We start from the raw sequence: 144,179 nt of genomic DNA, 5'->3' as shown, positions 1-144,179 counted from the left end.
GTGCATAATTACACACTGTTCTAGATCACAGGCTATCCAGCCTATTGGCGTTCAGGTTCAAGTTTGTTGTCACCTGACTGTACGCGTATACATTCACTGGAAAGAACTTCCCTCGGCACCACGGTGGACCCGCAACAGCACCTAAGACAAAATATTATCACAAATAAGTTCATAAAATATTATTCAAAATACATGTAAATTATAAACAGTACAGTAAACGGGACCTTGGCGGTGGCAGGGTAGTCATTAGCCTCACAACCTGAGGGAAGAAGCTGTTACCCAGTCTGTCAGTCCTAGTCATGATGGTCCTGTACCCCCTTCCTGACGGAAGTGGGTCAAAGAAATTATGGGATGGGTGGGAGAGATCTTCAACAATGCTTCGGGCCCATCGTCTACAATAGGAGAGAGTAAGGCTCCAGTGATCCCGTCGGCGGATTTTACTATTCTCGATAGGGGCCTGCGGTCCGATGCCCTGCAGTTCTGTACCACACAGCGATGTAGCCAGACAGGCTCCCGATGGTGCTCCTGCAGAAAGTGGTTAGAGTGAAATGTCGACTGTTTATTCCTCTCCAAAGATGCTGTCTGGCCTGCTGAGTTCCTCCAGCATTTTATGAGCGTTGCTCTGCATTTCAGCATCTGCAGAATCTCGTGTGTTTATAGAAACGCAGAAACATGGAAAACCGACAGCACAATACAGGCCCTTCGGCCCACAAAGTTGTGCCAAACATGTCCCAACCTTAGAAATTACTAGGTTTACCACTCACCACTCTCTGCATAAAAAACTTACCCCTGACATCTCCTCTGTACCTGCTCCCCAGCACCTTAAACCTGTGTCCTCTTGTGGCAACCATTTCAGCCCTGGGACAAAGCCTCTGACTCTCCACACGATCAATCCTCTCATCATCTTATACACCTCTATCAGGTCACCTCTCATCTTCCGTCATTCCAAGGAGAAAAGGCCGAGTTCACTCAACCAATTCTCATAATGCATGCTCCCCAATCCAGGCAACATCCTTGTAAATCTCCTCTTTCTATGGTTTCCATATCCTTCCTATAGTGAGGCAGCCAGAACTGAGCACAGTACTCCAAGTCCCATATAGCTGCAACATTACCTCTCAGCTCCTAAACTCAATCCCACGATTGATGAAGGTCAGTACACCATATGCCTTCTTAACCACAGAGTCAACCTGCGCAACTGCTTTGAGCGTTCTATGGACTCGGACCCCAAGATCCCTCTGATCCTCCACACTGCCAAGAGTCTGACCAGTAATACTATATTCTGCCATCATATTTGACCTACCAAAATGAACCACTTCACACTCATCTGGGTTGAACTCCGTCTGCCACTTCTCAGCCCAGTTTTGCATCCTATCAATGTCCCACTGTAACCTCTGACAGCCCTGCACACTATCCACAACATCCCCAACCTTTGTGTCATCAGTAAACTTACTAACCCATCCCTCCACTTCCTCATACAGGTCATTTATAAAAATCACAAAGAGTAAGGGACCCAGAACAGATCCCTGAGGCACACCACTGGTCACCGACCTCCATGCAGAATATGACCCGTCTACAACCACTCTTTGCCTTCTCTGGGCAAGCCAGTTCTGGATCCACAAAGCAATGTCCCCTTGGATCCCATGCCTCCTTACTTTCTCAATAAGCCTTGTATGGGGTACCTTATTAAATGCCTTGCTGAAATCTATATTCACTACATCTACTGCTCTTCCTTCATCAATGTGTTTAGCCACATCCTCAAAACATTCAATCAGGTTCATAAGGCACGAGCTGCCCTTGACAAAGACATGATGACTATTCCTAATTATATTATGCCTCTCCAAAAGTTCATAAATCCTGCCTCTCAGGATCTTCTCCATCAACTTACCAACCACTGAAGTAAGAATCACTGGTCTATAATTTCCTGGGCTATTTCTACTCTCTTTCTTGAATAAGGGAACAACATCTGCAACCCTCCAATCCTCCGGAACCTCTCCCGTCCCCATTGATGATGCAAAGATCATTGTCAGAGGCTCAGCAATCTCTTCCCTTACTTCCCACAGTAGCCTGGTTTACATCTCATCTGGTCCTGGTGACTGATCCAACTTGATGCTTTCCAAAAGCTCTAGCACATCCCCTTTCTTAACATCTTAATATCTACAATATATACATGCTCTTCCTCATTATGCTTTATCCCATGGTTCTACATCCCTTCTGCAAAACAAAGTGATTGGAAAATATCAGCAGCTTGTAATAACGTCTGCCTCAATCTATTTGGGTTTTTGTTTTATTTATTTCGGGGGGGGGGAGTTTATCGAAAGAGGAAGTGGGACCTGTCAGTACCTCCTGTTTAACTCTGTCTTTTTGTATGTTTTCCCTACCCGTCAGTCTATGGTTTTGTATTGCCATGTGCTCTTGTTTGTTTTCATGTCCCACGTGCTCCTGTCCCCACTCCTGCTCTACTCCGACCCCTGTTTTACTGAGTACTCCGTCTCTCACCTGTTTCACATTACAGTATTATCTGCTTTGCTGCCACTTCTGTGTCATTGTGCTCCACCTATCATCTGCCTTTCTGTTTATTGTTCAGTGTATTTCAGTCCTGTGTTTTCACCTGGTTGTTGCCAGACTATGCCAGTGAGTTTTCCTGAGCCTTCCCAGCATTCGTATCTGTACTCTGTCCGTCTGAATATCGATTCTGCCTGTTTCCCGATTCTGGTTTTTGGATTTCTCTGGATGTTTTCATCTCGGCCTGAACTTTGACACTGACTTTGTCGTCCCTCTGGATTTGCTACTCAGTAAATATCACAGTGTGCACGGTACTTGCTCTGCGATTGGGTCCCTGCTCCAGTTTGTTTCTGTAAAGTTACGCAGAAAGCTGGTGAGTTTCATTTCTTAAGGAACTGGTTAATACTCAGGGTTAGTGATAATGAAAGCATTTTGTCAGTAGCTGATGGTGCGCTGCCGGTTGCAAGTTTCCATCAGCGCTTTATGTTAAACCAAACTCAGAAAGGTTTTTAAAATTCCATTAACCAAGGTAAAGCTGCCACTATCCATTTGTTCAGATTCAGTTGCTAATTTATGTTCGAATTAACTGCAGGGTATGATCGTTTCATCATTTGCAAATGGACGGTTGTGGCTGTCAGATCAATGAGTACAAGAAACTCAAGAACAGAATGTATATACGCGCGCGTGCACACACGCACACACATCCCGGACACCACCACCCCCACCCCTCCACCACCTCTCCACCACACACACAAACATACACACACACACACACACACACACACATATCCCGGACACCACCACCCCCACCCCTCCACCACACACACAAACATATACACACACATGCACACGCACGCTTTCATACACACACCACAAACGCATTCGCAACAGACACACACACACACACACACACACACACACACACACACACACACACACACACACACACACACACACACACACACACACACACACACACACACACACACACACACACACACACACACCCTGCAGGGAATGGCCTTGGTCATTTAATCTTGAAAACTGCTTCCTGCTTGCCAGTGTTGCACTTTTCTATGGAACGTACGCCCAGTAGTACCTCCTGACAGACTGGGTTGAAGAATTGGATGTTGACGTGCTCCGGGCCATCCAAGAGAGTGGAGACATCAAATCTGTACTGAAGTAGTGTTTCCCAAGGTACAGACTTCAGATCAGTGGATAACTACAAGGATACACAAGTTCAACGTTCAACATAAACTTATCATCAAAATACATAGTGATCATAATACCATTAGTTTCAAAGTAAACATGGAAAGAGGATAGAGCTGGTCCGTGGGTTGAGAATCTATATTGGAGAAAGGCCAATTTTGTTGGTAGCAGAGAGGATCAGGCAAGTGTGGATTGGGACAGGTTGTTCTCTGGCAAAGGAGTGCTTGATAAGTGGGAGGCCTTCAAAGTTAAGTTTTGAGAGTACACACCTTGTATGTGCATGTCAGAATAAAAGGTAAAAATAAGAGGTTTAGAGAACCAAGAGATATTGAGGCCCTGATTAAGAAAAAAATAAAACAGGAGATATATAGTAGGTATAGGCAGGTAGGAACAAATTAGGTACTTATAGAATACAAGAACAGGAAGGCAGATTACTACCTAAATGGAGTCAAGTTAGGAAAAGGGGAAGTACAACGAGATCTAGGTGTTCTTGTACATCAGTCAATGAAAGCAAGAATGCAGGTACAGCAGGCAGTGAAGAAAGCTAATGGCATGCTGGCTTTTATAACAAGAGGAATTGAGTATAGGAGTAGAGAGGTCCTTCTGCAGCTGTACAGGGCCCTGGTGAGACCCCACCTGGAGTACTGTGTGCAGTTTTGGTCTCCAAATTTGAGGAAGGACATTCTTGCTATTGAGGGAGTGCAGCGTAGGTTCACAAGGTTAATTCCCGGAATGGCGGGACTGTCATACGTTGAAAGATTGGAGCGACTGGGCTTGTATACACTGGAATTTAGAAGGATGAGAGGGGATCTGATTGAAACATATAAGATTATTAAGGGATTGGACACGCTGGAGGCAGGAAGCATGTTCCAGCTGATGGGTGAGTCCAGAACTAGAGGCTACAGTTTAAGAATAAGGGTTAGGCCATTTAGAACTGAGATGCGGAAAAACTTTTTCACCCAGAGAGTGGTGGATTTGTGGAATCCTCTGCCCCAGAAGTCACGAGAGAGTTAGATAGAGCTCTTATAGATAGCAGGGTCAAGGGATATGGGGAGAGGGCAGGAACGGGGTACTGATTGTGTATGATCAGCCATGATCACAGTGAATGGTGGTGCTGGCTAGAAGGGCCGAATGGCCTACTCCTGCACCTACTGTCTATTGTCTATTGTCTAAGAATTGCAAGAGAACACTTAAAAAAGAGATCAGGAAGGCTGAAAGAAGGAATGAAGTTGCTCTTGCAGACAAGGGGAAGGAGAAGTCTGAGGACATCTGCAAATATGTTCAGAGCAAAAGAATTTCAAGGGACTAAATTGGCCCTTAGGAAGATCAGAATGGTAATCATGCATGGAGCCAAAGGAAATAGGGAAGATCGTAAGTACATCTGTATTTACTCAGGAGCCGGACACAGAGTCTATGGAAATGAGGCAAAGCTCAGCGAGGTCACGGACCCTGTGCAGAGGAGGATGTGTTTGGTGACTTGAGATAAATTAGAGTATATGAATCTCCAGGGCCTGACAAGGTGCTCCTTCAGAGTCTGTGGGAGATAAGTGCAGAAATTTCAGGGGCCCTAACTGCGATATTTAAATCATCTTTAGCGACAGATGAAGTACCAGAGGATTGAAGGATAACCAATGTTGTTCCACTGTTTAAGAAAGGCTCTAAAGAGGAACTGGGAAATTATAGGCTGGTGAGGCTGACATCAGTATTGGCAAAATAATAGGAAGGTATTGAAAAAGGATCAGGTATATGAGTATTTGGATAAATATGGACTGATTAGGGATAGTCAACATGGTTTTGTGCAAGTCCTCTCTAACCAATCTTATAATGTTTTTCAAGGAAGATGAAGGGAAGGCAGTGGATGTTGCCTGCATAGACTTTATCAAGGCATCTGACAAGGTCCCACATTGGAGGTGGGTCTGCAAAGTTCAGTCACTCGCCATTCAAGGCAAGGTAATAAATTGAATCTCCTTGACTGGAGATGTTGACTAGTGGAGTGCTACGGGGACTGGTGCTGGAACTGTTGTTGGTTGTCATCAATATCAATGATCTGGATGATAATGTGGTTAACTGGATCAGCAAATTTACAGTTGACACCAAGAGTGGGGGTATAGTGGACAGCAAGGAAGATTATCTGAACTTGAGGCAGGATCTGGACCACCTGGGAAGATGGCAGATGGCAGTTAATGCAGACAAATATGAGGTGTTTCCCTTTGGTAGGACCAACACTGTAGGTCTTACACAGTGAATGGATGGACACTGAGGAGTGTTGTAGAACAAAGGGATCTGGGAATACAGGTCCATAATTCATTGACAGTGGCTTCACAGGCAGAGAGGGTTGTAAAGAAACCTCTTGCTACATTGGCCTTCATATATCAAAGAACTGAGTACAAGACATGGTGAAATTGTATGTGATGTTATTGAGGCCTGATTTGGAGTGTTTGAGTGCAGTTTTGGTTGCCTACCTACAGGGAAAATGTAAGAGAGAGCAGAGAGAATTAACAAGAATGTTGCCGGAACTGGAGGAGCTGGGTTATGAGGAAAGATTGAATAGGTTAGAACTTTATTCCTTGGAATGTAAAACATTGAGGGGGATTTGATATAGGTATGTAAAATTATGAAGAGTACGGATAGGGTAAGCGCAGCAGGCCTTTTCCATGAACATTCAGTGGGACTACATGGGTCATGGGTTAAGGGGGCAAAGTGAAACTTCTTCACTCAGAGGGTCATGAGAGGGGAAGGAGCACCAGAAGGAGATAAGGTGAGAGAAGGATAAGGGGATGGGAAATGGAGGGTGGGTTAGGGGGCATTACCGGAAGTCTGAGAAATCAATTTTCATGCCATCAGGTTGGAGGCTACCCAAACAGAATATAAAGTGTTGTTCCTCCAACCTAAGTGTGGCCTCATCACAACAGTGGAGGAGGTCGTGGATGGACTTATCGGAACAGGAATAGGAAGTGCAAGTGGAATTATAAATATCCGGTTTACATTAGATTGATATAATAATATTCCAGTAATTGGTTTCTGCATGTTTGTCATTGATGTTGGATGCCGTTTAATGTCCGTTTTGTGTTGGTATTTCTACTGCACGTGAACCTGTTCCCATCAACACCTCACACGCCCTCCATCTTTCCAAGGGTTTCAGGTTCCCTGGCCCCCATCATCTTAATTTCACTCTGGATGTCCAGCCCCTATACACCTCCATCCCCCACCAGGAAGGCATCAAAGCGCTGTTTCCTTCTGGACATCTGACTGATCCAGTTCCCCTCCACCATCACCTAGCAGAACTTGTCCTCACTCTCAAAAATTTGCGGGCAGGGTAATCCTATATATATTCTTATATACTTCTGGAGGAAACTTGGTAAAAGAAGTGGGAAATATTTGTGAATAAAATTTTTCACAACATTATAAAGTAATTAATAAAAAATCTTGACCTTCAACTTAAACTACCTGCTTAATATTAACAGACTTAGCGACGATGTCCTGGTATTCACAGTTGCAGATGAAGTCTACAATTAACCCTTACTCTATGCTGTATGGAGAGAAATGTTTACTGCAATTAAGCAAGGTAAAACTTATACGACTACCTTTGCTCTGCTATATCAGTTAAGCCCATCACCCCTGCTGAGGTTGTGCCACCCGCAACAGCTCACCAGTCCTTGGTCCAGGCCAGTCTTTCAAGTTGTCCCCAGGTGTCACTCTTCATCTTGGTTTCAGTTTCAAGGTCACATCACCGGGTGTTCTTTGGTCGGCATCTCCTGCTTTTCCTGGCGCTCCCACATTAGCACTTGCCTGGTGATGTAGGTACTTGGCTTACTATCCTATCATATCCATCCCCATATTATTTTCCTAAATCCTTCTTCCACTGGAAGCAGATGTGTTTTTTGCTATAGATTGGTGTTGCTGGTTACTTCTGCCTAGAGGATCAGAGGATTTTGTTTTACCCGGATTGCTGTCGATAAATGTCTGGACTAACCTGATGATCGTGTTTGTTGTCCTCCAAGTCTGTTCCCCATACAGAAGAACCAACTTCACACTGGAGTTGAACAGCTTGAACTTAGTGCTACAGTGGAGATGCTTAATTACTACTTAGGTGCAAATAAGATTTTTAATAATTGGCTAGTGTTGTTGGAATTTTATTCCATCTCCAAAAACATCTGATGAAAAATAATCCCTTCTAAATATTCAGATACAAAGGGATTATTTTGAATTCCCAACAGTACATGAGACTGGAGGGGTAGCAATTCTTCTCAACCAACCCCTGCCTCTGTGTGGTGCTGCCTGAACCTCCCTTCTATCGACAGGGACTAAATCTCCGCTTCTCCACCCACTCCAGACTGTCACCCTGGAGATGGAGCTCGAGGTGCCTTGAGGGCCTCAAGAGCGTGAGACTGACTCGGACCCTGCAGTTCCTCCCAGACACAGGGAAAATATTAACCTACTGGACTTGCATGCTGGGATCAGAGGGACATGCGGCAGGAAGGCATTACTGGGAGGTGGAAGTGGTGGAGAATAAAGGCTGGAGTTTGGAAGTCGCCACAGAAACTGTTGAGAGAATGGAAAGTGTTGTGATGGTCCCAGAGACTAGACCATCAGCAGACAGGGTGGCAGGTGTTATGTAAGCATCTGCCCTCCATTCTGTCTCTCTTTTAGTCCTTTCCCTAGGAGGGTGGGAATTTAGCTCAGTTACAAAACCAGGATGGTTTCATTTTACAGTGTGGATGCCAAGCTCCATATCTACACCTTCACTGGGAATAAAATCACAGGGAAACTTGACCCTTTCTTCTGCACTTGGGATGAAATCAAGCGATTGACAATCTGCTCCTGATCCACTGTGGGACCTGTAAAAGAATTGGGTTGCAGGACCGGTTCCAAATGCGGGGTCACCAGCTCAGGGGTTCAGGTAATGGGAACCGGTTCTAATCTAGGTATGTATCATCCTGGATCTGGATTTGATCCAGCATTAAATGTTTTCCTTCTGACTGCATCTGTCGCCACCAGCAGAAGGGGCAGAGAGTGAAGCCTAGTCAAGAGCAGACACACCCACCCACATTCCATGATAATCACTTCACATTTTTAACATTATTGACTATCGAGCATGATATATCTGTACTGCTCCAAACCATCACCCTATCTCTGAACACAATCACCAACATTGGAATCATGCACTTCCAGTATTGGGTACATCTGCACACTTGGTCATTGATGCAAATTACTAATCAGCCAATCATATGATAGCAGCTCAGTGTATAAATGTCTGCAGACATGGTCGAGAAGTTCAGTTGTTATTTGGATAAAACCTCGGAATGAGGAAGAGATGTAATCTAACTTTGACTATGGAATGATTAATGGTGCCAGAAGGGCAGGGTTGAGTATCTCAGAAATGTTCTCTAGACTTCAACAGAATGGTGTGAAAAATAAAATAAAAACATCCAAAGAGGGGCGTTTCTGTGGGTAAAACAGTTGATGAGGTTATTTGTTATGAGGTTTAATGCCGAAAGTGGCACAAAAAGGGTTTGGAAGACAGCACTCTGCAATGTTTGACTATCTCCTTTGTGTTGGATAGCAACAATTATTCAAGATGCTAAGCATTTTGTTTACAACAATCATATGAATAAGCAGATAATAAAGGCACACCAAAGATCATGCCTGCCAAAGGAGCCTATTGAGTGTAAACGAACTGGATATGGGCTTGGCAGGTATCAGTCTTTGTCAGAAGTGTACAGAGAGATAAGGCTCCTGAAGGACTCTTACCTGCCTGATACCCATCTTCCTGAGGCCGACCATCTTGTACAGTGAACAGGTTGTCAATGGCATGGAATTCAGCATCCAGACTCCTAAATGCAGTCACTGTCTGCGTTCTGTCTGCCCACTACTGCACTCATTATGTGCTTGGTCTGGAAATGGTTGTTAGAAAGGATTGAAAAAGCAAATTAATGATCGGAAAGGACATTTGCTGAATTAAAGATTGAAGTTTTACTCTCAGATATTTGCTTGTTTACCATTAATCAATCTGTGTGGGCGAGGAATTCAAGCTATGCTGTCAGGTTTAAAATAACTCAGCATTGTAAAAGGAACAAGGAAGTTTTCCATCCACTAAATGTTGAGAAATTTCTGATGTTTCATACAGGCCAAATTAAAATGGGGAGTATTATTTGGTACAAATTATGACATGTTAATTCAAACAAAGCAAATCTGAGCAATAATTTTTGTAGGGAGTGATTCCTCCCAGGTGCAATGAAGATGCAGTGAAAAGTGGTTTAAGGAAGTCCCACAAGGTAAACTAGACAAATAAGGTGAAAAAAAGATTCTATTGTCTTTGAAAATCATAATTGAAAGGTTATATTTGGGAAAAAAATTCATCCCTCTTTCAACAAACCTTTCCCCTTTATATCATTTGGGTTCAGTACTGGTGGGTTTCTGCATGTCCGTGGGGCAGCACAGTAGTAGAGCGGTTAGCCAACACTAAGATCTGGGTTCAGTTCCTGCTGCTGTCAGTACGGAGTTTGTACATTCCCCACAGTTGTGGGAGAGGAGCAGGGAGGTGATCGCTGGGTTTGACAAAGGGCTGAAAATGGAACCTGGTAGAAGAGAAAGTTGCAGACAAGGGAGGGGAACGGCAGAATGGACCAGTAGAGGGAGGGTAACCAGTGGGAGAACTGCATGGCTGATGGGCAGATGGAGGAGGGGTTGAAAGCACGAGTGTCAGAGAGTGTCAGCAGAATTCGATGGATCAGAAGGAGAGAGACCAGGAACAGAGATGGAGCAGCTTACTGGAAGGTGGTGAAATCAACATTCATGGCATCGGGTTGAGGCTACGCAGGTGAATGTGAACGGCTGTCAAACGTGCCCCCTCCCCCTTTCCAGAAGCGATGTTAAAGGGTGGTGAATTTGTGGAATTTGTTGCCACATGTGGAGGCCAGTTTGTTGGGTGTATTTAAGGCAAAGATTGATAAGTTCTTGATTGGACATGGCATCAAAGGTTACTGGGAAAAGTCCCGGAACTGGGGTTCAGGAGAGATAAGAATAAGGATCAGCCATGATTGAATGGTGGAGCAGACTCGATGGGCCAAGTAGCCTAATTCTGCTCCGAGGTATTATGATCTTTTCCATCTGGGTAGCCTCCAACCTGATGGCACGTACATTGATTTCTCAAACTTCCAGTTATGCCCCCCTTCACCTTTCCCCATTCCCTTTTCCCTCTCTCACCTCCTTGCCTGCCCTTCTCCACCCTCTGGAGTTCCTCCCCCTTTTACTCTCTTACATAGCTTTCATTCCTCTTCTATCAGACTCCCGTTTGTCCAACCCAGTATCTCTTTCAGCATCAACTTTTCAACTCTTTACTTCATCCCTCCTCTCCCCCACCTTTTAAATCAACTCCTCAGCTTTTTCTCTCCAGTCCTGCCAAAGGGTTTCGGCCCAAAACATCGACTGTACTTTTTTCCATAGATGCTACCTGGCCTGCTGAGTTCCTCCAGCATTTTGTGTGTTTTGCTCAGATTATTATATTGCTTTTCTTTTTTAAATTTCCACAATCTGTTGTCTTTTGCACATTTGCTGTTTATCTGTCTTTCGTGTAATTTTTCATTGATTTTATTGTGTTTCTTTGTAGTTATTGAGAATGCTCACAAGAAAATTAATGTCAGCGTCACATATCCAGTGTAGTCATCTCTAGATTGCAGCCTGTGTCTTATGCCAGTATGAGGAAAAATGCGATGATTAATGGAAAGTTAGAGAATTGTTTGGAATTCTTTGAAGAGATTACGAGTAGGATAGATAAAGGGGATGCAGTGGGTGTTGTACATTTAGACTTTCAGAAGGCCTTTGACAGTTGCCACACATGAAGCTGCTTAGAGCCCATGGTATTACAGGAAAGTTACTAACATGGTTTAAGCATTGGCTGATGGATAGGAGGCAGAGAGTGGGAATAAAAGGATCATTTTCTGGTTGGCCATCAGTGACTAGTGGTGTCCGCCAGGTTCGCTGTTGGGACCACTACTTTTTAAGCTGTATATAAATGATTTAGATAATGGAATAGATGCCTTTGTTGCCAAGTTAGCAGATGATATGAAGATTAGTGGAGAGGCAGATAGTGTTGAGGAAACCAGTAGGATGCAGAAGGACTTAGACAAATGACGAGAATGGGCAGCTAAGTAGCAAATGAAATACAATGTTGGAAACTGCATGGTCATGCAGTTTGGCAGTAGAACTAACTGTGCGGACAAAATGGGGAGAAAATCCAAAAATCTGAGATGCAAAGGGACTTGGGATTCCTTGTGCAAACCTTTAACCCTAAAGATTAACTTGCAGGTTGAGTCGGTGAAGAGGAAGGCAAACGCAATGTTAGCATTCATTTCAAGAGGTCTAGAATACAAGAGCGGGGATGTGATGCTGAGGCTTCATAAGGTACTGGTGAGGCCTCTTCAAAACAGAGCTGTGGAGAAATTTCTTTAGCCAGAGCGTGGTGAATTTGTGGAATTCGTTGCCATATGCAGCTGTGGACGTCAGGTCGTTTGGTGTATTTAAGGCAGAGATTGATAGGTTCTTGATTCGACATGGCATCAAGAGTTACGGGGAGAAGTTGGGGAACTGTGGTTGAGGAGGAGATAGAAAAGAAAGGTTCAGCTATGATTGAATGGCAGAGCAGACTCAATGCGCCTGGTGACCTAATTCTGCTCCAATGCCTTATGGTCTTATGTCTTAATTGTTAATCTTTTAAAAATGAACAGGAGGCAACTAAAAAGCTATAAGGAAGGAAAAGAAAAAATATGAAGGTAAGCTAGCTAATAGTATAAAGAATTTTTTCAGATATATAAAGAGTAAACAAGAGGTGAGAGTGGATATCAGATCACTCAAAACTGATGCTCGATCGGTTGTAAAAGGGGACAAAGAAATGATGGATAATTTTAATAAGTATTTTGCATCAGTTTACAATGTGGAAGACACTAGTAGTGTGCCAGACGTTCGAGAGTGTCAGAGCACAGGTGAGGCATTACCAAGGAGAAGATTCATGGAAAGCTGAAAGATTTGAAGGTAGATAACCCAGACGGACCAGAACCCAGGGTTCTGAAAGGGTTAACTGAAGAGATTGTGAAGACTGTAGTAATGATCTTCAAGAGTCACTAGATTTTAGAATGGGTCCAGAGGACTGGAAAATTGCAGATGCTACTCCACTCCGTAAGTGGGGAGAGAGGTATATGGAAGGAAATTATAGGCCATTTAGCCCAACTTCACTGGTTGGGAAGATGTTGAAGTCCATTATTACGTTAACTTGGAGAAACATGATCAAATATGTAAAAATAGGAATGATTTCCTTAAGGGGAAAACTTGCCTCACAAATGTCTTGGAATTCTTTGAGGAAATAACAAGCAAGATCAAAAGTGACAGGTTGCACCTGAACCTGAGGGGGACCATAATGGGCAGGTTTGTTAGAGCTGTTGGATAGGGTATATGGAGGAATTTAAGGTGGAGGGTTATATGGGAGGAAGGGTTTAAGGGTCAGCACAACATTGTTGGCCAAATGGCCTGTACTGTGCTGTATTGTCCTTTGTTCTTAAACTAATTTGGTAGGGAGGTGGGAACCAGAGTGAAGGGACTCTGGTAAAAACAGAAAAGGTAGCATGCAGTCAGACTGTCAGGAGGGACAGGCAGATGAGAGCACAAAATTGTAGCCAGATGTGTGAGTATCAGTGCATTAGGATGCAGAATCAAAGAGTAGCAAATACAGTACTCAAAGTGTTGTATCTCAATGCATGGAGTGTGAGAAATAATGTGGATGATCTTGTTGCATTATTATGGATTCTCAGGCACGATGATGTGGCCATCACTGAATCGTGGCTGAAGGATGGTTGTAAGATCATAACACCATAAGCCATAGGAGCAGACAGGCCACTCAGCCCATTGAGTCTGCTCCGTCATTCCATCATGGCTGATCTCGGATCCCACTCAACCTCATACACCTGCTTTCTCGCCATATCTTTTCAAACCCTGACCAATCAGGAAACTATCAATTTCCATCTTAAATCTACCCTGGACTTGGTCTCCACTGCAATTTGTGGTAGAGCTTTTCACAGGTTCACTGTGAACCTGTATGGCTAAAAAAATTCCTCCTTACCTCTATCCTAAAAGGTCACCCCTCAATTTTGAGGCTGTGCCCTCCACTTCTGGTACCCCCCAGCATAGGAAACACCCTCTCCATGTCCACCCAATCTAGTCCTTTCAACATTCGTGTCAGGGTCCGGTCCGGAACCGCGTTCCGGGTTTTGATCCGGTCCGGGGGCTCCGGACTCCGGGTCCTGCAGTTGTCCCTCCCGTCACCCGTGATCTAGTTAGGACCCTCCTGGTTCAAGGAGGCACACCTGTAACTCATTGAGCTGCAGGTGTTTATAAGGGGCCTTGGGTCTGGGACTAGGCGGGTGGTCGTTTTGTTCTGTTTCCCATTTTTCCACCGGCTCCAAACCCTTCTCTGGATTCTGTTATCCTGCCCAGGTTCAGATCTACTCCTCATCATGCTTCTCTGCCCCGTACCAGTACTACCAGGTTGGTCCGTTCCCCCCACCTTTCTTCGCATGCGCTGGTCCCGCTTCTCCGCTCGTTTGTTTTGTTTGCGCGGTCGCGCTGTCTGCCGGTCTTTCCCGATTTTCCCGTTGTCATGACTGTTGTGTTGGTCACCCTGGACCTATGCCCGTTCCTACCCCTTGCCTCCGTCGGGCAGGTCCGGCCGACCTGCCGCTGCCCGGCAGTGGTTCTGCCCCGTCCTCCTCTTCCACCCAAACCCTGGGATAGTGCCCCACACCCACCTAGGGGTTCGCGCCTTGCCCAGGCCTCTGGTGTTTCCGCCTGGGGGGCGTCCCTACCCGGGGTATATGCAGCTCGCCCAGGGAGGGCTGTCCGCCAGCTTATCTAAACTGCCTGCCTGAATCCAGGGACCTGTCTACCTGCCTGCCTGCCCGAACCCCGGGGACCTGCGTGCCCGAACCCCGGGAGCCCGCTCCGCTCTGCGTGCCCGAACCCTATCTACCTGAACCCCAGCTCTACCCTTTAGTGCCATGGCATCCCCATCCTGTCCTCCCCCTAGTACTTCAGTGTCTGCGTCCTGCGTTTGGGTCCATCCGGCCCCTCCTGACAATTCGGCAGGTTTCAACAAGGACCCCACCCCCACCCCGCATTCTTCTAAATTCCAGTGAGTACAGACTCAAAGCTGCCAAATGTTCCTCGTATGTTAACCCTTTCATTCCTGGAACCATCCTCAGAAACCACCTCTGCACTCTCTCCAAAGACAACACATCATTTCTGAGATATGGTGCCCAAAACTGTTGACAACACTGCAACTGGGGCCTGACTATCGGAATTATCTCCTTGCTTTTATATAATATTCCCCTTGAAATAAACGCCAGCATTGCATTTGCCACAGACTCAACCTGTAAATTAACCTTCTGGGAGTCTTGCACGAAGACTCCTAAATCTCTCTGCACCTCTGATGTTTGAACCTTCTCATTTAGATAAGTCTGCAGTATTATTTATTTTACCAAAATGGATTATTGTACTTTTCCCAGCACTGTATACCACCTGCCACATTTTTGCCTTTTCCACTTTGCCTGAGTCCAGCTGCAATCACATTGCTTCCTCAGCACTACCTCCACCTATCTTCGTATCATCCACAAACTTTGCCACAAAGCCATCAATTCCATTATCCAAATCATTGACAAACAATGTGAAAAGTAACAGTCCCAATACTGACCCCCTGAGGAACACCACTGGTCACTAGCAGACAACCTAAAAAGGCCCCTTTTATTCCCACTTGCTGCCCCCTGCCTGCCAGCCGTTCCTCTATCCACACCAGTATCTTTCCTGTAACACCAAAGGATTTTATCTTGTTAAGCAATCTGATGTGTGGCACCTTATCAGATGCCTTCTGAAAATCCAAGTGAATGACATCCATTGCCTTTCCCGTGTCCACCCTGCTTGTTACTTCCTCAAAGAACTCTAACAGATTTGTTAGGCAAGATTTCCCTGTACCAAAGCCATTCTGACTTTGACTTAATTTATCATTAGTCTCAAAGTACGCCAAAACCTTATCCTTAGTAATAGAACGCCAACACTTTCCCAATGACTGACGTTAGGCTAAAAGGCCTATAATTTTCTTTCTTTTCCCTTCCTCCCTTCTTAAAGAGTGTGGTGACATTTGCAGTTAGGCCACAAGGAAGCTATAGTGTGATACTGGTGTAGCAAGAGACCTTTGAAGGTGCCAGCTCCAGTCGATAATCTGAATCTGGCATCTCTCATTTTTAAAGCAGATTGTGAACTTGGTAATCAGATAAATGGGTTACAATTCCATCAAAGATCACTGAGTGGGAACGTCTCAATAACCCTTCTCAGTTAATAAATAACAAGACTCTGAAGGACATTAATTCCTTTTAATCTTGGCTCAGGTTCTGACCAGGCCAAGTGATAGGAGTCATGTATTTTCCTCCTAGCATTTTCTCGGTTCCACAAGGAACTGATTATCACAGGGAACTTCATTCAAAGTTCAAGTTCAAAGTATATATATTATCAAAGAATATCTAAATTATACAACCTTGAGATTTGTTTGCTTAAATTTGCTGAGGATTTGCTTGCCTCAAAGTAAGAAATCCAAATGAGCCCAATTTAAAATAACACCAAGACCAACACAGAGAAAAGAAAAAAAGGCAAATCATGCAAACAATAGACGAGAGCAATTTCATTCTGAATTATTTGTTTCAACAGTTTGTGGCAATATTCATTTAATCATGAGTCTCAGTTTTAAGAGAAGATCGGACAAACACCCATGAGATCTAAAAAACATTAAATAGAAACTCCATAGAATCATTGACTCATGTAGCACCTTTTGACCCATCATGCCCATACCAACTGTTGATTTTCATCTGTTAATCCCATTGGTAGATTTCTTTGTTTTGGCTATTTTAGCTTTGTATTGATGATTTTTAAATGCTGTGAGAGCCTTTGCCTCCACCATACATCTATGCAGTGATTATGAGTGAAATATTCCTCGTTATTCCCCCTCCACAATGTTTACCTTTTACTGTGAACTTATGTGTTTCCCTCAGAGTTAGACCCTATAATGCTGCTTGTAATGGTTACCATGCTAAATGGGACAGGATTTGAATAGATGGTTTGTTTCTCTCCGTAGGTGCTGCCTGTCCTGCTGAGTTCCTCCAGCATTTTGTGTGTGTTGCTCTGGATTTTCACCATCTGCAGAATCTCTTGTGTTTAAAATAGATCCAGTACCTTTAGCACTGAGTGTTCATGAGTCGATGTGGTCTGTGAGGAGCAGGATGGTATTCAACCACAAACAGAAACCCCTTGGGCCAATATTTCACTCACTCTACCTGTACTATTAATCCAGGAAGCCAACCTGAATCAGGAAGGTGGAAGGATTTCCCTGAACTGGCACATGTACCTGAGAACTCCATCTTCCTATCCAACGGGGCTTGTCTCTGGAGCTGCATGAGTTAACCAATCAGAAAGAGGGAAGTGATTTCCACTCATGGGGTTAATGCAGAACAAGTGAGCTCAAGAATTACATCAGATGTGACGTCACAAAATTCTTCACTCGCCAGGCACCAGAAAGCTAGATGCGTCTTACCCTGCATATTCTGCTGTCATGTTTCAATTGTGCTCACGTATTTGCCACCTTGCAGTACAATATTTTCTCCAGATCTCCTGCTTTTTTACAGAAATAATTTCACTAACAGTGGTTCCAGATTTCCACTTAACCACCATTTCCCCACACGTGATCAAAAGCTGTCTGAAGTGTTATCAGACCCGTTTGTCACGGCGTACGCTGGCAAAGACTGAAGCCAAGTGCAGAGGAAAGATAGACTCTCATGTGGGAGACAGCAATCAGGGTTTATCACCATGAAAATCCGTGGCTTGGCAGAGTGACACTGTAAAATGTAACATTCTCAAAGCTAGGATCCTATGATAAGCACTAATTGAGAGTCCACTTAAATTGTCACAAAACACAGAAAATCCATACCTGTCAAAATCAACTTAACAAGATTAAAGAGAAAGCACCAGGGAAACCAAGTTTCGTTACGACAACAATTAACAAGTTCAGGTTGTCCAGTAAACTCGGAGCCCAACGCCCTCCGTCTCCAACACAGGCAGGAAGAGCTCATTACACCCGGCTACCATGGCTCTCATAAGTATTAGCTTGCCCACTGAAACATACAATGAAAAGTGTGGTTTGACTCAACAACTAACACTACCTGTGGATGTGCTGCGACAGCCCACAAGTGTCACCATACATTCTGGCACCAACGTAGTGTGCCCACTTCTAAAGGTAGCTCGTACGTCTTTATGGGAGAAAACTGGAGCTCCGGGAAACTCGCGTGGTCAGGGGGAGATCGTACAAACTCCTTACAGCCTACAGCGAGATTCGAACCCGGTCACTGACACTGTGAAGTGTTACACTAACCACTATGCGGCCTCAGTGATAGTCGGGTCAACTTGCTATCTTATCAATCCTTCCTTCCTGTGGAATTGGTTAGAAAATGCCAGGATGGATTTACTCCGCTCTCCTCCAGCGACATTAGTCCATTTAGTTTTCATATCCCGAGTGCTACAGCGCACTTAGTGGATGCTCGAGGTATTGCAGTAGTTCTGCAATTCTCCGAAAGCGGAAGAGTTTTGGACAAGGAAATGCCAGAGTTAATAATGGCTTCGAAGCAGCAAGTTGAGAGTTTGACCGAGGAGTTAATTTGTCCTATCTGTCTCGGTATATTCAATGATCCGGTGTCACTGGACTGTGGGCACAACTTCTGCCGCTCCTGTATCACACGGTTAGGGAAGGAGAAGAGAAATTACTGCCCGCAATGTAGAGAGGTGTTGAGCGACCGCACTCCGAGGGTAAATCGGGCATTGGCAAATCTGGTTGAGAAGGCTCAGAAATTAAACATGAATCCGAAAGCGAAGGGAAGGAAATCTCTCTGCGAAGAACATGACGAAGAATTTAAGCTGTTTTGTGAAACGGACGGGAAAGTCATCTGTCTGATTTGTGCAACAGCGCGCGAACACCAGTCTCACAATATCATGCCGCTTAAAGAAGCGGTGGAAATTGTCAAGGTAAAGGCGAAAACAATTCGATCACGCAGCTATTTCCTTGTATTTTAATATCTAACTCTCTCGTTCTGTTTTTTTTTCTTTTTTAACAAACACATTCTCAGAATCAAGTTAAGTCTTCCATAAATTCTCTCACAAAAAAGAAATCAGTGATCGAGGAAATGCATCAAAAGCAAAAACTCAAGATTTCTGGAGTTGAGGTGAGGTCTCGTTCTTGGAAAGGCGCCAACTTGTGTCAATTCGTTTACGCTTATCGTGTCTAAATATATTCCCCTTCTGTGTGACAGGTACAGAGGCGCAGCCTGGAGTCCTACATCAAGTCGGAATTCGCTAGAATGCACCAGATTCTCGAGCAGAAACAGCAGCGTATTCTCGGAGAACTCGAGGAAGAAGCGCGGAAGATTTTAAATAAAATGGAGAAAAATCTTTGGGAGATTGAAGATTATTTAAATTCTGTAGCGCATGAACTCTCAACATTACAGAAACAGGTTGATCAAGAAGATGACGTGATATGCCTGAGGGTGAGGGATTATATTTCAGTTTGTTTCAACGTTAGTTTTATTTGTCACGTGTTTACATGAAATTAGGCGATAATTCTGAAATACTATAAACGCGCGATTTTCTGATTAATTTGAACTGATTTAAAACAGAGGTGCTTCATCCCTTGCAAGGTGAATCCGATATTGTTACCGCATTAACTATCCTCGCACACTGTCTGCATTGTACACACCCCTACCCCCTATACACACACACACACACTCCTCCGCGGTTGCTCTGGTCCTTTATCTATTTTCCCAGCGTTAATATTCCTCTGACATTGGCACGGACATTTACACGCTGTGAATGTGCCCGGTGTGGTGGGGACGAGCGCGATTGTGTCTACGAGCGGGAGCTAACACAAGACTCTCAAATCAGATTTACATTCTTTCCGGTATGCGTCCGTGTTTATTCATCTGCTTGTAATTTGCCCAGTCCGTTTCTGGCACTCAAAAAATACATGCTGTTGACACCAAAGAGAGGCAAATCACCACCGCATTTCAGCGAAGGAGGGTGGGGCTGGGCTGTGGAGGCTGAACTGAGAAGCTGCGGGGTGAGCGGTGAAAGAGGTAATGGGGTTACGACAGTGAAATCTGATAGGAGAGGACCATGGATCATGGGAGGAGCTGGAGATGAAAAGAGACGGGATAATAGGGGAGACAGAATGAGGAAAGGCAAAAAGACAGACAGACAGAGAGAGGGAGAAATTGCTGGAGGTTAGGGTTCACTTTTATTTGTCTATGATTTTTTGAGTTACACATTCTGTTCACTAAAGCTCCTTTGGGATTTACTGTTTACCACTTCAGATATTTAATATTGAGGTTTGGTTTTTACACAAGTAGATATAAACATCCACATCCAGCCTATGAATTCTGGTGATATTTTAAAACTAATTATTCCTTTCATTGTGGTGGTCAGATTTTCTCATTCCTCGTAATTGCATCCTTTCAGACAAACATGAGGTACAAATGTTCTTCCTGCTTGGACTTTCTCCTGTGCTTTTACCTCCTTCACGCAACCTCCTCTTGTTTGGGAATCCTTATTAGTTTGTAGCAACTTGGAACCATTCAGTCTCATCAAATTCACATTTGTGTTTTATTTCTTTCAGGAGAAAGATAACTGGAAGAGGAGGTAGGATACACTTGACTCAAACTCCGCACAGTTATGTGAAGTAATTAGGAAAGATGTTGATGTTCACAATTGGTTGCTTACTTTTTGCAGGATCAGTGAGGACTATACATTATCAGTGGCAGATGGTGGTGTCCTACCGGTTGCAAAATTCGATCACCCCTTTTTGGGGAACACAGCCTTGGGCGAAACATTGGATGTCATTAAGCGAGGTAAATCTGACACACACAAATTCAGAACATGGTACATAGAACAGTACAGCACTGTACAGGCTTTTCAGCCCACGATATTGTGCTGACCCTTTAAATTAGTCCATAATCTACCAAACCTTTCCTCGCCACATATTCCTCCATTTTTCTTTCATCTACATGCCCATCAAAATGTTAAATATCAGTAATGTACCTGGCTCTGTCACTACCCAGTGTTACATACCCCGTAACTGGGTTAAAAGACCAGCAGCAGTAGAAGAATCCGTTGGAGTCTGGTGGTACTGTAACTAAAAGTATTTATTAGTAAAATAAGCAAAATAGTATCAATAATACAAATATACATATAAAACAGGTTAGTAATAATAAACATAGAAGTGTAGGAATAATAATCAATAATAAGAAACAAGCTCTATCAATGTCTAGGGGTAAATGAATTGTCATAGAAGTGTATAGAGTTCAGTTCAGTTTGTTCACGCTGAGGTAGTGGTTGTTATGTTGTAATTGTTGGCGAGAGAGAGAGAGCGCGAGCAAGAGATTGAGCAGCTGCAGCCAGCAAACCTTCTCTTGTCTTCTGATTCCGTTGTATCGTTGTGGTCATTCAGTTATGACCCCTCCGTTCTCGACTAGACCGTTCTTCCGTGGTGGACTCGTCACTCTGGCATGAGTGGACACGGACACACGTCCCCACCAGCCCTACCGTCACACTGTGAGCTTTGTTGACCGATCTCCTGATTCAAACCTTGAAGCCCCCACCTTCCTGTGGGTGCACAACACTCTGTCAGTGTCCACTGATGTGTCTGAGGGTGTCTTCCCAGACCTGTCTTTTATCCCCACTGACGGGGTATCAACCATCTATCAATTCAATATGTCCATGTCCATCAAACTAAACCACTCCTGCTGTCTCCTCAGGAATGTTAACGAGCAAAGAAACGTCCTTGTAGCAAAAGATAAACAATCAGTGAAGTAGCCATAATACATAAATCAATTGTCTCTCTCTTATCTGTAGCAGATGTCTCTGCCTCTGTTCTTCATCTCTCTCTCTCTCATTAGCAGCATAGCAATAGCAATAGTTCATAGTTCTCAAGGGGGGGGAAGGTTAACTCTGCACCCCATTTCCATCGGGTCTGTTCAGCACTCATCCATCAAGGAATTTTCACCAGAGTGAAAATTAACTAGTAAAGCACATTACAGAGTCTAATATAATACGGAAGTGGTCATCAACTACAAGAATAATACAGATATATTTTCAAATTAACACCTGGATAAACAATCAGCAATTACGTTGTCACTCCCCTTTACATGTTGTATTTTAATATCGAATTCTTGGAACAACAGACTCCAACTTAATAACCGTCTATTTTTATTCCTCATGTTAGCCAAAAATACCAAGGGGTTGTGATCAGTATAAACGATTAATGGTCTCTGTGCCGAACAAATGTAGGCCTCAAAATGCTGTATCACCAGGATAAGTGCCAGTAATTCTTTCTCCACAGTGGAATTAATTCTTAGCTTAGGTGTATATTACAAAGTGTGAACCAATACATGTGTGATTATAATATCGTACATTATAGAAGTTTGTGCAAATACTAATCTCTATTTTACTTTTAAACTTAACATTTAGTCAATCAACCTGCAATGACCTTGTCTTTATTATTCACACACTTTGTTACCAAAAAAAATCAAATTCCTGCAAAACCAGATTTTGTTATTCAAAGTGGCATTTGGTCAACCCTTGCCTCTTTTCCACTTAACTCTCACGTGATCAGCTGGCTCACCAGCTTGGAGTAGGCCTTCACAGACTCCCTTCACTGGAGCTAGCTTATCACCAATGTTTTCCAAACTAAGCCCATTTGCTGAACTTCCACACCACTCATTAATTTTAAGCTGGTCATTAATTTTATCTTCAGCTAACCTTGCATTCCTCATCAATCTGTTGACCAGCTCAATGCAACCAGTCGGGGGTTGTCTTTTTTCCTTTTCCTGTCTCCTTCTTCGGAGCCATGCACTTAGATGCTATGTGGCCAGCCTTTCCACAATTATAACATGTAAAGCTGGGAAACTTCCTGTCAGCCTGCTTTTCCTCCTCCTTGCCTTTTCCAGTAGTCCCTGGCTTAGACTTAGCCGGTGGGCTTTCCCTACCATCCCTACTACCTCTCTAGTAGCTCTTATTTGGGGGAAATTTTATCTTGTAGGTTAAGGCATACTGGTCTGCTAACTTGGCAGTCGCAGACAGAGTCTCTGTCTCCTTCTCGTCCAAGTACGTCCTCATACCTTCAGGGACACAACCTTTGAACTGCTCAATCAGCATTAGCTGTAGCAGTTTGTCATAATCCCCAGTGACCCCTTTCGAGGCGCACCAACGCTCACAATACATTTGCATCTCACGGGCAAACTCTAAATACGTAAGGTTCCACAGCTTTCTCAAGTTCCGGAACTTCTGCCGGTATGCCTCCAGAACGAATTTATAACTCCTCAGTATAGCCCTTTTTATTTCATCATAATCTTTAGCCTCATCCATAGACAATGCCAAGTAAGCTTGCTGAGCCTTCCCCTTAAGTACACTCTGTAACAGAACAGCCCACTTCCTCTTAGGCCAGTCCTGATTCATAGCAACTTTCTCAAAATGGAGGAAGTACCTACCGACATCCATCTCCTTGAACGGGGGAACCAACTTAATCTCCTGACCAATCTTGAACCCCTTGTTTGGGTCTGCTACCTGATCCTCTCGCCTCGATGCCTTTAACCTTTCTTCTTCCAGCTCAAACTGCTTCTCTCTCTCTCCCTTTCTTCCCTCTGCCTTTCAGCTTCTTCCCTCTCCCTTTCAGCCTCTTTTCTCTGCTTTTCGGCTTCTTCCCTCTCTGCCTCCAGCTTCCTTATCCGGAGCTCATGCTCCCTTTTCTTTTCCTCCTCAGCCAACCTTAATTTTTCCAACTGAAGCTGGAGCTCACCTCCGTCTGGTTTACTCTCAGGGAACAGCTCCAACACCTCTACCGGGAACACGTTCTGGGATACATAATGTGCAGCTATTGCTCTCTGTATCACCGACTTCTGGATCGCTGGTTTAACCACCGAGTGATTCAACCGTCTCGCTATACTCAACAATTCCTTCTTTCTGGCATCCTCTAATGCCCCCATAGCTGGGTCTTTCAAAAATTTGTCAATCTCCATCTCTACTGGTTTTCCATCTGGTTATACACACAACCAGATCAGATAAGGGACTTCTATCCCGATTCACCGGCCCCACCCCCCCCCCCAATACTGTGATCAAATACCGGACGAGCCCCCAATTTGTTACATACCCCGTAACTTGGTTAAAAGACCAGCAGCAATAGCAGAATCCGTTGGAGTCTGCTGGTACCGTAACTAAAGGTGTTTATTAGTAAAATAAGCAAAATAGTATCAATAATACAAATATACATATAAAACAGTTTAGCAATTATAAACATAGAAGTGTAGGAATAATAATCAATAATAAGAAACAAGCTCTATCAATGTCTAGAGGTAAATGAATTGTCATAGAAGAATATTCAGTTCAGTTCGTTCACGCTGAGGTAGTGGTTGTTATGTTGTAATTGTTGGCGAGAGAGAGAGAGCGCGAGCAAGAGATTAAGCAGCTGCAGCCAGCAAACCTTCTCTTGTCTTCTGATTCCGTTGTACCGTTGTGGTCATTCAGTTATGACACCTGCGTTCTCGGCTAGACCGTTCTTCTGTGGTGGACTCCTCACTCTGGCATGAGTGGACACACACAATCCCCCATTGGCCCTGCCATCACACTGTGAGCTTTGTGACCGATCTCCTGATTCGGACCTCGAACCCTCCACCGTCCTGTAGGTGCACAACACTCTGTCAGTGTCCACTGGTGTGTCTGAGGGTGTCTTCCCAGACCTGTCTTTTATCCCCACTGATGGGGTATCAGCCATCCATCAACTCAATGTGTCCATGTCCATCAAACTAAGCCACTCCTGCTGTCTCCTCAGGAATGTTAACGAGCAAAGAAATGACCTTGTAGCGAAAGGTAAACAATAAGTGAAGAAGCCATAATACTTAAATCAATTGTCTCTCTCTCTCTCTTATCTGTAGCAGATGTCTTTACCCCTGTTCTTCATTTCTCTCTCTCATTAGCGGCATAGTTTTCGGGGGTGGGGGGGAAGGTTAACTCTGCACCCCATTTCCATCAGGTATGTTCAGCACTCATAACACCAGACAGCACTTTCTATACATTTAACCACTCTCTGTATTATGAAAAACCTACCCCTGATAACCCCATGTATATTTGTCCAATCAACTTAAAATTACCCTTCATAATACCCAGGGGGAATAGCTCTATCTGTACATCTTTTTATCTAATACACACCTATCAAGATTTCTGCCATCCTCCTTCGCTCCATAGAGAGAACCTTTAACTCACTCAATTTTCCTTATAAGAGATACTCTTCTTAAGTCGTGTCAATAGGGCAATGTTTATATAGTCATGGGAGGTTTTAACATGCAGGTCGACTGGGAAAATTGGGGTGGTAATGGATGTCAAGAGAGTTGAATGCCCATGAAATGCCTTCTGGCACCTAGGGGGATCAGCAATACTAGATTGGATGTTATGTAATGAACCAGAAGTGATTAGGGAGCTTAAGGTAAAAGAGGCTTTAGGAAGCAGTAATCGCAATATGTTTGAGTTCAGTTTAATATGTCTTTCAGTGGAGTAAAGGATGAGAGAGGAGATGGCCAGAGTTAATTGGAAGGAGATACCGGCAGAGCAGCAATGGCTTGAGTTTCTGGGAAAAATGAGGAAGGTGCAGGACAGATGTGTTCCAAAACTGAAGAAATACTCAAATGGCAAAATAGTACAACCATGGCTGAGAAGAGAAGTCAAAGCTAATGTAAAAGCAAAAGAGAGGGCATACAACAAAACAAAAATTAGCGGGAAGGTAGAGGATTGAGAAGCTTTTAAAAATCTACAGAGAGCAGCTAAAAGAATCACTAGGAAGGAAAAGATAAAAATATGAAAGCAAGCTAGCAAGTAATATCAAAGTGGATAGTAAAAGCATTTCAAGTATGTAAAAAATAATTGAGAGATGAGAGTGGATATAGGACCGCTAGAAAATGAGGCCGGAGAAATAATAACAGGGGACAAGAAGATGGTAGATCAACTGAATGAGTATTTTGCATCAGTCTTCACTGTGGAAGACACTTGTAGTCTGCCAGATGTTGTAGTGTGTGTGAGAAGAGAAGTGAGTGCAGTTACAATAACAAGGAGAAGGTGCTCAAAAAGCTGTAAGTACATAAGTCACCCGGACCAGATGAACAGCACTCTAGGGTCCTGAAAGAGGTAACGGTAGAGATTGTGGAGTCATTAGTAATGATCTTTCAAAAATCATTGGACTTCTAGCATGGTGCCAAAGGACTGGAAAATTGCAAATGTCACTCCAATCTTTAAAAAAGAAGGAAGGTAGCCAAAAGGAAGTTATAGACCAGTTATCCTGACCTCAGTGGTTGGGAAGATGTTAGAGTTAATTTTTAAGGGAGAGGTTATGGAGTCCTTGGTCACGTAGGACAAGATAGGACAAAATCAACAGAGTTTCATTAAGGGAAAATATTGCCTGATGAACCTGTTGGAATTCTTTGAGGAGATTACAACTAGGACTTAGGAAACAGGTTGCTGAACGACTTAGACTAGAAGAATGTGCAAGAAAGTGGCAAATGAAATAAAATTTTGGAAAATGCATGGTTGTGCACTTTGGTAGTCAAAATAGATGTGAAGACTGTTTTTCTAAATGAGAAGAACATCCAAAATTCTGAGATGCAAAGGGTCTTGAGAGTCCTTGTGCAAACACCTGAAAGTTAACTTGCAGGTTGAGTTGGGGGTGAGGAAGGCAAATACAATGTTAGCATTCATTTCAAGAGGTCTAGAATACAAGAGCAGGGATGTGATGCTGAGGCTTTATAAGGCATTGGTGAGATCTCACCTTGAATATTGTGAACGGTTTTGGGCCCCTCATCTAAGAAAAGATGTGCTGGCATTGGAGAGGGTTCAGATGAGATTCAGAAGGATGATTCTGGGAATGAAAGGGTTATCATACAAGGAACATTTGATGGCCCTGATTCTTACTTGCTGGAGTTTAACAGGATGGTGGGGGGGATCTCATTGAAACATTTCAAATGTTGAAAGGCCTTGACAAGGAAGATGTGGAAAGGATGTTTCCCATGGTGGGGTAGTCTAGGACAAGACAGCACAGCCTTAGGATAGAGGGGCATCCTTTTAAAACAGATGTGGAGAAATTTCTTTAGCCAGTTGGTGGTGAATTTTTGGAATTTGTTACCACAGGCAGCTGTGGAGGCCAGGTTGTTGGGTGTATTTGAGACAGCAATTAATAGGTTCTTGATTGGACAACGCATCAAAGGCTATGGGGGAAGGCCAGTGAGTGGGGCTAAGAAGAGGAAAAAGGTCTGCCATGATTGAATGGCAGAGCAGACTCGATGGGCTAAATGGCCTGATTCTGTTCCTGTGTCTCAAGGCAGCAGCCTGGTAAATCTCTTCTACATCGTCAATAAAGTTTCCGTATCTTTCCCATAATAACGCAATGATAACGGAACACAATATTCCAATGAAGGGTTGGGCTGAGCTTTGAGTAGGTTAAAAGGCCAGCACAACGTCAAGGTCCGACAGGCCTGCACTCTACTATACTGCAACATGTTCTATGTACAAAAGCCATATCTTGCAGTGCTTGCTGACATATTGAGATTTTGTAAAGTGTTATAAATGTCTTCTAAGCTATATCCAGGAGATATTAAACACCTTTAAAGATAAAGAAACTTTTAGGAAAAAAAATGCAACTTTAATTATATCAGCTTTATTTAAAAAAAACCTTTCCTTTGAAGTGTAATAAGCCAGCTAAAGTCACCTGTTGCTACAAACATCTTGATGAAAAGGTGAACTGGGGGCCAAAGGTCTTCTGCCAAGAACTGCTCAATAATGACATCAGCAGCAACTCCTGTTTACTCTGCTATATGACAAATCTTCAAGAGAGTTTAAATAAGTTTTATAAGGGGCGGGAACCAGAGCCCCACATCGGTAAGAGAAGGATCGGGCCAGAAGTTAGATGCCAGGGAAAGTATTGAAAGGCAAAATAGAAATAAGAGATATGATGTTTCAGATAGTTTAAAGTGTGTATATTTTCATGCTAGGAGCATTATGGGTGAGGGTGATGAACGTGGAGCATGAATCAGTGGTACATGGAACTACGATGTTGTAGCCTTACTGAAATTTGGTTGAGAGAGGGGCAGGACTGGCTGATTAATGTACCAGGTTTTCAAAGTTTTGGAAAATATAGAGGAGGAGGGAAAAGAGGGGGTTGATGTGTGCTGCTAATCAAAGACAATATCACAGTTGCACTTAGGGGTCAGACTGAGTCCATTCGGCTGGAACTCAGGAATAAGAACGGAACGAGGTTAGAAAATACACTAGGCAACTCATAATTAATCGAAACTCACACTTTATTGTCTCTGCATAAACAATAAGGTAACTATGTTGACTCCAGGCCAACAGCTTAGAACATGAATTCTGCTGTTCCCTCTGTACCAATACTCACTCAGACAACTTGCCCAATTTATAACACCAAAATAGGGGATCTCCATTGGCCAGACGATCGATCCTCCTTCTCCCAGCCCCTGGCATGGGGGTTCTTCCTCGTGATGGTGATTTTTGGGGTTATTGCTAAGAGCACAATTGGTGTCCATTTTTATATTGATTTCCTGTTACTTTAAATGTAGCATTCCAATGTCATTGACTGTAGGTCAGGTGTCTGACCCTTAACACCTTTTTTATTGGCTGTGCTCCAGGCCATCATTCTTTTATTGACCAAGTGACAGTCGATAATTTATAGCTCCTTGTTCTTAATCAGCAATCACTCCAGGCAGGCATCAACCCCAACATCCATGCTATATCCAACCAAAGAACATTTTAGAAATAAGTTCTTGTTCGGAAAGGATCTTCAGTCCTGTAGATTACCTGAAGCATCATTGTGACTTCTTGAAAACACTGAAAGCAAAGCAACTTAATCTCACAAAATGGAGGACGTAAAACAGTTCTACAAAATGGCAGCCTCCATCTCCAAGTAGATGGCAGGAACAAAGACAATGGATCTGTCTGCTTCCACTGTCCTTGAGCCATTTGAGTTTGATGTTTTCTTCCAGATTTCAAATCTGCCATGGCCAACAAGGGTACAATCACACTGATGGGATTGTAATACCGACTCCCCTCCGCCAATTGCCACCTGGACATAAAGGAACAGATATGTAATCTGATTATCGAAATGTGTAAAAATAATGGGGTTGTTGTCATGGGGGATTTCACGCACCTAATATAAACTAGGGCTTTCTTAGTGCAAGGGGGTTAGGTGGGGTTAAATTTGAGATGATAGGTTAATTGGTCATTGTAAACTGTCCCATGGTTAGGCAAGGATTAAATTGAAGGGTCACTGGGTGGTGTAGCTCGAAGGCCCAGAAGGGCCTATCCCCTCTGTATCTCAATAAGTAAAAATTAATAGTGTGCTGAGCCGATCTGTTATTGTGCCCAGTCTGATCGACATGCATCTCCATACCCCTCCCTTCAAGTACTTATCCAAATGACTCTTACACATTGAAATCAAACCGCACCCACCTTTGCCACTGGCAGCTTGTTCTACACTTGCTCGTCCTCTGAGTGAAGAAGTTCCCCTTAAACATTTTACTTTTCACACTCAACCCAAGACCTCTAGTTGTAGTCTTGCCCAACCTCAGAGGAAAAAGGCTGCATACATGTATCTATATCCCTCATAATTTTGAATACCATGTATTCAAGGCCTCCCCTCCATGCTGAATCTGATTGACTGGGACCTTCCATTCCACTAGCCCATCAACCCGCCACACAGAAGCATGATAACAGTAAGACTAGACAGACAACAATCAGCAGTGACGTTGACTCCAAATGCAAAAAAAAAGCACCTTGAGGAGTTTCCATCACAAATGTATTCAAGAAGGCTCAGCCTTCTGTGAACAAGGACACCGTGATGACTGCCTTTACTTCCCACTGTAATCTATAAGCAAATGCATTGGTTTCTATTTGCAAAGTTCCTGAGAAGCATAGATAGGAAAGCAGAATCTTTTCCTTTGTGTAGACATACTTTTAAGGCTGGGGAGGGAGTGGCTGAGCTTAAAGACGTCAGGGACAAGTTTTTCTATACACACAGAGTGGTAAGTACCTAGAAGGGGTTATCAAGGGTACTAATGGTGGTCTGGTGATGAAGCAGTTAGCATAACACTTTTCAGCACCACTGACCTGAGTTCAATTCCCACTGCTGTCTATAAGGAGTTCGTACGTTCTCCCTGTGACCACGTGGGCTCTCTCTGGGTGCTCCGGTTTCCTCCCACTGTCCAAAGACACGCCAGATAGTTGATTAATTGGCCATTATACGTTGTCCTATAATTAAGCTACTGTTAAGTAGGTGGGTTAGTGGATGGCCTTTTCCGAGCTGTATCTCTTAATAAATAAAATAGATCAATAAACTTAGAAACATCAAAATTTACAGCACTACACAGGCCCTTTGGCCCACGATGTTGTGCCAACCATGTAACCCACTCCAGAAACTGCTTAGAATTTCCCTGCCACATAGCCCTCTATTTTTCTAAGCTCCATGTACCCTTCTAAGAGTCTCTTAAAAGATCTTATTGTATCCCTATTGTAACTTGATGACTAATAAAGTACAAACATTACAACTTAAATATTGGAACTAGACAAATAACATTTTGTACAAATATTATGAGATACTACTACAACTTGCTAGATATATAGAAGTCTCTATATTTCAAAGTCCAATAATTATCCTCAAGTACCCTCCCTCAGCAAACTACTAATCACCCTGGGATCTCCCTAACTTTTTGCTTCTTGCCCCAGTCTCCGTGACCCTGGATGTGGAAACGGCACATCCCGAGCTCGAGGTGTCTGAAGATCTCAAAGGACTGAGGCGGAACCCAATGCTGAAGATTTTCGATAACAACAGGAAGAGGTTCACAGTCTGGGGTTGTGTGCTGGGATCGGAGGGATTCACCTCGGGGAGACACTACTGGGAAGTGCAGGTGGTGAAGAATCTGGGCTGGAGACTGGGAATCGCTACGGAGTCTGTGGAGAGGAAGAAGGACATCAAACTGACACCGGACTCCGGACTCTGGACCATCGAGCTGGTTGATGACGTGATTCACGTCAACAATCTCACTCGATCACGTTGCCTTGCCGGTGTCCTCCCCAGGAGGGTGGGAGTTTATCTCAGTTATGAGTTGGGAAGAGTTTCATTTTATGATGCGGAGACCAAGTTCCATATCCACACCTTCACCGGGAATAAATTCACGGAGAAGCTCTATCCTTTCTTCTGGACTTGGGATGGAAACTGGCTGAGAATCTGCTCCAGTTCCAAACCAAGTCTGTAAATGGGTTGGGTCCCGGGACCGGTGTCAGCAGTATGTCAGTGTAAATATAAATGTGCGGAGAGTGAAATAAATGCGATACGAGTCTGGAGAAACTCCTGGGATGATTGCTTCTTTCCAGTCACCTGGATCCCGTCTGCCTGCCAGTCCCATCCCCGGGGGGAGTGTATCTCACTTGAGAGTTCAGGACCATTTCGTTTTACACCGTGGAGACCCAGCCTCATCTCCTCACCTTCGCGGAGAATCCCAGTCCTTTCGTTTGGACTTGGGATGAAGACTGGCTGAGAATCTGCTGCGGTCTTGCTCCGTGTTCCGGATTTGGAAGTGGTCCCAGAACCGGCGTCCGGAGCAGACCTGAGTGGGTGGGGGGCTGAACCCCTGCTGATAACAGGTTGACACTGAGTGGGTCTCATGTCAACTCCCAGACTCCACAAAGTAAACCCCAACGGGCCTGGAAGCGAAGCCAGTGTACAGTGGAAAGTGAGAAATGGAAGTCAATGGGACTTTGCAGAGTAACTGTTCAGCTCAGACCAGACGGGTCGAAGGACACTATGACATTCACTCTATGAAAGTACTGAGATGTGCTCTGGCATCCCTGGTTTTAATACATTGTCTGTATCCATAATGGTAATGAAATATTTCTGTGAATTTATGAATATATTTTAGTTCACAAATAAACACTATTCATAAAATATTTATGTATGATTCATATATGTAAAATATCTGAAGCAAAAACCAGTGCAAGGCTTCTGTGGATTAATCATATCATCTAGTCTATAAAGTCATAGTCATTCCACACACCAGTGCACTTAGAGTGCCTTCAAACGCTGGCAGAGTGTTAGACAGGACTCAGCGCCTGAGTGTCCAGTGGCAACAGGATCTTCGGCGTGTGTCTGTTCCCGACAAAACTTCTGCATTAGCACTTAGCAAGTCGTGCCTGCAACGTGCCAGGCGGCAGCGTGTGTGTGTGTGTGTTACACTCAGTGGCCAGTTCATTAAGTACCGCCGTGTACCTAATGAAATGGCCACAGTGGTGGAAGCTGGTGTGGCCTCCTGCTGCTGAGGTCCACCCATTTCATCGTTCGACCACTGTACGTACAGAGACCCCTTTCGCCACACCACTGTTGTAACGGGTGGTTATCTGAGTTACTGTAGTCTTCCCATCAGCTGAAACCGGTCTGGCCATTCTCTACTGACCTCTCTCATGAACAATGTTCTCACCCACAGAACTACGCTCACTGGATTTTTGTTTGTTTTATTTTTATGCACCATCTCTATAAACCCTAGAGACTATGTGCGAGTGAGGCAAGGAACAGAAGGATTATACAGATTAATACGTGGCTGAGAGGATGGTGCAGGAGGGAGGGCTTCAGGTTTTTAGATAATTGGGCTTTGTTCCAGGGAAGGTGGGATCTGTTCCGACGGGACGGTTTACACCTGAACTGGAGCGGTACTAACGTTCTTGCAGGAAAGTTCGCTATTGCTTCTCGGGGGGGGGTTAAACTAAATTTGCAGGAGGCGGGGATCCAGAATGTGAGAGAGGATAGCGAGATGAAGAATAAAGGACAGGTAGGGATTACACTGTTCCGGAATATTAAGTGTGTAGTAGAGAAAGGTGAGGCGGAACAAGTGATAAGGAGGACACATGTACAGAGGGATGGTCTGACGGAACATGGAGTTAAATGTGAAGAAAGAATAAGTAAGTTTAGGAAGGACAACAAAATTCAAGGAGCGTATAGCCCGATGGGAGTTCGGGGAGCTGGGTTAAGCACAATAGGCAGCGATTTAAACAGGGAGAGGAGAAATGGGCTAAAAATTCTATATCTGAATGCACGAGGTGTCAGAAATAAGGCGGATGAGCTTGAAGCTCAGGTGCGAATGGGTAACTATGATGTTGTTGGGATAACGGAGACATGGCTGCAGGGAGATCAGACCTGGGAAATGAATGTACAAGGGTATACGTGCTATCGTAGGGACAGAAATGTGGGCAGAGGGGGTGGGGTGGCCCTGTTGGTGAGGAATGAGATTCAGTCCTTTGTAAGAGGGTACATAGGATCAGGAGAAGTAGAGTCCGTGTGGATAGAACTGAGGAACAGTAAGGGCAAAAAGACCCTAATGGGTGTTGTCTACAGGCCACCAAACAGTAGCATGGATATTGGGTGCAAGTTAAATAGGGAGTTAACATTAGCATGTGGCAAAGGTAATGTCGCAGTAGTTATGGGGGATTTCAACATGCAGGTGAACTGGGAGAATCAGGTTGGTGCTGGACCCCAAGATAGGGAGTTTGTAGAGTGCCTACAGGATGCATTCTTGGAACAGCTTATACGGGAGCCGACCAGGGACAAGGCTATTCTGGATTTAGTCTTGTGTAATGAACAGGATTTGATAAGCGATCTTGAAGTAAAGGAGCCATTAGGAGGTAGTGATCACAATGTGATAAGTTTTTATCTGCAATTTAAGAAGGATAAGGGCAGATCGGAGATGTCAGTGTTGCAGTTGAACAGGGGAAACGATGGAACCATGAGGGAGGAGCTGGCCAAAGTTAACTGGATGGATATCCTAGCAGAAAAGACAGTGGAACAGCAATGGCAGGTATTCTTGGGAATAATGCACAAGGTGCAAAATCAGTTCATCCCCCAGAGAAAGAAGGATTCAAAGGGGGGAAAGGGGCCACAGTGGTTGACAAAGGAAGTCAGAGATTGCATAGCATTAAAAAAAAGTAAGTATGACAGAGCTAAGGTGAGTGGGAGGACAGATGATTGGGAACTTTTTAAGGAACAACAGAACTTAAGTAAAAAGGCAATACGGGGAGAAAAAATGAGGTACAAATGCAAGCTAGCCAGGAATATAAAGGAGGATAGCAAAAGCTTGGTTAGGTATGTGAAGAGAAAGAAGATAGTTAAGAACAACGTTGGGCCCTTGAAGAATGAATTGGATGAAATTGTTATGGGAAACAGAGAAATGGCAGAAGAATTTAATAAGTACTTTAGATCTGTCTTCACTAGGGAAGACACAAGCAATCTCCCAGATGTATGGATGGGCCAAGGACATAGGGTAACAGAGGAAATGAAACAGATTGACATTAGGAAGGAAACGGTGATGAGTAGACTGATGGGACTGAAGGCTGACAAATCCCCAGGTCCAGATGGTCTGCATCCTAGGGTATTAAAGGAGGTGGCCCTGGAAATTGCGGATGCATTGGTAATCATTTTCCAATGTTCCTTAGATTCAGGATCAGTTCCTGAGGATTGGTGAATGGCTAATGTTATCCCACTTTTTAAGAAAGGAGGGAGGGAGAAAACAGAGAACTATCGTCCGTCAGCCTAACATCAGTAGTGGGAAGATGCTAGAGTCCATTATTAAAGATGAAATAGTGGCATATCTAGATAGCAGTGATAGGATTGGGCCAAGCCAGCATGGATTTACCAAGGGCAAATCATGCTTGACTAATCTATTGGAGTTTTTCGAGGATGTAACCAGGAAGTTAGACAAGGGAGATCCAGTGGATGTAGCGTACCTCGATTTTCAGAAGGCATTTGATAAGGTCCCACATAGGAGATTGGTGGGTAAAATCAGAGCTCATGGCATTGGGGGGAAGATATTGACATGGATAGAAAACTGGTTGGCAGCTAGAAAGCAAAGGGTAACGGTGAATGGGTGTTTCTCAGAATGGCAGGTGGTGACTAGTGGGGTGTCACAGGGCTCGGTATTGGGACCACAGCTGTTTACGATTTACATCAATGATTTAGAAGAAGGCATTGAGAATAACATCAGCAAGTTTGCTGATGATACTAAGCTGGGTGGCAGTGTGACATGTGATGAGGATGTTAGGAGAATTCAGGGTGACTTGGATAGGCTGAGTGAGTGAGCAGATACTTGGCAGATGACGTTTAATGTTAATAAGTGTGAGGTTATCCACTTTGGGAGTAAGAACAGGAAGGCAAATTATTATCTGAATGGTGTAGTTAGGTAAGGGAGAAATACAAAGATCTCGGAGTCCTTGTTCATCAGTCACTGAAGGTGAATGAGCAAGTGCAGCAGGCAGTGAAGAAGGCTAATGGAGTGTTGGCCTTTATTACAAAGGGAATTGAGTACAAGAGCAAGGAAATCCTTTTGCATTTGTACAGGGCCCTAGTGAGACCACACCTGGAGTACTGTGTACAGTTTTGGTCTCCAGTGTTAAGGAAGGACATCCTGGCTATAGAGGAAGTGCAGCGTAGATTCACGAGGTTAATTCCTGGGATGTCCGGACTGTCCTACGCAGAGAGGTTAGAGAGACTGGGCTTGTACATACTGGAATTAAGGAGATTGAGAGGGGATCTGATTGCAACATATAAGATTATTAAGGGATTGGACAAGATAGAGGCAGGAAATATGCTCCAGATGCTGGGAGAGTCCAGTACCAGAGGGCATGGTTTGAGAATAAGGGGTAGGTCATTTAGGACAGAGTTAAGGAAAAACTTCTTCTCCCAGAGAGTTGTGGGGGTCTGGAATGCACTGCCTCGGAAGGCAGTGGAGGCCAATTGTCTGGATGCTTTTGTTACGTATTCAGGCAACAATAAATATAGATGAGTTAGGCAAGGGTTTTCATAACAAATAACACCTTTATTAAACACTGAAAACAAACCGCCTCAAAAGTAAACAAACCCAAACGTAACCAGAACACAGCTGCTGTGCGACACATTCAGTTCCTAATAGCGTTGCATGTTCAAACAGTTCTTAAAGCGGTATTGAAAAAAAACAGTTCTTTAAAGCGGTATGCTGAAAGTAAACAGTTCTTTAAAGCGGTATGCCGAAAGTTCAAAAGCTCACAGTCCTTTTAAAAGGAGAGACTTTTTAAGGCGATTCAAACTCTCTTCCACGTCGTTGTCCTTCGATTCCCCGGCGTCGAACTTTCCCACGAAGAATTTTATAAAATATAACGGCTTAAAGGTACTGACCTTTCTTCCACACTATTCTCAAATCCTTTCTGGTCATCCCAGGGATTAACAGCGAGAATAGTCAACGAAATCCTTCCGAATGAGGATCACATAAGGTCGTAACCAATCCACTGTCGAAAATCGATTCTCCTCGATTTTTATCTTCCAAACTTTTCTTCACTCTCCACCAGCAAAGAAACCGCTGGAAATGACCTTTTAAACTTTAGGCATTTTATAAAACTTCATTTTTCAACTAAACTGCGTCATCACATTAAATCACGCAGGGACATGAAGTCAGCTTGGCAAATTCCGCCACGAACTGCCCCACCTGACAGGGTGGGTCTTCCTTTTATACCCTGTAAAAAAAACCTGTCACATGACCTCTACTGGCGGGAAAATGACATCACTCCACCATCACAAGACCATTACCTCATGTCCAGTATAACTTCAACCCCAGTCACGTGACAAGGGTACCACTGTCACGTGTCACGGGTACGTAACACTTTCAAGAAGGAGCTAGATAGGTATCTTATGGATAGGAGAATCAAGGGATATGGGGACAAGGCAGGAACCGGGTATTGATAGTAGATGATCAGCCATGATCGCAGAATGGCGGTGCAGGCTCGAAGGGCCGAATGGTCTACTTCTGCACCTATTGTCTATTGTCTATTGTGTGTGAAAATCCTAGGAGATCAGCAGTTTCTGAGATACTCAAACCACCCTGTCTTGCACGAACAATCAAACACAGTCATAGTCGCATAGATCACATCTTCTCCCCATTCTGATGTTTGGTCTGAACAGTAACTGAACCTTTTGACCATGTCTGCAAGCTTTTATGTATTGACTTGCTGCCACACGATTGGCGGATTAGATATTTGCATTAACGAGCAGGTGTACGGGTGTATTTAATAAAGTCGACATTGAATGTAGATATCTCTCTGAGCTGGACGAAGAACAAGTTTCAGGAAGTGAGTTCCACATTCTCATTACTGGTCCAATGCAAACTGGAAGAACAACGGGTCAGACTCCGCCATGGCGGAGAAACAATGGTATCAATGATGTCTATTCCATTTCCAGATAGCCCTCACCTCCTCCCACCATCTCTCCCACTGCTGCACATTTGACCCTCTGACTCCAGCCATTACTGTGCCCCCCCAGACCGCTCTCCCACCAGCTCCCACAAACCTCTGCATCTTGCTTCCATCCATCCTCCAGGGGCACCACAGTAGCCTAGCGGTTAGCTACGCTGAGCGCTCCAACTGTTCTGGTTTCTGCCCACAGTCCAAAGATGCACCCGGTGTAGGGTAATAGGTCATTGTAAATTGTCCTGTGATTAGGCTCGGGTGGCGTAGATGAATCGCTGGGTGGGATGAAAGGGTCTGCTCTGTGCTGTGTGTCTAAAATATTAATTTCCTTTCTCATCTGGTTCCACCTGCCTTCCTTCTCCATTTTATCACCTCCCTAATTTATCACGTTCCTCCAGCAGCTGCCTTTCTTTCCAGTGTTACCTCCCCACTCTTCCTCCCTACCTCCCCCAAGCCCCTGTCTGCCCTTTAATCCACATCACCTACCTGCGTCTGTCAGCCTCCCTTCCCGTCTCCTCTCTGGCTATCTTTCCCCCACCCCTTCTCACTCTGTTTTATTGATTTATTCATTGAGGTACAGTGTGGATCAGTCCCTTCCAGCCCCTCGAGCCTCACCTTCCAGGAATTCCCCAGTTTAACCCTAGCCTAATCACGGGACAATTTACAATGACCAATAAATCTACCAAATCTTGGCGGTGTGGGACGAAATCGGAGCGCCAGATGAAACCCACACGGTCACGGGGAGAACGTACAAACAGCGTCAGGAATTGAACCTGTAGTGTACAGCGTTGTGCTAACCTCTCTGCCACCTTGCTGCCCACTTGCAACCTCCCACCCATTCTGACATCTTTACTCCACCATCTTCTCTCTCCACTCTGCACGGTCTCAGCAGGAAACTCTTTAATTTCTTCTCCCTCGCAGCTGCTGCTCAGCCTGCTGAGTTCCTTCAGCAGTATGTGAGTTCTCCAGATTCCGGCGTCTGTGTTCTTTCGGGTCTCCCTTCATTTTGGTTTCTCCTGTGTTCAACCCATCCTTCTCTCCGTGCAACTCTCATACTTTCCCTCTATCACTCTCCTTGCTCTTACGTTTCCCATCCTTTATCTTCTCCATTGACCATGCCCCTAAACAGATCATAAAAATAAATACTTGGCAGAAGTTTGCTGTCAATCCAGTATTTATTGTGACCCCCCCCCCCAAATTCCTGTAAAACCCCGGTCAGCCACCCAACTGTATTGAGGCCGAGTGACTAGGATCAGGCCTCTGATGGACTGTGCAGTCCAAGTCCACACCCACACCAACACCCCCTCTGCCCCCAATCCCCGGGGACTCTCTAATTCTCTGCTTCTCCCCACTGTCTCCACCACCCTGGATGTGGAAACGGCGAATATGGAGTTGGAAGTGACTAAGGATTGGAAGCCCAGAGGAATCTCCCTGACACTGGGAAGAGGTTCACAGCCTGGGCTGTGCGCTGAGGTAGGAGTGATTCACATTGGGGAGACTTTACTGGAAAGAGGGCACGTCGGGAAATCGGTGGAGGAGACTGGAAGTCACCACTGAGTTCATGAAGAGGGAAAGAGTGGTGTATCTTATCAGAGGATGGAGTCTGGTGCCTTGGGCAGAGTGGTGATGAGTTTTATGTTTTCACCTCCCCTCGGTCCTGTCTCCCTACCAGTCCCATCCTCCAGAGTGTGGGAGTTCATCACAGTTACGAGTTTGGGACAGTTTCTTTTTACAATGCGGAGAATAAATCACATTCCCTTCACTGGGAATATGGAGAAACTTTGTATGGATGAAAACAACTGGCAAAGAATCAGCTCCAGTTCCACTCCCAATCTGTGAAAGTGTTGGAGTTTGGTGGCCAGAGGCTGGAGCAGAGCCCCGTGGTTGTGGGGCAAGAGGCCCGAGGTCAGTGGGTTATTGCCGATCAAGCTCACAAACTCTGCATTACAAAATCCCCAATAACCCTCAAATAAACGGAGAGGTATAACATCCACCCTCCACCCACAGTGCAATGCTAAGTGTCCATAACAATTCGTGCTTTTCTAAATGCGAGTAAATCACACCCAACAATATTCTCTCCAATAATTCCTCTACCACGAAGGCAAGGAGTAGTGGCCTTGGACTTCCTAGATTGATTTCAGCAAGGCATTTAATAAGCTGCCCCCATGCAAGGCTCCTTCAGAAAGACAGGAGGCATGGAATCCAAGGGGACCTTGCATAGTGGATTCAGAACTGACTTGCCCACAGAAGGCAAAGGGTGGTTGTAGATGGTACATATTCTGCATGGAGGTTTGTGACAAGTGGTGTTCAACAGTGATGTGCTGTTGTGATTTTTTATAAATGACCTGGATGAAGAAGTAGAAGGGGGGGTTAGTAAGTTTGCTGATGACATAAAGGTTGGGGGTGTTGTGGATAGTGTGGATGGTTGTCAGAGGTTACAGCGGGACATTGATAATATGCAGAACTGGGCTGAGAAGTGGCAGATGGACTTCAACCCAGATAAGTGTGAAGTGGTTCATTTCAGAAGGTCAAATTTGAAGACAGAATATAATATTAATGATAAGACTATTGGCAGTGTGGAGGTCAGAGAGAGCTTTGGGTCCAAGTCCGTAGGATACTCAAACCTGCAAGACAAAGTGAAGAAGCAGAACTAATCCAAAGACAAACAATTAGACACAAAAGGTAAACACAGCATACTCATGAGGTGACACTGAGAATATACTGTACAATACACATATTTAACTGAAAACAACCCCTGGTTGTAACACAGTAGGAATGTAAGAATGAAGGGCGTTGCACGGTTTATTGTCGTAAATATTTTTATTCTGAATAAAGTTTATTTTGAATACAAAGAAATATGCACATTTGGAGTGGCACAGTACCAGCAGCCTGGTTTGAATTCCCATAAGGAGTATATATGTTCTCCCTGTGACCGCGTGGGTTTCCTCCAGGTGCCCCAGTTTCCTCCCACAGTCCAAAGACAGATTAATTGGTCAGATGGGTGTAGTGGGGCGTCAAGGGCTACTTGGGCTGAAGAGGACCGATAACACTGCAAATTATACACTCAACCACGTGACAAATGTAAAAAAAAAATACACTGTTTTTGATTTGGATTTATATTTCTTGCCTATATGTGAACTTTTTACCAATAAAACTGAATTTTGAAATACAAAATGATTACCTCAGTCTTTATATTTTCACAGCAGAATATTTCCCATTGACAGATGCTATGAATGTGTGAAAGTTAATGGATTGACAGTTCTAAATTGTTTTCTACATTTCCTTTCTTTGACAGGTTTTAGTTTCAAGCTCGCTAGGCTTGTACAATGCTGAGATCAGGAGCAGAACCAGAGCAGATTCTCAGCCACTGGTTTTCATCCCAAGTCCAGAAGAAAGGAAAAAGTTTCTCTGTGAATGTATTCCCAGTGAAAGTGTAGAGATGGGACTTGGTCTCTGCATTATAAAAGGAAATTATCCCTGACTCGATTCTGAGATAAACTCCCAGCCTCCCAAGGGATGGATCAACTGGGAGAAGGGATGGAGGAGATGTGTTTGCATGAAACTCATCACCAACCCGCTCAATAGCCCAGACGCCATTCGCAGTTGTCATTTTGACCTCTCTCTTCCTCTCCACGGACTCTGCAGCGACTCCCAGACACCAACCCCAATTCTCCCCCAGTTCCACCTCCCAGTAATGTCTCCCGGATGTAAATCCCTCCGATCCCAGAGCACAGGGCCAGATTATGAACCTCTTCCCAGTGTCAAGAGGACTGATGCAATTCTGGGTCCACCTCACGCTCGTCCGATCCTCAGACACCTCGAGCCGTGGACCCACTGTTTCCACATCCAGCATCACAGAGTCTGGGGGGGTGGGCGAGAGAAATAGAAAATTAGAGAGTCTGCAGGAATCAGAGGGAGATTGGAGCAGCATGACCATAGGACCAGGGGAGACTCACGCATTATCCATTCTTCACTTCGCTATGTCAGATGGACAACAAACCTCTGCCACTGTTCAGTCTGATCTGTAAAGCAGAGATGGTGAGATGAAAGTGGTGCTTGAGGATGAGGTGGGACAGCAGAGGAGAGCAGAAGGGGAAAGCAGTGAATGATTTGACACTGAAGATGCAGTTGGAAAGAAAGGTTAGCATCGTTTGAGTACAGTAGGAGTAATATTTCTTGTGATCGTTTATGTCATTTGGAGCAAATCGCTGAACACAACCTATGGAGTCAATTTTAAAGAATCTACAACTCATGGTCTCTTTATTTACAGACGTGCTTGTTTGTTATTTATTTCCTTGTTTATATGTTTGTTTATTTATCCATCTACTTATGTACTTACCTATTTATTAATATTTTTTCTCTCAGCTTAAGCTGGTAAAACCTGAGGTACAGGCATAGCCAAGTATACGCATTCTAGGAACATTCTGACTGCTCTAGTTGTGGTGAGTATAGTGCCTTTCTGCAGATTCATGTAAATATTACTGTGTAGGCCTAATTGTCCTTCACTATTGTCCTCCCCACTATTAAACTCATCTATATGAAGCTTTGTCGCAGGAAAGCAGCATCCATCATCAGAGATCCCCACCACCCAGGACATGCTCTCGTCTCACTGCTGCCACCATCAGGCAGGAAGGTACAGGAGTCTCAGGACCCACACCACCAGGTTCAGGAACAGTTATTACCCCTCAACCATCAGGCTCTTGAACCAATTGAGATAACATCACTCAACTTTACAACTGGCGTAACAGGCAGTGGAGGTGACTGTACATGTGGTTGCACAAGTTAACTCGGGCGTGAGTGATGCATGCGTGGCTTCCACATAAAAATCAATGCACTGGATTCCAGTACTAAGGGCGAATATTATCGTGGGTTTGACCTCAGTAAGCTGATTCTCCTTCACTGCAATTTGATGGGAACTTTGTTATGCTGACTTTATTAATTTCAGTTGATCTGCTACAGCAGCCAATGAAGATTGTGGTCTGATAATTCCCTTTAGAATGATAACAGGGGTTGATTTCACAACAGCTGGGAAGTTATTGTGGTCATCAGAGGAGAGAAGAGAGTTAACTAGCAGCTGGACTGCACATGGGACGCAGTAAGTTTGCAGACTTTCATTGCTAAGACGTACGTGATCCGCAGGCATTTTTATAACAATTGCAGTCCCCACATTGATAATAACATTTTGTTTTGTCCGCAGTGTGTAAATTAACTGGATTTAAATTGCTCGGCGGCTGCAGTGGGATTTCAAATGAAGTATCTGGAGCTTTACAGATTGTGAATGAATAGAAGACATAGGGGTGTATCGGTCGAGCTGCGTTCTTAGACCTGACATCCCAATGTGACTGTTTCAAAGTGATTCTTCTTTACAGGTGGTTTTGAGACTGGAATAACCTCTATTTTTCACTTGTCCCTTTTCTGCGTATGTTTGCAGACATCATGAATGTCACAGTAGCATATGGTGACAATTACGTACTTTGATGATACATTTACCGTGAACGCTCATCACCAATAAATCGGACAAAAACTAACAGAGTCAGTTTTACCTTGCTTAATGGCGTCAAGCATTTCTCTCAATGCTGCGTGAAGCAAAAACGGATGGTCAAATTTTGAGATCTGCAGCACATCGGCTACCACTGATGATGCACATTTCTCACTAATCCTGTGAATATTAAATAGCTGGTTATAAAATGAACAGGAAATTTCTGACTTATTTCATAAAACCATGTAGATTTTTAGAAAAGACAATATCCTACCTCAACTTCTGACAAGCTTCCTCCTGAAAAAGCACAGATAAAGCACAGATCTCAATTGACCGAGTCTGACCGCTCATTACACCAGAAATTTTCATCATCATCATAAATTGACAGAAATTCTAAATTCTACATGACGCACAGAGAGCAGGCGTAAATTTCTGAGAAACAAAACATGCGATAAAGCACAAGGGTGAAGCAAAGTTTGTGATAACAGAAAGGACGCAACGAACAGGAAGGAGTGGACACACTAGACACTTTTGCCTCCATACAATGGAATGAATTATGTTATAGTGGATCTTAAATTGTCAGTAGATTTCATAAAATTTGCATGAAGAAATGATATATGATGGTCATTAATGGACACCACATACCTAACTAGCATGACTCCACATACATTTCAGAAGTGAAATCAGGAAGGCACGACCACAGATATGTTAGAAGCAAATTTGTAAGGGGAAGCTGACTGAATCTATGAGGGAAAATTAAATTAAAAGCATTTTGGTTGGGTGAAGTGGAAGGAAGTTTTTCTGAAATGGGAAAATGGGCACAGAGCAGAATACTCTGGCTGCGATCTAGAAAGTGATGTAATTCTATGCAGAATATATTTCAAAAGCAGATGGAGCAAATTACACCAAAATTATTAAATATTATCAAGGGAAATCGGGTATACATAAATCTATTGTATGTGTCGTGTTCTGGAACGTAGCATTACTACCGAGCTGCAAAACAGTCTCTGTCACACCCGTTACATCCGGCATGTTGACAGCTTGCAGGTGCACTTGGATTTGAATGTCAGTTTGGGGGTATATAGGCCATAAGAAATAGGGGAGAATTAGGCCATTGGCCCCCATCATGCCTGCTCTGCGATTCTGCCATGCCTGATATATCAACCCCATTCTCCTGCCTTCTCCCCGTAATCTTTGACACCCTGTCTCATCAAGAACTTATCAGGCTCCGTTTTAAATATATCCAATGACTTGGCTCCAGAGCTGTCTCTGGCTGAAGAAATTCTTACTCATCTCTGTTCCAAATCCATTTATTCTGGTCCTGGACACACCCACTAGACTCTTCCACTATTGGAAACATAGCCTCCACATCCACTCTGCCTAGGACTTTTAATATTTGATATGCTTCAATGAGATGCCCCCCCCCCCAACCATTCCTCTAAAACATTGACCCAGGGAAATGCAAATAAAATCACACTCTCACTGTCAATGATGCAACATCTCATTCCACAAGAAGTCACAGGCATTTCCCAGACTGTCCGGCATTTCACCTACTGCTCTGTGACTGCACTTTGACTGAACTAATCTGAAACATCATCGCTCACCTTCAGAAATATCACACCTTCTTGCTCCAATCGTTTCTGTAACTTTGAGACTTCCAGCTGTATAGAATTTAAATCCTCCTGGATCTCTCGAAGATTTTTCTCCATTCGGTTTAGAATCCTCTCCTCTTCGTCCCTGAGATCTCTAAGTATGCGCTGCTCTTTCTCAGCGAGAATCTGGTGCGTTTTAGCGAACTCAGATGTGACGTGGGAATGCAGAATATGTGACTGTTCCTGTCGAATGAAAGGTGAGTATTGTTGTGACGCACAGATGAGAGAGGCTGTAGGTGCTGGGAATCTGAGGCAACACGCACAAAACACCGGAGGTACACAGTAGACCGGGCACCATCAGCACGTGTAGGTGGCAATGAACAGTCGACATTTTTAAGTTCAAGTTGCTGTTATTGTCATTTCGACCATGAACTGCTGGTATAGTACACAGTAAAAATGAAACAACGTTCCTTCAGGACCCTGGTGCTACATGAAACAACACAAAACTACACTATGTGAGACAGCACAAGGCTACACTAGACTGCGTAAAACAACATAAAAACTGCACTAGACTACAGATCTGCACAGGACTACATAAAATGCACAAAACAGTGCAGGGCAGTACAATAATTAATAAACAAGACAATAGGCACAATAGAGGACACATTACAATGTCAGTCTAGACTCCGCGTACTGAGGAGTCTGATGGCTTGGGGGAAGAAACTGTTGCACAATCTGGTCGTGAGAGCCCGAATTCTTCAGTACCTTTTGCCAGATGGTAGGAGGGAGAAGAGTTTGTGTGAGGGGTGTGTGGGGTCCTTCACAATGCTGTTTGCTTTGCGGATGCAGCATGTGGTGTAAGTGTCTGTAATGGTGGGAAGAGAGACCCCGATGATCTTCTCAGCTGACCTCACTATCCGCTGCAGGGTCTTGCGATCCGAGACGGTGCAATTTCTGAACCAGGCAGTGATGCAGCTGCTCAGGATGCTCTCAGTACAATCCCTGTAGAATGTGATGAGGATGAGCGGACTCTCCTCAGCCTTTGCAGAAAGTAGAGATGCTGCTGGACTTTCTTGGCTATGGAGCTGGTGTTGAGGGACCAGGTGAGATGCTCCTCCAGGTGAACAGCAAGGATCACCAAGACAAGACCCTTCATCAGGACTGGAAACAAAGGGCAGAGGCCAGAACAAAAGGCGAGGGAAGTGGGCTGTGATTACAAGCTGGCAGTCAGCAAGTAAATCCAGTTGAGAGGGTGAGGGAGTAAGAAGTTGGAGGGGAGGGAATGATGTGAGAAATAGGGAGGTGGTAGTTAAAGGAGGAAGCGGCAGAAGAAGGAATCTGATAGGAGAGGAGAGTAGACCATGGAATAAAGGCAAGGAGGTGAGGAACAGGAGAGAGGAAAGTATGTGCGATGTCTCATCAGTAAGAAGGACGAGTCAGCTTACAGAGAGGAGGTGCAGCGGCTAACGGACTGGTGCAGAGCCAACAACCTGTCTCCGAATGTGAACAAAACAAAGAGATGGTTGTTGACTTCAGGAGGGCATGGAGCGACCACTTCCCACTGAATATCGACGGCTCCTTGTTAGAGATCGTTAAGAGCACCAAATTTCTTGATGTTCACCTGGAGGAGAATCTCACCTGGTCCCTCAACACCAGCCCCATAGCCAAGAAAGCCCAGCAGCATCTCTACTTTCTGTGAAGGTTGAGGGAAGTCCATCTCCCACCCCCCATCCCCATCACATTCTACAGGGGTTGTATTGACAGCATCCTGAGCAGCTGCATCACTGCCTGGTTCTGAAATTGCACCGTCTTGGATCACAAGACCCTGCAGCAGATAGTGAGGTCAGCTGAGATCATCGGGAACTCTCTTCCCACCATTACGAACATTTACTCTATACGCTGCATCCACAAAGCAAACAGCATTATGAAGGACACCACGCACCCCTCATACAAACTCTTCTCCCTCTTGCCATCTGGGAAAAGGCTCCGAAGCATTCAGGCTCTCACGACCAGACTATGTAACAGTTTCTTCCCCCAAGCTATCAGACTCCTCAATACCCAGAGCCTGGACTGACACCTTACTGCCCTGTTGTCTTGTTTATTATTTATTGCAATGCCTGCCCTGTTTTGTGCACTGTATGCAGTCCTGGGTAGGTCTGTAGTCTAGTGTAGTTTTTTTCTGTGCTGTTTTTTACGTAGTTCAGTCTAGTTTTTGTACTGTGTCATGTAACACCATGGTCCTGAAAAACGTTGTCTCGTTTTTACTGTGTACTGCAGCAGCAGTTATGGACGAAATGACAATAAAAAGTGACTTGACTTGACTTGATAAATCATGAGGCTGGGGGAGGTGCGTGAGGAAAGAAAGGAGAAGCCCAGTGGGTTAAGAGAAATAAAGTAGGGAGTGGAAGACCGACAGGAGTGGTTACCCAAAGTCAGATAAGTCGATGTTGATGCCGTCAGTTTGGAGGAATATTGGGAACGGCTCCTACCGCCTGCATCTGGCCGCAACGTAACTTTAGAGGAGGGAATGTACAGATGTATCAGTGTGGGAATGGGAAGCGGGATTAAAATAGCTGGCAACCGAGAGATGCTTGCTTTTACAGCGGATGGAATGAAGATGGGCAACGGGACTCACCGATGTAGAGGAGGCCGCACCTAGAGCACCAGAAACAGCAAAAGACCCCAGTGGATTGACATGTGAAGTGCTGCCTCACCAAGAAGAACTGCTATCGGGCCCCGAATGGTGGTGAACGGTCCCAAACACGGCTGCAAAAGAGGAGTTTGGCCATGGGACTAGAAACCTCATCCCGTAAAAACCCAAAGTTACAGAAGCTCTAAAAGCCTCATTCCTGGGATGGAAAGGATCTTGGAACATGGACTATATCTCTGGACAACTTGAAAGTCTGGCCCAGGATGGAGACCACTGGCAAACTGCCACTGCCCCTAAGGGCGATGGGCCAAAAGGAAGAATGGTGGTGAGGGGGCAGATGAAGGGGCAGGTTTTTCTGTGATTCAAAAGAGCAATAAATGGACACAAATTCACGCTTTAGAAGGAGAAGTCCTTACCCTAACTCCAGAGATCTTCTGCTTCTGACGTTGCTCCATTTCTTGGATTACTGACGTCCTTTTTGCGAGCGATTCTATGGAAGAGTCGATCTGAGCCTGAAATGCAATGTGTAAAAAATAAAATATTGAAAATTTAATTCGATAATCACGTGATCAAACGGCCTTTCTATTTACCTTGTACACTTTCACAGCTTCTTTAATCGGCAGGAAGCGGTGCTCTCTGTGTTCCGGTGCATCTCTACAGATCAGACAGAGCAGAGTCTTGTCCGTCTCACAAAACAGCTTCAGTTCTTCCCCATGTTCCTCGCAGTGAAGTTTACTTCCCTTCTCTTTCGGATTCAGGTTTCGTTTTCGAGCTTTCTCAGACAGTCTTGCCAAGGCCCGATTTACCCTGAGGGTGCGGTCCGCAAACTCCTCTCTACATTCCGGGCAGGGGTTTCTCTCCTCCCTTTCCCAACACTGTGTGATACAGAAGCGGCAGAAGTTGTGTCCACACTCCAGTATCACCGGATCGGTGAAGAAATCCAGGCAGATGGGACAAGTTATTTCTTCGGTTAAGCTAAGCAGCTGTATCGAAGCCATGTTGATTACCAACACGTCCGGATTCAGAATGCTTTCGGGGGGAGTTACTGACTTCCTACTTTAGGCAATACGCCTCTCTCGGAGCCCAGAAATACAAACGTCAACTAGAAGTGCTAGGAATCTGAACGTGCAAGTCACAGGCATTAGGAACCATTAAGTTCAACCCGTTAACTGCCTCCTACAATGAAAAATAAAGAAAGCATATTCATCGAAACAACCCCTTTCTGTTTGGAGTCCTGAGTTCCCCGACACCCTCGGGTCCTAAAATCCCTCGACCCAGCGTGAATGGCGCGAGTGTATTTCGTTTTTCCCTGAGAGGAGGCGTTAAAAAGTATCTACCAATATGTAAAGCAGCAGGGACGAATGAAATTGGAAATTACCATAAGATGTATCCATTAGAGTGAGGAGTATGCTTATTGTCATTCGTCAGAACACGGGGGTAAAGAAGAACAAAAATGATTGTTACTCCGGATCCGATGCAGCATTTAGAAAAACACAAAAAAACCGTAAAGAACACAATAAAAAGACAAAGGACACCACAATAACCATTATACATATATATAAAACAATCCTATAAAACTGTAGCAGTAACTGCTATATATAGACTGATTGTACGTACATAGAATGAAGCTATGCAGTGTTGGTGGTGGGGGGGGGGATTGGTGTGGGTTAATGGGTGAAGTGGTTGATCAGCCTTACTGCTTGGGAAAAGTGACTGATTTTGAGACTGGCAGTTCTGGCATGGATGCTACGTAGCCTCCTCCCTGGTGGGAGCGGGACAAACAGTCCATGAACAGGCTGGGTGTGATTCTTTATGATTTTGCTGGCCTTTTTCTGGCACCTTTCTGTATATGTGTCCTTGCTGGCAGGCAGTCCGGTGTCGGTGATGCGTTGGGCATTTTTAACTCCCCATTCCAGAGCCTTCCTGTCCTCTGCAGTTCCGTGTCCCTACCAAACAGTTACAAATAATTATGTTATGATGCTCTCAACTGCCTGAGTAAGATAATGAGACCATAAGATACAGGAGCAGAAGTCGGCCATTCGGCCCATCAAGTCTATTCCACCATTCAATCATGGGCTGATACAATTCTTCTAGTCATTCCCACTCCCCTGCCTTCACCCCATACCTCTTGATGCCCCCTGTCTAATCAAGAACCTACGTATCTCTGCCTTAAATGCACTAAATGACTTGGCCTTCACAGCCACTCGTGGCAACAAATTCCACAGATTTATGACCCTCTGATTAAACTAATTTCTTTGAATCTCAGTTCTAAATGGATGTCCTGCAATCCTGAAGTCGTGCCCTCTTGTCCTAGACTCCCCTACCATGGGAAACAACTTTGCCATATCTAATCTGTTCAGGCCTTTTAACATTTGGAAAGAATGTTTCTTTGAGATTCCCCCTCATTCTCCTGAACACCAGGGAATACAGCCCAAGAGCTGCCAGATGTTCCTCATACTGTAACCCTTTCATTCCTGGAATTACTCTCATGAATCTTCCCTGAACCCTCTCCAATGTCAGTACATCCTTTCTAAACTAAGGAGCCCAAAACTGCACACAATACTCCAAGTGCGGTTTCACGAGTGCCTTATAGAGCCTCAACATCACATCCCTGCTCTTATATTGTATACCTCTAGAAATGAATGCCAACATTGCATCCACCTTCTTCACAACTGACTCAACCTGCAGGGTAACCTTTAGGGTATCCTGCACAAGAACTCCCAAGTCCTTTTGCATCTCTGCCTTTTGAATTCTCTCCCCATCTAAATAATAGTCTGCCTGTTTATTTCTTTCACCAAAGTGCATGACCATACCCTTTCCAACATTGTATTTGTCAAGGGATAAGGGGAGAGGGCAGGAACGGGGTACTGATTGTGGATGAACAGCCATGATCACAGTGAATGGTGGTGCTGGCTCAAAGAGCCGAATGGTCTACTCCTGCACCTATTGTCTATTGTCTATTTCATTTGCCACTTCTTTGCCCATTCCTCTAATCTATCTAAGTCTCTCTGTAGACTCTCTGTTTCCTCAACACTACCCACTCCTCGACCTATCTTTGTATCATCGGCAAATTTAGCCACAAATCCATTAATACCATAGTCCAAATCATTGACATACATCATAAAAAAGCAGCAGTCCCAGCACCGACCCCTGTGGAACTCCAGTGGAAACCGGCAACCAGCCAGAGTAGGATCCCTTTATTCCCGCTCTTTGTTTTCTGCTGACCAGGCAATGTTCCATCATGCTAACAACTTCCCTATAATTCCATGTGCTCTTATCTTGCTAAGCAGCCTCATATGCCACACCTTGTCAAAGGCCTTCTGAAAGTCCAAGTACACCACATCTACTGCATCTCCTTTGTCTACCCTGCTTGTCATTTCCTTAAAGAATTGCAGTAGGTTAGTCAGGCAGGATTTTCCTTTCAGGAAACCATGCTGGCTTTGGCCTATCTTGTCACGTACCTCCAGGTACTCCATAATCTCATCCCTAACAATCAATTCCAATAACTTCCCATCCACTGATGTCAGGCTAAAAGGTTTCCTTTCTGCTGCCTCCCAACCTTCTTAAATAGCAGAGTAGCATTTCCAATTTTTCAGTTATCCGGAACAATGCCAGAATCTATCAATTCTTGAAAGATCTTTGTTAACACCTCCGCAATCTCTCTAGCCACTTCCTCCAGAACCCAAGGGTACATTCAATCAGGTCCAGCAGATTTATCCACCCTCAGACCATTAAGCTTCCTGAGCACCTTCTCAGTAGTAATTTTCACTGCACAAACTTCACTTCCCTGAAATTCTTGAATATCCGGTATACTGCGGACATCTTCCACTGTGAAGACTGTTGCAAAATATGCATTCAGTTCCTCTGCCATCTCTGCATCTCTCATTACAATATCTCCAGCGTCATTTTATATTTGTCCTATATCTACCCTTGACTCTCTTTTCCCTTTTATATACTTAAAAAGGTATTAGAATTAGAATTAGAATTTTATTTCTTACGTCCATTTCACAAAATGACAGAGTAAGAAATTGTATATTGCATCTCCGTTGCTAAGTAAATAAAACAACAAGGAATTGCCCAAACACTGAGATTGTATTTTATTGTTTTGTATACATGCACGTACAGTCAGATACATGATCAGATCAGAGTGTATTGATAAATTACACTGGTGAAAGAAGCTGTCCTGGAGCCTGTTGGTCCTGGCCTTAATGCTGCGGTACCATTTAGAACATAGAATAGTACAGCACATTACAGGCCCTTCAGCCCACAATGTTGTGCCAACCCTCAAACCCTGCCTCCCATATAACCCCCCACCTTAAATTCCTCCATATACCTGTCTAGTAGTCTCTTAAACTTCACTAGTGTATCTGCTTCCACCACTGACTCAGGCAGTGCATTCCACGCACCAACCACTCTCTGAGTGAAAAACCTACCTCTAATATCCCCCTTGAACTTCCCTCCCCTTACCTTAAAGCCATGTCCTCTTGTACTCAGTGGTGCCCTGGGGAAGAGGCGCTGGCTGTTCACTCTGTCTATTCCTCCTAATATCTTGTACACCTCTATCATGTCTCCTCTCATCCTCCTTCTCTCCAAAGAGTAAAGCCCTAGCTCCCTTAATCTCTGATCATAATCCATACTCTCTAAACCAGGCAGCATCCTGGTAAATCTCCTCTGTACCCTTTCCAATGCTTCCACATCCTTCCTATAGTGAGGCAACCAGAATTGGACACAGTACTCCAAGTGAGGCCTAACCAGAGTTTTATAGAGCTGCATCATTACCCCACGATTCTTAAACTCTATCCCTCGACTTATGAAAGCTAACACCCCATAAGCTTTCTTAACTACCCTATCTACCTGTGAGGCAACTTTCAGGGATCTGTGGACATGTACCCCCAGATCCCTCTGCTCCTCCACACTACCAAGTATCCTGCAATTTACTTTGTAAATGGAAAGTTTGCCAGATGGAAGCAGCTGAAACAGTTTGCGGTTGGGGCGGCTGGAATCCCTGATGATTTTCCGGGTACTTTTTATGCACCTGCTGCTGTAAATGTCCTGAATAGAGGAAAGTTCACGTCCACAGATGTGATGGGCCGTCTGCACCACTCTCTGCAGTGCCCTACGATTGAGGGTAGTACAGTTCCTATATCAGGATATAGCCAGTCAGGATGTTATCAATGGTGCCCCTGTAGAAAGTCCTGAGTATTTGGGGGGTAATGCCAAACTTCTTCAGTCATCTCAGGTGAAAGAGACGCTGTTGTGTTTTTGTCACCACACACCCGTATGCACAGCCCAGGTGAGATCCTCGGTGATGTGTATACCGAGGAACTTGAAACTACCCACCCTCTCAATCACAGTCCCATTGATGCCTGTCTCCATTCCTCCTGTGATCCACGACTAACTCCTTCGCTGATAGAGAGGTTGTTTTCTTGGCACCACTGTGGCAGGAAAACAAACTCTGTAGACTGTCCCATCATTGTTGGAAATAAGGCGTCCATCTGCAAATTTGATCAGCAGATTGGAGCTGAACTTGGCAACACAGTTGAGGTTGTATAGGGAGTGGAAGAGAGTCTCAGGACACAGTCCCTACGGGCTCCTGTGTTGAGGGTCGGGGCAGAGGTGAGGGGGCCTATCCTTATGACCTGCCCTCGATCCGACTGGAAGTCCAGGATCCAGCTGCACAAGGCAAAGTGCAGGCCAAGGTCTCTGGTCTTCTTGTCGAGCCTGGGGGGAATTATGACGTTGAATGTTGAACTGTAGTCCAAGAACAGCATTCTCACATAAGCATCACTCTTCTCCAGATGAGTGAGGACAGTGTGTAGTGCTGTGGTACAGCATCGTCTGTTCATTAGTTGTATCAGTAACCAAATTGTAGGGGGTCCAGTGTGAGTGGTAGCATGCTGCAGATGTAGTCCTTGACCAGCCCTTCATAGTATTTGCTTATGATTGAGGTGAGTGCAGCAGAACACATTGATGAAGGGAGATCAGTAGATGTAGTGTATATGGATTTCAGCAAGGCATTTGATAAGGTACCCCATGCAAGGCTTATTGAGAAAGAAAGGAGGCATTATGTCCAGGGCACATTGCTTTGCGTATGCCCACAGAAGGCAAAGAGTGGTTGTAGACAGGTCATATTCTGCATGGAGGTTGGTCACCAGTGGTGTGCCTCGGGGATCTGTTCTGGGACCCTTACTCTTCGTGATTTTTATAAATGACCTGGATGAGGAAGTGGAGAGATGGGTTAGTAAATTTGCTGATGACACAAAGGTTGGAGGTATTGTGGATAGTGTGGAAGGCTGTCAGAGGATATAGTGGGACATTGATAGGATGCAGAACTAGGCTGAGAAATGGCAGATGGAGTTCAACCCAGATGAGTGTGAAGTGCTTCATTTTGGTAGGTCAAATATGATGGCAGAATATAGCATTAATGGTCAGACTCTTGGTGGTGTGGAGGATTTGTGTGGGTAGGATCTACAGTTCACAGTCTGGTCACTTCTTCAGGAAAGGTGAATTTCCTTTTTATCAGTTCCACAAACACAGGATTCCATACTGGTCAATGATGTCAAAATGAATGGTGTCCATGTTTTACACAGAGAACGTATCAACTTGATGACATGACACATGTATAGATATGAGGTTAATATAAATGTATAAACTGGACGAGATCCTTAATGTGATGAAAGCTATGTATATACTGTTACGTACCCCGTAACTGGGTTAACAGACCAGCAGAAATGGAAGGATACGTTGGAGTCTGGTAGTACTGTAACTAAAGGTGTTTATTAGTAAACTAAGCAATACAGTATCAATAATGCAAATATACATATAAAACAGGTTAGCAATAATAAAAACTGAAGTGTAGGGATAAAAATCAACAGTAAAAAACAAGCTCTATCAAAGTCTAGGGGTAAATGAATAGTCATAAGGGAATATAGGGTTCAGTTCAGTTCATGCTGAGGTAGTTGTTATTGTGTTACAATGTTGGAGAGAGAGAGAGAGAGAGAGAGAGAGAGAGAGAGAGAGAGAGAGAGAGAGGTGAGCAGCTGCAGCAGGCAAACCTTCCGTCATCTTCTTGTTCCGTTATACCGTTGGGGTCACCGGTTATGACCCTTCCGTTCCAGGCTAGACCGTTCTTCAGTGATGGACTCGTCACCTAGGCAAGGGCAGACACACACACAAGTCCCCACCAGTCTGCCTTCATCCACCGTGTGCCAGACCGATCCTGCAGGCCCCCACCTTCCTGTGGGTGCACAACACTCTTTCAGTGTCCACTGGTGTGTCTGTGGGTGTCTCCCCAGACCCGTCTTTTATCCTCACTGACGGGGTATCAGCCATCCATCAACTCAATATGTCTATGTCCATCAAACTAGGCCACTCCTGCTGTCTCCTCAGGAATGTTAACGAGCAAAGAAACGTACTTGCAACAAAAGGTAAATAATCAGTGAAGAAGCCATAATACATAAAACAATCATCTCTCTCTTATCTGTAGCAGATGCCTCTACCTCTGTTCTTTGTCTCTCTCTCTCTCTCATTAGCAGCATAGTTCCTGGGGGGGGGGGTCAGCTCTGGACCCCATTTCCATCTGGTTTGTCCAGCACACATAACAATACAGCTTATGAATAAAGATTTTTTGAATAAATGACATTAAAACAGAAATGATTCTCTTACATTCGGTGTCAAGCAGATCTGGTCAGTTGAGGAACATAAGAACACTTTTGTTAGAGAACTGCTTGATTCTTCAATTAGCTGAGTTAAAGCCCTCTCCACCACTGAGCACATCTACACGAAATGCTGTCACAAAAAAGCAGCATCTAACATCAAGGACATCCACCACCCAGAACATGATCTCTTCTTGCTGCTACCATCAGGAAGAATATACAGGAACATCAAGGCTCACACCACCAGGTTCAGGAACAGTTATTGTGCCTCCCCCCTCCCCCACCACCACCACCACCACCAGTGCCTTGAACCAAAGGGAACCACAAAAAGCTTCACTCAATTTCACCTGCCCCTCATTGAACTGTTCCCACAACCTATGGACTCACTTTCAGGGAAACTTGTTCTTGATCTCAGGTTCTTGATATTTATTTCTTATTTATTTATTTATTGATTGATTGATTGATTGATTGTATTTGCACGTTTGTTGCCTTTTGCACACTGGTTGAATGCCTAAGTTGGTGTGGTCCTTCATTACTTCTATTATAGTTATATTTCTATTCATTTATTGAGTATGTCCGTAAGACAATGAATCTCGGGGTTGTATATGGGGACACACATTATATACAAATATATATATATATATATATATATAAACTTGGTAATATATTTACTTTCAACTTCCCTTTAGTCACAGCTTTGTGTTGCCATGGGTCTCCACAACAGAGGGAAAGGAGTGTTGCGCTTAATTAAAACATGTTTCCTTGTTTTTATTAGTATATTAAACATTTTGATTAGTTCAGAACAATCATGTAATAATCTAATGTTTTGCAACGCTCTACACGACATGCAGGGAAATTCTCAGAGTCGGACAAGTGGCTAGGCCCATACCTCAGCATCTCCCCGTGCCCTTACTTTCGCCTTTGGATCCCTGCTCCATCGACCGTTCTCCTCCACAGACCGGGGGGAAATCTTAGCAAAAGGTCGTTTTCAATACGAAGCTGACGATGGCTGGAAACTCGAGAAAGATTTCTGTCGGCCGTCCGATTCCCCCTGAGGTCAAGCGGCCTCCAGTTGCGCTCCGGGTCCGGGGGCTAGAGAACGGAGGGGGGCTTAGGGGCTGTGGGGCAGAAACTCCGTTAACAATATGTTGGCACCGAATGAGATCCCATTGAAACCCAAGTTTCCTCATTGTAGAACTCCAATGAGCCTGGAAATAAAGTCAGGGTGAATATAAGTGTAGAGAAAGTGAAATGAAAGATGGCTAAAGTTCGTTTATTTTCATCAGATCAGCCATCACTGTCTGGCGTGGCGTAACATTCTCTCACAATCCGCAGGGCTTGTATAGGACAGAGAACTGAACAGGAGTAATATTGCGGTCACTATCACACTCCTACCCCGCCCCTACTCCCACCCAAAAAAAATACAAACGGTCTTTTCCAAAAGCTCCCTTCTGAAAAGAACTACAGGGCTATTAAAACAGTTTACGCCATTATAAGTGTTTCTCCCCCAGGCAGTTAATCTGATCAGCCATCGAGTTTGCCCCCAACCCCACATGCTCCCTCTACCTATTACCGCATCACTGCACTGCAAAACTCACTGTTTTATAATGCTGTTTATAGTCTAATTATATGGTGTTATTTGTACATATTTTATTCCATTTCATACTTTAAGCTATATTATATCATTGTTTATCAATGTTGGATGTCGCTTTTGTTGCATGTGGCGCCGACACGCCACAGCAAATCTTGTTTACGCGTGCTTCAGTGGAACTTTTGATAAGATCTCGGAGCGTCGTGGGAGGTGTGTTGGAAAGACGGCAGAGGTGGAGTGCTGGGCTGGCGCGGGTGAGACACGCTCGCCCTGAGACACCGACAAGCTCATTTTATACCAAACAATTGGTTTATTGATCATTAGGGAATGTCTGTCCGGGTCTTCCCTCTCCCTCCCCTTCCCACTCTCAGTCCACAATAGAGACCCATATCGGAATCGGGTCTACCATCACTCACATATGTCATGAAATGTGGTTTTGTTTCGGCAGCAGTACAGTGGAACGCATAAAATTACTACAGTACTGTTGAAAGGTCTTCTATGTGCCCGTGCCTGCATCTTGCACGCTGCTGGATGGTTCCAGCGGGCTCCTTGCACAGTCTGTGTCCTGGGTCTTGTCTGGTGTGACAGACCCCCTGCTTGTGTCGCTGAGGCACATAGAGAGAGCCCAGAGGAGGATCGCGAGGATGACTCCGGGAACGAAGGGGTTAACATACGAGGAGGGTGTGGCAGCTTTGGGACTGACTGTGACTTAAAAGAATGCGGGGTGTGGGATCTCATTGAAACCTACCGAATGTTGAAGGGACTAGAGAGGGTAGATTTGGAGAAGATGTTTGCGATGGTGGCGTCATCCAGAACCAGAAGGCACAGCCTCAAAATTGACGGAGCTTTTTTATCCAGAGAGTTATAAATCTGTGGCATGCTCTGCCACAGACGGCGGTGGAGGCCGTCTGTGTGTACGTTTAAGGCGGAAGTTGGTCGTTTCCGATGGTCAGGGCATCAAAGGAAATGGGGTCTATGGAGTTGAGTGGGATCCGGGATAGGCCATGATGGAATGGCAGAACAGACTCGACGGGCTGAATGGCCTAATCCTGTTCCTGTACGTTATTGTCTTATGGACTCTGCAGAGCTACTGTCGGCGGCCTCTGTCTCAGCAGGGGTGATGGTGCTTAAGTAGAAGGAGAAGACTTGGAAGGGAAGGGTTAAATTAAGTTTAGATTATGTTAAGAGATCAGCGTAACGTCTATATTCTATGAATTTTAGAAATGCAGTTTCTTCTTGCGTGTATATTTTATCACATTTTCTTTTTTAGAGTAAAGGCTTTGTGAGGGATGTCGGTAGTCTAAGGTCCTCTTGCCATCATATATTTAAAGGATACACACAGTGCAGAAAAACTTAATATCCGTATCATTCCAAACGTCCACATGAGTGGCAACGATTTTCTGTGCACAGAATGTGATCACCCTTTAGAACCGATCAGATTGTGAGTGTTATGTAGGATGAACAGCTCTGATGGGCAGAAGGGTGCAGAGTTGCCCATGCTCCCCCGGGAGAATCACAAACCGTAACTGTTGCTATGCTGCTAATGAGAGAGAGAGATGTAAGAGAAAACCTGCTGGAACTGGAACATCTGCTACAGATAAGAGAGAGACAAGGGATGGGAGAGAGACTTGTTGATTCACCATATTATGACTTCTGAAAGACTTATGGCTTCTGAGAGGGTTGTTTACCTTATACCATTCTGTTCATTAAAATTCCTCAGTGGACAGCCGGAGTGGGCTGGGTTGATGGACAAAGCCATTCAAAACTGATTGACACCTGAGACCCCGTGAGTAGGGATGAAAGTGAGGTCTGGGGAGACACCACTCAGACACACCAGGAGACACACTATTGAGCACTGGTTGAGTGTGGGAACCCACGTGAAGGTGTGGGGCATCGGAGACCGAACAAAGGATCGGTCAGTTTAACTCACAGTGTTACAGCAGGGCCGGTGGGGGCTTGTGTGTGTGTCCACTCATGCCAGAGTGACGAGTCCACCACAGAAGAACGGTCTAGCTGAAGGACAGAGGGGTCATAACTGAATGGCCACAACAAAACAACGGATCAAGAACGTGAAGGAAGATTGGCCTGCCTGTAGCTGTAACTTCTCTCTCTCTCTCTCTCTCGCTCTCTCTCTCCTCCCCCTCCCTCCCTCCAACGATTACAACACAACAACCATCATCTACCTCAGCACGTATGAACTGAACTGAACTTTATACTTACATATGACAATTCATTATCCCCTAGACAACGATAGAGCTTGTTTATTATTGATTATTATTATACCCACACTTTTAGGTTTAGTATTGCTAACGTATATTTGCATTATTGATATTGGTTTGTGTATTTTACTAATAAACATTTGAAAATAGTACCACCAGACTCCAACGGATTATTCTATCTTTGCTGGTTAGACACCCAGTTACGGGGTACGTAACATGAGTAAGCCCAGAGGTTTAGTGCGACGCCATTACGTTCGGGGCGCCCCAGAATTCGGCGTTCAATTCCGGCACTGTCTGTAGGGTCGTCCCCGTGACCGCGTGGGTTTCCGCCCGGTGCTTCCCTTTCCTCCAAAGACGTGCCGCGAGCAGGTTAATTGTTCATTGTAAGTTGTCCTGTGATTAGGCTAGTGATCAACAGGTGAGTTGCTGGGCGGGGCGACTCGTTGGGCTGGGAGAGCATGTTCCGCATTTTGTCTCTAAATAAAATTAAACTTAAATCTTACACAGATCGACACTAGCAATGTAAAGAAAATCAATCAGGTTTTTTGTCATTTATATATATTGTACATTTATTTTATGATCAGTCTGTTTTTGAAATACAAACAGATTGTTTCAATCTTTACTTTCACACTAAGTATTTCGATTTCTATCGGCGGATGCTATTAATGCATTAAAATTAATGGATCAGCAGCTCTCTATCTATTGTGTTGTGCTTTATTCTCTGCGCCGGTTTTTATTTCCTGGCTCATCGGAGTTTAGGTCTCTGAATCCGCCAGTGATTAGGAACGCTTCTGCTGCCGGACCTGGCCCCCGCTCCTGCCGCCGGTCTCCTGGCCTGACACTTGGGTAGATCAAGAGCAGAGTCGCAACAGATTCTCAACGACTGGTTTTCATCCCAAGTCCCAACGAAAGGATAAAGTTTCCCCATGAAATTATTCACGGTGAAGGTGTAAAGGTGGGACTTGGTTTCCGCGTTGTAAAATGAAACTGTTCCGAGCTGGTAATTAAGATAAACTCCCACCCTCCCGGGGGCTGGATCAGAAGCCAGAAGGGATGGGTGGCTGGTGTTTGCATAAAACTCGTCACCCGACCGCTCGATGACCCAAACCCAAGTCTCCGGTCTCTGCCCGACACCTGCCTTCCTCTCCACAAACTCGGCGGCGACTCCCAGACTCCAGCCCCAATTCCCCTCCACCTCCACCTCCCAGTAATGTCTCCCCGATGTGAATCCCTCCGATCCCAGCACACAGGGCCAGACTGTGAACCTCTTCCCGGTGTCAGGGAGATCCCTCCGGATCCCGGTCCATCTCACGCTCTTCCGATCCTCAGACACCTCGAGCGCCGGATGCGCCGTTTCCACATCCAGGGTGACAGAGGCTGTGTGTAGGGTGGGGTGGGGGGGGGGGGAAAGAAGCAGAGAATTAGAGAGTCCCTGGGGATCGGGGTGGATTGAAGACTCGGGCAAGGCGGCCCAGGGACCGGAGGAGAAACCGCTCGGCCGCAGGCACTTCCTTGCCACCGACTTAAACCTTTTCCGGCATTTGTCCAACTACATCGGATGAACGACAAACTTCTGCCAAGGTTCACGCTGGTCTGTAGAGGAGAGATGGTAAGGCAAAAATCGGTGCCAGGAGACCGAGAACATAGTGGAAAGGCAGAGGAAAGTGGATGAGGAAAGCAAGGATTGATTTGACACACTCAAAATGCTGGAGAAACTCACAAAATTCGGCAGCGTCATCGAAACAGTTTATTTCTCTCTCCATAGATGCTGCCTGACCGGTGTGTGTTGCTCTGAACTTACAGCGCCTGCAGATTCTCTTCCGTTTGTGATTGATTCTATACCTCATGCTCTCTGTATTATTTATTTACTTGTTTTTTTTTAAATTATTTTCAATGTTTGTCTTCTTCAGGACATTGGTTGCTTGCCAGTCATTGTTTTCATAAATTAGAGTCATAGAAAAGTACAGCACAGAAACGGGTCCTTCGGCCCATCTAGTCCGTGCGGAATCATTTTAACTGCCTAGTCCTGTTGACCTGTATTGGGACCATAGCCCTCCATGCCCCTACTATCCACGTAGCTAACCCAACTGATCTTAAGCTATGAAATCGAGCTCACGTTGCAATTCTTGCAATGGCAGCTCGTTCCACACTGTCATGAGTGAAGAAGTTTCCCCTCATGTTCCCCTTAGACATTTCACCTTTCACCCTTAACCCATGACCTCTAGTTGCAGTCCTACCAAGCATCAATGCAAAACGCCTGTTTGCATTTAATCTATCAGAATTCTACAGAATTTGGTACACCTCCATCAAATCTCCCTCAATCTTCAGTCCTAACTTATTCAATCTTTCCATATAACTCAGGTCCTCCAGTCCGGGCAACATCTTGGAGATTCCCTCTCTACTCTTTCAGCCTGATTTATACCTTTCCTGTAGGAAAGATGCATTTATTTCCTTCCCTGTAAATGCCTGCATGAAAGTGAACCTCAATGTGCCAAATGGTGACATATATAAACTTTGGTAATAAAATTATTTTCACTTTTAAAAAACACAAGATCAACATTTCAGGTAGATAAACATGATCTACGTTCTGATGACAGGTGGGTAACGTGAAATGTTGACTTTATTTTGTTCTGTCCACATGGCGCCTAACCTGAAGAACATCCTGAACATATTTGTTCTCATATTTATATCAGATTTTAGCATCGTAGACATTTCCTTAGGCAACACACACAAAGTGCTGGAGGAACTCATCAGGCTAGGCGGTATCTATGGGAAAGAGTAAACAGCTGACGTTTCGGGCCGAGACCCTCCATCAAGGCTGCATCGGCATTTTCCTTCTGGGTTTGAAATGTAGAGTGAAAATATAAACACAATGTAGATTTTTGAGCCCATTTTTGATTATGCCGGGTAATGATCAAATATCACTCCTGTTTTAAAGAGATCCTCAATGTATTTGGGGATCTAGGAGAGACTGAATGGATATCTGTACCTCGGTTATCCCTCTGCTTGAGTTAGAGTTTATTTCTGTTTGCATTGTATGCGTTTCTACCTGGAGTAACGCTGCACCCTGCGTGTGATTATCTATTGCACGTGCAGCATCGGTGTATCTCTGTACATACAGCTGCACAGGTTAACCATGTGTGTGTGAGAGGGAGAGAGAGATGCATGGGTTCTACATATAAATTAACACACTCTGTTCGTTCTATTGTGATGTTAAGGGGGGGACAGGATGGATGTTTTGCCCACAATAGGCCAATCCACCTTCAGTTAATTTTGTTAATGGCAACTTTGATTTTTTTTAAAAACAAAATATACTTCATTCAAAAATAAAATTATGTACAATAAACCATACAATGACTCTCAGTCTTTTACAGGTGTTTCCATTACGGTCTTTACATTTTCACACTTTTTCCACCCCACCCCCTACCCCTCAACTCATGGGAAAAAGACCCTAGACTGTGGTCCTTCCCCACCGGGCCCTTGCGGTGGCTGCACCGAGTTTGAGTGCGTCCCTCAGCACGTACTCCTGCAGCCGAGAATGTGCCAGTCGGCAGCATTTTCCCACGGACATCTCCGTGTGCTGGTAGACCATCAAGTTTCGGGCAACTTTGATAGGCTGACTGCTGCCCAGGCCAATGCAGATTGTAGTCTAACAATTCCCTTTAAAATGCTAACACGGGATGGTCTCACAGCAGTTGCAAGGCTATTATGGTCATTAGAGGAGAGAACTGAGTTAACCAGCATCTGGACTACACACCAGCACAGCCTTCCGTTACCGAAACTTGTGAACTACGCGGATTGTTATAACAATCGTAGTCACCACATTGGTATTAACTCTTTTTTCAGTCTCTATGTGTTAAATAACTGGATATCAACCACTCCGGCTGCTACAGCAACATTGAGTTCACGTGCCCAGATAATAGGGTGTGATTTACTACCGGAGCTGCCCAGGTAACCTCCGACCCTCTCGATTAACCCTAATGTAATCACGGGACAATTTACAATGGCCAGCTAATCCACCCAGTGCCACTTTGTACTGTGGGAGGAATCCGGATGATCCGGAGGAATCCCATGCATTCCACGAGGAGGATGTACAGAGACTCCTTACTCCGGAACATCCCGAGCTATTACAGCATCGCGCTAACAACTACGTTACCATGGCTCCCCAAAATAAATATAAACATTTGTCAAGAAAAAATAAGCAAGCAAACAAATAAAAGCATGTATATGAATAAACAGGAATATAAATAACTTGAATAGGATAAGATATCAACCCAGATAAGTGTGAGGTGGTTCATTGTGGTAAGTGAAATGTGATGGCAGAATGGTAAGACTCTTGGCAGTGTGAAGGATCATAGTCCATAGGACACTCAAAGCTGCTGCGCAGGTTGACTCTGTGGTTAAGAAGGCGTACGGTGTATTGGCCTTCATCAATCATGGGACTGAGTTTATGAGCCGAGAGGTAATGTTGCAGCTAAATAGGACCTTGGTCAGACCCCACTTGGAGTACTGTGCTCAGTTCTGGTCGCCTCACTACAGGAAGGATGTGGAAACCATAGAAAAGGTGCAGAGGAGATTTACAAGGATGTTGCCTGGATTGGGGAGCTTGCCTTATGAGAACAGGTTGAGTGAACTTGGCCTTTTCTCCTTGGAGCAACAGAGGATGCAAGGTGACCTGATAGAGGTGTACAAGATAATGAGAGGCACTGATTGTGTGGATAGTCAGAGGCTTTTTCCCAGGGCTGAAATGGCTAGTATGAGAGGGCACAGTTTTAAGGTGCTTGGAAGTAGGTACAGAGGAGATGTCAGGGGTATGTTTTTTACGCAGAGAGTGGTGAGTGCGTGGAATGGGCTGCCAGAGATGGTGGTGGAGGCGGAAATGATAGGATCTTTTAAGAGACTCCTGGATGGAAACATTGAGCTTAGAAATATAGAGGGCTATGTTTGGCACAGCTTTGTGGGCCGAAGGGCCTGTATTGTGCTTTAGGTTTTCTATGTTTCTATGTTTCTCAGACTAGAATATAAAAGGAAGGATGTAGAGTGAAACTTTGTAAAGCACTGGAGAGACCTCACTTGTTGTGAGCAGGTTTGGGCCCCTTATCTTAGAAAGGATGTGCTGAAACTGGAGAGGGTCCAAAAGGAGGTTCACGAAAATGACTCCAGGGTTGAATAGCTTGTCATATGATGAATGTGTGATGGCTCTGGGCCTGTATTCACTCGAACTCAGAAGAATGAGAGGAGACTTCATTGGAACCTGTAGAATGGTGATAGAGTGGATATAGACAGTATGTTCCCTATGGTGGAACAGTCTAAGATCTGAGGACACAGCCTCAGAATAAAGGGTTGTCCTTTCAGAATGGAGATGAGGAGCAATTTCTTTAGCCAGAGAGCAGTGAATCTGTGGAATTCTTTGCCACAGGCATCTGTGGAGGCCAAGTCTTTAAGGCAGAGGCTGATAGATTCTTCATTTGTCAGGGTATGAAGGGTTACAGGGAGAAGGCAGGAGATTGGGGATGAGAGGAAAATTGGATCAGCCATGATGAAATGCTGGAGCAGACTGGATGGGCCAAATGGCATAATTCTGCTCCAATCTTTTATGGTCGTATGGTCTTAGATATTTAATTTATTAATTACCTTTATTTGTGATACGTATATCGAAACATACAGTGAAAATTGTTGTGTACGACAAACCAACCGGAAAGAATTGTGCAGACTTCTCAATTATTCTAATTAGGACATAAAGATCTCTACTAATTTTGAAAAAAAGTCTGTCACTTTTACCTGGTTTAATGGCATCAAGTATTTCTCTCAAAGCTGCTTTAAACAACAAGGGGTGATCGAATTTTCCAAACTGAAACATTTCATCTTCTGCATCAAATTTATATTCTTTGTTACTGATCCTGTGAATATTAAACAGCTTGTTACAAAATGAACAACAATAAAATCCTGAATAATTTTATAAAACCTTGCCAAATTTCAGTGAAGAGCGTGTCCTACCTTTCATTCTGAATCACTTCCTCCTGAAATAAATAAAACACAAATCTGAACTGATCGCAACACTAACAGCCCCCGCAAGAATTGTTGTCGGTTGCTAAAGCTAACCAACTCTCCATGCTACAAGCATGAAACAATAAATAGCAGAGAATGAAAATGTCATGATTACTGAAAGGATGCAAATAACATGAAAGGTTTAAAAACATGGGGCCCGTTTACCTGGGTAAGATGCAAGGGTAGATTCGATAGAGGATCTTAACTTATCAATGGATTGCCTAAGGAGTATGTGGAGACATGATGTCTACTTGTAAGAGGATTAAGACGCAAACCAAAAAGTAAAGACATTACCATTAACAAATTGCAGAAAGTCAGAAAGTGAATCTTGGAATGCACTGCAATGGCAGTGTTTGAATAAAAGATTTAAGGGGGAACTGGATGAATTCCTGAGAGGCCATCGAATCACAAACATGTTTGGCTGGTAGCAAAGGCAGAGATGTAGAAATGTTGACAGGGATGACAGCACCTCTACTTTCTCAGAAGTTTGCATAGATTCGACACGTCATCTAAAACTTTGGCCAACTTCTATAGATCCGATACGTCATCTAAAAATTTGGAATATGATTAATTGCATCATGGCAAGAAATGGAAACATGAATTCCCAGGAATGGGAAAGACTGCCCCCCCTAACATTAAGCATATTTACATGGAACACTGCCACAAGAAAGCAGAATCCATCATTAAGGACAGCCATCATCCAACACTAAACTGATTGCACAAACTACAGATTCACTTTCATGGACTCTACAACTCATGTTCTCAATTTTTTATTATGTTTTGTATGGTTTCTCTTTGTTCATTAGTAATTGTTGGTTTCGGTTTATATATTGTTTTTCCAAAATTATATTGTATTTCTTTATTTTCCTGCAAATGTCTGCAAGAAAATGAATCCCAAGGTAACATACCCACTTTGATAATAACTCTGACAGTGACTCTGAAGGAAGAACATCAGCAGGAGAACAGATGGATTAAATTGCATGTCAGCAATCTAGAGCACTAAGTAATTCTATACATTTAACCAACATTATTAAAAGAAATGATTGATGAAAACCAGATATAGATAACTAATCTATTGTAAGGGTCAGGTTCTGAAATTAAACGTTAGTTTCCCATCAGTGACGAAGTCCCTCTCACACCCATTACAGCAGACTTTTCTTATTAATCAAAATATACTTTATTCAAAAATAAAATTATATACAATAAACCATTCAATGACTCTCAGTCCTTTACAAATGTTTCCATTACAGTCTTTACATTCCCACACTTTTGTCACCCAGGTGGCACTCTGTTACTTCATATTTACATACACTTGTTGAGGGGTATACACCCCACCCCCTTACCCCTCAACTCCCGCAAGAGAAGAACCCTAGACTGTGGTCCTTCCCCACCGGGCCCTTGCGGTGGCTGCACCAAGTTTGAGTGCGTCCCTCAGCACGTACTCCTGCAGCCGAGAATGTGCCGGTTGGCAGCATTCCCCCACGGACATCTCCGTGTGCTGGTAGACCATCAAGTTTCGGGCCGACCAAAGAGCGTCTTTCACCGCGTTGATGATCTGCCAGCAGCACCGGATGTTGGTCTCGGTGTGCGTCCCCGGGAACAGCCCGTAGATCAGAGAGTCCTCTGTCACGCAGCTGCCTGGGACGAACTTCAGAGGTGAGTCACCGACTCCTCCTCACTGCAGTCCTCCCGTGGGCAGAGGGGTGTGGAGACGACGTTCCGGGCATACAGGAGGGATCGGACTGGGAGGGCCCCTCTCACCGCCAGCCAGGCGAGGTCTTGGTGCCTGTTGGTGAGGTCTGGTGATGAGGCATTTTGCCAGATGAACTGGACAGTCTGCTCAGGGAACCACCCCACTGTGTCCATCACTTCCTTCTCCTGCAGTGCCTGCAGGACCTTACGTGCTGACTACTGCCTGATGGCCCTGTGGTCAAAGGCGTTGACCTGAAAGAACTTCTCTACGAAGGAGAGGTATGGCGGCAATGACCAGCTGACAGGGGTGTTGCACGGGAAAGGGGCCAGACCCATCCTATGTAGCCAGGGCGGGTGAGGCAACACGTCACCTGTGAGCTTGCTGGAGTTGTCTATTCTGTCAGGTGTTCCCGATACGACATCCTTTACATCGCTGAGACCCGTCATAAATTGGAGGATCACTTCATCGAGCACCTCTGCTCCATCCACCAAAAGAGAAATTTCCCGATGGCCAAACATTTAATTCCAATTCCCATTCCCATTCCAACAAGTTGGTCCATGGCCTTCTCTTCTGCCAAGAAGAGGCCAACCTCCGAGTGCAGGAGCAACACGTAATATTCTCTCCCAGGTTACCTCCAACCTGATGACATGAATAACAATTTCGCCTTGCAGTTTTAAAAAAATCCCACTCCCTCCCATCTTCTCCTATTCCCCACTCTGCCCCATTCTCATCTGTCTATTACCTCCCCCTGGGTCCCTTCCTCCTTCTTTTTCTCCTAAGGGCAACTCTTCTGTCCTATCAGATTCCTTCTTCTCCAGCCCTTTCCCTTCCCAATGCACCGGACCTCATCTACCACCTTCTAGCTATCCTACATCCCCCTCCCTCCACCTTTTTATTCTGGCGTTTTCCACCTTCCTTTTTAGTCCTGAAAGGTCTCGGCCTGAAACGTCGCCTGTTTGTTCATTTCCATAGATGCTGGAGAAAGGTGCTTGCATGTGACTGGTCTCTCCCTCTCGCCCGATGCTCCCGGAGGAAAGTGCCTGCGTTCGCTCGGTCTCTCTCTCCCTCTCGCCCGATGCTCCCGGAGGAAAGTGCCTGCGTTCGCTCGGTCTCTCTCTCCCTCTCGCCCGATGCTCCCGGAGTTCTGGGTCTTCGGCAAGATTTAATGGAACCGGTTTGTGGATTGGACCCTGTAGTTCACATTCAAGTTTTTTTTCTCTAGTTTCTGTTTGATCCTTGCTTGTTACTTTGTGCAGTTTTGATCGGGGCGGCCTGGCTGTGCGCCTGCGGTCACCGAACAACACGATTGCAATGAGTGGAACTAAAACTGGCCATTCCTAGACAGTTCCGTTGACTTTGTGGTTTGATGATTTCCTGTGCTGTTTGCTGTTTTTCCTTGCTGTTTGTGTTGGGGGGGGGGGGGGCGGATGCTGATTTTCTTTGAACGGGTTCCATGGTTTTCTTTATTTCGTGCCTGGCCGTGGGGAAGACGAATCTCGGTGATGTACTCTGCAAACACTCCGTGATAATAAATGTGCTTTGAATCTTTGAGCCTGCCTGACCGACTGAGCTCCTCCAGCATTCAGTGCATGTTGATTTGGACTTCCAGCATCTGCAGACTTTCTCTTGTTTGCGGTTTATAGGTGTATTTGTATTTGGACATCAAGTCCAAAGAAATAGATAACTTGCGATACAATTATGCTGCTACGTCAGGATGCTGTTCATCGACTATAGACCAGCATTTAATGCCATAATTCCCACAATCCTGATTGAAAAGTTTCAGAACCTGGGCCTCTGTTCCTCCCTCTGCAATTGGGTCCTCGACTTCCTAGCCGGAAGACCACAACCTGTGTGGATTGGTGATAACATCTCCTACTCACTAACGATCAACACTGGTGCACCTCAGAGATGTGTGTTGAGCCCACTGCTCTACTCTCTCTATACCCATGACTGTGGCTAGGCACAGCTCAAATACCATCAATAAATTTGCTGATGATACAACCATTGTTGGTAGAATCTTAAGTGGTGAAGAGAGAGGGCACAGGAGTGAGATATGCCAACTAGTGGAGTGGTGTCACAGCAACAACCTGGCACTCAATGTCAGTAAAATGAAAGAGCTGATTGTGGACTTCCAGAAGGATAAGACGAGGAAACACATACCAGTCCTCATAGAGGGATCAGAAGTGGAGTGAGCAGCTTCAAGTTCCTGGGTGTCAAGATCTCTGAGGACAAAACCTGGTCCCAACATATCGTTGCAGTTATAAAGAAGGCAAGACAGGGACTATACTTCATTGGGAGTTTGAAGGGATTTTGTATGTCAACAAGTACACTCAAAACTTCTATAGATGTACCATTCAGAGCATTCTGACAGGCTGCATCACCCTCTGGTATGGGAGGGGGCGCTACTGCATAGGACTGATAGACGCTGCAGAAGGTTGTAAATTTAGTCGGCTCCATCTTGCGTACTAGCCTACAAAGTACCTGGGACACCTTTAAGGAGCGGTGTCTCAGAAAGGCAGCGTCCATTATTAATGCCCTTCCTCACTGTTGCAATCAGGTAGGAGGTACAGAAGCCTGAAGGCACACACTCAGCGATTCAGGAACAGCTTCTTCCCCTCTGCCATCCGATTCCTAAATGGACATTGAACCCGTGAACACTCCCTCATTGTTTTAATATACAATTACTTTTTCTGTTTTTGCACGATTTTAATCTGTTCAATATACGTATACTGTAAATTGATTTACTTATTATTTCTCTTCTATATTATGCATTGCATTGAACTGCTGCTGCTGTTAACAGATCTTCAGGACACAATAAATCTGATTCTGATTCTCTCTGTTTCAGGATTGTAACAGATGATTCCCTGGCCTGAGGACGGGGACAGGGAGGCATTACAAGAATTCTCCTGATTTTGTGGGGGACGTTAGTTCGATCACAGTAACAGAACCGCTCCGAAACAGACGAAACGTTCGTCTCCTATAGATCATCTTAAGTTGATTGCAATACTGTGTCTTTCAATACTGCCATCTACTGCTTTGTGACTGCAATTTCAATTAACTCATCTGAAATATAATCCCTCACCTGGAGAAATATCACGGCACCTTCTTGATCCAACCTTTCCTGATAGTTTGAGAGTTTCCGCTGTGCGGAAATTAAGTCTTCTTGAATCGCTCGAAGATTTTCCTCCATTCGGTTTACAAGCCTCTTCTCTTCTTCCTTGAGTTCTCTGAGTAAGCGCTGCTCTTTCTCAACGAGAGTCTGGTGCATTTTAGAGAATTCAGTTCTGAAGTGTGACTGCAGAATGTATGACTTTTCCTGTCAAATGCAAGGCGGGCAATAATTATTGCAATGCAATAACGGCAATAAATCGACACAGTCGTGTCTTTTGAAGAAGACCTCACCTTAAGTCCAGAAATCTTCTGTTGTTGATGCTGTTCATGTTCCTGGATCTTTGATATGCGTTTTCTGAGCGATGTTACGGAAGATTTCATCTGAGCCTAAGAATTGTGTTTGTAAATAGAAAGAAATGTAAGAACTGGAAATGAATAATCACATTATCAAATTATTTTTCTATTTACCTTGTAGACCTCGACAGCTTCTTTAATCGGCAGGAAGCGGTGCTCCCTGTGCTCCCGTGCAGTCGCACAGATCACACAGATCAGTTTCTTGTCGGTCGTACAGAACAGCTTCAGTTCTTCCTCATGTTCCTCGCAGTTAAGTTTACTCTCCTCTCTCGGATTCAGGCTTAGTTTTCGAGCTCTCTCTGCCAGTCTTGCTAAGGCCCGGTTAACCTTGAGGGTGCGGTCCGCAAACACCTCTCTACATTTCGGGCAGGAGTTTCTCTCCGCACCGTCCCAACACCGTGTGATGCAGGAGCGACAGAAGTTGTGTTCACACTCCAGTGACACCGGATCGGTGAAGAAATCCAGGCAGATGGGACAGATCAGTTCCTGAGTTAAACTCCAAACCTGCCGTTTTGAAGCCATGTTTATTCCCGATTCTTTCCGATCCAGTAGACTTTGACTGTGTCTCCCGGCAGGCGTCACGCGGAACCAGGAAACAAACCCAGAGATTAATATTTATCAAAATTAGGACGGCTGGATTAAATTACTTTAGTGAGGCGGCGCTGTTAAAATCGCTGACGAAATAAATTAGAAATTATCACAAAGTTCAAAGTAAATTTATTATAAAAGCAATCTCCGGGGCAACAATCTCTAAATTGCAGAACAGGATGGTTTCGCAGACGAATGTGTGGTTCAGGAATTGGTGCGGGGCGGGAGGAGCAGATTTCTGGACGTTGTAATCTCTTCTGGGGATCGTATAATCGGTACAAAAGGGCCAGGATACACCTGAACCCGAGGGGGAACAAATATCCTTGCGGACAGATTTAACAGCTAGAGTTGTTGGAGAGGGTTTAAACTAACTTGACAGGGGGATAAGATCCCGAGTGATAGGGATGTTGGTAGGAAGAGTCAGGAAGGACAGGCAGATGATAGCGCAATTTAATTCCCGGAATCATCCTTGTTAACCTCCTCTGGACCCTCTCCAATGCTAGCACAACTTCTCAGATGAGGAGCCAAAACTATTCACGATACTCAAGGTGAGGCCTCACCGATGCCTTATAAAGCCTCAGCTCACATCCCTGCTCTTGTATTTTAGAACTCTTGAAATGAATGCTAACATTGCATTTGCCTTCCTCACCACCGACTCTACCTGCAAGTTAACCTTTAAGGTGTTCTGCACAAGGACTTCCAAGCCCCTTAGCATCTCAGATTTTTAGATTTTCTCCCCATTTAGAAAATAGTCCATACATTTATTTCTACTACCAAAATACATGACCATGCATTTTCCAACATTGTATATCATTTGCTAGCAAGAAACAGTCCCAACACCAATCCCTTAGAACACTACTCATTACTGACAGCCAACCAGAAAGGGATCCTCTTATTCCCACTCACTGCCTCCTGCCAATCAGTCCATGCTCTAACTATGCCAGTAACTCTCCTGGAATACCAGGGGCTCTTAAATTGGTAGGCAGCCTCATGTGTGGCACCTTTTCAAAGGCCTTCTGAAAGTCCAAATATACAACATCCACTGGATCCCCTTTATCTATCCTACTTGTAATCTTCTCAAAGAATTCCAGCAGGTTCTTAAAGAGTGGAGTAACATTTCCAATTTTCCAATTCCTTTGGCACCATGCCAGAGTCCAATGATGTTTGAAAGATCATTACTAATGCCTCCACAATCTCCACCACTATTTCTTTCAGACCCCTAAGGTGCAGTTCATCTGGTCTGGGTGACTCAGGTCTTTCAGCTTTTTGATTACCTGCTCCCTTGTAATAGTAACTGCACTCACTTCTCTTCCCTCACACCCCTCAACATCTGGAACACTGCTGGTGTCTTCCACAGTGAACACCGATGCAAATTGCTTATTTATAACCATATAACAATTACAGCACAGAAACAGGCCATCTCTGCCCTTCTAGTCCGTGCCAAACACTTACTCTCACATAGTCCCACTGGCCTGCACTCAGCCCATAACCCTCCAATCCTTTCCTGTCCATATACCTATCCAATTTTACTTTAAATGACAATACCAAACCTGCCTCTACCACTTCTACTGGAAGCTTCTTCCACACAGCTACCACTCTCTGAGTAAAGAAATTCCCCCTCGTGTTATCCTTAAACTCTTGCCCCCTAACTCTCAACTCATGTCCTCTTGTTTGAATCTCCCCTACTCTCAATGGAAAATGCCTATCCACGTCAACTCTATCTATCCCCCTCATAATTTTAAATACCTCTATCAAGTCCCCCCTCAACCTTCTATGCTCCAAAGAATAAAGACTTAACTTGTTCAATCTTACCCTGTAACTAAGCTGCTGAAACCCAGGAAACATTCTAGTAAATCTTCTCTGTACTCTCTCTATTTTGTTGACATCTTTCCTATAATTCAGTGACCAGAACGGTACACAATACTCCAAATTCGGCCCTACCAATGCCTTGTACAATATTAACATTATATCCCAACTCCTATACTCAATGCTCTGATTTATAAAGGCCAGCACAACAAAAGCTCTCTTCACCACTCTATCCACATGAGATTCCACCTTCCGGGATCGATGCACCATTATTCCTAGATCACTCTGTTCTACTGCATTCTTCAATGCCCTATCATTTACCATGTATGTCCTATTTGGATTATTCCTACTAAAATGTAGCACCTCACACTTATCAGCATTAAACTCCATCTGCCATCATTCAGCCCACTCTCCTAACTGGCCTAAATCTCTCTGCAAGCTTTGAAAACCCACTTCATTATCCACAACACCACCTATCTTAGTATCATCTGCATACCTACTAATCCAATTTACCACCCCATCATCCAGATCATTACTGTAAATGACAAACAACACTGGACCCAGTACAGATCCCTGAGGCACACCACTAGTCACTGGCCTCCAACCTGACAAACAGTTATCCACCACTACTCTCTGGCATTTCCCATCCAGCCACTGTTGAATCCATTTTACTACTTCAATATTAATACCAACGATTGAACTTTCCTAACTAACTTTCCATGTGCAACCTTGTCAAAGGCCTTACTGAAGTCCATATAGACAACATCCACTGCTTAACCCTCGTCAACTTTCCTCGTAACCTCTTCAAAAAATTCAATAAGATTTGTCAAACATGACCTTCCATGCACAAATCCATGCTGACTGTTCCTAATCAGACCCTGTCTATCCAGATAATTATATATACCATCTCTAAGAATACTTTCCATTAATTTACCCACCACTGACGTCAAAGTGACAGGCCTATAATTACTAGGTTTACTCTTAGAACGCGTTTTAAAAAATGGAACCACATGAGCAATACTCCAATCCTCCGGCACCATCCCCATTTCTAATGACATTTGAAATATTTCTGTCGGAGCCCCTGCTATTTCTACACTAACTTCCCTCAAGGTCCTAGGGATTGACTGTCTAAAATCCCTTCTATTGACTGTCAACATATTCCTTCCATTGTGAATTAACATTTCCCTTCCCTTGACTATCTACATTTCCCATGAATTGACTTTCAACATTTCCTCTTGATTGTGTCTGTCTACATTTCCTCTCCATTGACTCTGACTACATTTCTGTTTGTTTGACTGTATGGATCTCCTTCCTTTGACCGTGTATGTTTCCCTTCCATTGAATCCATCCACTTTTATATTCCATAATAGTGCCAGTATTTCCTCCTCTTTAATCGTCATATTTTCCATAAATTTCCTACTTGTTTCCCTTACCTTACACAATTCAATATCCTTCTCCTTAGTGAATACCGAAGAAAAGAAATTGTTTCCCCCCCCCCCCCCCATCTCTTTCAGCTCCACACATAGCTGTCCACTCTGATTCTCTAAGGGACCAATTTTATCCCTCACTATCCGTTTGCTATTAGTATAACTGTAGAAACCCTTCGGATTTATTTTCACCTTATTTGCCAACTATCTTCTTTTAGCTTTTCTAATTTCTTTCTTAAGATTCTTCTTACATTCTTTATATTCCTTGAGCACCTCATTTACTCCATGCTGCCTATATTTATTGTAGATATCTCTCTTCTTCCTAAACAAGTTTCCAATATCCCTTGAAAACCATGGCTCTCTCAAACTTTTAACCTTTCCTTTCAACCTAACAGGAACATGAAGATTCTGTATCCTCAAAATTTCATCTTTAAATGACCTCCATTTCTCTATTACATCCTTCCCATAAAACAAATTGTCCCAATCCACTCCTTCTAAATCCTTTTACATCTCCTCAAAGTTAGCCTTTCTCCAATCAAAAATCTCAACCCTGGGTCCAGTCCTATCCTTCTCCATAATTATATTGAAACTAATGGCATTGTGATCACTGGACACAAAGTGCTCCCCAACACATACCTCCGTCACTTGACCAATTTCATTCCTTAACAGAAGATCCAACACTGCCCCTTCTCTAGTTGGTACCTCTATGTATTGCTGCAAAAGCTAGCCTGCACACATTTTACAAACTCCAAACCATCCAGCCCTTTTACAGTATGGGCTTCCCAGTCTATGTGTGGAAAATTAAAATCTCCCACAATCACCACCCTGTGCTTACTACAAATATCTGCTATCTTCTTGCAAATTTGCTCCTCCAATTCTCGCTCCCCATTAGGTGGTATATAATACACCCCTATAAGTGTCACTACACCTTTCCCATTCCTCAATTCCACCCAAATAGGCTCCTTAGATGAGCCCTCTAATCTATCCTGCCGGAGCACCGCTGTAATATTTTCTCTGACAAGCAATGCAACACCTCCCCCTCTTGTCCCTCCAATTCTATCACACCTGAAGCAACAGAATCCAGGAATATTTAGTTGCCAATCACACCCCTCCTGCAACCGTGTTTCACTAATTGCTACAACATCATATTTCCAGGTATCAATCCATGCTCTAAGCTCATCCACCTTTCTTACAATGCTCCTAGCATTAAGATAAATGCATTTAAGAAATTCTCCAACTCTTCCTCTCTGTTTATCTCTAACAGTACAAAGAACTTTACTGTCTTCTTTTTCTTCCTTTTCCCATACATCTGTTCCTACACTCTGGTTCCCCACCTCCCCTCATATCTAGTTTAAATCCACTGGACCCTCTCTAGCAAATCTACCTGCAAGAATATTTGTCCCCCTCCAGTTCAGATGTAAACCGTCCTGCCGGAATGTTTTAAATATAGTTCATCTACTATCTCTTTATCCTCTGCTACTATTTCTCCATCCTCATTTTCTAGAGGTCCTATATCCACTCTCATCCTTTTTTTAATTTTTTAAATGCTTGTAAAAGCTTTTACTTTAGAATATCTCTTTGTATACAGTTTGAGTCTTTGGTAAAGAAGGCAAATGCAATGTTGTCATTTATTTCAATGGGAATATAATATGAAAGCAAGAAGATAGTGCTGAGCCTTTATAAAACACTAATCAGGCCACACTTGGAGTATTGTCAACAGTTTTGAGCCCCATTTCTCAGAAAGAATGTGTTGTCATTGGAGAGAGTCCAGAGGATGCAAATGAGGATGATTCCATGAATGAAGGGGTTAACATTAGATGAATGTTTGAAAGCTTTGGGCCTGTTCTCACTGGAATTTAGATGAATGCGGATGTGTGGAGTGGAAACCTCATTGAAGCCTATCAAATGTTGAAAGGACTAGATAGGGTGAATATGGAGAGGATGTTTCCTCTGGGGTATCAAGAACAAGCCTCAAAATTGAGGGGCGACCCTTTAGAACAGAGGTAAGGAGGAATGTTTTTTAGCCAGAGAGTAGTAAATCTGTGGACTTAATGGTCTTAAAATGGTCTTAGTGGTGTGGGTCAAGTCTGTGGACATATTTAAGACAGAAGTTGATAGTTTTCTGATTGGTCAGGGCATCAAAGATTATGGTGGGAAGACAGGTGTATGGGGTTGAGTGGGATCCAGAATCAGCCATGATGGAATGGTGGAGCAGACTCAATGGGCTGAATGGCCCAATTCTACTCCTGTGTCTTATGGTCTTATGGACTCTTTTATCTTGTTCTTTCGTGCTGGAAGATGTTGGAGTCGATTGCTAAGGATGTGGTTTCAGTGTATTTGGAGACACATGAGAAAATCAGCCGAAGTCTGCATGGCTGATCTTCCTTAAAGGAAAATCTTGAGTGACAATCTGGTGGAAGTTTTTGAAGAAATAACAAGCAGGGTAGTCAAAGAGGTATCGGTGGATGTTGTGTACTTAGATTTTCAGAAGGCCTTGGACAAGGTTCTGCACATGAGGCTGCTAAACAATAAGAGCCCAGGATATTAGTGGAAAGATAATAGCATGGATAGAGCATTGGCTGATTGGGATGAGGCAAAGAGCGGGAATAAAGGCATCTTTTTCGGATTGGCTGCCGGTGGCGAGTGGCGTTCCACAGGAGTCTGTTGGGACCGTTTCTTTTTATGCTGTATGTCAATGATTTGGATGATGAAATTGTTGGCTTTGTGTCAAAGTTTGTGGACAATACGAAGACTGGTGGAGAGGCAGGTGTTACTGAGGAAGAAGATACATTGCAGAAGGAATTAGACAGATTAGGAGAACGGGCAAAGAGGTGAATGATAAATTACAGTGTTGGAAAGTATACGGTCATGCACTTTGGTAGGAGGAATAATCTCTTTTCTAAATGCTGAGTAAATGCAAAAATCTGAGGTGCAATGGGATTTGGGAGTCATTGGCAGGATTCCTTAAAAGTTAATTTGCATGTTGAATTGGTGGTGAGGGAGGCAAGTGTGATGTTAGCATTCATTTCAAGAGGAGTAAAGTATAAAAGCAATGATGTAATGCCGAGTCTTGATAAGGCACTGCTGAGTCCTCGCTTGGAGTATTGTGAGCAGTTTTGAGCACCTTATTTAAGAAGAGATGGGCTGGCATTGAAGAGGGATCAAAGGAGCTTCACAAGAGTGATTCAGAATGAAAGCATTTTCATATGAGTAGCGATTGAAGGCTCTGGGCCTGTACACGCTGGAATTTAGAAGAATGAGGAGGATCTCACTGAAACCTATTGAATGCTGAAAGGCCTAGCTAGAGTGGACGTGAAGAGGATGTTGCCTTTGGTGGGGAAATCTAGGACCAGAGTGTACAGCCTCAAAATAGAGGGACATCCATTTAGAACAGAGATGAGGAGAAATGTCTTTAGCCCACGCGTGGTGAATAGGTGGAATTTGTTGCCACATGTGACTGTGGAGGCCAGGTCACTGGGTGAATTTCAGGTGGAGTTTGATATTTTCTTGATTAGTCAGGTCATGAAAGATTATGGGGAGAATGCAGGAGAATGGGGTTGAGAAGGAAATGATAAGCCATGATAAAATGGCAGGGCAGACTTGATGGGCTGAATAGTCTAATTCTGCTCCTATGTCTTATAGTCTTCTAGTCTACAGTATATATATATATATATATATCACCACATACAACTCAGAGATTTGTTTTCTTCCAGGCATACTCAGTAAGTCCAAGGAACATAACAACTCCGTGTTCAGTGGTGTGGAGGGCTTTACCCATGCTGGACTGGGCAGTCATATGGTGCATACAACAAATAAATACTCCGAGTGAGAAGGACAGGACTTGCTGATAATATGAACTTGTTGAAAGTCAAAGTAAAATTATGATCAAAGTGCATGTATATTACTATTTACAGTACTGTTTTGAGATTCATTTTCTTGCAGGTTTTTACAGGAAAATGAAGTATAAATGAATTTATGAAAGTCTATTGTTACTTACCCAAGGGTATCTTGTACTTGTCACGTGACAGTGGTGTTGAAGCTAGACTGGACCTAAGGTAATGGATTTGTGATGGTGGAGTGACGTCATTTTCCCGCCAGTAGAGGTCATATGACAGTTTTTTCAACAGGGTATAAAAGGAGGACCCCTCCCTGTGAGGAGGGGCAGTTTGTGGCTGGATTTGCCATTTTGATTCCATGCTATTGTGTGGTCCAATATTATGATGCAGTTCTGTTGAAAGGTGGAGTTTTATTTAATGCCTAAAGTTTAAAAGGTCATTGCCGGCAGTTTCTTTATAATACTGCCAGTTAAAAATTAGTGGAGAGTGAAGATCGGAGTTCGGGAGCTAAAAGATCGAGGAAAGTCGATTTCGACGATGAAACAGGTTCGACCTTGTTTGATCCTCATTCAGAAGGAATTCATTGGCTGTGCCGGTGTTAGCCCCTGCGATAAGAGCAGAGAGGGTTGGGTGCAAGGTTTCGTCAAGGAAAGGTCAGTGCCTTTAAGCCATTTCATTTTCATCTTCGTAAATTCTCCGGCAAAAGTATAGTTCGACTGGGAACCGCAACAACACGACGTGAAAGAGAATTTAAATCGTCTAAAAAATGTCTCTCCTTTAATGGACTGTAAGCGTTTTGAACTTTCGCAGTACTACTTTGAAGAACTGTTTTTGCAACATCGCTTTAAGAACTGTTTTCACTTTATCCCTTTAAGAACTGTTTAAGCTGACGCACAGCAGCTGATTTCCGGTTGCGTTAGCCGTTTGTTTACTTATGGGGTTTGTTTTTCAGTGTTTAATAAATGTTTTATTTGTTATAAAAAAAACCCTCCCTCACTGATATATTTATTGTTGCTGAATCCGTAACACTATGCACAAAAAAGACTGAACAGTAACCGAAGTGCAAAAGAAGACCAATTATACAAATAAAAGAAATACTATTGAGACCATGAGTTGTAAAGGGCTCTTGAAAGTGAGTCTGTAGAATCAGTTCAGTGTTGAGGTAAGTAAAGTTATCGATGCTGATTCAGAAGCCTGGAGTTGAGGGGTAATAACTGTTCCTGAACCTGGTGATGTGGGACCTGACAGTTGCCTGAACCTGATGGTAGAACAGCAGCAACCATTGTGCATTGTCTTTGTTGATTTCTCACAAGCATTTGATATAGTGGACAGAGAAACACTCTGGGAAGTGCTCAATACTTATGGCTGTCCAGATAGGCTGGTTACGATGATCAAGTTGTTTCATGAGAACATGTCTGGCAAAATATCTATCGGAGACATCAGCAAAGCCTGCACCATCAACCATGGATACGTTCTTGCTCCAACTTTGTTCACACTATATCTTACTGCAGTTTTGGAAATAATGGACTATAATTTGGACAAAGGTGTGTACATCAGGACTCGCTCAGATGGAAAATTGTTCAACCTGTCAAGACTCAAAGCCTCACCCAAATCAAGAAAGATATGTGTCAGAGAGCTTCTGTATGCAGATGACTCAGCCCTGGTTGCTACTGATGTTAATGTGATTCAAGAAATTGTAGACTGCTTCTTGTTTGCTGCCACTCTTTTTGGCCTAAGAATCAATGTCTCCAAAACCGAACTTCTGTACCAGCCTCCTCCTCTGTGTAGTCCCAGTGAGACCCAACCACCAGTCATATCGGTCAATGGGATAGCGCTGAAATGTTCTGGCTCTCTCACATACTTAGGAAGTGCTGTGACCAACACCAACTCATCAGATCTGGAAGTTGAGAAGAGAATTCAATCAACTACAAAACTCTTTGGTGCTTTGCAGAAGCGCCTTTGGTCTCGCCATGACATTAAAATGGCAACCAAGGTCAAAGTGTATTGCGCAGCTGTTTTACCATCTCTGCTTTATTCAACTGAAACGATGACATTGTATCGGAAGCACATCAAGAGATTGACCAAGACTCAACTCAGCCATTTACGCCAAAAATTACACATCAAGTGGCAAGAGAGGGTACCAGACGTGGAGGTGCTCAAACGTGCTGGGTCACTTAGTACAGAACCGCTCATGACAGCTTCTCAGCTGCATTGGACTGGTCATGTCACAAGAATGAGTGATGATCGTTTCCAAAGCTGTTTTCTGTGGTAAGCTACGTGAAGGAAAGAGGAAGCATGGTGGTCAGAAGCTGCGCTACAACGATGTGCTCAAGCTTCATATGAAGAATGCTGACATGAATGTTAACACCTGGGGGAAAGATGCTTTGGACAGAAGAAGTTGGCACTGCATTGTCAAGAAGTCAATCCCAGCTATCGAGGAGAAAAGGTAGAAGAAATATGAAGCGGGTCATGAACGCAGACATTCGGTGCTAGACCAGTCAAATCACAAATGCAACCAATGTGGGAGGCAGTGCCGATCCAATGCTGGTCCTGAGGCCATAAAAGTGCCTGCGGAGACAAAACTCTCAGCACAGTCAACAACAAAATCACTGACAGCCGCCGAAGAAGAAGAAGAAGAAGAAGGTGTGGGACCTGATGGTTGTAGGGTAATACTCTTCCTGAACCTGGTGATATGGGACCTGATGGTTGTGGGGTACTAACTCTTCCTGAACCCGGTGGTGTGGGACCTGATGGTTGAAGGGTACTAACTCTTCCTGAACCTGGTGGTGTGGGCCCTGATAGTTGAGGGGTAATACTCTTCCTGAACCTGATGATATGGGACCTGATGGTTGAGGGGTACTAACTCTTCCTGAACCCGGTGGTGTGGGACCTGATGGTTGAGGTGTAATAACTGTTTCTGAACCCGGTGGTGTGGGACCTGATGGTTGAGGGGTACTATCTCTTCCTGAACCTGGTGGTGTGGGACCTGATGGTTGAGGGGTACTAACTCTTCCTGAACCTGGTGGTGTGGGACCTGATGGTTGTAGGGTACTAACTCTTCCTGAACCCGGTGGTGTGGGACCTGATGGTTGTAGGGTAATACTCTTCCTGAACCTGGTGATATGGGACCTGATGGTTGTGGGGTACTAACTCTTCCTGAACCCGGTGGTGTGGGACCTGATGGTTGAAGGGTAATAACTGTTCATGAACCTGGTGGTGTGGGACCTGATGGTTGAAGGGTAATAACTGTTCATGAACCTGGTGGTGTGGGACCTGATGGTTGAGGGGTAATAACTCTTCCTGAACCTGGTGGTGTGGGCCCTGATAGTTGAGGGGTAATACTCTTCCTGAACCTGATGATATGGGACCTGATGGTTGAAGGGTACTAACTCTTCCTGAACCCGGTGGTGTGGGACCTGATGGTTGAGGTGTAATAACTGTTTCTGAACCCGGTGGTGTGGGACCTGATGGTTGAGGGGTACTATCTCTTCCTGAACCTGGTGGTGTGGGACCTGATGGTTGAGGGGTACTAACTCTTCCTGAACCTGGTGGTGTGGGACCTGATGGTTGAGGGGTACTAACTCTTCCTGAACCCGGTGGTGTGGGACCTGATGGTTGAGGTGTAATAACTGTTTCTGAACCCGGTGGTGTGGGACCTGATGGTTGAGGTGTAATAACGGTTTCTGAACCTGGTGGTGTGGGACCTGATAGTTGAGGGGTAATACTCTTCCTGAACCTGATGATATGGGACCTGATGGTTGAGGGGTACTAACTCTTCCTGAACCCGGTGGTGTGGGACCTGATGGTTGAGGTGTAATAACTGTTTCTGAACCCGGTGGTGTGGGACCTGATGGTTGAGGGGTACTATCTCTTCCTGAACCTGGTGGTGTGGGACCTGATGGTTGAGGGGTACTAACTCTTCCTGAACCTGGTGGTGTGGGACCTGATGGTTGAGGGGTACTAACTCTTCCTGAACCCGGTGGTGTGGGACCTGATGGTTGAGGTGTAATAACTGTTTCTGAACCCGGTGGTGTGGGACCTGATGGTTGAGGTGTAATAACGGTTTCTGAACCTGGTGGTGTGGGCCCTGATGGTTGAGGTATAATAACGGTTTCTGAACCTGGTGGTGTGGGACCTGATGGTTGAGGGGTACTATCTCTTCCTGAACCTGGTAGAGTGGGACCTGATGGTTGAGGGGTACTATCTCTTCCTGAACCTGGTGGTGTGGGACCTGATGGTTGAGGGGTACTAACTCTTCCTGAACCTGGTGGTGTGGGACCTGATGGTTGAGGGGTACTAACTCTTCCTGAACCCGGTGGTGTGGGACCTGATGGTTGAGGTGTAATAACTGTTTCTGAACCTGGTGGTGTGGGACCTGATGGTTGAGGTGTAATAACTGTTTCTGAACCTGGTGGTGTGGGACCTGATGGTTGAGGGGTAATAACTGTTCCTGAACCTGGTGGTGTGGGACCTGATGGTTGAGGGGTAATAACTGTTTCTGAACCTGGTGGTGTGGGACCTGATGGTTGAGGTGTAATAACTGTTTCTGAACCCGGTGGTGTGGGACCTGATGGTTGAGGTGTAATAACTGTTTCTGAACCCGGTGGTGTGGGACCTGATAGTTGAGGGGTAATAACTGTTTCTGAACCTGGTGGTGTGGGACCTGATGGTTGAGGTGTAATAACTGTTTCTGAACCCGGTGGTGTGGGACCTGATGGTTGAGGTGTAATAACTGTTTCTGAACCTGGTGGTGTGGGACCTGATAGTTGAGGGGTAATAACTGTTTCTGAACCTGGTGGTGTGGGACCTGATGGTTGAGGTGTAATAACTGTTCCTGAATCTGGTGGTGTGGGGTCTGATGGTTGAAGGGTAATAACTGTTCATGAACCTGGTTGTGTGGGGTCTGATGGTTGAGGTGTAATAACTGTTCATGAACCTGGTGGTGTGGGGTCTGATGGTTGAAGGGTAATAACTGTTCATGAACCTGGTTGTGTGTGGCCTAAAGCTCCTGTAGCACTCTCTGAAGAGGACACAGTGCAGTTGAGTATTTAATGATGGATGTGGCAGCACTCCTTGTGGCTGTTCTCAGTGATGGGGAGGGCTTTACCTAGGATGGACTGGATGTATCCATCACTTATTGTCCGCTTTCCACTCTGGAGCATTAGTGTTTCCATAACAGGTGTGGGTTATGAAACTGGGATGGCTTTTCATTAGCCTGCAGAAGCTCTAAATGTTTTCGTTAGCTCTCGGTTTTGAACTAATTCTGTCATGAATGGAAGAATTAGAGAGGCCTTCTTAACTTAATGAGAAGATTTATGAAAAGCCTCTTTAAGTATCTTCCATTACTATTACCAATCTTTCCCTGTAATATATCTTCCTCATCCATTTCAGCCAACTCTATGCTCTCACGATTGTACCCTGCTCAATTTAAGTTTGATAGGCTGGCTTCAGCCCCAGATATCTCACTCTCAAACTGAATTTGGCATTCAATCATGCTCCTTCATGTCGACTTGCCAATGAAAGGGAGAATTGCAATCACTGATTCTTGTCTAGCATCCTGTGTTAAAAGTGGGACAAACTTCAGGTGCTGCTGGCAGATCATCAGATCGGTGAAAGACGCTCTTTGATCAGATGAAACTTGTTAGTCTCACAAGCACATCAAGATATCCATGGAGGGAGGCTGCCGACTAGCACATAGCAGGCTGTGGGAGTACATGCTGAGGGACACACTGAAGCTCAGTGCAACCCCCCACAAGTGGGAAAGGACCACAATGTAGGCTTCTTCTCCTGCTGGAGAGGGAGGGAGCTCCTCAATTATTGTAGGAGTTTTTATACCACCCCAGGGAGGCACATGAGTGACAGCATTAAGTTGTATGAATGATGGTAGCATCTATTTGAGTGCCCTAGTAGCATAGCAGTTATCTCAGGACATGAGAGTTTGGACTTCAATCCTGGCATCCTCTGTAAGCAGACTGTACGTACTCCCCATGGAATGCGTGAGCTTTCCCCTTGTGCTCTGGTTTCTTCCCACGGTTCAAAGCCATACCGGATAGGTTAATTGGCTACTGTACAGTGCTCTGTGATTCAGTTAGAGCTAAACAGGTTGTTGGGGGCCGGGATGCTGGGGTGGTGCTGCTGAAAGTGCCTACGCTATCACTAAAACAAAAAGAGCTGTATGGAGAGCATTGACCGTGTACAGCTATGTAAAGGATGAAAGGGCATTGAATGCTTTAACCTTGTAAATACTCTTATCATCAATAAAGTGTATTTTGTTCCAAAGAAGGTGAAAACTATCCTTAGGTGTGCCAGCACATCGAGATGTCTGTGGAGAGCTGCTGAAGACCACAGAAGGGACACAGTGAAGCTCGGTGCAGCCACCACATGGGGTTCAGTTGGGGAGGGCCACAGTGTAGGGTTACATAGAAAACCTACCGCTCAATACAGGCCCTTCAGCCCACGATGCTGCGCCAAACAAGGTTCTTCCACTACAAAAGAGGGAGGGGCCAGCTTGTGGCTGGAAGATTCCCCCCCCCCCCAATTATTGCAGTAGTGTAACAAAAAGACCATTGAACACTCAGGCCATGCCACCCAGAGACCTGCGCTATATTCTTTTTGGTGACTGAACACCTTTGCTAACATAACCATATGTGCTGTGCTCTACAGGAACCTTGTTTTGTTTGGCTGTGTTCATGTGTGTGGTTGAATGACAATCAAACGTGAACTGGAGCTTGATTCTATTGGTTTGATGCAATTTAATATTAAACCATTGTCTACAAATGTAAGAATGAGAAGTTTATTTACACAGTTTATTCTGGATTAAGAAAACAGGTAATTCAACTACATTATCAAAATTAGATAGATTCACCATTAACATTTTTTTTCGTGAACAGGCCACTTCTCACAGCATCCCACCAGTCCCATGTCCCCACATTTCACCACCCACTCTTTCCTCTCATTCTCATAGCCTTCGACTCACAACAGACCTGCTTAGCACACAGCTATGGGCAATTTACAATGGTCAAAGTTAACAGTAAAGTGCTGGGACACTATATGAATAGAAATCCCAAAGAAAATTACTAGGCCAAAATGGTATGGAAATAGAAAATGGAAAATGCTGGAACAATTAACTAGGTCAGGTAGCATCTGTGGAAATCTGGCAGGGAAGAGCTAAAGGAGCCTGAAGACATAGTCTCAACACCTTAGGCCCCTCTGCCATCACTACCATAAAGGTGGTGATGAGGGGGCGTACAAGAGTCAGATGTGCCAACTAGTGGAATGGTGCCACAGCAACAACCTGGCAGTTAGATGAAAGAGCTGGTTGTGGACTTCAGGAAGGATAAGATAAAGGAGCACATACCAATCCTCAAAGAGGGATCAGAAGTGGAGAGAGTGAGCAGCTTCAGGTTCCTGGCGTCAAGATCTCTGAGGATCTAACCTGGTCCCAATATATTGATGTAGTCATAAAGAAGGCAAGACAGCGGCTATACTTTATTAGGATTTTGAAGAGATTTGGCACGTCAACATATACAGTACACTCAAAAACTTCTATAGTTGTACCGTGGAGAGCATCTTGACAGGCTACATCACTGTTTGGTATGGAGGGGCTACTGCACAGGACCGAAAGAAGCTACAGAAGGTTGTAAATCTAGTCAGCTCCATCTTGGGCACTAGCCTACAAAGTACCCAGGACATCTTCAGGGAGTGGTGTCTCAGAAAGGTTGTGTCCATTATTAAAAATGTCCAGCACGCAGGCATGCCCTTTTCTCACTGTTACCATCATGTAGGAGATGCAGAAGCCTGAAGGCACACATCCAGTGATTCAGGAACAGCTTCTTCCCCTCTGCCATCCAATTCCTGAATGGACATTGAAACTTTGGACACTACCTCACTGTTTTTAATATACAGTATTTCTGTTTTTGCACATTTTTTAAAATCTATTCAATATACGTAATTAATTTACTTGTTTATTTATTATTATGTTTTATTTTATTTATTATTATTTTTCTCTCTCTCTGCTAGATTATGTATTGCATTGAACTGCTGCTGCTAAGTTAACAAATTTCGCACCACATGCCAGTGATAATAAACCTGATTCTGATTCAGATTCTGTACTGCTGCTACAAAACAGCAAATTTCACAATATATGCCGGTGATAATAAACCTGATTCTGGTTCTGAACAGAAACAGTTAATATCTGAGATTGGATGGTTTAGAGGCCATTAAAAACAGATTGAGTTTGGCATGGACCAGTGAGCCAAAGGAGCTGTTTTCAGGGGACCCCAGGTGGTCACAGGGGACACGTACAATCACCCTACAGTCAGCACAGTCCGGATGCCGGATGTCGGCCCAAAACACTGACTTTTTATTCCACAGATGCTGCCTGACCTGTTTGGTTCCTCCAGCATTTTGTTGGCCTTGCTGCTGAACATCTTTTATTTCAGATTTTCAACCAGCTGTTTTCATCCAAAGTCCAAAAGAAAGGATAAAGTTTCTCTGTGAATTTATTCCCAGTGAAGGTGTGGAGATGGGACTTGGTCTCCACGTTATAAAATGAAACTGTCCCGGACTCGTAACTGAGATAAACTCCCACCCTCCCGGGGATGGGACTGACAGGGAGATGGGGCTCTGGGGAGGTGAGAACACTGAACCCATCACCCGTTCTCCGGATGATCCAGAATCCATTCTCTGGTGCCAGGTCAACACGTTGCTTCCTCTCCACTGACTCTTTGACAACTCCCAGACCCCAGCCCCGATTCCCTGCCACATCCACCTCCCAGTAATGTCTCCCTGACGTGAATCCCTCTGACCCCAGCACACACGGCCAGACTGTGAACCGCTTCCTGGTGTCAGGGACTTTCTTTTGTCTCCTAGTCCACCTCACGGCCTTCAAGTCATCAGACACCTCAAGCAGCCGATTGGCTGTTTCCACGTCCAGGGCCACAGCAACTGCGGGAAGAAGCAGAGAATTAGAGAGTCTTGGGTTGGGTGGGTTGGGTGGGTTGGGGGGGCGTTGCTAAAGGGAGTCCCCTGGTCCATAGGTCAATGCCTCCTGAGTATTGGTCAGTAAATGAGTCAAGCAAATCAGTGGTACCCACACTCATGTCAAAGTCAATGTCAATGTATCTACAGTATGTCATCATTTCCTTGCAGGCATTTACAGTAAAATAAGGAAATACAACAGAATTTCTGAAAAACTATACATAACAAAGACTAGCATGCAAGCAATGTGCAAAAGAATACATATACAGATACACGCATTTGGGGGACAGTGATAACCGCTCCCTGGCCTTTAGCATTATCATGGAAAATGATAGAATCAGAGAGGACAGGAAAGTTTTTAATTGGGGAAGGGCAAATTATGAGGCGATAAGGCTAGAACTTGCAGGTGTGAATTGGGATGATGTTTTTGCAGGGAAATGTACTATGGACATGTGGTCGATGTTTAAGGATCTCTTGCAGGATGTTAGGGATAAATTTGTCCCGGTGAAGAAGATAAAGAATGGTAGGGTGAAGGAACCATGGGTGACAAGCGAAGTGGAAAATCTAGTCAGGTGGAAGAAGGCAGCATACATGAGGTTTAGGAAGCAAGGATCAGATGGGTCTATTGAGGAATATAGGGTAGCAAGAAAGGAGCTTAAGAAGGGGCTGAGAAGAGCAAGAAGGGGGCATGAGAAAGCCTTGGCGAGTAGGGTAAAAGAAACCCCAAGGCATTCTTCAATTATGTGAAGAACAAAAGGATGACAGGAGTGAAAGTAGGACCGATTAGAGATAAAAGTGGAAAGATGTGCCTGGAGGCTGTGGAAGTGAGCGAGGTCCTCAATGAATACTTCTCTTCGGTATTCACCAATGAGAGAGAACTTGACGGCGGTGAGGATGTGGATATTAAGGGAGAGGAGATGTTGGAGTTGTTACAATACATTAGGACGGATAAGTCCCCGGGGCCTGATGGAATATTCCCCAGGCGGCTCCACAAGGTGAGGGAAAAGATTGCTAAACCTCTGGCTAGGATCTTTATGTCCTCGTTGTCCACGGGAATGGTACCGGAGGATTGGAGGGAGGTGAATGTTGTCCCCTTGTTCAAAAAAGGTAGTAGGGATAGTCCGGGTAATTATAGACCAGTGAGCCTTATGTCTGTGGTGGGAAAGCTGTTGGAAAAGATTCTTATAGATAGGATCTATGGGCATTTAGAGAATCATGGTCTGATCAGGGACAGTCAGCATGACTTTGTGAAAGGCAGATCGTGTCTAACAAGCCTGATAGAGTTCTTTGAGGAGGTGACCAGGCATATAGATGAGGGTAAGTGCAGTGGATGTGGTCTACATGGATTTTAGTAAGGCATTTGACAGGGTTCCACACGGTAGGCTTATTCAGAAAGTCAGAAGGCATGGGATCCAGGGAAGTTTGGCCAGGTGGATTCAGAATTGGCTTGCCTGCAGAAGGCAGAGGGTCATGGTGGAGGGAGTACATTCATATTGGAGGGTTGTGACTAGTGGTGTCCCACAAGTATCTGTTCTGGGACCTCTACTTTTCATGATTTTTATTAACGACCTGGATGTGGGGGTAAAAGGGTGGCTTGGCAAGTTTGCAGATGACACAAAGGTTGGTGGTGTTGTAGATAGTGTAGAGGATTGTCGAAGATTGCAGAGAGACATTGATAGGATGCAGAAGTGGGCTGAGAAGTGGCAGATGGAGTTCAACCCGGAGAAGTGTGAGGTGGTACACTTTGAAAGGACAAACTCCAAGACAGAGTACAAAGTAAATGGCAGGATACTTGGTAGTGTGGAGGAGCAGAGGGATCTGGGAATACATGTCCACAGATCCCTGAAAGTTGCCTCACAGGTAGATAGGGTAGTTAAGAAAGCTTAAGTTTTCATAAGTTGAGGGATAGAGTTTAAGAGACGCGATGTAATGATGCAGCTCTATAAAACTCTAGTCAGGCCTCACTTGGAGTATTGTGTCCAGTTCTGGTCGCCTCACTATAGGAAGGATGTGGAAGCATTGGAAAGGGTACAGATGAGATTTACCAGGATGCTTCCTGGTTTAGAGAGTATGGATTATGATCAGAGATTAAGGGAGCTAGGGCTTTACTCTTTGGAGAGACGGAGGATGAGAAGAGACATGATAGAGGTATACAAGATATTAAGAGGAATAGACAGAGTGGACAGCCAGCGCCTCTTCCCCAGGGCACCACTGCTCAGTACAAGAGGACATGGTTTTAAGGTAAGGGGAGGGAAGTTCAAGGGGGATATTAGAGGTAGGTTTTTCACACAAAGAGTGGTCGGTGCGTGGAATGCACTGCCTGAGTCAGTGGTGGAGGCAGATACACTAGTGAAGTTTAAGAGACTACTAGACAGGTATATGGAAGAATTTAAGGTGGGGGGTTATATGGGAGGCAGGGTTTGAAGGTCAGCACAACATTGTGGGCCAAAGGGCCTGTAATGTTCTGTACTATTCTATGTTCTATGTTCTATACATATGCACATATTCATATACACACACAGAGTATATAATTACATACCAGGAGCATGATGGCTGTTGGGTAATACCTGTCCCTGAACCTAGTTGTGGGCGACATAAGGCTTCTGTACCTGCTGCCCACAGTCTCTAACTATGCTGCAGTGAAGAAACAGGCTCCTAGAAAAATGTACAATAGTTACATCTGCTATGAATTAGCACTCCTGACAGTGAGTAAGATTATTTGAGTATCTAGGACAATACTATGGCCATATAGACAAAGGTATGTTTGTTAACACAAATAAACTGAGCTACTATCGGGGGAAAGAGCCATTCAAATAAGAAACACACCAAACACTAGAGGATCTCAGCAGGTCAGACAGCTTCTATGGAGGCGAGGTTTCAGGCTGAGACTCTTTATCAGGTCTGGAAAGGAAGGGGGAGGAAGATAACAAAAGAAGGTGGGGAGGGTGGGGATCTCAAGCTAGAAGGTGATGGGTAAAGCCAGTTGCGGCGGGGAGAGGGAAAGGTGGAAGCAGGATGACGTGAGACGAGTCTGGGTGAGCAAGTGATTGAAGTGGCAGAAAGCAGCAACAAATCACAGGCAGGGCGGTGAGAGAGAGTCTCACTGAGCTCTCATTAAAGAGAAAATTTAAACTTACTCTAGGTAGGCTTACCCAGACGACTCATGTCCTCCCTCCTCTCCCGCCCCCTCACCTGGCATCACCTATCACCTGCGCCAATGGAAGGTGAGGGGGAAATGAAGAAGCTGCGAGGGGAATAGGTGGAAGAGGTAGAGGGCTGACAAGGAATAGGAGAGGACAGTGAACTATGGAAGGAGGGGCACCAGAGGGAGGTGATGGGTGGGGGACGAGAAAGAAAAGGCTACTACAGTAACCAGAATGGGGAATGGAAAAACAGAGGTGGTGGGGGGGGGGGGGGGGGGGGAGAACTATTGGAAGTTAGAAAGATCGCTGTTCATGCCGTCAGGTTGAAGGTCACCCAGGCAGAGTATGGGATGTTGTTCCTCCAGCCTGAGTTTGGCCTCACCACAGCAGTAGAGGAGGTCATGGGCAGACATGTCCGAATGGGAATGGGAAGTAGAATTGAAATGGGTAGCTACTGGGAAATTTTGTGCTGGATGCAGTGAAGGCTCTCGACGAAACAGTGCCCAATTTACGTCTGGCCTCACTGGGAGCACTGGATACAGTAGATCACTGGCAAGGCAGTGATTTCCCAGTGGCATTCCCAGACTCTACAACGGGTGGTCAAAACACATCACTAGCACCAGCCGACCCACCACCAAGAATGTTTATACAGAACGGTGCCGGAAAAGAGCCAGTGACATCATGAAGGCCCGCACTCACTCTGTTCATGGTCTGCTTGGCCCTCTTTCGTCAGGGAGGAGGCTCTGTAGCACCCACGCCAGGACCACCAGACTCAAAAACAGTTACTTTCCCCAAGCAGTAAATATGATCAACACCTCCACCCACTAACTCCACCACTACTTTATTATTCCCATCAGTCACCTGATGTACAGCCTAGCGTCACTTTATGGGCATACAATCAATGTATGTACTCGTTATTTTATGTATTTTTATTTATTGTGTTTTAGAGTCGTAGAGTACTAGAAAAGTACAGCACAGAAAATGGCCCTTTGGCCCATCTAGTCCATGCCAAACCATTTAAACTGCCTACTGTGACCATAGCCCTCCATAACCCTACCATCCATGTATTTTTTTTGAAAAAATAATTATTACTGTGTTCTTTATCTTTTTTTTTGGCACAACATCAGACCCAGAGCAATAAGTATATTGTTCTCCTTACACTCAATTTGCATTAAGCATTCCTGAATCTGTGCCCAGGCTTCAAAGGCAGGGTAAAAGTTCATAAATTATCAGTGATATGAAGCATAAAATGCAGAAAGATTGCAGCAGCGTTAAGGATTAAAAGTTTCCAGTTGAAAGCAAAGGTATGTGGTAGAACAGGACGGACCAGCTCTTCAAAGGAAACAAGGTCATTATTCTCCCTGAGGTATAGAAGCTGCTGGAACAAAGAGTTATTCATCTATCTGAGCTCATGTGTTCTGCCCTTCTATAAAATATTGTCTCAAACAGCCTTGGTTCTCCTGCCTGATCCCCATTACCCTTGACTCCTGTGAACTATTCCCCTGCCTGGAATGCTTCCAGTGATTCGGTTTCCATAGCTGCCCAGGGAAGGAATCAGAATCAGATTTATTATCACTAACATATGCTGTGACTTTTGCCAGCAGTACTGTGCAATGCACAATAGAATTATAAGTCACAATAGGGATTAAATCAGAAAATAAGCACAAAAAAAAAATAGAGCTAAAAGAGACCAAAATAGTGCAGTAGTGTTCATGGAGCTTTCAGAAATCTGATGGCGGAGGGGAAGAAGCTGTTCCCAAGATGTAAAATGTGTGTCTTCAGACTCCTGTAACTCCTCCCTGATGGAAGTAATGTTAAGGAGTCATGTCCTGGGAGGTGTGGGGGGGGGGGGGGTGGTCCTTCATGATGGAAGTCACCTTCTTGGGGCATCGCCTTTTGATGATGTCCTCAATGGTGGGGAGGCTAGTGCTCATGACAGTGCTGGCTGAGTCCGCAACCCTCTGCAGCCTTTTCAAAATTTGCAGAATTTCAAAGCTTTAGCCCCTCCAGAAGGAAAAAACTCTCCCCACCCTCACTGAGTACAGATGCAGCATTATGTATGAAAGACTCTAACCATCCAGGGCATGCTCTCTTCATGCTACCACCAACGGGCAAGAGGTATCAGAGGCTTGGGCCTCGCACCACTGGGTTCATGAACAGTTATTATCCCTCAACCATCAGACTCCTGAACCAGGGTGGATAACTTCACTCACCATAATACTGAGTTGATACACGATCTACAGACTGACTTTCAAAGACTGCACAACTCATGTTCCCAGTTTTGTTTTTTGTACAATTTATATTCTTTTGTACATTAGTTGTTTGTCAGTCTTTGTTTTTGTGTAGTTTTTTTTTCATAAATTCAATTGCACTCCTTTACTTTTCTGTAAATGCCTGGAAGGAAACTAATCTCTAGGTAGTATCTGGCAGCACACACACAATTTGATAATAATATTTTTTATTTAGATCTCATCTCCATGACAAAGGACCATACATTATTCAGTAACCATATCCTTAACTGTAAACTCCCTCATGAGGAGAAACACATTCCCAATGCCTATCACCCCGTCTTCACAGAATATTCTATGTTTCATTAACGTTACCTCTTAATTCTTGCAGACTGGCAAGCAGAGGGTCGACCTTGTCTCATAAGGCAAACCTTCATCCAAAGAAATAATTGAACCTTCTCTGAACTGCCTGAAATGCAAGTGTATCCCTCCTTAAACCTTCAAACCCCTTATGACAGACATATTCTCCCTGCCTCCCTATTCACTTGACTACCTACATACAGCTTCTCAGTTCTTCATGAATACAGGGATCCACATGACATTACAATTCAATAGTCTCACACTCTCTTCCTCCATCTCTCCTCTCTCTTTCTCTCTCCCTCCCCTCCACTGTCCCTTTCATTCTCTCCTTCTCCTTCACTCACCCTCTCCCCCTCCCTTTCTATCCTTCTCCTCCTAACTCACCCTACTCCCTCTCCTTCTATCTCTCTCACTCTCTCTCCTCACTGTCTCTTCTCTCTCACTCTCCACTCCCTTCCTCTCACACTTTCTCCTCCCTCCTTCTCTCCTCTTCCTTCTCCCCCTCATCTCCCTCCATCACCCTCCTCCTCTTTCCCTCTCCTTTACTCCCTTCCTCTTTCTCAAACATTTTCTCCTCCCCTTTTCTCTCTCCCCACCTCTCTGTGTCCATCTCTCTCTCTTTCACTCTCCTTATCTCGCTCTCTCCTTCTCTCTTGCTCCCTCTCTTTCTATCTATCTCTCTCCCTCTCTCACTCTCCATTTCACTCTCTCCCTCTTCTTCACTTTCTCCCTCCTGCTCCCCCTCGCATCCCTTCCATAAGACACAGGAGCAGAATTAGACCATCTGGCCTTCGACTCTGCTCCGTGATTCAATCACGGCCGATCCTTTTTTTATCTGCTCCTCAAACCCAGTTCCCAGCCTTATCCCCGTAACCTTTGATGCCATGTCCAATCAAGAACCTATCAATCTCTGCCTTAAGTACACCCAATGACCCAGCCTCCACAGCTGCAGGTGGCAACAAGTTCCACAAATTCACCACCCTTTGGCTAAAGAAATTTCTCCGCATCCCTGTTTTGAAATAGCACCCTACTATCCTGAGGCTATGCCCTCTTGCCCTAGATTCTCTCACCATGGGAAACATCCATTCCACATCTAATCTCTCTAGGCCTTTGAACATTCGAATGGTTTCAACGAGATCCCCCCACATCCTTCTGAATTTCAGCAAGTACAGACACAGAGCCATCAAACACTCCTCATACGATAACCCTTTCATTCCTGGAATTATCCTTGCGAACCTCCTCTGGACCCTCTCCAATGCCAGCACATCTTTTCTAAGATGAGGGGCCCAAAACTGTTCACAATACTCAAGGTGAGGCCTCACCAGTGCCTTATAAACCCTCAGCATCACATCCTTACTCTTGTATTCTAGACCTCTTGAAATGAATGCTAACGTGGCATTTGCCTTCCTCACCACAGACTCAACCTGCAAGTTAACCTTCTGCGTGTTCTACACAAGGACACCCAAGTCCCTCTGCATCTCAGATTCCTGGACTTTCTCCCAGTTTAGAAAATAGGCTGCTCATTTATTTCTACTTCCAAAGTGCATGAGCATGCAATTTTCCAACGTTGTATTTCATTGGCCATTTTCTTGCCCATTCCGCTAATCTGTTTAAGTCCTTCTGCATCCTGCCTGTTCCTTCATCACTACCTGCCCCTCCACCAATCTTCATATCATCTGCAAAGCTGGCAACAAAGCCATCTATTCCATCATCTAAATCATTTATATACAGCATAAAAAGAAGTGGTCCCAACACTGACCCTGCGGAACACCACTAGTCACTGGCAGCCAACCAGAAAAGGATCCTTTTATTCCCACTCGCTGCCTCCTATCCATCAGCCAATGCTCTAGCCATGTTAGTAACTTTCCTGTAATGCCATGGGCTCTAACTTGGTAAGCAGCCTCATGTGTGGCACCTTGGCAAAGGCCTTCTGAAAGTCTAAATATACCACATCCACTGCATCCCCTTTATCTATCCTACTTGTAATCTCCTCAAAGAATTCCAACAGGTTCACCAGGCAGGATTTTCCCCGAATGAAACCATGCTGACTTTGTACTGTCTTGCCTGTGTCACCATGTGCTCCATCACCTCATCCTTAACAATTGACTCTAACATCTTCCCAACCACTAACTGGTCTATAATTTCCTTTCTGCTGCCTTCCTCCTTTCTTAGAGTGGAGTGACATTTGCAATTTTCCAGTCCTCTGGCACCATGCCAGAATCTAATCATTTTTGAAAGGTCGTTACTAGTGCCTCCACAATCTCTACCGCTACCTCTTTCAGAACCCTAGAGTGCAGTTCCTCTGGTCCGGGTGACTTATGGAGCTTTAGGTCTTACAGCTTTTTGAGCTTTTCTCTCTTGTAACAGTAACTGCATCCACTTCTCTTCCTTCACACACTACAACATCAGGCACACTGCTAGTGTCTTCCACAGTGAAGACTGACACAAAATACTCCCTGCCCCCCATTATTATTTCTCCTGCCTCATTTTCTAGTGGTCCTTTATCCACTCTCATTTCTTTATTATTTTTAACATACTTGAAAAAACTTTTACTATCCACTTTGATATTATTTGCTAGCTTGCTTTCATATTTCATCTTCTCCCTTCCAATGATTTTTTAGTTGCTTTCTGGAGGTTTTTAAAAACTTCTATCTTCCCACTAATTGTTGCTTTGTTGTATTGCCTTCCTTTTTCTTTTACAATAGCTTTGACTTCCCCCGTCAGCCACAGTTGTGCTATTTTACCACTGGAGTATTTCCCCTACCCTCCTCCACCTCTCTCTCCTCTCCTCTTCTCTCCCCTCAGTCCCCCTACCCCCTTTTTCTCTCCAGCATTTTGTGTAACTCCTGTACCAGCCATGCTTGGGTATATGAAGAAGCACTGAAGCCGGTTTTAACTGCGTTCTATAATTATATAGAAATTGAAGTGGTTTTCATGTTATTTATGCACTGCAAAAGCAAATCCAGCGTACAGGTCAGAGTAGGAGTCTTACCTGGATTGATGGCTTCAGACATTTCTTTCCATGCCAAGAAGAAGGTGAATCCAAATTTTTCGAGAGACAGGGCACCATCTGCCACTGGCAGCACCTCATAGTCATTGCTACCCCTGAAAATGTGAAGCCATCAGTAATAAATGAAATATAGTTCAGCACAGCCCAGTAAAGGTGTTAAACTTTTAACATACTCTAAATCTCATTAAAAGACATTAAGATACCTTATGTATTCTTCAGATACATTAAGTGTAAAAGAGAGGTGAGAGTGAATCTCGGACTGCTGAAAAACGATGCTGGAGAGGGAGTAATGGGGGAACAATGAAACAGCGATCAAACTGAATCGGCATTTTGCGTCAGTCTTTGCTGTGGAAGACACTAGCAATGTGGTGGATGTTCATGGTGTCAGGGGGCATGAAGTGTGAGAAGTTAGCATTACTAGAGTAAAGGTTCTTGGGAAACTGGAAGGTCTGAAGGTAGATAAGTCACCTGGACCAGAGGCTGTAGACCCCAGGGTTCTGAAAGAGGTGGCAGAAGAGATTGTGGAGGCATTAGTAATGGTCTTTCAAGTTTCACTAGATTCTGTAATGGTTCCAGAAGACTGGAAAATTGCAAATGCCACTCCACTCTTCAAGCAGGAAAGAGGCAGAAGAAAGGAAACTATAGGCCCATTAGTCTGACCTCAGTGGTGGGAAAAATGTCGGAGTCGGTTATTAAGGATGAGGTCTCAGAGTACTTGTAGACATATAATAAAATAGGCCACAGTCAGCATAGTTTCCTCAAGCGGATCTTGTCTGACAAAGCTGCTGCAATTCTTTGAAGAAATTAAATGCAGGATAGTCAAAGGAGAATCGGTTGATGTCGTCCCTTGGATTTTCAGAAAGTCTTTGACAAGGTGCCACATACGATACTGCTTAACAAGCCATAAGCCCATAGTATTAAAGGAAAGGCTCTGGCAAGGGTAAAGCAGTGGCTGAATGCCAGGAGCCAAAGAGTGGGAATAAAGGAAACCTTTTCTGGTGGCTGCCAGTGACTAGTGTTCCACAGGGGTCTGTGTTGCGACTGATTCTTTTTACATTGTATGTCAATGATTTGAATGATGGAATTGATGGCTTTGTGCAAAGTTTGCAGATGATATGATGGTAGGTGGAGAGGCTACAAGAGGACTTAGACAGACTAGGAGAATAGGCAAAAGTGATGGAATACAGTGTCAGGAAGTGTACGGTCATGCACTTTGGTAGAAGAAATGAAAGGGTTGACTAATTTCTAAATGGAGAGAAAATACAAGGAACTGAAGTGCAAAGGGACTTAAGAGTCCTTGTGCAGGATTCTCTAAAGGTTAATTTGCAGGGTGAATCTACGGTGAGGAAGGCAAATGAAACATTAGCATTCATTCCAAGAGGACTAGAATATAAAATGTTGATAATGTTGAAGCTTTATAAAGCATTGGTGAGGCCTCACTTGGAGTTTTGGGCCTCTTATCTTAGGAAGGATGTGCTGAAACTGGAGAGGGGTCAAAGGAGATTCACAGAAATTATTCCTGAATTGAAAGGCTTGTCACATGAAGAGTGTTTGATGACTCTCAGCCTATGTGCACTAGAATTTAGAAGAATGAGGGGTGACCTAATTGAAAGTGTTGAAAGGCCTTGATAGAGTTGATGTGGAAAGGATGTGGGAGCGTCTAAGACGAAAAGACACAGCCTCAAAATGGAGGGGCATCCTTTTAGAATGGTCTTTAGCCAGAAAGTGATCAATCCGTAGAGTTCCTTGCCACAAGCAGATGTGGAGGCCAAATCTTTATGCATATTAAAACAAAGGTTGATAGATTTTGATTGGTCAGGGCATGAAGGGATACAGGGAGAATCAGGAGATTGGGGCTGAAAGGAAAATTAGATTAAATGATGGAGCAGATTCAATGAGTCAAATGGCCTAAATCTGCTTCTATACCTCGTGGTCTTAATCAATCTCTACCTTCCCACACACATACCCCTCCACGTTTCTATCATCCATCTGCCTATCTCTGTTGGTCGGGGTCAGCCATGAATGTGGTGTCCCAGCTGTCTACCTGATACGCAAGCCAGAGCGGTACGATATGGAGAGCCAGCTGTTGCCCACGCAGCAGGTTCCCTCTGTCCACGCAGCTGATGAACGGACAAAGGAACGGCACAGACCGATGCACTTTGGCACCAGCGGCATTGCTGAAATGGCTAGGCAGCATTGACCTCAACATATCCCATTTTTGCCCCTTCTCCTGTCAATAGAAACGGTTTGACCAGCCTTGGTAACTAAGCCACACGTCAATGTGTGCCTACCTAGGAACCTCTTAAATGTCCCTGAGGTATCTGCCCGTGCCTGTGCCACCACCCCTGGCAGTACGTGCCACACATCCACCACTCTCTGTGTAAAAAAAACCCAACACTGACATCCCCTCTGTACTTTTCCCCCAGGTAAAATCATGGCCCCTTGTATTAGCCATTTCTGGTGTGGGAAACTGTCTCTGGCTGTCCACTCATAAGCCATGAATAGCTTTCTGAAATTTTTTCCCTGCCTGTGCAGAATTTCAGTGAAGAAAATGTCTTACCTGTTCATACAATGAATTTCTTTCTGAAAACAAAAATGCAGATACAACTTAATATTCAGGAATAATCACCTGTACCCACAAAGTTCAAAGTAAATTTATTATTGAAGTACATATACTACCCGGAGTTAATTTTCTTGTGGGCACACTCACACAATTGCAAGGTGCTCAGAACTCTGAGTTTTCTGTGCTGCCCATGCACAGATGGGAAAGCTGCCCGCCCCCCAGAGCATACTCAGACTGTTGATGCAAAACAATCCATTTCACTCTATGTTTTGATGTAAATTTGGCAAATAAAGGTAATCTTTTTCTTCAGTTTGCTTGTACGCTTAGTAATGAGGGACTTCAGTTATGAATGATTATGACAGAGTGGAAGTTCAGGATGAGCTTGGTAAAGAGTGCATAGAACATAAAACGTGAACCAGTTTAGCACAATACAGGCCCTTTGGCCCACAATGTTGTGCTGCCCTTTTAACCCACTTCAAGATCAATGTAACCCTTCCCTCTCATAATTCCCCCCAGCTTTCTTTCATCTTTATGCCTCTAAAATCATCCAAAAGAGGCCTCAGGGGAGGTTTGTTTAACAGGATGGTAAGGATGGGATATCATAGCTTATACAGAGTGGTTACAACAATACTATTAGTGCATTTTTGGGTTTAATACATATAGCAATAACTTCAGCCCCCAATCTTCAGATATGTATATGGACTGTAGATTAAATTGAAAATGCAGCTCTGAACAATGAGTTCCTAAAAGATGTGAATCACAGTTAATGCAAAGACCAGACAACTCTAATTAAAATGCATTCAGGTGTTGTGGTGTGGGTGCGATGCGGGAGGTGTGAAGGTTGTGTGCAGTTCAAAGGAAGCATTGAAATGTGGAATTGTCCTTTGGTCCTTAGCACATAAAATGTTGTGTAGGGTTGAGTCGAGCAGACCCCTTGCTCCAAAAGGATCTCCGTATGATGATTGCTGTGTCTCACTTCGTGTCTCACTGCTTCATATCCAACAGCTAAGTCTCTCCAGTGACTTTGTTCACACAACAAACAATCCCACATTTAAGAGAAGGCCAGGTAAACATACAAAGGTAAGACGTAAACACAAGTGATTCTACAGATGCTGGAAATCCAAAGCAACACACAAAAAATGCTGGAGGAACTCAGCTGATCAGCTGGCATCAATGCAAAGGAATAAACAGTGGGCATTTTAGGCTAAGACCTTTCATAGGGACTGGAAAGAAAGGAGCCTAAGGTGAGAAGTGAGACCAGATCAGAGGGGAGGAGGGTGGGTGGGGGAGAGGGGATGAAGTGAGAAGCCGGGAGGGAATAGATGGAAGAGGTAAAGCTCTGAAAAAGAAGGGATCTGATAGGAGAGGACAGTGGACCTTGGCAAAAAAAAAAGAAGAGGCTCCACTGGGTCACTTTCAGAGATTTATGGCCTTGGGACCCAAGGATCCCTCTGTATTCAAGAACGACAGAAGTAAAACACTCGATGAATTCAGCAGGTCAGGCTGCATCTAGGGAGGGGAATAAACCATTGCTGCTTAGGGCTGAGATCTGATCAGGCCCTGTTCATTGCTGCTGTTTGGCTTGTTGGGTTTCTCTAGCATGTTGTGGTATGTTGTAACAGGGGGAAAAGTAGTTTTCCCATGCTAATGTGGGGAATGGCCTGGAAATAACAGACGTTATGTCAATAGCTATTGTTAAACCTTTATAAGTCACCAGCTTTGACCACCGTGCTATGGTAATGACCCAGTGGCAGAGGGTAAAGATTAGGGCAGGTTCATTTGAAGGAACCATGCAAATGTCACATGGAAAGGATGAAGTGGTGTTCCTTAAAAAAAAGAAATTTATGGGGACATTAATTAACACCTTCAAAATCATGATATGTTTTGAGAAAGTAAGCAGGAAGAATTTTGGATGGCATAAAGGACACAGCAGGTCAGGCAGCATCTATGGAGGGGACATTTCAAGCCAAGACCCTTCAACAGAACTCATTTCATCAGAACTCATTTTGCAACAATGTTCATGTTCATGGAACTGAATTAAAATATTGATCTCCCCCCCCCCCGCCCCCACCTTCAGGAACACCACTCCACTTTTCTCCTTCATCCGTTTCTGCAAATTTGAGATCTCCTCCTGAATGGAATGCAAGTTATCTTGAATTTTTCTCAGCGTTTCTTCCATGGTGTCACGAATTCTCTTCTCTTGTTCCTTCAGGTTTCTAATGTACTCTTGTTCCTTCACATTGAGAAACTGGTGCATGCTGTCAAACTCAGATGTGACATAGTCCTGCAGAGAACGTGACTGTTCCTAGAAATGAAACGTAAAATTTAATAAAAGCCAGGTCGGGTAAATCACTGAATATCACAAAAAAGCATTGGGAGACTTTACCCTGATTCCTCTGATCTTTTGTATCTGCTTCCTCTCCGTCTCCGAAATCAGTGAATTCTTCTCCATGAGTAGTTCCAGGGAGGTTTTTATCTGAGCCTTGGATTGAGACAGAACATGAAGTTCAAGTTTATTGTCATTCAGTCATACACATGTACATGGCAAAATGAAAGATGGTCCCCCTGGAGCCATGGTGCTAGAGTCACAAACAGCGCACAGCACAAGAAGCACAACATAGGGACAAAATATTTTATTTAGGGATTCAGTGCAGAGTAGGCCACACTCCCCAAGCTACCCCCGATGACTGGGGAAACTAGAGGACCCAGAGAAAACCAATCACAGCTGGGCATACAGACACCTTCCAGAGGACACGGGGGGGTGGGGGGGAGTTACAGACTCCAATACACATTCCACCGGGGGGGTGTACAGACTCCTTACAGACACCACCGGGGGGGAGGGGATACAGACTCCTTACAGACACCACTGGTGAGGGGATACAGACACCACCGGTGAGGGGGGGGAGGGGATACAGACACCACTGGGGGGGGGGGGGGGGAGGGGATACAGATTCCTTACAGACACCACCGGGGGTGGGGGGGGAGTACAGACCTTAAAGACTCCAACGGGGGGGGGGGGGGGGTCAGACTCCTTACACAGGACACAGGGGAGGGTGTATAGTCTCCTTTCAGGTGGTGTCAGAATTGAACTCTGAACACCGAGCCCTGTTCTGTAATAGTGCTGAGCTAACTGCTACCATGGCAACCCTAATTGCCTCATGCCCGTGAGTGGTATGGCGTCCTGGAGATAGGTGTCTGTCCCCAAGGCAGTCCTTCGTTGTGTTTAATGTTGACGGGCAGCTCTTACGGTGCCACAGTGACCATTCCTTTGGAGATGGGGTAGCTGCTACGTGGACACCAGCTTGCCCCCCATATGTACATCCCTGGCTTGTGTAGACAGCTGGGACACCATGGTCTAGCCCGACCAACATGTCCTTCATGTGTCTGGAGGAATAAGCAGGCATCAGTTCCCTTCGGGTGGTAGGTCCATCGCTCACAAAGTTAGTCAAGTGTTTTTTCTAGGGAGGGAACGCAGTATTGATGGGAGAGCGGCCTGCAGGGTTAGCTTTCAACTTAGACTGAACAAAGCTAGTGGAGGGAGAAAACCTTCTGAAACAATCGGGAAATCTAATCTTAAACACAAGAGACTCTGCAGAAGCTGGAAATCCAGAGCAACACACACAAAATGCTGGAGGAACTCAGCAGGTCAGGCAGCATCTATGGAGGGGAATAAACAGTCGACGTTTCACCAAGACTGGTAGAAACCGGAATAAGTAGGTCCCGGGATTGGAAGGAGTGCTGGCTGACAGGTGACAGGTGAGACCAGGTCAGGGGGGAAGGTGGCTGGGTGGGGGATATGGGAATGAAGTAGGAAGCTGGGAAGTGGAAGGTAGAAGAGGGAACATGCTGGAGATGATGAAATCTGATAGGAGAGTACAGTGGACCATGGAAGGAGGGGCAGCAGAGGCTTGTGATGGGCAGGGGAGGAGAAGGAGGAAGAGGGGAACCAGAATGGGAAATGGAAAAAGCAAGAGAGGGGATAAATTACCAGATCCAAGTTAATGAAATCTTCTTTACCTTTTGAATTTCCACAGCTTCTTTAATTGGCCGAAAGTGGTGCTCCCTGTGTTCCAGCGCATCTCTACAGATCAGGCAGATCAGTTTCTTGTCCGTTTCACAAAACAGCTTCAGTTGTTCCTCATGTTCTTCACAGTGAAGATCATTTTCTTCCTCATTCAAATTTAGGTTTAATTCTCGAGCCCTCTCAGCCAGCTTTGCCAAGGCTCGATTGATCCTGAGCTGCCTGGCTGGAAAGATTGCCCGACATTCTGGGCAGAAATTTGTCTTCCTTTTCTGACACTGGGTGATGCAGGCAAGACAGAAGCTGTGCCCACACTCCAGAGAAACCGGTTCAGTGAAGAATTCGAGGCAGATGGAGCAGATTGTCTCCTCACTCCAGCCCACACCCTGTTCCCTGCAAGCCATGATCACAGCCAATACTTCCTGCTTCAAAGTACTTTCAGCTTTTATAAACTGCCAAACACCTGCAATTCAAAGTTCACGGTAAATTTATTGAAGAACAGCATCAAATTAATAATAAGAAGAACAACATTATTTAGAGAGCACTTCTCATACAAATGCAGTTCAAGGTGCTTTACATTCGGATTAAAGTACAAATATGAAGATAAAATTAAAGTTAAAAATTAAACATGAGAAAAACAGAAGATGTTTGTTAAAAGCAATGTTAAATAAATGGGTTTTGAGCTGGCATTGAAATGTATCAACTGAGTCTGCACCCCTTTTACTCTTTAGGTGTTGAATTCCACAGTTTAACAACGTAGTTCATTCTGAAGAGCTTTAAAAACAAGTAAGAAACCTTTAAAATCAATTCTAAAAGTTACAAGAAGCCAATGCAGAGTGGCATGTACAGCAGAGGAGTGATGTGCTCTCCTATCCTGGCTCAAAGGTTTAGCAACGCCATTCTGGATGAGTTGAAATTAGATTATAAATTGCTTTGGAAGGCCAGAAATCAGCATTCAAACTGAACTTTGCACAACATTGTAAAAAAGATTGAGGCTTTTAGTGTTGGTGGGGCCTTATGAAATTCCATCGAACAAGTTAGTTCCAAAGGTTTCAACCAGCATTCAATGTTGTGGGAATTCACCATTCTAAATTTACACACCAGCTTCCTGGTACTCTAGTTGGACTTTCTTACACTCAACATTAACAGGAGCTGTCAGAGAAAGGCTTAGTATATATTTTTTAATCATTTTAAAACATTGGCTTTTGTTTTTCATTCTGATAGTCTCCTCTGTCTGATGATTTTCTTTTTCAGAGATGGAGCTGAGCTGAAACGTCTGTCAGTAGGGACAGGGATGAGGGGAGTGAGAGGTCAGGGTCAGCAAATGAGGAGTTAGGGGGAGGAGTTGGAGGTCAGAGTTTAGGTCGGAGCACTCTGAGGTCATAGGTTGGCGATCACTGAGGACGAGGGGTTCAAAGTATGAGGTCTGAGATGACAACAAAGCAAAAATGGCTGTAATCTCTGGAAGCAATTCAGAAGGCAGGGGATAGATACATCCCAAAGAGGAAAATGTATTCCAAAGGCAAAATGACACCACCATGGCCAACAAGCGAAGTCAGCGCCAACATAAAATCCCCAGAGAGGGCAATTAATAGAGCAAAAATTAATGGGAAGTTAGAGAATTGGGACACTTTTAAAAACAACAAAAGGCACCTTAAAAGTCATAAAGAGGGTAAAAATGGAATGCAAAATTAAGCTAGCTAATAATATTAAAGAGGATACCAAAAGTTTCTTCAGATACATGAAGTGTAAAAGAAAGGCGACAGTAGATATTGGCCTGCTAGAAAACTATGCTGGACAGGTATTAATGGGGGACAACAAACTGGCAGATGAACTGAATAAGTATGTTGCATCGGTCTTCACTGTGGAAGACACTAACAGTATGGTGCAAGTTCCAGGTGTCAGAGATCATGGTGTGTGTGAAGTTACCATGATGAGAGAGAAGGTTCTTGGGAAACTGAGGGGCATGAAGGTAGATGAGAAACCGGGACCAGAAGGTGCACATCACAGGGTTCTGAAAGAGGTGGCTGAAGAGATTGTGGAGGCATTAGTAATGATCTTTCAAGAATCACTAGATTCTGGAATGGTTCCAGAAGATAGGAAAATTGCAAATGCCACTCCATTCTTCAAGAAGGGAGAGAGACAGAAGAAAGGAAACTCTAGGCCAGTTAGTCTGACCCCAGTGGCTGGGAGTTGATTATTAGGATGAGGTCCCGGGGTACTTGGGGACACCTGATAAAATAGGTCGTACTCAGCATGGATTACTCAAGGGAAAATCTTACTTGACAAGTCTGTTGGAATTCTTTGATCAAATAACAAGCAGATAGATGAAGGAGAATCAGTTGATGTGTATCTGGATTTTCAGAAGGTCTTCAACAAGGCACCACACATGAGGCTGCTTAACGAACTATGAGCTTCTGGTGCTATGGGAGAGATTCCAGCACGGATAAAGCAGTGACTCATTGGCAGGAGACAAACAGTAGGAATAAAAGGAGTATTTTCTGGTTGGCTGCTGGCAATGCGTGGTGTCCCACAGGGGTTGTCTCTGTTGGGACTGAATCTTTTTACATTATACGTCAATGATTTGGATGATGGAATTGATGGCTTTGTGGCCGAGTTTGCAAACAATAGGAAGGGCAGGTAGTTTTGAGGAAGTAGAGAGGCTACAGAAGGACTTAGACAGATTAGGGCAATGGGCAAAGAAGTGGCAGTTGGGATACAGTGTTAGGAAGTATATGGTCATGCATTTTGGTAAAAGAAATAAAAGAGTTGACTATTTCCTAAAATGAGAGAAGATACAAAAAACTGAGGTGCAAAGGGACTTGGGAGTCCTTGTGCAGGATTCTCTAAAGGTTAATTTGCAGGTGTAGTCTGCGGTGAGAAGACAAAGGCAATGTTAGCATTAATTTCAAGAGGACTAGAATATAAAAGAAAGGATGCAATGTTGAGATTGTACAAAGCACTGGTGAGGCCTCACTTGGAGTATTGTAAGCAGTTTTGGGCCCTGTACCTTAGAAAGGATGTGCTGAAACTAGAAAGGGTTCAAAGGACATTCATAAAAATAATCCTAGGACTGAACGTCTGTCATATGAAGAGCGTTTGATGGCTCTGGGCCTGTAGTCACTGGAATTTAGAAGAATGAGGGTGATCGCATTGAAACCTATCGAATGGTGGGCCTTGAGAGAGTGGATGTGGAGAGGCTGTTTCCTATGGTGGGAGAGACTATCTCCAGAGGACACGGTCTCAGAATGGAGGGGCATCCTTGTAGAATGGAGATGAGGAGGAATTTCTTTAGACACAGAGTGGTGAATCTGTGGGATTCTGTGCCACAGGCAGCTGGAGGCCAAGTCTGGGATGAAGGGATACAGGGAGAAGATAGGAGATTGGGACCAAGAGGAAAATTTGGATCAGCCATGATGAAATGTCATAACAGACTTCTGCTCCAATACCTTATGGTCTACAGGGCCCCAAGAAGGAAGACCAGTGACAGCCAAGAGGCAGCCCGTCCAGGGGTCATCTGTGTGAGTGAGTGAAGGATTTGGAAATGGGTTTGTTGCATTGCTGTTGTTTGTGCTGCTCTGCCGAACGTTGTAAACACACAATGTTTGCACCATTATTTATGGCCACATTTGCAGGCTGCCCCCAGCACATCCTAGAATTGTAGTGGTTGTTAATGCAAAGCATTTTACTGTATGTTTCCATGTATGTGCGGTTAAAAAAAACAAACCAAATCTAATATAATCCTGTGAGATCTGAGCCACGCTACCAACTCCTCAACCCCTCCCGATTCTCTCACTTACCTACAGAGTTTTGAACTACCCTCACTGCCATCTGCAACCTATAATTTCCCTTTAATAGAATATATTGAGTGGTTGCATCATGGCCTGGTACAGAGCCACCAATGCCATTGAATAGAAAATCCTACAAATGAATAAGCCCTCCCCACCACTGAGCACATCTACATGGAGTGCTACCGCAGGAAAGCAGCATCGCGCATCAAGATCACCCACCACCCAGGTCGTCCTCTCTTCTCATCAGTGCCATTAGGAGGAGGGTCAAGGAGCCTTGGAACCCACATCACCAGGTTCAGAAACAGGTTTTACCCTTCAACCATCAGGCATTGAATAAACGGGGATAACTTCACTCAAGTTCACTTACCCCATCACTGAACTGTTTCCACAAACTATGGGCTCACTTCCAAGGACTCTTTATCTCATCCCCTCAATATTTACTGCTTCTTTATTTATTGTTATTTGTTATTTGTTTTCTTTGCATTTGCAGTTTGTTGTCTTTTGCATATTGTTTGTTGTCCGTCCTGTTGGGTGCAGTCTTTCATTGATTGTTTTAAGTTTCCTGGATTTATTGACTAGTCTCAGTGGTACTTTGAACTTTGCATTTACAAGACACAGTCCAAACAACCAACCTTACCAACTATTAAATCACAGATCAGAGGGGGAATTTCTATGGAAGGAAAAGGAAGTGGCGTGGAAATTATCAAATATTACTGGCCTCCAAGATGCATAAGATCCCAGGCAATTGAAGAGCTGAAATGAATAAGCATTAACGAAATTCAGCGCTGGAGAAATAAATTACATTATATTCAGTTTATATGTCATATGTGCAGTGTAACATTGAAAACTACACTGGAATGTGTCAACTAACAGCACAGTCCGAGGATGACTTCTGATCAAAGGAATCCAGACTTCAGGTCGAGATCCTTCATCAGGGGCCCTCACCTTCTTATTGAGGCTTCCTCCCCCTTATTACCACTCAGCCATGATGTGAATAAACAAAAGGGCTCACCTTTTTTCCCATAAACTGTCCGTCCACATGGATGAGTCGAGGCGACACCCGGGCCAGGGTTTATAAATTGCAGACTGGCAGCTGGCAAGCTCAAATTCCTTAAAAGATAAAGATGCAAAGCAAGTTCAATGTTCAAGGTAAAATTTATTACTATATCACATGTCACCACATACAACCAATAGACAATAGACAGTAGGTGCAGGAGTAGGCCATTCAGCCCTTCTAGCCTGCACCGCTATTCACTGTGATCATGGCTGATCATACACAATCAGTACCCCGTTCCTGCGCTCTCCCCATATCCCTTGACCCCACTATCTATAAGAGCTCTATCTAACTCTCTCTTGAATGCATCCAGAGACTTGGGCTCCACTGCCTTCTGGGGCAGAGCATTCCACATATCCACCACTCTCTGGGTGAAAAAGTTTTTCCGCATCTCCGTTCTAAATGGACTACCCCTTATTCTTAAACTGTGGCCTCTAGTTCTGGATTCACCCATCAGCGGGAACATGCTTCCTGCCTCCAGCGTGTTCAGTCCCTTATTAAGGGTCGCTCGCCTTCTAAATCTGCCTTCGACTCCCTTCTCTTCCGGTCAGCCAATCAGTAAGTAAGCGAAAGGACTCCCTCTTTTCCTTAAAACGTCCTCCCGCCCGCAAATGCGAGGTAACACCCAGGGGCGGAGTTCACAAATTGCAGACCGGCAGCCGGCGAGCTGTGCTTCCTTATAAGGAAGACATGCAAATAAAGCGCCGAGTGAGCAGCAAGAAGGGTTTTAAAAGCAGAAATGGCAAATAAAGAAATTATAGCAGAGTTTAATTGTTTTCTGGGCGGTTGGTAGCAAGTAGAAGCCAAATAATGGGTGAAAGATCTGGTTCGCGGTGATGTAAAGGCGTAATGTTAATGGTTGGCAGGGAGCGAGCGGGAGGAGAAAGCATACTTACCTGGCAGGGGAGAGACCGTGATCATGAAGGCGATTCTCCCAGGACGAGGCTATCCCATTGCACTTCGGGTGTGCTGACGCCTGCGATGTCCCCAAATGCGGGATACTCGACTGCAAAATTTGTGGTAGTGGGGGACTGCGTTCGCGCTCTCCCCTGATTTCCGAAACTAATGACAGAATTATGATGCTCTTTGTGGTCATAGTCAGTTCTCTGTACTAGAGGCCCTATCGCAGTTGCTGCCGTCACATCAGCCCGTACACAGAGCTTATTTCAGACTTGCTGTACTGGATTCTGGATGACTTTTATCCATTGTTCTGTGCCGTCTTTCACTGATTCTATTGTGTTTCTTTGCATTTACTGTGAATGCCGACAAAAAATAATTCTCAGTCAAGGTGCAAAACATGGCGCATCTGCTGTAAATGACTGACCTTGGAGGAACGGTTTGTGTTCGGTACATAGCACAGATGATACCCGGAAAATACACCCCGACTCCACGCCACTTCCTTTTCCTTCCATAGAAGTTTTTCTTAAGTGTTAAAAGTGAGCCCGCATTTACCACTTCGTCTGACAGCTCATTCCACACTCCCACCACCCTCTGTGTGAAGAAACCCCCCAATGTTCCCTTTAAACTTTTCCCCCTTCACCCTTAACCCATGACCTCTGGGTTTTTTCTCCCCTGGCCTCAGTGGGAAAAGCCTGCTTGCATTCACTCTATCTATACCCATCATAATTTTATAAACCTCTACCAAGTCTCCCCTCATTCTTCTACGCTCCAGAGAATAAAGTCCTAACCTATTCAACCTTTCTCTGTAACTCAGTTTCTCAAGTCCCGGCAAAATCCTTGTAAATCTTCTCTGCACTCTTTCAACCGTATTAATATCCTTCCTGTAATTAGGTGGCCACAACTTCACACAATACTCCAAATTCAGCATCAACCTCACCATAACATTCCAACTCTTATGCTCAATATTTTGCTTTATAAAGGCCAAAAGCTCTCTGCACGATCCTATCTACCTGTGTCGTGGTTTCTCGTGCCCCAGAAATGACCAAGAGACGCAGAAGATTCTTCAAGAAGGGTTAAACTTTAATTTGCAAATCAAAGCTGAGACAGTCATTGAGCTAGTCGCTGATTGCCCACCGATCCTTTGGACATAGCATTTTTTATAGCAATCTCCTGGTCCAGTTGCATTAGCATATGTAATCGGTCTATAGTTGCGTATTACACGTACATCCTGCCACTATTGTTTCTACCCATTGACTTAATCATGTTCTAATCTACATCTCTTAGCTACCTCTCATTAACACACCATTGTCTTCTACATTTTTAGGATTTGATTGACGCCACTTTTAGGGAATTATGTATCTGTACTCCCAGATCCCTCTGCTCTACTGCACTCCTCAGTGCCCTACCATTTACCTTGTATGTCCTACCTTGGTTTGTCCTTCCAAAGTGCAATACCCCACACTTGTCTGTATTAAACTACATCTGCCTTTTTTCCAGCTGGTCCAAATCTTTCTGCAAGCTTTGAAAACCTTCCTCACTGTCCACTACACCTCCAATCTTTGTATCATCAGCAAATTTGCTGATCCAATTTACCACATTATCATTCAGATCATTGATGTAGATGACAAATAACAATGGACCCAGCACTGATCCCTGTGGCACACCACTAGTCACAGGCCTCCACTCAGAGTAGCAATCCTCCACTACCACTTTCTGGCTTCTCCGATTGAGCCAATGTCTAATCCAATTTACTACCTCACTATGTATAACTAGCGACTGAATCTTCCTAACTAACCTCCCATGCAGGACCTTGTCAACCCCTCCATTTCTTCTACCAAAACACTCCCCGAAACTGTATTTCATCTGCCATTTCTTTGCCCATTATTCTGTAGCCTCTCGACTTCATCAGAACTACCTGCCTCTCCACCTAACGTCTGCAAACTTCTCAACAAAAAATACTTATTAAACAAAAAATACTTTATTCAAAAATAATGTACAATAAACCATTCAATAACTCTCAGTCCTTTACAAATGTTTCCATTACAGTCTTTACATTCCCACACTTTTGTCACCCGCGTGGCACTCTGTTACTTCATATTTACATACACTTGTTGAGGGGTATACACCCCACCCCCTTACCCCTCAACTCCCGCGAGAGAAGAACCTTAGACTGTGGTCCTTCCCCACCGGGCCCTTGCGGTGGCTGCACCGAGTTTGAGTGCGTCCCTCAGCACGGACTCCTGCAGCCGAGAATGTGCCAGTCGGCAGCATTCCCCCACGGACATCTCCGTGTGCTGGTAGACCATCAAGTTTCGGGCCGACCAAAGAGTGTCTTTGACCGAGTTGATGATCTGCCAGCAGCACCGGATGTTGGTCTCGGTGTGCGTCCCTGGGAACAGCCCGTAGATCAGAGAGTCCTCTGTCACGCAGCTGCTGGGGATGAACCTCGACACTGTCCCTTCCATCCTCCTCCACACCTTCTCGGCGAACCCACAGTGTGCAAAGAGGTGAATCACCGACTCTTCCTCACTGCAGTCCTCCCGTGGGCAGAGGGGTGTGGAGACGATGTTCCGGGCGTACAGGAGGGATCCGACTGGGAGGGCCCCTCTCACCGCCAGCCAGGCGAGGTCTTGGTGCCTGTTGGTGAGGTCTGGCGATGAGGCATTTTGCCAGATGAAATGGACAGTCTGCTCAGGGAACCACCCCACTGTGTCCATCACTTCCTTCTCCTGCAGTGCCTGCAGGACCTTATGAGCTGACCACTGCCTGATGGCCCTGTGGTCAAAGGCGTTGACCTGAAAGAACTTTTCTACGAAGGACAGGTATGGCGGCAACGACCAGCTGACAGGGGTGTTGCGCGGGAAAGGGGCCAGACCCATCCTTCGTAGCCAGGGCGACAGGTAGAACCTGGGCAGGTAGTGGTACTTGGTGCCCACGTCCTGGGATCCACACACAACCTGATGCAGCCACACACGAAGCTGGCCATCAGGGTGAGGGCAACATTGGGGACGTTTTTGCCCCCGTTGTCCAGGGACTTGTGCATGGTGGTCCGTCTGACCCGCTCCATCTTGGATCCCCAGACGAATCTGAAGACGGCTCGGGTGATTTCCGAGCTGAAGGAGCGGGGGACTGGCCACACCTGCGCCAAGTACAGCAGCCCTGAGAGCACCTCACACCTGATGACCAGGTTCTTGCCCGCTATCGATAGGGAGCGCCCTCCCCACAGTCCCAGTTTCTTTCTGACCTTGGCAGTCCGCTCCTGACAGTTCTGATCCACGTACCTGGGATCCACACACAACCTGACCTGCGCAGCCACACACGAATCTGGCCATCAGGGTGAGGGCGACATTGGGGACGTTTTTGTCCCTATGGCCTATGGCCGTCGATGGAAAAACAAAGTTCCACCCCTTCGAGTTGTGCTCCCCAGCAACCCTCCAACTTTACCCTGGCCTAATCATGGGACAATTTAGAATGCCCTATTAACCTACCAACTGGTACGTCTTTGGACTGTAGGAGGGAACCGAGAACCCAGAGGTCACAGGGAGAAACATACAAACCCCTTACAGGCAGCAGCGGGTACATTGGCCGTCGATGGAAAAACAAGAGTTCGTTCCTTCAGCTCTCGATGTTGAGCTGTGCCGACCTTTTCGGAACCAGTCTGCAGATCGTGATGGTGATCAGTGGTGCCAGGCACGGGGGTGGTGATAGAGGAATTGCCGAAAGGAACACGGAGGGCCATGGGGGAGAGGACTGGATTGATCTCAGAATAGATGAAAAGGTCGACGTAGCCGTTCCCTAACTCCTTCATGGGGGTCATGGCCCAAAAAGAGGGCTTGTTTTTCTACAGACGCATAGACTCTCCGCCCTTCACCGGATTGAAAAGAGAAGAGAACAAAACCGGACTCCGGGGGTCACGTAACCAAAGCGAAATAAGAAGTGAAATACAATCTGTCATTAGTTTCGGAAATCAGGGGAGAGCGCGAACGCAGTCCCCCACTACCACAAATTTTGCAGTCGAGTATCCCGCATTTGGGGACATCGCAGGCGTCAGCACACCCGAAGTGCAATGGGATAGCCTCGTCCTGGGAGAACCGCCTTCATGATCACGGTCTCTCCCCTGCCAGGTAAGTATGCTTTCTCCTCCCGCTCGCTCCCTGCCAACCATTAACATCACGCCTTTACATCACCGCGAACCAAATCTTTCACCCATTATTTGGCTTTTACTTGCTACCAACCGCCCAGGAAACAATTAAACTCTGCTATAATTTCTTTATTTGCCATTTCTGCTTTTAAAACCCTTCTTGCTGCTCACTCGGCGCTTTATTTGCATGTCTTCCTTATAAGGAAGCACAGCTCGCCGGCTGCCGGTCTGCAATTTGTGAACTCCGCCCCTGGGTGTTACCTCGCATTTGCGGGCGGGAGGACGTTTTAAGGAAAAGAGGGAGTCCTTTCGCTTACTTACTGATTGGCTGACCGGAAGAGAAGGGGGTCGAAGGCGAGCGACCCTGATGAAGGGTCTCGCCCTGAAATCTGAATTCCCTTGATCAGAAATCATCCTCTGACTGTGTTGGTCCTTCAAGCAAATGGCCCATTTCACTTACGTTTCAGCCTTATTCGGTCATAGAGAAGTACAGAAGGCCCTTCGTCCCATCTAGACAATACTGAAAACTTTTAAGCTACGTACTTCCATCGACCTGCACTGGGACCATAGCCCTCCATATCCCTACTATCCACGAAGGTGTGCTGGCAGCTCATTCCACACTCTCAGGGACCTCTGAGTGAAGAAATTGCCTCTCATGTTACCCTTAAACTTCCCACCTTTCACCTTAACCCATGACCTCTGGTTGTAGTCCCACCCAACCTCAGTGGAAAAATCCAGCCCCTTACCGATCAATACCCCTTGTGATTTTGTATACCTCTGTTAAATCTCTTCGGCATCTTCTATGTTCTAGAGAATACAGTTCTAACCTATTCAGTCTTCCCTTATAATGCAGTTCCTCCTCAACAACATCCTTGTAAATTTTCTCTACACTGCTTCAACCTTATTTACACCTTTCTTGTAGGTAGGTGATGAAAACTACACATATTACTCCAAGTTAGGGCTCACCTAAGTTGTCTTATGCAACTTTAACATAACATCCCATCTCCTGTACTCAATACAGAAGTGTTCCAGAGGCCTGGCAACTAAGAACTTTACGACCCTATCTATCTGTGATGCCACTTTCAATAGATTATGTCCCTGTATTCCGAGATCCCTTTGTTCTACCACACTCCTCAATACCCAACCATTCACTGTGTAAGGCTTACCCTAGTTGGTCCTACCAAAATGCCAAACCTCGCACTTGCCTGCGTTGAATTCTGTCTGTCATTTTTCAGCCCATTTTTCTAGCTGATGCAGATCCCTCTGGAAGCCCTGGTAGACTTCCTCACTGACAAGAGAAAATCTGCAGACGCTGGAAATCCAAGCAACGCACACAAAACGCTGGAGGAACTCAGCAGGCCAGGCAGCATCTATGGAAAAGAGTACAGTTGACATCTCGGGCCGAGACCCTACATCAAGACTGGAGAAAAAAAGATGAGAAGTCAAAGACAGTGGGGGAGAGAAGGAAAAAATACTAAGTAGTAGGTGATAAGTGAGAGGGGAGGGGTGAAGTGAAGTAAAGAGCTGGGAACTTTTTAGTGGAAGAGATACAGGGCCGGAGAAGGGGGTGTCTGATAGGAGAGGACAGAGGCCATGGAAGAATAGGAAGGGAGGGAGGTGATGGGCATAAGGGGCCGTTGGGAACAGACCCAAATGCAAGACACTGACACTGAAGTACTAAGGACAGGACTAGGTTTGTCAAGAAAGCGAGGGAAGAAACGACGCTGGACATTGACACACAAGCCTTGGACGAGTCTAGGATTCAGGGCCAGGGCTAAGACTAAGACTAGGAAAGCGGGACCAGGACAAGGAACTTGGAACTAGGTGCCTGGGCTAGGACTCCGAGCCAGAGACTGGACAGGGACCCGGAACCTGGGTCTTGACCCGGGGGCTCTGACCCCGTATCTAGGCGAGGACAAGATGTGGCTACAGGACTGGACGTGGAACTCCTTCACAGGACGAGGCACATGGACAGGATGAGAACACAAAGCCATGACTTGGACAGGATGAGAACACAAAGCCATCCCTTGGACAGGATGAGAACACAAAGCCATGACTTGGACAGGATGAGAACACAAAGCCATGACTTGGACAGGATGAGAACACAAAGCCATGACTTGGACAGGATGAGAACACAAAGCCAACCCTTGGACAGGATGAGAACACAAAGCCATGACTTGGACAGGATGAGAACACAAAGCCATCCCTTGGACAGGATGAGAACACAAAGCCATGACTGGGACAGGACGAGAACACAAAGCCATGACTTGGACAGGACGAGAAATCTCCAGCACCAGGCTGGGCGAGGTACTCTGGGTGGGTGAGCCACATGGACTAGAAAAGGACAGGGAACACAGTACTCCAGAACAGAGCCTGGACAAGGACCCGGAACCCAGGTCTTGGTTGGAACTAGGAACCCAGGTCTAGGCTAGGACAAGATGTGGCTACAGGTCATGGCGTGACTACAGGACAGGACGAGAACACGAAGCCTTGACTAGGTCTTGGGAGACGGGAAACGAAGCCTTAGCTTGGACAGGACACAGGACTCCCGGGCAGGCAAGGCTTCAGGTATAGGCTGCAGAAGGAAGGGAAGGGAACAGTCCAGCAGCTGAATCCCAAAGCTATTTATGGAGCCAGCCCAAAACGCGAATCAGGTTACTCAATTAAGGCACCCAGTGGAACCAGGGAAAACAGGAAAACCCGGAATAAGGATTGATGGACTGGATCGTGAAGCGGAATGCGGATTTCACAGACCGGACCATGACACAGGTAAAGAGATAAGTTGGGAGAGGGAAATGGTAATTGGGAACGGTGAGGAGGTCCATTACCGGAAGTTCAAGAATTCGATGTTCATGACATCAGTTTGGAGGCAACCCAGATGGAATTTAAGGTGTTGCTCCTCCAAGCAGAGTGTGGCCTCATCGTGGTAGACGAGGCCGTGAACTGACATGTTGAGATGGGAATGGGAAGTGGAATTAAAATGGGTGGCCACTGGGAGATCCTACTTGTTCTGGTGGACAGAGCGTGGATGCTCAGTGAAGTGGTCTCATCAATATACAGGAGGCCGCACCGGGAGCATAGGATACAAAAAGTGGAGGGGTGGTGAGTAAAGATGATCTTGGCGGTGGGATCCTATTAGAAATGGGGGAAGTTACAGAGAATTACATGTGGAGGCTGGTGAGGTGGTAGGTGAGGACAAGAGGAACCCTATCCCTAGTGGCCCGAGGATAGGTTGAGGGCAGACATGAAGTTTTTCTTTCCAGGAGAAGAGATGTTGTCCCCTTCCTCAAAAGATGGGCTTCCTTTCCTCCACCATCAACACTGCCCTCAACCACATTGCTTCCATTTCACTCACGTCTACCCTCATCCCATCCTCCTACAACCCCACCAAGGACATGGTTCCTATTGTCCTCACCTACCACCCCAACCCCAGCCTCTGCATCCAGCACATAACTCTCCTTAACTTCTGCCAACTCCAACAAGATCCCACCACCAAGCTCATCTCTCCTCACCCTCCAAACTTGTTGCCACATGCAGCGGTGAAAGCCAAGCCGTTGGGTGTATTTGAGGCAGAGATTGACAGGTTCTTGATTGGACATGGCATCAAAACTTACAGGGAGAAGGCCGGGAACTGGGGTTGAGGAGGAGAAGGAAAAGGGACCGGAAAAAAAATCCCTTCCATCCTCCTCCACACCTACTCGGCGAACCCACAGTGTGCAAAGAGGTGAGTCACCGACTCCTCCTCACTGCAGTCCTGCCGTGGGCAGAGGGGTGTGGAGACGACGTTCCGGGCGTACAGGAGGGATCGGACTGGGAGGGCCCCTCTCACCGCCAGCCAGGCGAGGTCTTGGTGCCTGTTGGTGAGGTCTGGCGATGAGGCATTTAGCCAGATGAACTGGACAGTCTGCTCAGGGAACCACCCCACTGTGTCCATCTCGTCCTTCTCCTGCAGTGCCTGCAGGACCTTACGTGCTGACCACTGCCTGATGGGCCTGTGGTCAAAGGCGTTGACCTGAAAGAACTTTTCTACGAAGTACAGGTATGGCGGCAACGACCAGCTGACAGGGGTGTTGCGCGGGAAAGGGGCCAGACCCATCCTTCGTAGCCCGGGCGACAGGTAGAACCTGGGCAGGTAGTGGTACTTGGTGCCCACGTACCTGGGATCCACACAGAAGCTGATGCAGCCACACACGAAGCTGGCCATCAGGGTGAGGGCAACATTGGGGACGTTTTTGCCCCCGTTGTCCAGGGACTTGTGCATGGTGGTCCGTCTGACCCGCTCCATCTTGGATCCCCAAACAAATCTGAAGACGGCTCGGGTGATTTCCGAGCTGAAGGAGCGGGGGACTGGCCACACCTGCGCCAAGTACAGCAGCCCTGAGAGCACCTCACACCTGATGACCAGGTTCTTGCCCGCTATCGATAGGGAGCGCCCTCTCCACAGTCCCAGTTTCTTTCTGACCTTGGCAGTCCGCTCCTGCCAGTTCTGATCCACGTACCTGGGATCCACACACAACCTGACCTGCGCAGCCACACACGAATCTGGCCATCAGGGTGAGGGCGACATTGGGGACGTTTTTGCCCCTATGGCCTATGGCCGTCGATGGAAAAACAATAGTTCCACCCCTTCGAGTTGTGCTACCCAGCAACCCTGCAACTTTACCCTGGCCTAATCATGGGACAATTTTTATTAACCTACCAACTGGTACGTCTTTGGACTGTAGATAGATAGATAGATAGATAGATAGATACTTTATTCATCCCCATGGGGAAATTCCACATTTTTTCCAATGTCCCATACACTTGTTGTAGCAAAAAACTCATTACATACAATACTTAACTCAGTAATAATATGATATGCATCTAAATCACTAACTCAAAAAGCATTAATAATAGCTTTTAAAAAGTTCTTAAGTCCTGGCAGTTGAATTGTAAAGCCTAATGGCATTGGGGAGTATTGACCTCTTCATCCTGTCGGAGGAGCATTGCATCGACAGTAACCTGTCGCTGAAACTGCTTCTCTGTCTCTGGATGGTGCTATGTAGAGGATGTTCAGGGTTTTCCATAATTGACCGTAGCCTACTCAGCGCCCTTCGCTCAGCTACCGATGTTAAACTCTCCAGTACTTTGCCCACGACAGAGCCCGCCTTCCTTATCAGCTTATTAAGACGTGAGGCGTCCTTCTTCTTAATGCTTCCTCCCCAACACGCCACCACAAAGAAGAGGGCGCTCTCCGCAACTGACCTATAGAACATCTTCAGCATCTCACTGCAGGAGGGAACCGAGCACCCAGAGGTCACAGGGAGAAACATACAAACCCCTTACAGGCAGCAGCGGGTACGTTGGCCGTCGATGGAAAAACAAGAGTTCCTTCAGCTCTGGATGTTGATCTGTGCCGACCTTTTCGGAACCAGTTTGCAGATCGTGATGGTGATCAGTGGTGCCAGGCACGGGGGTGGTGATAGAGGAATTGCCGAAAGGAAGACGGAGGGCCATGGGGGAGAGGACTGGATTGATCACGGAATAGATGAAAAGGTCCACATAGATTTCTCCGTTCCCGAACTCCTGCCTGGGGGTCTTGGTCCAAAAAGAGGCCGTTATTTTTCTACAGACGCATAGCCTCTCCGCCCTTCACCGGATTGCCGGATTGAAAAGCGAAGAGAATAGAACCGGACTCCCGGGGTTACGTAACCAAAGCGAAATAAGAAGTGAAATACAATCTGTCATTAGTTTCGGAAATCAGGGGAGAGCGCGAACGCAGTCCCCCACTACCACAAATTTTGCAGTCGAGTATCCCGCATTTGGGGACATCGCAGGCGTCAGCACACCCGAAGTGCAATGGGATAGCCTCGTCCTGGGAGAACCGCCTTCATGATCACGGTCTCTCCCCTGCCAGGTAAGTATGCTTTCTTCTCCCCCTCGCTCCCTGCCAACCATTAACATCACGCCTTTACATCACCGCGAACCCGATCTTTCACCCATTATTTGGCTTCTACTTGCTACCAACCGCCCAGAAAACAATTAAACTCTGCTATAATTTCTTTATTTGCCATTTCTGCTTTTAAAACCCTTCTTGCTGCTCACTCGGCGCTTTATTTGCATGTCTTCCTTATAAGGAAGCACAGCTCGCCGGCTGCCGGTCTGCAATTTGTGAACTCCGCCCCTGGGTGTTACCTCGCATTTGCGGGCGGGAGGACGTTTTAAGGAAAAGAGGGAGTCCTTTCGCTTACTTACTGATTGGCTGACCGGAAGAGAAGGGGGTCGAAGGCGAGCGACCCTGATGAAGGGTCTCGCCCTGAAATCTGAATTCCCTTGATCAGAAATCATCCTCTGACTGTGTCGGTCCTTCAAGCAAATGGCCCATTTCACTTACGTTTCAGCCTTATTCGGTCATAGAGAAGTACAGAAGGCCCTTCGTCCCATCTAGACAATACTGAAAACTTTTAAGCTACGTACTTCCATCGACCTGCACTGGGACCATAGCCCTCCATATCCCTACTGTCCACGAAGGTGTGCTGGCAGCTCATTCCACACTCTCAGGGACCTCTGAGTGAAGAACTTTCCTCTCATGTTACCCTTAAACTTCCCACCTTTCACCCTTAACCCATGACCTCTGGTTGTAGTCCCACCCAACCTCAGTGGAAAAATCCAGCCCCTTACCGATCAATACCCCTTGTGATTTTGTATACCTCTGTTAAATCTCTTTGGCATCTTCTATGTTCTAGAGAATACAGTTCTAACCTATTCAGTCTTCCCTTATAATGCAGTTCCTCCTCAACAACATCCTTGTAAATTTTCTCTACACTGTTTCAACCTTATTTACACCTTTCTTGTAGGTAGGTGATGAAAACTACACATATTACTCCAAATTAGGGCTCACCTAAGATGTCTTATGCAACTTTAACATAACATCCCATCTCCTGTACTCAATACAGAAGTATTATGATGGCCAGTGTTCCAGAGGCCTGGCAACTAAGAACTTTACGACCCTATCTATCTGTGATGCCACTTTCAATAGATTATGTCCCTGTATTCCGAGATCCCTTTGTTCTACCACACTCCTCAATACCCAACCTTTCACTGTGTAAGGCCTACCCTAGTTGGTCCTACCAAAATGCCAAACCTCGCACTTGCCTGTGTTGAATTCTGTCTGTCATTTTTCAGCCCATTTTTCTAGCTGATGCAGATCCCTCTGGAAGCCCTGGTAGACTTCCTCACTGACAAGAGAAAATCTGCAGACGCTGGAAATCCAAGCAACACACACAAAACGCTGGAGGAACTCAGCAGGCCAGGCAGCATCTATGGAAAAGAGTACAGTTGACATCTCGGGCCGAGACCCTACATCAAGACTGGAGAAAAAAAGATGAGAAGTCAAAGACAGTGGGGTAGAGAAGGAAAAAATACTAAGTAGTAGGTGATAAGTGAGAGGGGAGGGGTGAAGTGAAGTAAAGAGCTGGGAACTTTTTAGTGGAAGAGATACAGGGCCGGAGAAGGGGGTGTCTGATAGGAGAGGACAGAGGCCATGGAAGAATAGGAAGGGAGGGAGGTGATGGGCATAAGGGGCCGTTGGGAACAGACCCAAATGCAAGACACTGACACTGAAGTACTAAGGACAGGACTAGGTTTGTCAAGAAAGCGAGGGAAGAAACGACGCTGGACATTGACACATAAGCCCTGGACGAGTCTAGGATTCAGGGCCAGGGCTAAGACTAAGACTAGGAAAGCGGGACCAGGACAAGGAACTTGGAACTAGGTGCCTGGGCTAGGACTCCGAGCCAGAGACTGGACAGGGACCCGGAACCTGGGTCTTGACCCGGGCTCTGACCCCGTATCTAGGCGAGGACAAGATGTGGCTACAGGACTGGACGTGGAACTCCTTCACAGGACGAGGCACATGGACAGGATGAGAACACAAAGCCATGACTTGGACAGGACGAGAAATCTCCGGCACCAGGCTGGGCGAGGTACTCTGGGTGGGTGAGCCACATGGACTAGAAAAGGACAGGGAACACAGTACTCCAGAACAGAGCCTGGACAAGGACCCGGAACCCAGGTCTTTGTTGGAACTAGGAACCCAGGTCTAGGCTAGGACAAGATGTGGCTACAGGTCATGGCGTGGCTACAAGACAGGACGAGAACACGAAGCCTTGACTAGGTCTTGGGAGACTGGAAACAAAGCCTTAGCTCGGACAGGACACAGGACTCCCGGGCAGGCAAGGCTTCAGGTATAGGCTGCAGAAGGAAGGGAAGGGAACAGTCCAGCAGCTGAATCCCAAAGCTATTTATGGAGCCAGCCCAAAACGAGAATCAGGTTACTCAATTAAGGCACCCACTGGAACCAGGGAAAACAGGAAAACCCGGAATAAGGATTGATGGACTGGATCGTGAAGCGGAATGCGGATTTCACAGACCGGACCATTACACAGGTAAAGAGATAAGTTGGGAGAGGGAAATGGGAATTGGGAATGGTGAGGAGGTCCATTACCGGAAGTTCAAGAAATCGATGTTCATGACATCAGTTTCGAGGCAACCCAGATGGAATTTAAGGTGTTGCTCCTCCAAGCAGAGTGTGGCCTCATCGTGGTAGACGAGGCCGTGAACCGACATGTTGAGATGGGAATGGGAATGGGAATTAAAATGGGTGGCCACTGGGAGATCCCACTTGTTCTGGTGGACAGAGCGTGGATACAAAAAGTGGAGGGGTGGTGAGTAAAGATGATCTTGGCGGTGGGATCCTATTAGAAATGGGGGAAGTTACAGAGAATTACATGCGGAGGCTGGTGAGGTGGTAGGTGAGGACAAGAGGAACCCTATCCCTAGTGGCCCGAGGATAGGTTGAGGGCAGACATGAAGTTTTTCTTGCCAGGAGAAGAGATGTTGTCCCCTTCCTCAAAAGATGGGCTTCCTTTCCTCCACCATCAACACTGCCCTCAACCACATTGCTTCCATTTCACTCACGTCTGCCCTCATCCCATCCTCCTACCACCCCACCAAGGACATGGTTCCTATTGTCCTCACCTACCACCCCAACCCCCACCTCTGCATCCAGCACATAACTCTCCTTAACTTCTGCCAACTCCAACAAGATCCCACCACCAAGCTCATCTCTCCTCACCCTCCAAATTTGTTGCCACATGCAGCGGTGAAAGCCAAGCCGTTGGGTGTATTTGAGGCAGAGATTGACAGGTTCTTGATTGGACACGGCATCAAAACTTACAGGGAGAAGGCCGGGAACTGGGGTTGAGGAGGAGAAGGAAAAGGGACCGGAAAAAAAATCCCTTCCATCCTCCTCCACACCTTCTCCGCGAACCCACAGTGTGCAAAGAGGTGGGTCACCGACTCCTCCTCACTGCAGTCCTCCCGTGGGCAGAGGGGTGTGGAGACGATGTTCCGGGCGTACAGGAGGGATCGGACTGGGAGGGCCCCTCTCACCGCCAGCCAGGCGAGGTCTTGGTGCCTGTTGGTGAGGTCTGGCAATGAGGCATTTTACCAGATGAACGGGACGGTCTGCTCAGGGAACCACCCCACCGTGTCCATCTCGTCCTTCTCCTGCAGTGCCTGCAGGACCTTATGTGCTGACCACTGCCTGCTGTCCCTGTGGTCAAAGGCGTTGACCTGAAAGAACTTCTCTACGAAGGACAGGTATGGTGGCAACGACCAGCTGACAGGGGTGTTGCGCGGGAAAGGGGCCAGACCCATCCTTCGTAGCCTGGGCGACAGGTAGAACCTGGGCAGGTAGTGGTACTTGGTGCTCACGTACCTGGGATCCACACAGAAGCTGATGCAGCCACACACGAAGCTGGCCATCAGGGTGAGGGCGACATTGGGGACGTATCTGCCCCCGTTGTCCAGGGACTTGTGCATGGTGGTCCGTCTGACCCGCTCCATCTTGGATCCCCAGACGAATCTGAAGACGGCTCGGGTGATTTCCGAGCTGAAGGAGCGGGGGACTGGCCACACCTGTGCCAAGTACAGCAGCCCTGAGAGCACCTCACACCTGATGACCAGGTTCTTGCCCGCTATCGATAGGGAGCGCCCTCTCCACAGTCCCAGTTTCTTTCTGACCTTGGCAGTCCGCTCCTGACAGTTCTGATCCACGTACCTGGGATCCACACACAACCTGACGCAGCCACACACGAATCTGGCCATCAGGGTGAGGGCGACATTGGGGACGTTTTTGCCCCTATGGCCTATGGCCGTCGATGGAAAAACAATAGTTCCACCCCTTCGAGTTGTGCTACCCAGCAACCCTCCAACTTTGCCCTGGCCTAATCATGGGACAATTTAGAATAACCATATATAACCATATAACAATCACAGCACGGAAAACAGGCCATTCCGGCCCTCCTAGTCCGTGCCGAACTCTTAATCTCACCTAGTCCCACCTACCCGCACGCAGCCCATAACCCTCCACTCCTTTCCTGTCCATATACCTATCCAATTTTACCTTAAATGACACAACTGAACTGGCCTCTACTACTTCTACAGGAAGCTCATTCCACACAGCTATCACTCTCTGAGTAAAGAAATACCCCCTCGTGTTTCCCTTAAACTTTTGCCCCCTAACTCTCAAATCATGTCCTCTCGTTTGAATCTCCCCTACTCTCAATGGAAACAGCCTATTCACGTCAACTCTATCTATCCCTCTCAACATTTTAAATACCTCGATCAAATCCCCCCTCAACCTTCTACGCTCCAATGAATAGAGACCTAACTTGTTCAACCTTTCTCTGTAACTTAAGTGCTGAAACCCAGGTAACATCCTAGTAAATCGTCTCTGCACTCTCTCTAATTTATTGATATCTTTCCTATAATTCGGTGACCAGAACTGTACACAATATTCCAAATTTGGCCTTACCAATGCCTTGTACAATTTTAACATTACATCCCAACTTCTGTACTCAATGCTCTGATTTATAAAGGCCAGCGTTCCAAAAGCCTTCTTCACCACCCTATCTACATGAGACTCCACCTTCAGGGAACTATGCACTGTTATTCCTAGATCTCTCTGTTCCACTGCATTCCTCAATGCCCTACCATTTACCCTGTATGTTCTATTTGGATTATTCCTGCCAAAATGTAGAACCTCACACTTCTCAGCATTAAACTCCATCTGCCAACGTTCAGCCCATTCTTCTAACCGGCATAAATCTCCCTGCAAGCTTTGAAAACCCACCTCATTATCCACAACACCTCCTACCTTAGTATCATCAGCATACTTACTAATCCAATTTACCACCCCACCATCCAGATCATTTATGTATATTACAAACAACATTGGGCCCAAAACAGATCCCTGAGGCACCCCGCTAGTCACCGGCCTCCATCCCGATAAACAATTATCCACCACTACTCTCTGGCATCTCCCATCTAGCCACTGTTGAATCCATTTTATTACTCCAGCATTAATACCTAACGACTGAACCTTCTTAACTAACCTTCCATGTGGAACTTTGTCAAAGGCCTTGCTGAAGTCCATATAGACTACATCCACTGCCTTACCCTCGTCAACATTCCTCGTAACTACTTCAAAAAATTCAATAAGGTTTGTCAAACATGACCTTCCACGCACAAATCCATGCTGGCTACTCCTAATCAGATCCTGTCTATCCAGATAATTATAAATACTATCTCTAAGAATACTTTCCATTAATTTACCCACCACTGATGTCAAACTGACAGGTCTATAATTGCCAGGCTTACTTCTAGAACCCTTTTTAAACAATGGAACCACATGAGCAATACACCAAACCTCCGGCACAATCCCCGTTTCTAATGACATCTGAAAGATCTCCATCAGAGCTCCTGCTATCTCTACACAAACTTCCCTCAAGGTCCTGGGGAATATCCGGTCAGGACCCGGAGATTTATCCACTTTTAAATTTCTTAAAAGCGCCAGTACTTCCACCTCTTTAATTGTCATAGGTTCCATAACTTCCTTACTTGTTTCCCACACCTTACACCATTCAATATCCTTCTCCTTAGTGAATACCGAAGAGAAGAAATCGTTCAAAATCTCTCCCATCTCCCTCGGCTCCACACATAGCTGACCACCCTGATTCTCTAAGGGACCAATTTTATCCCTCACTATCCTCTTGCTTTTAATATAACTGTAGAAGCCTTTCGGATTTACTTCCACCTTATTTGCCAAACCAAACTCGTAACTTCTTTTAGCTTTTCTAATCTCTTTCTTAAGTTTCCTTTTACATTCTTTATATTCCTCGAGCAATTCCTTTACTCCATGCTGCCTATATCTATTGTAGACATCCCTCTTTTTTCGAACCAAGTTTCTAATATCCCTTGAAAACCATGGCGCTTTCAAACCTTTAACCTTTCCTTTCAACCGAACAGGAACATAAAGATTCTGTACCCTCATAATTTCACCCTTAAATGACCTCCATTTCTCTATTACATCCTTCCCATAAAACAACTTGACCCAATCCACTCTCTCTAAATCCCTGCGCATCTCCTCAAAGTTAGCCTTTCTCCAATCAAAAATCTCAACTCTAGGTCCAGACCTGTCCTTCTCCATAATTATATTGAAGCTAATGCTATTGTGATCACTGCACCCGAAGTGCTCCCCAACACATACATCTGTCAGCTGACCTATCGCATTCCCTAACAGGAGATCCAACACTGCCCCATCTCTAGTCGGTACTTCTATGTATTGTTGCAAAAAAACTATCCTGCACACATTTCACAAACTCTAAACCATCCAGCCCTTTTACAGAATGAGCTTCCCAATCTATGTGAGGAAAATTAAAATCTCCCACAATCACCACCTTGTGTTTACTACAAATATCTGCTATCTCCTTACACATTTGCTCTTCCAACTCACGCTCCCCATTAGGTGGCCTATAATACACTCCTATCAGTGTTACTACACCTTTCCCATTCCTCAATTCCACCCAAATAGACTCCCTAGAGGAGCTCTGTAATCTATCCTTCCAAAGCACCGCCATAAGATTTTCTCGGACAAGCAATGCAACACCTCCTCCTCTGGCCCCTCCTACTCTATCACACCTGAAGCAACTAAATCCAGGAATATTTAGTTGCCAATCACACCCTTCCTGCAACCATGTTTCACTAATAGCTACAACATCATAATTCCAGGTATCAATCCACACTTTAAGCTCATCCACCTTTCTTACAATGCTCCTAGCATTAAAATAGATACATTTAAGATACTCTCCACCGCCTCCTCTCTTTTCATCCCTAGCAATGCATTCAAATTTATTATCCTTTTCTTTCTTCTCCCCTATTAAAGGGGAGAATGCCCTATTAACCTACCAACAGGTACGTCTTTGGACTGTAGGAGGGAACCGAGAACCCAGAGGTCACAGGGAGAAACATACAAACCCCTTACAGGCAGCAGCGGGTACGTTGGCCGTCGATGGAAAAACAAGAGTTCGTTCCTTCAGCTCTGGATGTTGAGCTGTGCCGACCTTTTCGGAACCAGTGTGCAGATCGTGATGGTGATCAGTGGTGCCAGGCACGGGGGTGGTGATAGAGGAATTGCCGAAAGGAACACGGAGGGCCATGGGGGAGAGAACTGGATTGATCTCGGAGTAGATGAAAAGGTCCACGTAGATTTCTCCGTTCCCTAACTGCTGCCTGGGGTTCTTGGTCCAAAAAGAGGGCTTGTTTTCCTATAGACGCATAGCCTCTCCGCCCTTTACCGAATTGAAAAGTAAAGAGAACAAAACCGGACTCCCGGGGTCACGTAACCAAAGCGAAATAAGAAGTGAAATACAATCTGTCATTAGTTTCGGAAATCAGGGGAGAGCGCGAACGCAGTCCCCCACTACCACAAATTTTGCAGTCGAGTATCCCGCATTTGGGGACATCGCAGGCGTCAGCACACCCGAAGTACAATGGAATAGCCTCGTCCTGGGAGAACCGCCTTCATGATCACGGTCTCTCCCCTGCCAGGTAAGTATGCTTTCTTCTCCCCCTCGCTCCCTGCCAACCATTAACATCACGCCTTTACATCACCGCGAACCCGATCTTTCACCCATTATTTGGCTTCTACTTGCTACCAACCGCCCAGAAAACAATTCAACTCTGCTATAATTTCTTTATTTGCCATTTCTGCTTTTAAAACCCTTCTTGCTGCTCACTCGGCGCTTCATTTGCATGTCTTCCTTATAAGGAAGCACAGCTCGCCGGCTGCCGGTCTGCAATTTGTGAACTCCGCCCCTGGGTGTTACCTCGCATTTGCGGGCGGGAGGACGTTTTAAGGAAAAGAGGGAGTCCTTTCGCTTACTTACTGATTGGCTGACCGGAAGAGAAGGGGGTCGAAGGCGAGCGACCCTGATGAAGGGTCTCGCCCTGAAATCTGAATTCCCTTGATCAGAAATCATCCTCTGACTGTGTTGGTCCTTCAAGCAAATGGCCCATTTCACTTACGTTTCAGCCTTATTCGGTCATAGAGAAGTACAGAAGGCCCTTCGTCCCATCTAGACAATACTGAAAACTTTTAAGCTACGTACTTCCATCGACCTGCACTGGGACCATAGCCCTCCATATCCCTACTATCCACGAAAGTGTGCTGGCAGCTCATTCCACACTCTCAGGGACCTCTGAGTGAAGAACTTTCCTCTCATGTTACCCTTAAACTTCCCACCTTTCACCCTTAACCCATGACCTCTGGTTGTAGTCCCACCCAACCTCAGTGGAAAAATCCAGCCCCTTACCGATCAATACCCCTTGTGATTTTGTATACCTCTGTTAAATCTCTTCGGCATCTTCTATGTTCTAGAGAATACAGTTCTAACCTGTTCAGTCTTCCCTTATAATGCAGTTCCTCCTCAACAACATCCTTGTAAATTTTCTCTACACTGTTTCAACCTTATTTACACCTTTCTTGTAGGTAGGTGATGAAAACTACACATATTACTCCAAATTAGGGCTCACCTAAGTTGTCTTATGCAACTTTAACATAACATCCCATCTCCTGTACTCAATACAGAAGTATTATGATGGCCAGTGTTCCAGAGGCCTGGCAACTAAGAACTTTACGACCCTATCTATCTGTGATGCCACTTTCAATAGATTATGTCCCTGTATTCCAAGATCCCTTTGTTCTACCACACTCCTCAATACCCAACCTTTCACTGTGTAAGGCCTACCCTAGTTGGTCCTACCAAAATGCCAAACCTCGCACTTGCCTGCGTTGAATTCTGTCTGTCATTTTTCAGCCCATTTTTCTAGCTGATGCAGATCCCTCTGGAAGCCCTGGTAGACTTCCTCACTGACAAGAGAAAATCTGCAGACGCTGGAAATCCAAGCAACGCACACAAAACGCTGGAGGAACTCAGCAGGCCAGGCAGCATCTATGGAAAAGAGTACAGTTGACATCTCGGGCCGAGACCCTACATCAAGACTGGAGAAAAAAAGATGAGAGGTCAAAGACAGTGGGGTAGAGAAGGAAAAAATACTAAGTAGTAGGTGATAAGTGAGAGGGGAGGGGTGAAGTGAAGTAAAGAGCTGGGAACTTTTTAGTGGAAGAGATACAGGGCCGGAGAAGGGGGTGTCTGATAGGAGAGGACAGAGGCCATGGAAGAATAGGAAGGGAGGGAGGTGATGGGCATAAGGGGCCGTTGGGAACAGACCCAAATGCAAGACACTGACACTGAAGTACTAAGGACAGGACTAGGTTTGTCAAGAAAGCGAGGGAAGAAACGACGCTGGACATTGACACACAAGCCCTGGACGAGTCTAGGATTCAGGGCCAGGGCTAAGACTAAGACTAGGAAAGCGGGACCAGGGCAAGGAACTTGGAACTAGGTGCTTGGGCTAGGACTCCGAGCCAGAGACTGGACAGGGACCCGAAACCTGGGTCTTGACCCGGGCTCTGACCCCGTATCTAGGCGAGGACAAGATGTGGCTACAGGACTGGACGTGGAACTCCTTCACAGGACGAGGCACATGGACAGGATGAGAACACAAAGCCATGACTTGGACAGGATGAGAACACAAAGCCATCCCTTGGACAGGATGAGAACACAAAGCCATGACTTGGACAGAATGAGAACACAAAGCCATGACTTGGACAGGATGAGAACACAAAGCCATGACTTGGACAGGATGAGAACACAAAGCCAACCCTTGGACAGGATGAGAACACAAAGCCATGACTTGGACAGGATGAGAACACAAAGCCATCACTTGGACAGGATGAGAACACAAAGCCATGACTTGGACAGGATGAGAACACAAAGCCATGACTTGGACAGGACGAGAAATCTCCGGCACCAGGCTGGGCGAGGTACTCTGGGTGGGTGAGCCACATGGACTAGAAAAGGACAGGGAACACAGTACTCCAGAACAGAGCCTGGACAAGGACCCGGAACCCAGGTCTTTGTTGGAACTAGGAACCCAGGTCTAGGCTAGGACAAGATGTGGCTACAGGTCATGGCGTGGCTACAAGACAGGACGAGAACACGAAGCCTTGACTAGGTCTTGGGAGACTGGAAACAAAGCCTTAGCTCGGACAGGACACAGGACTCCCGGGCAGGCAAGGCTTCAGGTATTGGCTGCAGAAGGAAGGGAAGGGAACAGTCCAGCAGCTGAATCCCGAAGCTATTTATGGAGCCAGCCCAAAACGAGAATCAGGTTACTCAATTAAGGCACCCACTGGAACCAGGGAAAACAGGAAAACCCGGAATAAGGATTGATGGACTGGATCGTGAAGCGGAATGCGGATTTCACAGACCGGACCATTACACAGGTAAAGAGATAAGTTGGGAGAGGGAAATGGGAATTGGGAATGGTGAGGAGGTCCATTACCGGAAGTTCAAGAAATCGATGTTCATGACATCAGTTTGGAGGCAACCCAGATGGAATTTAAGGTGTTGCTCCTCCAAGCAGAGTGTGGCCTCATCGTGGTAGACGAGGCCGTGAACCGACATGTTGAGATGGGAATGGGAATGGGAATTAAAATGGGTGGCCACTGGGAGATCCCACTTGTTCTGGTGGACAGAGCGTGGATACAAAAAGTGGAGGGGTGGTGAGTAAAGATGATCTTGGCGGTGGGATCCTATTAGAAATGGGGGAAGTTACAGAGAATTACATGCGGAGGCTGGTGAGGTGGTAGGTGAGGACAAGAGGAACCCTATCCCTAGTGGCCCGAGGATAGGTTGAGGGCAGACATGAAGTTTTTCTTTCCAGGAGAAGAGATGTTGTCCCCTTCCTCAAAAGATGGGCTTCCTTTCCTCCACCATCAACACTGCCCTCAACCACATTGCTTCCATTTCACTCACGTCTGCCCTCATCCCATCCTCCTACCACCCCACCAAGGACATGGTTCCTATTGTCCTCACCTACCACCCCAACCCCCACCTCTGCATCCAGCACATAACTCTCCTTAACTTCTGCCAACTCCAACAAGATCCCACCACCAAGCTCATCTCTCCTCACCCTCCAAATTTGTTGCCACATGCAGCGGTGAAAGCCAAGCCGTTGGGTGTATTTGAGGCAGAGATTGACAGGTTCTTGATTGGACACGGCATCAAAACTTACAGGGAGAAGGCCGGGAACTGGGGTTGAGGAGGAGAAGGAAAAGGGACCGGAAAAAAAATCCCTTCCATCCTCCTCCACACCTTCTCCGCGAACCCACAGTGTGCAAAGAGGTGGGTCACCGACTCCTCCTCACTGCAGTCCTCCCGTGGGCAGAGGGGTGTGGAGACGACGTTCCGGGCGTACAGGAGGGATCGGACTGGGAGGGCCCCTCTCACCGCCAGCCAGGCGAGGTCTTGGTGCCTGTTGGTGAGGTCTGGCGATGAGGCATTTTACCAGATGAACGGGACGGTCTGCTCAGGGAACCACCCCACCGTGTCCATCTCGTCCTTCTCCTGCAGTGCCTGCAGGACCTTATGTGCTGACCACTGCCTGCTGTCCCTGTGGTCAAAGGCGTTGACCTGAAAGAACTTCTCTACGAAGGACAGGTATGGTGGCAACGACCAGCTGACAGGGGTGTTGCGCGGGAAAGGGGCCAGACCCATCCTTCGTAGCCTGGGCGACAGGTAGAACCTGGGCAGGTAGTGGTACTTGGTGCTCACGTACCTGGGATCCACACAGAAGCTGATGCAGCCACACACGAAGCTGGCCATCAGGGTGAGGGCGACATTGGGGACGTATTTGCCCCCGTTGTCCAGGGACTTGTGCATGGTGGTCCGTCTGACCCGCTCCATCTTGGATCCCCAGACGAATCTGAAGACGGCTCGGGTGATTTCCGAGCTGAAGGAGCGGGGGACTGGCCACACCTGTGCCAAGTACAGCAGCCCTGAGAGCACCTCACACCTGATGACCAGGTTCTTGCCCGCTATCGATAGGGAGCGCCCTCTCCACAGTCCCAGTTTCTTTCTGACCTTGGCAGTCCGCTCCTGACAGTTCTGATCCACGTACCTGGGATCCACACACAACCTGACGCAGCCACACACGAATCTGGCCATCAGGGTGAGGGCGACATTGGGGACGTTTTTGCCCCTATGGCCTATGGCCGTCGATGGAAAAACAATAGTTCCACCCCTTCGAGTTGTGCTACCCAGCAACCCTCCAACTTTGCCCTGGCCTAATCATGGGACAATTTAGAATAACCATATATAACCATATAACAATCACAGCACGGAAAACAGGCCATTCCGGCCCTCCTAGTCCGTGCCGAACTCTTAATCTCACCTAGTCCCACCTACCCGCACGCAGCCCATAACCCTCCACTCCTTTCCTGTCCATATACCTATCCAATTTTACCTTAAATGACACAACTGAACTGGCCTCTACTACTTCTACAGGAAGCTCATTCCACACAGCTATCACTCTCTGAGTAAAGAAATACCCCCTCGTGTTTCCCTTAAACTTTTGCCCCCTAACTCTCAAATCATGTCCTCTCGTTTGAATCTCCCCTACTCTCAATGGAAACAGCCTATTCACGTCAACTCTATCTATCCCTCTCAACATTTTAAATACCTCGATCAAATCCCCCCTCAACCTTCTACGCTCCAATGAATAGAGACCTAACTTGTTCAACCTTTCTCTGTAACTTAAGTGCTGAAACCCAGGTAACATCCTAGTAAATCGTCTCTGCACTCTCTCTAATTTATTGATATCTTTCCTATAATTCGGTGACCAGAACTGTACACAATATTCCAAATTTGGCCTTACCAATGCCTTGTACAATTTTAACATTACATCCCAACTTCTGTACTCAATGCTCTGATTTATAAAGGCCAGCGTTCCAAAAGCCTTCTTCACCACCCTATCTACATGAGACTCCACCTTCAGGGAACTATGCACTGTTATTCCTAGATCTCTCTGTTCCACTGCATTCCTCAATGCCCTACCATTTACCCTGTATGTTCTATTTGGATTATTCCTGCCAAAATGTAGAACCTCACACTTCTCAGCATTAAACTCCATCTGCCAACGTTCAGCCCATTCTTCTAACCGGCATAAATCTCCCTGCAAGCTTTGAAAACCCACCTCATTATCCACAACACCTCCTACCTTAGTATCATCAGCATACTTACTAATCCAATTTACCACCCCACCATCCAGATCATTTATGTATATTACAAACAACATTGGGCCCAAAACAGATCCCTGAGGCACCCCGCTAGTCACCGGCCTCCATCCCGATAAACAATTATCCACCACTACTCTCTGGCATCTCCCATCTAGCCACTGTTGAATCCATTTTATTACTCCAGCATTAATACCTAACGACTGAACCTTCTTAACTAACCTTCCATGTGGAACTTTGTCAAAGGCCTTGCTGAAGTCCATATAGACTACATCCACTGCCTTACCCTCGTCAACATTCCTCGTAACTACTTCAAAAAATTCAATAAGGTTTGTCAAACATGACCTTCCACGCACAAATCCATGCTGGCTACTCCTAATCAGATCCTGTCTATCCAGATAATTATAAATACTATCTCTAAGAATACTTTCCATTAATTTACCCACCACTGATGTCAAACTGACAGGTCTATAATTGCCAGGCTTACTTCTAGAACCCTTTTTAAACAATGGAACCACATGAGCAATACACCAAACCTCCGGCACAATCCCCGTTTCTAATGACATCTGAAAGATCTCCATCAGAGCTCCTGCTATCTCTACACAAACTTCCCTCAAGGTCCTGGGGAATATCCGGTCAGGACCCGGAGATTTATCCACTTTTAAATTTCTTAAAAGCGCCAGTACTTCCACCTCTTTAATTGTCATAGGTTCCATAACTTCCTTACTTGTTTCCCACACCTTACACCATTCAATATCCTTCTCCTTAGTGAATACCGAAGAGAAGAAATCGTTCAAAATCTCTCCCATCTCCCTCGGCTCCACACATAGCTGACCACCCTGATTCTCTAAGGGACCAATTTTATCCCTCACTATCCTCTTGCTTTTAATATAACTGTAGAAGCCTTTCGGATTTACTTCCACCTTATTTGCCAAACCAAACTCGTAACTTCTTTTAGCTTTTCTAATCTCTTTCTTAAGTTTCCTTTTACATTCTTTATATTCCTCGAGCAATTCCTTTACTCCATGCTGCCTATATCTATTGTAGACATCCCTCTTTTTTCGAACCAAGTTTCTAATATCCCTTGAAAACCATGGCGCTTTCAAACCTTTAACCTTTCCTTTCAACCGAACAGGAACATAAAGATTCTGTACCCTCATAATTTCACCCTTAAATGACCTCCATTTCTCTATTACATCCTTCCCATAAAACAACTTGACCCAATCCACTCTCTCTAAATCCCTGCGCATCTCCTCAAAGTTAGCCTTTCTCCAATCAAAAATCTCAACTCTAGGTCCAGACCTGTCCTTCTCCATAATTATATTGAAGCTAATGCTATTGTGATCACTGGACCCGAAGTGCTCCCCAACACATACATCTGTCAGCTGACCTATCGCATTCCCTAACAGGAGATCCAACACTGCCCCATCTCTAGTCGGTACTTCTATGTATTGTTGCAAAAAAACTATCCTGCACACATTTCACAAACTCTAAACCATCCAGCCCTTTTACAGAATGAGCTTCCCAATCTATGTGAGGAAAATTAAAATCTCCCACAATCACCACCTTGTGTTTACTACAAATATCTGCTATCTCCTTACACATTTGCTCTTCCAACTCACGCTCCCCATTAGGTGGCCTATAATACACTCCTATCAGTGTTACTACACCTTTCCCATTCCTCAATTCCACCCAAATAGACTCCCTAGAGGAGCTCTGTAATCTATCCTTCCAAAGCACCGCCATAAGATTTTCTCGGACAAGCAATGCAACACCTCCTCCTCTGGCCCCTCCTACTCTATCACACCTGAAGCAACTAAATCCAGGAATATTTAGTTGCCAATCACACCCTTCCTGCAACCATGTTTCACTAATAGCTACAACATCATAATTCCAGGTATCAATCCACACTTTATAGCTCATCCACCTTTCTTACAATGCTCCTAGCATTAAAATAGATACATTTAAGATACTCTCCACCGCCTCCTCTCTTTTCATCCCTAGCAACGCATTCAAATTTATTATCCTTTTCTTTCTTCTCCCCTATTAAAGGGGAGAATGCCCTATTAACCTACCAACAGGTACGTCTTTGGACTGTAGGAGGGAACCGAGAACCCAGAGGTCACAGGGAGAAACATACAAACCCCTTACAGGCAGCAGCGGGTACGTTGGCCGTCGATGGAAAAACAAGAGTTCGTTCCTTCAGCTCTGGATGTTGAGCTGTGCCGACCTTTTCGGAACCAGTTTGCAGATCGTGATGGTGATCAGTGGTTCCAGGCACGGGGGTGGTGACAGAGGAATTGGCGAAAGGAACACGGAGGGCCATGGGGGAGAAAACTGGATTGATCTCGGAGTAGATGAAAAGGTCCAAGTAGATTTCTCCGTTCTCTAACTGCTGCCTGGGGGTCTTGGTCCAAAAAGAGGGCTTGTTTTCCTATAGACGTATAGCATCTTCGCCCTTTACCGGATTGAAAAGCGAAGAGAGTAAAACCGGACTCCCGGGGTCACGTAAACAAAGCGAAATAAGAAGTGAAACACAATCTGTCATTAGTTTCGGAAATCAGGGGAGAGCGCGAACGCAGTCCCCCACTACCACAAATTTTGCAGTCGAGTATCCCGCATTTGGGGACATCGCAGGCGTCAGCACACCCGAAGTGCAATGGGATAGCCTCGTCCTGGGAGAACCGCCTTCATGATCAAGGTCTCTCCCCTGCCAGGTAAGTATGCTTTCTCCTCCCGCTCGCTCCCTGCCAACCATTAACATCACGCCTTTACATCACCGCGAACCAGATCTTTCACCCATTATTTCGCTTCTACTTGCTACCAACCGCCCAGAACACAATTCGACTCTGCTATAATTTCTTTATTTGCCATTTCTGCTTTTAAAACCCTTCTTGCTGCTCACTCGGCGCTTTATTTGCATGTCTTCCTTATAAGGAAGCACAGCTCGCCGGCTGCCGGTCTGCAATTTGTGAACTCCGCCCCTGGGTGTTACCTCGCATTTGCGGGCGGGAGGACGTTTTAAGGAAAAGAGGGAGTCCTTTCGCTTACTTACTGATTGGCTGACCGGAAGAGAAGGGGGTCGAAGGCGAGCGACCCTGATGAAGGGTCTCGCCCTGAAATCTGAATTCCCTTGATCAGAAATCATCCTCTGACTGTGTTGGTCCTTCAAGCAAATGGCCCATTTCACTTACGTTTCAGCCTTATTCGGTCATAGAGAAGTACAGAAGGCCCTTCGTCCCATCTAGACAATACTGAAAACTTTTAAGCTACGTACTTCCATCGACCTGCACTGGGACCATAGCCCTCCATATCCCTACTATCCACGAAGGTGTGCTGGCAGCTCATTCCACACTCTCAGGGACCTCTGAGTGAAGAACTTTCCTCTCATGTTACCCTTAAACTTCCCACCTTTCACCCTTAACCCATGACCTCTGGTTGTAGTCCCACCCAACCTCAGTGGAAAAATCCAGCCCCTTACCGATCAATACCCCTTGTGATTTTGTATACCTCTGTTAAATCTCTTCGGCATCTTCTATGTTCTAGAGAATACAGTTCTAACCTATTCAGTCTTCCCTTATAATGCAGTTCCTCCTCAACAACATCCTTGTAAATTTTCTCTACACTGTTTCAACCTTATTTACACCTTTCTTGTAGGTAGGTGATGAAAACTACACATATTACTCCAAATTAGGGCTCACCTAAGATGTCTTATGCAACTTTAACATAACATCCCATCTCCTGTACTCAATACAGAAGTATTATGATGGCCAGTGTTCCAGAGGCCTGGCAACTAAGAACTTTACGACCCTATCTATCTGTGATGCCACTTTCAATAGATTATGTCCCTGTATTCCGAGATTCCTTTGTTCTACCACACTCCTCAATACCCAACCTTTCACTGTGTAAGGCCTACCCTAGTTGGTCCTACCAAAATGCCAAACCTCGCACTTGCCTGCGTTGAATTCTGTCTGTCATTTTTCAGCCCATTTTTCTAGCTGATGCAGATCCCTCTGGAAGCCCTGGTAGACTTCCTCACTGACAAGAGAAAATCTGCAGACGCTGGAAATCCAAGCAACGCACACAAAACGCTGGAGGAACTCAGCAGGCCAGGCAGCATCTATGGAAAAGAGTACAGTTGACATCTCGGGCCGAGACCCTACATCAAGACTGGAGAAAAAAAGATGAGAAGTCAAAGACAGTGGGGTAGAGAAGGAAAAAATACTAAGTAGTAGGTGATAAGTGAGAGGGGAGGGGTGAAGTGAAGTAAAGAGCTGGGAACTTTTTAGTGGAAGAGATACAGGGCCGGAGAAGGGGGTGTCTGATAGGAGAGGACAGAGGCCATGGAAGAATAGGAAGGGAGGGAGGTGATGGGCATAAGGGGCCGTTGGGAACAGACCCAAATGCAAGACACTGACACTGAAGTACTAAGGACAGGACTAGGTTTGTCAAGAAAGCGAGGGAAGAAACGACGCTGGACATTGACACACAAGCCCTGGACGAGTCTAGGATTCAGGGCCAGGGCTAAGACTAAGACTAAGACTAGGAAAGCGGGACCAGGACAAGGAACTTGGAACTAGGTGCCTGGGCTAGGACTCCGAGCCAGAGACTGGACAGGGACCCGGAACCTGGGTCTTGACCCGGGCTCTGACACCGTATCTAGGCGAGGACAAGATGTGGCTACAGGACTGGACGTGGAACTCCTTCACAGGACGAGGCACATGGACAGGATGAGAACACAAAGCCATGACTTGGACAGGACGAGAAATCTCCGGCACCAGGCTGGGCGAGGTACTCTGGGTGGGTGAGCCACATGGACTAGAAAAGGACAGGGAACACAGTACTCCAGAACAGAGCCTGGACAAGGACCCGGAACCCAGGTCTTGGTTGGAACTAGGAACCCAGGTCTAGGCTAGGACAGGATGTGGCTACAGGTCATGGCGTGGCTACAGGACAGGACGAGAACACGAAGCCTTGACTAGGTCTTGGGAGACGGGAAACGAAGCCTTAGCTTGGACAGGACACAGGACTCCCGGGCAGGCAAGGCTTCAGGTATAGGCTGCAGAAGGAAGGGAAGGGAACAGTCCAGCAGCTGAATCCCAAAGCTATTTATGGAGCCAGCCCAAAACGCGAATCAGGTTACTCAATTAAGGCACCCAGTGGAACCAGGGAAAACAGGAAAACCCGGAATAAGGATTGATGGACTGGATCGTGAAGCGGAATGCGGATTTCACAGACCGGACCATGACACAGGTAAAGAGATAAGTTGGGAGAGGGAAATGGGAATTGGGAACGGTGAGGAGGTCCATTACCGGAAGTTCAAGAAATCGATGTTCATGACATCAGTTTGGAGGCAACCCAGATGGAATTTAAGGTGTTGCTCCTCCAAGCAGAGTGTGGCCTTATCGTGGTAGACGAGGCCGTGAACCGACATGTTGAGATGGGAATGGGAAGTGGAATTAAAATGGGTGGCCACTGGGAGATCCTACTTGTTCTGGTGGACAGAGCGTGGATGCTCAGTGAAGTGGTCTCATCAATATACAGGAGGCCGCACCGGGAGCATAGGATACAAAAAGTGGAGGGGTGGTGAGTAAAGATTATCTTGGCGGTGGGATCCTATTAGAAATGGGGGAAGTTACAGAGAATTACATGCGGAGGCTGGTGAGGTGGTAGGTGAGGACAAGAGGAACCCTATCCCTAGTGGCCCGAGGATAGGTTGAGGGCAGACATGAAGTTTTTCTTTCCAGGAGAAGAGATGTTGTCCCCTTCCTCAAAAGATGGGCTTCCTTTCCTCCACCATCAACACTGCCCTCAACCACATTGCTTCCATTTCACTCACGTCTGCCCTCATCCCATCGTCCTACCACCCCACCAAGGACATGCTTCCTATTGTCCTCACCTACCACCCCAACCCCAGCCTCTGCATCCAGCACATAACTCTCCTTAACTTCTGCCAACTCCAACAAGATCCCACCACCAAGCTCATCTCTCCTCACCCTCCAAATTTGTTGCCACATGCAGCGGTGAAAGCCAAGCCGTTGGGTGTATTTGAGGCAGAGATTGATAGGTTCTTGATTGGACACGGCATCAAAACTTACAGGGAGAAGGCCGGGAACTGGGGTTGAGGAGGAGAAGGAAAAGGGACCGGAAAAAAAATCCCTTCCATCCTCCTCCACACCTTCTCCGCGAACCCACAGTGTGCAAAGAGGTGGGTCACCGACTCCTCCTCACTGCAGTCCTCCCGTGGGCAGAGGGGTGTGGAGACGACGTTCCGGGCGTACAGGAGGGATCGGACTGGGAGGGCCCCTCTCACCACCAGCCAGGCGAGGTCTTGGTGCCTGTTGGTGAGGTCTGGCGATGAGGCATTTTGCCAAATGAACTGGACAGTCTGCTCAGGGAACCACCCCACCGTGTCCATCTCGTCCTTCTCCTGCAGTGCCTGCAGGACCTTATGTGCTGACCATTGCCTGATGGGCCTGTGGTCAAAGGCGTTGACCTGAAAGAACTTCTCTACAAACGACAAGTATGGCGGCAACGACCAGCTGACAGGGGTGTTGCGCGGGAAAGGGGCCAGACCCATCCTTCGTAGCCAGGGCGACAGGTAGAACCTGGGCAGGTAGTGGTACTTGGTGCCCATGTCCTGGGATCCACACAGAAGCTGATGCAGCCACACACGAAGCTGGCCATCAGGGTGAGGACGACATTGGGGACGTTTTTTCCCCGTTGTCCAGGGACTTGTGCATGGTGGTCCGTCTGACCCGCTCCATCTTGGATCCCCAGACGAATCTGAAGACGGCTCGGGTGATTTCCGAGCTGAAGGAGCGGGGGACTGGCCACACCTGCGCCAAGTACAGCAGCCCTGAGAGCACCTCACACCTGATGACCAGGTTCTTGCCCGCTATCGATAGGGAGCGCCCTCCCCACAGCCCCAGTTTCTGTTTCACCTTGGCAGTCCGCTCCTGACAGTTCTGATCCACGTACCTGGGATCCACACACAACCTGACCTGCGCAGCCACACACGAATCTGGCCATCAGGGTGAGGGCGACATTGGGGACGTTTTTGTCCCTATGGCCTGTGGCCGTCGATGGAAAAACAAAGTTCCACCCCTTCGAGTTGTGCTACCCAGCAACACTGCAACTTTACCCTGGCCTAATCATGGGACAATTTAGAATGCCCTATTAACCTACCAACTGGTACGTCTTTGGACTGTAGGAGGGAACCGAGCACCCAGAGGTCACAGGGAGAAACATACAAACCCCTTACAGGTAGCAGCGGGTACGTTGGCCGTCGATGGAAAAACAATAGATAGATAGATAGATAGATACTTTATTCATCCCCATGGGGAAATTCAACTTTTTTTCCAATGTCCCATACACTTGTTGTAGCAAAACTAATTACATACAATACTTAACTCAGTAAAAAAATTATGATATATAATAGCTTTTAAAAAGTTCTTAAGTCCTGGCGGTAGAATTGTAAAGCCTAATGGCATTGGGGAGTATTGACCTCTTCATTCTGTCTGAGGAGCATTGCATCGATAGTAACCTGTCGCTGAAACTGCCTCTCTGTCTCTGGATGGTGCTATGTAGAGGATGTTCAGAGTTATCCATAATTGACCGTAGACTACTCAGCGCCCTTCGCTCAGCTACCGATGTTAAACTCTCGAGTACTTTGCCCAGGACAGAGCCCGCCTTCCTTACCAGCTTATTAAGACGTGAGGCTTCCACCCCTTCGAGTTGTGCCAACTTTGCCCTGGCCTAATCATGGGACAATTTAGAATGCCCTATTAACCTACCAACTGGTACGTCTTTGGACTGTAGGAGGGAACCGAGAACCCAGAGGTCACAGGGAGAAACATACAAACCCCTTACAGGCAGCAGCGGGTACGTTGGCCGTCGATGGAAAAACAAGAGTTCGTTCCTTCAGCTCTCGATGTTGAGCTGTGCCGACCTTTTCGGAACCAGTCTGCAGATCGTGATGGTGATCAGTGGTGCCAGGCACGGGGGTGGTGATAGAGGAATTGCCGAAAGGAACACGGAGGGCCATGGGGGAGAGAACGGGATTGATCTCGGAATAGATGCCCGTTCCCTAACTCCTGCCTGGGGGTCTTGGTCCAAAAAGAGGGCGTTATTTTTCCATAAACGCATACCCTCTCCGCCGTTCAGCGGATTGAAAAGCGAAGAGAATAAAACCGGACTCCCGGGGTCACGTAAACAAAGCAAAATAAAAAGTAAAATACAATCTGTCATTAGTTTCGGAAATCAGGGGAGAGCGCGAACGCAGTCCCCCACTACCACAAATTTTGCAGTCGAGTATCCCGCATTTGGGGACATCGCAGGCGTCAGCACACCCGAAGTGCAATGGGATAGCCTCGTCCTGGGAGAACCGCCTTCATGATCACGGTCTCTCCCCTGCCAGGTAAGTATGCTTTCTCCTCCCGCTCGCTCCCTGCCAACCATTAACATTACGCCTTTACATCACCGCGAACCAAATCTTTCACCCATTATTTGGCTTTTACTTGCTACCAACCGCCCAGGAAACAATTAAACTCTGCTATAATTTCTTTATTTGCCATTTCTGCTTTTAAAATCCTTCTTGCTGCTCACTCGACGCTTCATTTGCATGTCTTCCTTATAAGGAAGCACAGCTCGCCGGCTGCCGGTCTGCAATTTGTGAACTCCGCCCCTGGGTGTTACCTCGCATTTGCGGGCGGGAGGACGTTTTAAGGAAAAGAGGGAGTCCTTTCGCTTACTTACTGATTGGCTGACCGGAAGAGAAGGGAGTCGAAGGCGAGCGACCCTGATGAAGGGTCTCGCCCTGAAATCTGAATTCCCTTGATCAGAAATCATCCTCTGACTGTGTTGGTCCTTCAAGCAAATGGCCCATTTCACTTACGTTTCAGCCTTATTCGGTCATAGAGAAGTACAGAAGGCCCTTCGTCCCATCTAGACAATACTGAAAACTTTTAAGCTACGTACTTCCATCGACCTGCACTGGGACCATAGCCCTCCATATCCCTACTATCCACGAAGGTGTGCTGGCAGCTCATTCCACACTCTCAGGGACCTCTGAGTGAAGAACTTTCCTCTCATGTTACCCTTAAACTTCCCACCTTTCACCTTAACCCATGACCTCTGGTTGTAGTCCCACCCAACCTCAGTGGAAAAATCCAGCCCCTTACCGATCAATACCCCTTGTGATTTTGTATACCTCTGTTAAATCTCTTCGGCATCTTCTATGTTCTAGAGAATACAGTTCTAACCTATTCAGTCTTCCCTTATAATGCAGTTCCTCCTCAACAACATCCTTGTAAATTTTCTCTACACTGTTTCAACCTTATTTACACCTTTCTTGTAGGTAGGTGATGAAAACTACACATATTACTCCAAATTAGGGCTCACCTAAGTTGTCTTATGCAACTTTAACATAACATCCCATCTCCTGTACTCAATACAGAAGTATTATGATGGCCAGTGTTCCAGAGGCCTGGCAACTAAGAACTTTACGACCCTATCTATCTGTGATGCCACTTTCAATAGATTATGTCCCTGTATTCCGAGATCCCTTTGTTCTACCACACTCCTCAATACCCAACCTTTCACTGTGTAAGGCCTACCCTAGTTGGTCCTACCAAAATGCCAAACCTCGCACTTGCCTGCGTTGAATTCTGTCTGTCATTTTTCAGCCCATTTTTCTAGCTGATGCAGATCCCTCTAGAAGCCCTGGTAGACTTCCTCACTGACAAGAGAAAATCTGCAGACGCTGGAAATCCAAGCAACACACACAAAACGCTGGAGGAATTCAGCAGGCCAGGCAGCATCTATGGAAAAGAGTACAGTTGACATCTCGGGCCGAGACCCTACATCAAGACTGGAGAAAAAAAGATGAGAGGTCAAAGACAGTGGGGTAGAGAAGGAAAAAATACTAAGTAGTAGGTGATAAGTGAGAGGGGAGGGGTGAAGTGAAGTAAAGAGCTGGGAACTTTTTAGTGGAAGAGATACAGGGCCGGAGAAGGGGGTGTCTGATAGGAGAGGACAGAGGCCATGGAAGAATAGGAAGGGAGGGAGGTGATGGGCATAAGGGGCCGTTGGGAACAGACCCAAATGCAAGACACTGACACTGAAGTACTAAGGACAGGACTAGGTTTGTCAAGAAAGCGAGGGAAGAAACGACGCTGGACATTGACACACAAGCCCTGGACGAGTCTAGGATTCAGGGCCAGGGCTAAGACTAAGACTAGGAAAGCGGGACCAGGGCAAGGAACTTGGAACTAGGTGCTTGGGCTAGGACTCCGAGCCAGAGACTGGACAGGGACCCGGAACCTGGGTCTTGACCCGGGCTCTGACCCCGTATCTAGGCGAGGACAAGATGTGGCTACAGGACTGGACGTGGAACTCCTTCACAGGACGAGGCACATGGACAGGATGAGAACACAAAGCCATGACTTGGACAGGATGAGAACACAAAGCCATCCCTTGGACAGGATGAGAACACAAAGCCATGACTTGGACAGAATGAGAACACAAAGCCATGACTTGGACAGGATGAGAACACAAAGCCATGACTTGGACAGGATGAGAACACAAAGCCAACCCTTGGACAGGATGAGAACACAAAGCCATGACTTGGACAGGATGAGAACACAAAGCCATCACTTGGACAGGATGAGAACACAAAGCCATGACTTGGACAGGATGAGAACACAAAGCCATGACTTGGACAGGACGAGAAATCTCCGGCACCAGGCTGGGCGAGGTACTCTGGGTGGGTGAGCCACATGGACTAGAAAAGGACAGGGAACACAGTACTCCAGAACAGAGCCTGGACAAGGACACGGAACCCAGGTCTTGGTTGGAACTAGGAACCCAGGTCTAGGCTAGGACAAGATGTGGCTACAGGACAGGACGAGAACACGAAGCCTTGACTAGGTCTTGGGAGACGGGAAACGAAGCCTTAGCTTGGACAGGACACAGGACTCCCGGGCAGGCAAGGCTTCAGGTATAGGCTGCAGAAGGAAGGGAAGGGAACAGTCCAGCAGCTGAATCCCAAAGCTATTTATGGAGCCAGCCCAAAACGAGAATCAGGTTACTCAATTAAGGCACCCAGTGGAACCAGGGAAAACAGGAAAACTCGGAATAAGGATTGATGGACTGGATCGTGAAGCGGAATGCGGATTTCACAGACCGGACCATTACACAGGTAAAGAGATAAGTTGGGAGAGGGAAATGGGAATTGGGAATGGTGAGGAGGTCCATTACCGGAAGTTCAAGAAATCGATGTTCATGACATCAGTTTGGAGGCAACCCAGATGGAATTTAAGGTGTTGCTCCTCCAAGCAGAGTGTGGCCTCATCGTGGTAGACGAGGCCGTGAACCGACATGTTGAGATGGGAATGGGAATGGGAATTAAAATGGGTGGCCACTGGGAGATCCCACTTGTTCTGGTGGACAGAGCGTGGATACAAAAAGTGGAGGGGTGGTGAGTAAAGATGATCTTGGCGGTGGGATCCTATTAGAAATGGGGGAAGTTACAGAGAATTACATGCGGAGGCTGGTGAGGTGGTAGGTGAGGACAAGAGGAACCCTATCCCTAGTGGCCCGAGGATAGGTTGAGGGCAGACATGAAGTTTTTCTTGCCAGGAGAAGAGATGTTGTCCCCTTCCTCAAAAGATGGGCTTCCTTTCCTCCACCATCAACACTGCCCTCAACCACATTGCTTCCATTTCACTCACGTCTGCCCTCATCCCATCCTCCTACCACCCCACCAAGGACATGGTTCCTATTGTCCTCACCTACCACCCCAACCCCCACCTCTGCATCCAGCACATAACTCTCCTTAACTTCTGCCAACTCCAACAAGATCCCACCACCAAGCTCATCTCTCCTCACCCTCCAAATTTGTTGCCACATGCAGCGGTGAAAGCCAAGCCGTTGGGTGTATTTGAGGCAGAGATTGACAGGTTCTTGATTGGACACGGCATCAAAACTTACAGGGAGAAGGCCGGGAACTGGGGTTGAGGAGGAGAAGGAAAAGGGACCGGAAAAAAAATCCCTTCCATCCTCCTCCACACCTTCTCCGCGAACCCACAGTGTGCAAAGAGGTGGGTCACCGACTCCTCCTCACTGCAGTCCTCCCGTGGGCAGAGGGGTGTGGAGACGACGTTCCGGGCGTACAGGAGGGATCGGACTGGGAGGGCCCCTCTCACCGCCAGCCAGGCGAGGTCTTGGTGCCTGTTGGTGAGGTCTGGCGATGAGGCATTTTACCAGATGAACGGGACGGTCTGCTCAGGGAACCACCCCACCGTGTCCATCTCGTCCTTCTCCTGCAGTGCCTGCAGGACCTTATGTGCTGACCACTGCCTGCTGTCCCTGTGGTCAAAGGCGTTGACCTGAAAGAACTTCTCTACGAAGGACAGGTATGGTGGCAACGACCAGCTGACAGGGGTGTTGCGCGGGAAAGGGGCCAGACCCATCCTTCGTAGCCTGGGCGACAGGTAGAACCTGGGCAGGTAGTGGTACTTGGTGCTCACGTACCTGGGATCCACACAGAAGCTGATGCAGCCACACACGAAGCTGGCCATCAGGGTGAGGGCGACATTGGGGACGTATTTGCCCCCGTTGTCCAGGGACTTGTGCATGGTGGTCCGTCTGACCCGCTCCATCTTGGATCCCCAGACGAATCTGAAGACGGCTCGGGTGATTTCCGAGCTGAAGGAGCGGGGGACTGGCCACACCTGCGCCAAGTACAGCAGCCCTGAGAGCACCTCACACCTGATGACCAGGTTCTTGCCCGCTATCGATAGGGAGCGCCCTCTCCACAGTCCCAGTTTCTGTTTCACCTTGGCAGTCCGCTCCTGACAGTTCTGATCCACGTACCTGGGATCCACACACAACCTGACGCAGCCACACACGAATCTGGCCATCAGGGTGAGGGCGACATTGGGGACGTTTTTGCCCCTATGGCCTATGGCCGTCGATGGAAATACAATAGTTCCACCCCTTCGAGTTGTGCTACCCAGCAACCCTCCAACTTTGCCCTGGCCTAATCATGGGACAATTTAGAATAACCATATATAACCATATAACAATCACAGCACGGAAAACAGGCCATTCCGGCCCTCCTATTCCGTGCCGAACTCTTAATCTCACCTAGTCCCACCTACCCGCACGCAGCCCATAACCCTCCACTCCTTTCCTGTCCATATACCTATCCAATTTTACCTTAAATGACACAACTGTACTGGCCTCTACTACTTCTACAGGAAGCTCATTCCA

The 144,179-nt window shown here is 45.7% G+C and overlaps 2 protein-coding genes and 6 non-coding genes across 8 annotated transcripts; 2 read left to right on the top strand and 6 right to left on the bottom strand.

Moving 5' to 3' along the window:
* The first annotated feature begins 18,394 nt into the window (after window positions 1-18,394).
* Window positions 18,395-31,779, top strand: LOC140719471 (nuclear factor 7, brain-like). Its single transcript, XM_073034173.1, has 6 exons — window positions 18,395-18,816; window positions 18,918-19,013; window positions 19,101-19,334; window positions 20,459-20,481; window positions 20,572-20,690; window positions 30,613-31,779. The coding sequence occupies exons 1-6, from the start codon at window positions 18,409-18,411 to the stop codon at window positions 31,140-31,142; spliced, it is 1,410 nt and encodes a 469-aa protein (XP_072890274.1). The 5' UTR covers window positions 18,395-18,408; the 3' UTR covers window positions 31,143-31,779.
* Window positions 31,780-39,923: 8,144 nt separating this feature from the next.
* LOC140721834 (uncharacterized) lies at window positions 39,924-106,950 on the bottom strand. Its single transcript, XM_073036652.1, has 21 exons — window positions 106,753-106,950; window positions 106,300-106,397; window positions 101,493-101,959; window positions 99,862-99,957; window positions 99,547-99,780; window positions 97,473-97,495; window positions 94,895-95,007; window positions 85,639-86,138; window positions 69,650-70,141; window positions 69,473-69,568; window positions 69,153-69,386; window positions 64,327-64,349; window positions 64,111-64,229; window positions 59,078-59,706; window positions 55,433-55,611; window positions 47,455-47,920; window positions 47,281-47,376; window positions 44,227-44,457; window positions 42,897-42,919; window positions 42,687-42,802; window positions 39,924-41,004 (listed from the first exon to the last, which is right to left on the bottom strand). The coding sequence occupies exons 3-21, from the start codon at window positions 101,898-101,900 to the stop codon at window positions 40,457-40,459; spliced, it is 4,626 nt and encodes a 1,541-aa protein (XP_072892753.1). The 5' UTR covers window positions 101,901-101,959; window positions 106,300-106,397; window positions 106,753-106,950; the 3' UTR covers window positions 39,924-40,456.
* A 279-nt stretch (window positions 106,951-107,229) lies between these two features.
* LOC140722573 (U1 spliceosomal RNA) lies at window positions 107,230-107,393 on the top strand. Its single transcript, XR_012097672.1, has one exon. It is a non-coding gene; the product is annotated as a U1 spliceosomal RNA (small nuclear RNA).
* Window positions 107,394-111,209: 3,816 nt separating this feature from the next.
* LOC140722516 (U1 spliceosomal RNA) lies at window positions 111,210-111,373 on the bottom strand. Its single transcript, XR_012097647.1, has one exon. It is a non-coding gene; the product is annotated as a U1 spliceosomal RNA (small nuclear RNA).
* A 5,749-nt stretch (window positions 111,374-117,122) lies between these two features.
* On the bottom strand, window positions 117,123-117,286 carry LOC140722509 (U1 spliceosomal RNA). Its single transcript, XR_012097641.1, has one exon. It is a non-coding gene; the product is annotated as a U1 spliceosomal RNA (small nuclear RNA).
* Window positions 117,287-125,158: 7,872 nt separating this feature from the next.
* On the bottom strand, window positions 125,159-125,322 carry LOC140722532 (U1 spliceosomal RNA). The gene has a single exon (XR_012097655.1). It is a non-coding gene; the product is annotated as a U1 spliceosomal RNA (small nuclear RNA).
* Window positions 125,323-133,465: 8,143 nt separating this feature from the next.
* On the bottom strand, window positions 133,466-133,629 carry LOC140722630 (U1 spliceosomal RNA). The gene has a single exon (XR_012097691.1). It is a non-coding gene; the product is annotated as a U1 spliceosomal RNA (small nuclear RNA).
* Window positions 133,630-139,167: 5,538 nt separating this feature from the next.
* LOC140722504 (U1 spliceosomal RNA) lies at window positions 139,168-139,331 on the bottom strand. Its single transcript, XR_012097637.1, has one exon. It is a non-coding gene; the product is annotated as a U1 spliceosomal RNA (small nuclear RNA).
* Window positions 139,332-144,179: the final 4,848 nt, after the last annotated feature.

This window comes from Hemitrygon akajei, chromosome 2, assembly GCF_048418815.1.
Source record: "Hemitrygon akajei chromosome 2, sHemAka1.3, whole genome shotgun sequence".
NCBI lineage: Eukaryota > Metazoa > Chordata > Chondrichthyes > Myliobatiformes > Dasyatidae > Hemitrygon > Hemitrygon akajei.
The sequence above is the reverse complement of the archived record's forward strand: the minus strand, read 5'-3'. Positions and strand labels throughout refer to the sequence as shown.

Coding starts and splice junctions, on each gene's coding strand:
- LOC140719471 (XM_073034173.1), top strand. CDS start 18,409: ATGGCTTCGAAGCAGCAAGTTGAGAGTTTGACCGAGGAGTTAATTTGT. Junction 19,335..20,458: donor ATGACGTGATATGCCTGAGG/GTGAGGGATTAT, acceptor TATTTCTTTCAG/GAGAAAGATAACTGGAAGAG. Junction 20,691..30,612: donor ATTGGATGTCATTAAGCGAG/GTAAATCTGACA, acceptor TTCTTGCCCCAG/TCTCCGTGACCCTGGATGTG.
- LOC140721834 (XM_073036652.1), bottom strand. CDS start 101,900: ATGGCTTGCAGGGAACAGGGTGTGGGCTGGAGTGAGGAGACAATCTGC. Junction 99,958..101,492: donor AAGCTGTGGAAATTCAAAAG/GTAAAGAAGATT, acceptor TCTCAATCCAAG/GCTCAGATAAAAACCTCCCT. Junction 64,350..69,152: donor GTGCCGTGATATTTCTCCAG/GTGAGGGATTAT, acceptor TATTTATTTCAG/GAGGAAGTGATTCAGAATGA.